The sequence below is a fragment of the Dama dama genome, chromosome 23, assembly GCF_033118175.1.
Source record: "Dama dama isolate Ldn47 chromosome 23, ASM3311817v1, whole genome shotgun sequence".
In the NCBI taxonomy this organism is placed as follows: Eukaryota; Metazoa; Chordata; class Mammalia; order Artiodactyla; family Cervidae; genus Dama; species Dama dama.
Genome location: NC_083703.1, coordinates 14,152,361 through 14,268,747, shown reverse-complemented (window position 1 = coordinate 14,268,747; position 116,387 = coordinate 14,152,361). Strand labels below are relative to the sequence as shown.

Genomic DNA, 116,387 nt, shown 5'->3' with positions numbered 1-116,387 from the left:
TCATAATGGAAAAGAATAGGAAAAAGAACATATATATATGTATAACTGAATCACCTATCTATGCAGCAGAAACTAACACAACATTGTAAATCAACTATATTTCAATAAACTAAACTAAACAACCCAGTCTTTATAGATAGCCTACTCTGTACCTGGCCCTATATACCATAATCATCACAGTGCCTTTGAACGTAACTGACCCTTAAGTATTGACACTGACTTGAACCACTCTTGGAAGGTGATCTGGCCCAAAAGTGACAACTCTTTCCTTTCATACATTGTCCTTTTCAAAATATTTTTGCATCAAGCTATGTAGTTCCCAATAATGGAACATGATGTGCTCAGTCGTGTCCAACTCTTTGTGACACCAAGGACTGTAGCCCAGCAGGCTCCTCCGTCCATGAGCTTTCCCAGGCAGGAATACTGGAGTGGGTTGCCATTTCCTCCTCGAGGGGATTTTTCCTGACTCAGGTATCAAACCCAAGTCTCCTGCATTAGCAGGCAGATTCTTTACCACTGAGCCACATGGGAAACCCCAATGGGACATGACACCAACTTCAAAACCTAGAGTCTATCTCTAACTAGATTAGTGACTGTAGCAGGAGGTTTCCTCTCTCTGTAAATCAGTTTCCTCACCCGTAAAGGGGGGCTATGCCATCCATGTCATAGTGCAGCAGGGGGGAAGAGCAGACCAAGAATGAACGAGATTAGGTGCTGGCACAGAGTGAGTGGCTGGCCTGTGCTTGTGTCACTACTGTTCTAAACAGCAAAAGAAAACCCACCTGGAACGGAAAATGCAATCACAGAGCATGTAACGGAGAGCTGCCTGTATTTTTCTGCCCAGGTTTCCCCTTCGGCCTTAGAAACTGCACGGTGCTATGCTTGCTGGGAAGATGTATCTTCTGGGCGCCGGAAGTGAGAGAGCCACCCCTTCCCTCCGTTGTGCGCAGGCTGGGCTGGGGGAGCTCCCGGCCAAGTGGGCACCTCAACCCGCCCCCCACGGAAAAACACCATCACAGCTTCGCATCCTCCGCTGAGACAATGACTATTCAGACCTTACTGCATGTTTTGCAAACATAAACATAAATATGAGTTCCAAAATTCTGGCCCCTTCCATTGATCAGTTCCTCTTGATGACTGTAATCTGGTATTTGGAACGACCTTAGGACAAGTCAAGCTAAGAGCAGCCTTCTTAGGCTTCTCTTTTTATGCTGATGACCCATCTCCAAATTCCAGGGTCATGAATAAAAACCACCACGTTTGATCTCTCTTGCCATCCAGAAGTGCCAAGTTCCCTACCAGGGCAGGTGTGTATGCAGGTCATGGACCTGGGCTGTTTCCACTAGCCTTGGGCCTGGGTGGCTATCATTGGTGAATGGAAGGTATCCATTGGTACTTAGACAGTCTCGATTTATAGCATGGAAATCGTTGCCACAAATGCTGCAGGAATATTCACTTCCATAGATGTGAGAATCAGTAGGAAATCTAAGAGAAAAAAATTTCAGTACATTTCATAGTGTTTAAATAAAAGAATAGCTCATTTATTGCCCAATGAGAATTCTCAGGAATATCAATACACTTGGGGTTTGTGGCTCTGAGTGTAAGTTTTGGTGGCTTAGATAATGGTGTCGCGATAACTATCACACAATTACAAAATCCAGTTTTAGTTCTATTGTTGTGAAAGAGTACACTTTTAAAAGTCTAAAATCAAAAGGTAACATAACTTACAAACAGCTGTATCTGACCCTTACCTGCTTGTTTGCTAGTTCAGATGGGGTGTGATATGGACCAAGTCTGCTTTCTAAGTATTTGAACTTAGATGCCTTCCTTATCATAGTCAGGTTAAGATATTTTGCCTTAGGTTCTTCAAGGATTATTTTTTTTAGTTTCTCAAGATGCTACTCTATCATTCTGTAACGTCTTTTTTCTTCTCAAAAGATACAACTATCTGAATGCAGAGTTCCAAAGAATAGCAAGGAGAGATAAAAGAGCCTTCCTAAGTGAATAATGCAAAGAAATAGAGGAAAACAATAGAATGGGAAAGCCTAGAGATCTCTTCAAGAAAATTAGAGATACCAAGGGAATATTTTATGCAAAGATTGGGCACAATAAAGGACAGAAATGGTATGGAGCTAACAGAAGCAGAAGATATTAAGAAGTAGCAAGAATACACAGAAGAACTATACAAAAAAGATCTCAATGACCCAGAAAACCACTATGGTGTGAGCACTCACCTAGAGCCAGACATCCTGGAATGTGAAGTCAAGTGGACCTTAGGAAGCATCACTACGAACAAAGCTAGTGGAGGTGATGAAATCCCAGTTGCGATTTTTCAAATCCTAAACGATGATGCTGAGAAAGTGCTGCACTCAATATGCCAGCAAATTTGGAAAACTCAGCAGTGGCCACAGGACTGGCGAAGGTCAGTTTCCATTCCAATCCCAAAGAAAGGCAATGCCAAAGAATGTTCAAACTACCACACAATTGCACTCATCTCACACACTAACAAAATAATGCTCAAAATTCTCCAAGCAAGGCTTCAACAGTATGTGAACTGAGAACTTTCAGATGTTCAACCTGGATTTAGAAAAGGCAGAGAGGAACCAGAGATCAAATTGCCAACGTCTGTTGGATCATAGACAAAGCAAGAGAATTCCAGAAGGACATCTATTGCTTCTTTATTGACTATACTAAAGCCTTTTACTGTGTGGATCACAACAACTGCGAAAAATTCTTAAAGAGATGGGAACACCAGACCTCCTTACCTGCCTCCTGAGAAACCTGTATCCAGGTCAAGAAGCAACAGTTAGAACTGGACTTGGAACAACAGACTGGTTCTAAATTAGTAAGGAGTATGTCAAGGCTGTATATTGTCACCCTGCTTATTTAACTTATATGAAGAATACATCATGCGAAATGCCAGGCTGAATGAAGCACAAGCTGGAATTAAGATTGCTGCAGTCCCTGGGGTTGCAAAGAGTCATACACAACTGAGTGACTGAACAACAACAAGCATAGGTGTGGGTTACTGTAATTAGGCAACAGAACATAAAGAAATTTCAGAAGAAAAATGTCAGAAATTGGATAGAGCTTGCATGAGCCAAAAATACAAAATTAGAGTATGTGATGCTTCATACTTTTAAAAACATTTTTAATTTTATATTGGAGTATAGTTGATTTACAGTGTTGTGTTGTTCAGTTGCTCAGTCATGTCCAACTCTTTGCAGCCCCATGGACTGCAGCACGCCAGGCTTCCCTGTCCTTCACCATCTCCTGGAGTTTGCTCAAACTCATGTCCATTGAGTCAGTAATGCCATCCAACCATCTCATCCTCTGTCGTCCCCTTCTCCTCCTACCTTCAATCTTTCCCAGCATTAAGGTATTTTCCAATGAGCTAGTTCTTCGCATCAGGTGGCCAAAGTATTGGAGCTTCAGCTTCGGCATCAATCCTTCCAATGAATATTCAGAGTTGATTTCCTTTAGGGTGGACTGGTTTGATCTCGCAGGCCAAGGATTTCTCAAGAGTCTTCTCCAACACCACAGTTCAAAAGCATCAGTTCTTCGGTGCTCATACTTCTTTATGGTCCAACTCTCACACAATGACGTTGTGTTAGTTGGAGGTACACGGCAGAATGATTCAGTTATCTGATTCTTTTTCAGATTCTTTTCCCATAAAGTTATTACAGAGTACTGAGTAGAGTTCCCTGTGCTATACAGTAGGAATAAATCAAGAGATCCCAACACCAAAATGCACCTTTAAAACTATGTCTGGGGGACTTCCCTAGTGGATCACTGGTTAAGACTGTGCTTCCAATGCAGGAGGCTCGGGTTCAATCCCTGGTTACTGAACTAAGATCCCACATACTGCACGTGCCACCCCCCACCCCTAAAAATTACTCTTTATTTAAAAAATAAAATCAAATAAAAATAAAACTATGTCTGGAGCACATGGGAAAAAATGAAGAGCACTAGGCCTGCGCCCAGGGAAAGCAGGGTAATGTCAACTAGGAGTTTATTTAGCTTGGCTTTTCCTTAGAATGGGACCAACAACCAGAAGGAGGAGCATAAGCAATGGATTAAGAGGGAAATAAACCCAGTCTGAATGTGCTGGTAATAAGGCTGCACTGCACTAATTCAAATTAACCATGTCTTGGCCCACACTAAGGGCCAAGGGAACCAAAAGAAGTTTCAGAGAAACAGCTTGTAAATGATTCCCATTGGGTTCCCTCAATTTCCAAAAAAGAAGACATTTAGATGCTATACATTATAGGTTTTGGAGCTTGAGGTTTATTTTATTTTTATTTATTTATTTTAATAAAGTTTTTTTCAATGTGGACCATTTTCAATGTTTTTACTGAATTTCTTACAATACTCTTTCTGTCTTATGTTTGGTTTTTTGACTACCACTGGATGGTAGTCAAGATTGTTAGAGATTTGAAAACTGGGTTATATGAGAGCATAATGCTATACATAGTTTAGGAAAAGAGCTGCACAAAAATGAGAAGATGGAATGGGTATGACAACATCCAAGTTTGAAGCCCCCTGGCCAAAGAGGAGGTTCATTATGAGGTTATAGTTCTATGTAGACACCAAAGCAAGAACAAAGGGAAAATTCAGAAGCCAGGCAAAGAATCCATAAGCTGGAAGGAGCCAGGCAGGCAGCCAATCTCTGTGGCAGGAAAATGAACAAGACCAACCCTGCTGGGAGGCTGTGGTGGAGAGAATGGAAAAGTGAGGAAGAGTACATTATTTAGACGTTTATATGACATCTAAATAAATGACATATGTCATTTCCGTCCACAGTTCACTGGCCAGAGGAAGGCACACAGCCAGGCTTCATTTCAGCGGGGCTGGGAGAAAGGCAGTCTTTCTCAAGGCTCAGATGGTAGAGAATCTGCCTGCAATGCAGGAGATCTGGGTTCAGACCCTGGGTTGGGAAGATCCCCTGGAGAAGGGAATGGCTACCCACTCCAGTATTCTTGCCTGGAAAATTCCACGGACAGAGGAGCTTAGTGGGCCCCAGTCCGCGGTCACAGAGGTTTGGGCACCACTGAGTGACTAATACTTTCACTTTCAGTTTCTATGCCAGGAAGTAGGAGGAAGCTGCGTTTTGGTACCAAAAAAACCAGCAGAGGAAAGGTAGAACCGAGACTGGGGGTTCAGCAAGATGAAAAATAGATGCTACCATAAGAATAAGACACAGAATTTGCAGAAATGTGGGGAGGCCCTTGTACCATGCATGGAACCGCACATTCAAACAGCATTTACATCAACAGCAAAGGTGCGCAGCTGACGAGAGATGAGCAGGCATCAGGAATCCGCATTTTCCATCATGCCCCGCAGCTGCCCGTAGGCACCCAGCAGCACTGCCGACTTTGCCAGAAGCCCCTGCATCACATAGTGAAGGAAGGAAATCTCTGAGATCCTATGATAAGCAGGGCGGTCTCTTCTAAAACACGTGGCGGGGGCGCGGTGTTTTCAATACAAAGCTACTGTGCAGAATCAGGAAAGGGGGGCACCAGGCTGGGAGAGTCTGAAAGAATGATTTTAGAGCTGTTACTTACTGGGGGAAAGATTCTGGTTTTATTCAAGGTTTCTGTCTTTACTGTGATTCCTAAGTCTATCCAAAGTGGCTTCTAGATGGTGTGGGTCTGCAAATCCAGGTCAGTAAACCACTGGAAAAGCCTCTGCTGCTCGGAAAGATTGAAGGCAAAAGGAGAAGGGAGCGGCAGAGGATGAGATGGTTAGAGAGCATCACCGACTCAATGGACATGGACTTGAGCAAACTCCAGGGGATAGTGGAGGACAGGGGAGGCTGGAATGCTGCAGTCCATGGGGTCCTAAGGAGTCAGGTGCCTAAGTGACTGAACAAATCACTGGAAATGTTTTTTGTGTAACGCCACTAGATGGCGCAAGGTGCTCACCTATTTTGAGCTGATACACCCATCCTGGTTGGAGAAGACTTTTGAGATTGCCTTGGACTGCAAGGGGAGAAGGCAATGGCAACCCACTCCAGTACTCTTGCCTGGAAAATCCTATGGGTGGAGGAGCCTGGTAGGCTGCAGTCCATGGAGTTGCTAGGAGTCCGACACGACTGAGCGACTTCACTTTCCCTTTTCACTTTCATGCAATGGAGAAGGAAATGGCAACCCACTCCAATGTTCTTGCCTGGAGAATCCCAGGGACGGGGGAGCCTGGTGGGTTGCCGTCTATGGGGTCACATAGAGTTGGACACAACTGAAGTGACTTGGTGGTGGACTGCAAGGAGATCAAACCAGTCAATCCTGAAGGAAATTGATCCTGACTGAATATTCATTGGAAGGACTGATGCTGAAGTTGAAGCTCCAATACATGGACCACCTGATGTGAAGTGCTGACTCATAAGAAAAGACCCTGATGCTGGGAGTTTCAGCTTCAGTATCAGTCCTTCCGATGAATATTCAGGATTGATTTCCTTTAGGATTGACAGGTTGGACCTCCTTGCAGGTCAAGGGACTCTCAAGAGTCTTCTCCAACACCACAGTTCAAAAGCATCAATTCTTCAGCATTCAGCTTTCTTTATAGTCCAACTCTCACATCCATACACGACCACTGGAAAAACCATAGCTTTGACTAGACAGACCTTTGTTGGCAAAGTAATATCTCTGCTTTTTAATATGCTGTCTAGGTTGGCCATAGCTTTACTTCCAAGGAGCAAGTGTCTTTTAATTTCATGGCTGCAGTCACCATCTGCAGTGATTTGGGAGCCTCCCAAAATAAAGTCTCTCACTGTTTCCATTGTTTCCCTATCTATTTGCCATGAAGTGACGGGACTGGATGCCAAGATCTTAGTTTTCTGAATGTTGAGTTTTAAGCCAACTTTTTCACTTTCATCAAGAGGCTCTTTAGTTCTTCACTTTCTGCCATAAGGGTGGTATCATCTGCATATCTGAGGTTATTGATATTTCTCCTGGCAATCTTGATTCCAGCTTGTGCTTCATCCAGCCCGGCATTTCATGTGATATACTCTGCATATAAGTTAAATAAGCAGGGTGACAATATACAACCTTGACATATTCCTTTCCTCATTTGGAATCAGTCTGTTGTTCCATGTCCAGTTCTAAATGTTGCTTCTTGACCTGCATACAGATTTCTCAGGAGGCAGGTAAGGTGTTCTGGTATTCCCATCTCTTTAAGAATTTTTCACAGTTTGTTGTGATCCACACAGTCAAAGGCTTTGGTATAGTCAATAAAGCAGGCATATATGTTTTTCTGGAACTCTCTGCTTTTTTCTATGATCCAACGGATGTTGGCAATTTGATCTCTGGCTCCTCTGCCTTTTCTAAATCCAGCTTGAACATCTGGAAGTTCATGGTTCATGTACTGTTGAAGCCTTGCTTGGAGAATTTTGAGCATTACTTTGCTAGTATGTGAGATGAGTGCAATTGTGTGGTAGTTTGAACATTCTTTGGCATTGGCTGAAACTACAATACTTTGACTGAAACTCCAATAATTTGACCACCTGATGTGAAGAACTGACTCAATGGGAAAGACCCTGATGCTGTGAAAGATTGAAGGCAGGAGGAAAAGGGGACAACAGAAGATGAGATGGTTGGATGGCATCACCAACTCGATGGACATGAATTTGAACAAGCTTCAGGAGTTGGTGAAGGACAGGGAAGCCTGGAGTGCTGCAGTCCACGGGGTCACAAAGAGTTAGAAATGATTGAGCCTGAACTGATGCTGGGGAAGACTGAAGGCAGGAGGAGAAGAGGACAACAGGGGACGAGATGGTTGGATGGCATCACCGACTCAGTGCACACGAGTTTGAGCAGGCTCTGGGAGATGGTGAAGAGTCGTGTGAGATGAGTCAAACACAAAAATGGTCCTTGTGGGTTTCCTTGCTGGCCCAGGGGTAAGGAATCTGCCTGCAATGCAAGAGACACAAGTTCGATCCCTGGGCCAGGAAGATCCCCTGGAGAAGGAAATGGCAACCCTTCCAGTATTCTTGCCTGGGAAATCCCAGGGACAGAAAAGCCTGGTGGGCCCCTGTCCACGAGGTCAAAAAAGAGTCAGACATGACTTAGCGACTAAACAACAACAAAATGGTCCTTGTGCAAAATAGGGGACCGAGAACTTTTAAGTAAAACATTGACCAGGCAGTAGGTAGACAGGAGCTTCTGCTTCATTCTAGAATAATCACAGGAGCTCTACTTTAGTGGCATTGCATAGGCACACACCTAATATCACCAGAGTCAACTATGCAGCGTTCCCTTCAAAAACACTGGCTTCACCAAACATTAAAACTACTGATTTGACATACAACACATAAAACTCATGAATACAGAAGACAGATTCACTTCTAAGTCTTATTCAGAAGCTGCACTTATGGAACGGAAGCAGTGGATAATTTCATACTATAAATAGCCAGTCGAGCAAGCGACATTCACGGAATACCTTCTATATACCAGTATCCTGACTGAGGCGGGGGTGGGGGGAGAACCCTGGGAGGGGGCTGGTTTGGTTTCCCCTCTGCACAGGCTGCTGGCAAGCTTTCCCAGGGCTTCCCAGGTGGCACTAGTGGTAAAGAACTCACCTGCCAAAGCAGGAGACCTAAGAGACTGTGGTTCGGTCCCTGGGTCGGGAAGAGTCAGACTACTGAAGGGACTTGGCGTGCACTCCGCTGGGGTTGCCTCCGGGGGCAGGTGCCTCGGCAGAGGCCTGTCTGTCTGAAGATGCTCAGAGGCTGGCTCAACTACTGGCCTCCTGCCTTGTGGTCCTTCCACTGGGCCCTGTTGAGTGTTTCTGTGCGTGGAAAGCAAGTGACCCCAGGCCAGCCACCTCCAAGGGATGCCCATCTACTCCTGAGAATGCACCTACGTGCACAGACCACATATCGTTGACAGAGGGCTTCAGCCAGCCTCTTGGGGTGGGGAGGTGCCAGAGCCCCCAGCAACCTTCCCCAAAGAGGTCCCTGACCTAAGTCTTTCCAGCATCGGCCCTGGAGGAGGTGATGGGTGAGGGGGCACAGAACTGGGATGGGGACACGTCTCTCTAAGACCCGCCTGGGGGCAGCATACATTTTGCAGCGTGGTACGATGTACCATTTTGTTCTTGATCTTGGGGTGTCTGCAGAAAGAGCCCTTGTAGAAGACACATCTCTTTCCTCTCTCCTTGGAAGTACAAAGCACAGGCTTTGGGTTGTTGCTGCTCACTCAGTTGTGTCTGACTCTTTGTGATCCCACGGACTGGAGCCCGCCAGGTTCCTCTGTCCATGAGATTCTCTGGGCAAGCATGCTGGAGTGGGTTGCCTCCTTCTCCAGGTGATCTTCCTGACCTGGGGATCGAATCTGTGTCTCCTGCATTGGCAGATGGATTCTTTACTGCTGAGCCACCAGGGAAGGTGCCAAGGAAGCATGCTGACAATGTGGTAGGATAAAGAAGAGCCCCAGAGATCTTCAGATCTGAATCCCTAGGACCCGTGAATGTGTAACTTACCTGGCAAAAGGCACTCTACAGATGAGATTAAGTGATCTTGAGATGAAGACATTATCCCAGGTCATCTGGGTGGACCCGAGGTGATCCCTGGGATCCCTGTAAGACAAAGTGGAGAACGATGGGTCAGGGTCAGAGAGGAGGCATGAGGCTGGGAGCAAAGGCTGGAGGGATGTGGGCCCGTGAGTCAAGGCAGCCCCGTGCACCCCTGGAATCTGGAAAAGACAAGGAAACGATTCTCCCCTGCAGCCCCAGGAGAAACATAACCCTGTCCACCCATTTTTAGACTTCAGAATCCCAGAGCTTTACGAGACTGCGTTTGCACCATTAAAGCCACTAAGTTTGTGGTCATCTATCATAGCAGCCACAGGAAACCAGTCCAGATGTTCACGGAGCATCCGTCAGGGATAAACATCATTGATGCATAATACAAATGTGTGCGTTAGACACTCAGTCGTGTCCGACTCTTCGTGACCCCACGGACTCCTCTGCCCATAGGATTCTCAAGGCAAGAATACTGGAGTAGATTGCCATTTCCTTCTCCAGGAATACAAATATGTCATAGCAAATGATACCTCCCTATTGTGATGACAACATTATCTCAACAAGAATCTTGGTACAAGGGGGGATATAATGGTATTCTTATTGAAAAAATGGTAAAATCATGGCAGTATAAAAATAAAAAGGAGACTCCACTCCAAGATCATATTACATAATCGGTGGCATTTTCAATGATGTATTTCATGACTTTAAAAATTTAGAGTGTAGCAAAGACGGCTTCCCTGATGGCTCAGCTGGCTAAGAATCCGTCTGCAATTTGGGAGACTTCAATCCCTGGGTTGGGAAGATCCCCTGGAGAAGGGAACGGCTGCCCACACCAGTATTCTGGCCTGGAGAATTCCATGGACTGTGTAGTCCATGGGGTCGCAAAGAGTCGGACACGACTGACCAGCTTTCACTTGCACTTCAAAGATGGAATAGTCAACAAGAGCACAGAAGCCTAGTGAGGAAATACCAGCTACGGAGCTGTTCTGCGGGTCACATAGTCATGGATTTAGGACTTAGCCCACCATTTCCAACTCTGTCACCTGGCGAAGGACCTCGCCATCCTGAAGTCACCTTTTTATCTGTGTGTTAGAGACTGCCCTGAGGAAGAAAGAAGCCGTGGCGTGTACAACACTCAGCGTGAACTGGCAAGTGGTTGCATTAAGTGAGGCAAGTTGGGGCCGTACCTCTTGTATTCAGTTACAAAGTTATCGTAGCAAGACTCATGAGTCTTAGCATGACACTGGTATTTCATTTATTTTTTTATTTTATTTTATTTTATTTTATTTTATTTTTTTTTTGGTATTTCATTTAAATGATGGTAAAAGCATGACTATATATATATACATATGTATGTATATATATATTTTAAAGATCCTCCACTAGAAAGATAAATAACATAATCAGTGATAGAGCTGAGAAATGACCCCGTATAGTAGGATTTCATTGGCGAATGGTGTTCTCTATTAGATATGACGTCATGCCTCATTGATAGAGTAAGCCAAGAAAGAATGATTTTGTTCATTTTTGATAAGGAAGATCAAAAATAAAGGTGGTGACTATCATAAGAGGGGGGTGTCCCTGGTGGCTCAGAGGTAAAGAATCTGCCTGCAATGCACCAGACCTGTGTTCTTTCCCTTGGTTGGGAAGATCCCCTGGAGAAGGAAATGGGTACCCACCCCAGTATTCTTACTTGGAGAATCCCATGGACAGAGGAGCCTGGCGGGCTACAGTTCATGGGGGTCACAAAAGAGTCGGATACGACTTAGTGTCTAAAGAGCAACAGTGCATGGTTTATCATGAATGGGCAAGAGTGAAGTCCATCCTACACAGGAGGACGGGAACTCAGTATGGCGGTAACCCTGAGATACGGGGGACAGGATTACATATTTGGTTCAGCAAATGCACCCCTGTGAAAGTCATACCTGTAGTGCGTGTTACACAGACAAGAAAATTTCTCCCTCACCAGCCAAGCAGCAAGCCTGTGAGCCTCGGACAAAGAACTCGATGACAGGTCTGTTGTTAAGTCTTGATTTCAGGGAGTGTGATCTATCTCTTGGCATCAACCACAAAACCAACACTGTTTTGCTTGAGTCAAAACCCTTCCAGAGAGACACCTGCAGCTCTCAGGGAAGGTCTCTGGACAGCTCCCAAGCTCTCTCTGAAAAGGATCTGGCAGGTCGTCAGGGAGAAAACGCATGCTGTGGAAGAACTCCAGGCTTTGTGGGCTTCTCGATCCTCCAAGCCTCAAGACAAAGAAAAAGCCAGGCGGGGCACTCACAGTCGGGCACCAGGGCAGGCTGATCCCTCATCTGTGTCGCAGCATCAGCGAAGCCTCTGTGCTGTTGCAAGTCTTCTGTGGTCCCAGGCTAAACCCCAGAAAAGTAGGACACCTCCTGTGGTTCTAGGCGTCCTTCCAAAAGGCAAGTTGTTCAGTCGCTCAGTCGTGTCTGACTCTTTGCGGCCCCAAGGACTGCAGCACGCCAGGCTTCCCTGTCCTTCACCATCTTCCGGAGCTTGCTCAAACTCATGCCCATTTGAGTCGATGATGCCATCCAACCATCTCATCCTCTGTCACCCCCTTCTCTTACTGCCCTCAATCTCCCAGCATCCGGGTCTTTTTCCAAAAGATAAGAATAATTCCTAACTTTTCACTGAGCTTGTTCGATGTTTAGTGAGCACTTCTATAGGAACAGACTATTGCTCAACCAACAAATATTTCTTCAGAACCATTTGCATGGCTTTGATATACTCGTTAATGCAAACACAGGAAAGGAAAGACAGCATCTACAGCTAATGCTGAAGAGTGAGGAGCTGGCTTTGATTTTTTGTGTGAGTGTGTGCATTTCAGAAAATAAGGCAAAACTCATGATCACTGTGCCTCTGGATGACCTCAGGAATAGTAGAAAAATGTATGACTCCCTATAATCCTTAACATTTTCCAAAGGTTAAAAAATTATATAAATGAACTCATTTACAAAACAGAAAAAGATTCACAGATTTTGAAAACAAACCTATGGTTATCAAAAGGGATAAACTAAAAGTTTGGAATTAAGATACCCACGCACTACTACACATCACATAGACAACCAACAGGGACAGGGAATTCTACTCAATACTCTGTAATGACCTATATGGGAAAATAATCTGAAAAAGAATATACGTATAACTGAATCACATAGCAGAAACTAACACAACATTGTCAATCAACTATACGCCAATAAAACAATTTTTTTAAAGAGAACAAAACTCAGAAAGATGAAGGTGAGTAGATGAGATGGAACTCAGCCACTGCTGACCCCAAATCGGAATTTTAGAAGACAGGGCTCTGATAGTTTTCCTTCCCCATCATACATACCTTGAGAGCACTAAGTTAAAAATGAACTGGTCTTACTCTACAGCACAAGGAACTATACTCAATATCCTGTGATAAACCAAAACGGGAAAGAATGTGAAAAAGAATATAACTGACTGACTCACTTTGTTGTATAGTAGAAACTAACACATTGTAAATCAACTAGACTTCAATAAAATGAATTTTTAAAAAGTTTATGTGTTCTTCTCAAATGCATGCATGCATCACAAGAAATGTTTATTGAGCCTAATTTACACTGAGAATTTCCTGGCTGTGTAAACATTTCCATCAGAATCCCAAACATGGTAACCGATCAAGACAGCATCTGGCAACAAGCCACCTCATTTAACTCTAATGGTTTATTAAGAACAACTTACTGGATTTATCACTGGTTGCTCACTTTTACACGGCTGCATTGACATTTCAAGTTCATTTGATTTGCAGTTGTACTTTTTGCTTATATTAGGTTAGATCACTTACATTTATCAAGCAAAAATTACTTTTTAAAGTTTTATTAATGTGAAAGAATTGTTCAAAAAAGCATATTTAACTACTCACTCTATAGTATTAATAACAGCAGTAAGTATGGGTCACTGAAATAGTAGTAATTTTTATACCACCTAGGCATTCGGTACCATGTTTGTGGGGGATGCAGGCAGAATTTTGGAATCAACTGGGCATGTTTTCCTCTCAACGCCTTCCTGAGGCTCTGGTTCACCGCCTCCTCCACCCACCCCATTCTTCCATGTATATATATATATATGGCCCCCTGGGAACATACTCTTTTCACCCTCCCACCCCGAGGACCCAGAGACACCATCAATGATGGGAGTGACAGAAATTTTGAAGAAAAGGACAGTTCTTTTAAAAAGTTAGCTTGATGGGAAAAGTTGGCAGATCTGCACTTGGAGACGACTAGCTCAAGAACATTCTATGGGTAACTCCCCAAACTTGGGCCTTTTCCCAGCATTTTGTGAATTTTCCACGATGTCTAAAGCCTTTTCCACTCTTGCACCCTCTCCTTCTTCTGTCTCCTGAACACCCTGTCTTCTCCATCTGGCTTTCAAATCTGATTCATGCAAAGAATAATTTTTTTCTTCCTCCCCAAAGCCTTCTCTAATTATCCCAGACCACAGTCACAATCTCACCCTCCTCTCCACTTAGCATCTCATCCTTGAGCTCAAACTACACTGTGAATTCCACCCTCATATCTAAATGGTTAAATTCTTCCAGGGTCACGTCTAGAACTCCTGACATATCATGGCACACAGCTAGCACAGGGGTTCATGACACAGATACACATTCTTCCAATCCATCAAACACACTGCACATCGACTCTATTCCAGGCAGACTGGGGATATAAAAATGAGCCTGAGACAATCCTTGCCCATGAGCAAATCAAGTCTATCTAGGGTCTCAAATGTGCAAGCAGAAAATTCAAATAGAATAAGCTGTGCTACACTCCGTGAGTGTTGACATATTTAACAAATCATTAATCAAAAGAAATTGGAAAACTGTATTCTCTGCTTCCCCTCTCACAAATCTCTCTGGGTAAGAGTCACCATCTGTAAACAGGTGAAAATTGGCTTTAACAAACTCTGGGAGATAGGGAAGGACAGACAAGCCTGGTGGGCTGCAGTCCATGGGGTTGCAAAGAATCAGACACGGCTTAGCGACTGAACAGCAACCACATGACTCCCAAGATACCAAGGGCCCTGAGCAATCGTGGAGGCAAAGCCAAAAGGAATCCATTCTCTCCCCCTATCTTTTGATTTAAAAAAAAAAAGGGAACTAAAACAGAGAAACTGTCGTGAGTATGCAAAGCTGTCAAGGGTTCAGGAGAAACACAAGGCCATACAAGCAGATAAAAAGGTGAGACAGAGGAGGTGGGAAAGAGCTGGCCCAGAAGAGAACAATGGCCTTGCAGATGCTCAGAAACAAGCTTGGGTAAGGTGGGCTCTAGTGGGGAGGCGCGGAGGAGGAGCCTGAATATCAGAGCAGCTAAATAGAGGGACCAGAAGGCCACCGAGGGTAAATTCGAGGGAGAAGAAAAGAAATCAACTGCAGAGCCTGCCTTCCGTCTTCAGTCTCTCTGCCCTGGCTACACTAGCCAGGCCCATCCACTGGTGGTCTCACATAGGGGACCAGGGGAAAGCCCCTAAATCCAGTGAGCCTGATTCTAAAATCCTGGAACCCTTGCGCCATCCTTCAGTCACACACGGGAGCCAATTCCAGGCGAGAGCCGGCCCGGGGGCCTCCCTGACCAGCAGATACTTCACTCTTGTACTGAGACCCCCTTGCCGCTGAGCCCTGCACCCAGATCCTGTCTGTGAACACGTGGGTCCCGACTGGAGATCTGTGTCCAACTGGAGAATGGGTCCTGGCAAACCCCTTACATGTCTCATTGGAAACATTGGGACTGGGTTTTAGGTTTTTTCCAGTCTGAGGTTCTTTGAGCTCGATGGTCTCACACAGCAAAACCAGTAACTCCTGGCATCAAAGGACATATGTGAGTATACCTCAGCTCCTTTGAAGGGGGATCATTAATTTATTCATCCTGACTGATAAGGCTAATAAAAATAATCACCTATGCTTACGGAGAGTTTTGGAAACCTCTCACTGGTTTTATTTGTATGACACCTGGCTAGGGTTAAAGACCATCTCCATCTGGTCACACAGACGCTCTGATGTCACTCAGAAGCTTAGGAAGTTGTGTAAATACTGGGAAGTTCATAAACTCTCTCAAGTCTCCTAGCTAGAAAGTGACCAAGTTCAGAATACAGCCCAGCAGTCTTCCTGCCAGCACAGCTAGCTCCACGCCCCACCAGGCCTCTTGTCCCCTAATTCCATTTATCAAATGCTCCTTAAAGGCTAGGCATGCATTGAGCACAATGTTACAATTTGTGGAAGAAAACTTGGGGCCCTCAAGGAAGTTCTGATCCCTTAGGTCAAAGTTGCCACAAAACAAATGTAACAATGAACCAGCGCCACCACCTAGAGTAGATGGAGAGTCCTAGCAGATGGACAGGATGGATCTACTTCACTTTCACTTTTCACTTTCATGCACTGGAGAAGGAAATGGCAACCCACTCCAGTGTTCTTGCCTGGAGAATCCCAGGGATGGCGGAGCCTGGTGGGCTGCCGTCTATGGGGTCACATAGAGTCGGACATGACTGAAGCAATTTAGCAGCAGCAGCAGCAGATGGAGAAGCTGAAGAAGCTGAAGTTGAACGGTTCTATGAAGACCTACAAGACCTTCTAGAACTAACACCCAAAAAAGATGTCCTTTTCATTATAGGGGACTGGAATGCAAAAGTAGAAAGTCAAGAAACACCTGGAGTAACACGCAAATTTGGCCTTGGAGTACAGAATGAAGCAGGGCAAAGGCTAATAGAGTTTTGCCAAGAGAACGCACTGGTCATAGCAAACACCCTCTTCCAGCAACACAAGAGATGACTCTACACATGGACATCACCAGATGGTCAACACCAAAATCAGATTGATTATACTCTTTGTAGCAAAGATGGAGAAGCTCTATACAGTCAGCAAAAACAAGACTGGGAGCTGACTGTGGCTCAGATCATGAACTCCTTATTGCCAAATTCAGACTTAAATTGAAGAAAGTAGGGAAAACCATTAGACCATTCAGGTATGACCTAAATCAAATCCCTTATGAATATACAGTGGAAGTGAGAAATAGATTTAAGGGACTAGACCTGATAGACAGAGTGCCTGATGAACTATGAACGGAGGTTCATGACATTGTACAGGAGACAGGGAGCAAGACCATCCCCATGGAGAAGAAATGCAAAAAAGCAAAATGGTTGTCTGAGGTGGCCTTACAAATAGCTGTGAAAAGAAGAGAAGCAAAAAGCAAAGAAGAAAAGGAAAGATATTCCCATTTGAATGCAGAGTTCCAAAGAATAGCAAGGAGAGATAAGAAAGCCTTCCTCGTATGGCAAAAACCACTACAATATTGTAAAGTAATTAGCCTCCAACTAATAAAAATAAATGAAAAAGAAGAAAAGAAAGAAAGCCTTCCTCAGCGATCAATGCAAAGACACAGAGGAAAACAACAGAATGGGAAAGACTAGAGAGCTCTTCAAGAAAATTAGAGATACCAAGGGAACATTTCATGCAAAGATGGGCTCAATAAAGGACAGAAATGGTATGGACCTAATAGAAGCAGAAGATATTAAGAAGAGGTGGCAAGAATACACAGAAGAACTGTACAAAAAATCTTCATGACCCAGATAATCATGATGGTGTGATCACTCACCTAGAGCCAGACATCCTGGAATGTGAAGTCAAGTGGGCCTTAGAAAGCATCACTACCAACAAAGCTAGTGGAGGTGATGGAATTCCAGTTGAGCTATTTCAAATCCTGAAAGATGATGCTGTGAAAGTGCTGCACTCAATATGCCAGCAAATTTGGAAAACTCAGCAGTGGCCACAGGAAAAGGTCAGTTTTCATTCCAATTCCTAAGAAAGGCAATGCCAAAGAATGTTCAAACTACCACACAATTGCACTCATCTCACATACTAGTAAAGTAATGCTCAAAATTCTCCAAGCCAGGCTTCAGCAATATGTAAACTGTTAAATTCCAAATGTTCAAGCTGGTTTTAGAAAAGGCAGAGGAATCAGAGATCAAATTGCCAACATCCACTGGATCATCGAAAAAGCAAGAGAGTTCCAGAAAAACATCTATTTCTGCTTTATTGACTATGTCAAAGCCCTTGACTGTGTGGATCACAATAAACTGTGTGGATCACAATAAACTGTGAAAAATTCTGAAAGAGATGGGAATACCAGACCACCTGACCTGCCTCCTGAGAAACCTATATGCAGGTCATGAAGCAACAGTTAGAACTGGACATGGAACAACAGACTGGTTCCAAATAGGAAAAGGAGTACGTCAAGGCTGTATATTGTCACCGTGCTTATTTAACTTATATGCAGAGTATGTCATGAGAAATGCTGGGCTGGAGGAAGCATAAGCTGGAATCATGATTGCCGGGAGAAATATCAATAACCTCAGATATGCAGATGACACCACCCTTATGGCAGAAAGTGAAGAGGAACTAAAAAGCCTCTTGATGAAAGTGAAAGAGGAGAGTGAAAAAGTTGGCTTAAAGCTCAACATTTAGAAAATTAATATCCTGGCATCTGGTTCTATCACTTCATGGCAAATAGATGGAGAAACAGTGGAAACAGTGGCTGACTTTATTTGGGGGGGGGGGCTCCAAAATCACTGCAGATGGTAATTGCAGCCATGAAATTAAAAGATGCTTACTCCTTGGAAGGAAAGTTATGACCAACCTAGACAGCATATTAAAAAGCAGAGACATTACTTTGCCAACAAAGGTCTGTCTAGTCAAGGCTATGGTTTTTCCAGTGGTCATGTTTGGATGTGAGAGTTGGACTGTGAAGAAAGCTGAGTGTCGAAAAATTGATGCTTCTGAACTGTGGTGTTGGAGAAGACTCTTGAGAGTCCCTTGGACTGCAAGGAGATCCAACCAGTCCATCCTAAAGGAGATCAATCCGGGGTGTTCATTGGAAGGACTGATGCTGAAGCTGAAACTCCAATACTTTGGCCACCTCATGTGAAGAGTTGACTCATTTGAAAAGACCCTGATGCTGGGAAAGATTGAGGGCAGGAGGAGAAGGGGACGATAGAGGATGAGATAGATGGATGGCATCACCGACTTGATGGACATGAGTTCGAGTTAGTGATGGACCAGGAGGCCTGGAGTGCTGTGATTCATGGGGTTGCAAAGAGTTGGACATGACTGAGTGACTAAACTGAAATGAACTGAGCAGATAGAGAAAATAAAACTCATTTCTCTTGATGACTTGACCTCGCAGAGACCAGTTGGGACACAATGGGACAAACGGCAGATATAAGGTCAAACAACAACAAGAGTTGAGTAGGCGAGGGGAGAAGAGAAAGACCAAGACAAGGTCCCCAGTGTTGTTGGAGGATTGATAGATTGAAATAACCATAGCTGTTATTGTTTACTTTCAAATAACCCAGTTTTGTCCAAATTCAACTTTCCATTTTTAAGCAGGCATTTCCTTTTGGAGGCAAGGAGGTGGCGGGGGCAAAGTTCCAAAAGATTTGGGGCTCTCCTCCTTAGTATCAGTGTATTTTATTCTATTATTTTTCTCCCCCTTAGTTTTAAAATGAGGAGGGGACTGAACACACTTCGCACGCTGCTAAGTTTCTAAGTGTGCCCAGGATGCATGTGTAATTCATGGTTAGGAAAGAACTAAGAATAAAAACTCTCTGACTTACTTCAAAGCTCTCCTTTACCGGTGCTTTTGTTGTGGAAACCTTGTTGGACCAGCTACTGTCACTCCATGGTGGAGGCGTGTTTTCTTAATTAGCCCATGGATAGGCTATTACATGTTTAATTGCTAATGACAATGATTTTCCTTCCATTTATTTCACCAAAACAACACTCCCCCCCAACCCTTAATGTCTTTGTTTAACAATCAACATTTCAACAAGAGAAAACAAAATATTTTAAAAAGAGATATTGCCATAAGCTAACACACCCACTGTTTTCATTCTTCCCTAGTTCTGATGTCTACTCATATGTATTTTTACCTAATTAAACTCATACTTTTGATATGGTTATGTGATCTGATTTTTCCTTTAAATTATGCTGTAAACATTTTTCCTGTTTCCATGCACTTTATGATTGTTATTTAATAGCTGTGTAATATTCTACAGGATGGATGTTCTGTCTTTTGAGTTAACCATTTCCCTGTTTTTGGCCACTAAGATGGATGCCAACTTATTACTCAGTGTATTGATTTAGAAGGAATTTTTACAGAGACATAAAAAATGTCTTAAGGTGAAAAATTCAGGAGATGCATGATGGTAAAAGTTGCATGATAACGTGAACGTACTTAGTACCACCGAACTGTACAGTTAAATAGGGTTAAAATAGTACTTTTTATTTTATGTGATTTTTATCACAACAAAGAGAAGGCAATGGCAACCCACTCCAGTACTCTTGCCTGGAAAATCCCATGGATGGAGGAGTATGGTAGGCTGCAGTCCATGGGGTCTTGAAGAGTCAGACATGGCTGAGTGACTTCACTTTCACTTTTCACTTTCACGCATTGGAGAAGGAAATGGCAACCCACTCCAGTGTTCTTGCCTGGAGAATCCCAGGGATGGCGGAGCCTGGTGGGCTGCCGTCTATGGGGTTGCACAGAGTCGGACATGACTGAAGTGACTTAGCAGCAAGTATCACGACAAAAAAAATTTTTTTAAGTGTCTTTGAGGTGATTGCCTTTTGGAAACAAGCAGCTCCAGATCACTGGGCATCTGCCAGGTACAAAGATGGAGCCCAGACTCCAAAAGGCGGGTGGGTGAATGGTTGGCAGATTATTAATAATTCTTCCTATGACAGGAGAGAAACATGACCAATAGTCTGTAACTATGATAACAGTGATATTCATTTTTATGATTAATAAGCAAAAAAGTCAGAAGTACTATGACGTGGTGACAACTCTAGCTTCCTCCTTTCTGTTCCTCTACTCCAGAGCCATATAAAAGGGGACTGACCACATTGCAGGTACTTTCTGCGTTAGACCACTTAGCATTCCCTCAACCGGGCTTGAAAGCATCAGTGCTGGATGTCAAGGGGAACGCACCATTTTCCCAGAAGAAGGTTTCTTGATGCCTTCAGGTGGCAGGTGCGGGAATGGTGGAGGTGGTGCACACAGCAGGTGGGAGATGCTGTTTATTGGAAGTGGGCGGGCGGTATACATGCGGCGGGGGAGCCGGGTCTGTATAGCAGGTGAAAGGGGCCGAGGGTCAGGTTGGTCCTTACCGTGTCCTCCTGCGACAGGAATGGCGCGAATTCACGAAGGAGCGGGAGAGGGGCTTGCAGGTGGTGGCAGGTGCCCCCAGCGCTGGTTGGAGAAGGCGAGGAGGGGCGGGGCAGGAGCGGGGTTGCTGAAGGTACTGGCGGGAAGGCGACGAGCGATGGGGGGCGAACCGTGCGCTCTGGGCTGGGAGCACCCGGCGTGGATGCAGCGGACCGGGGGCGGGCCTCGCGGGAGTGAGGAGTCTGAGCCTGCGCGGGGTGAGGAGCCGCGGCCGGGCGCGGGACTCAGGGGCCGGAGGGGCGCGGGGGCGGGGCCGAATAGGCGTGGGGGCGAGACAGGAGGGGCTCAGGGGCGGCCGGAGAGTTCAGGGGGCGTGGCGGGACGCGGGGGCGGGGCCGGAGCGCTCAGGGGGCGGGGCGGGGCGGGGCCGGAAGGAGCGGGGGGCGGGACCCGAATGGGCGTGGGGGCGGGGCCTGAGGGCTCAGGGGCGGGGCCTGAGGGCTCAGGGGGCGGGGCGGAGCGCGAGGCGCGGCCGCGCGCGTCTGCACCGTGGAGCGCAGCCGAGTCCCGCGCTGTATCCGCGCATCCCGCAGCGTCCCGGTGCAGCCGCCCGGCCTCACCATGCTCCCGCTGCTCGGGCTCTGCTTTGCGCTGCCGCTCTGCGCCGGGTTGCTGGAAGAGGCGACGAGCTGGGGGGACACATCGGATCAAGTAAGTGGAGTTCTAGGGGGCCCCAGGCGGGCCCCGGGCGCCGGCTGCAGTCTCTTCCCACCGCCGCCTTCGGGCGCGTGGCTGCCGGACAGGCTACTGGACGCGAGGGGACGCGAGGGAGGGTGGGATCACCCCTATGTCCTGGCACAGCGTCCCCCCTTCTCTCCGTCCCCAGCCTTCTGCTTGGGAGCTTCCCCATCTACTGTTCCCTCATGAGAAAGTCTGGCTGACGAAGTTTCTTGCAGAATTGTGTCTGCATTTCAAAGTCCTGCGGAACCAAACCTCTTGGCTTCTGTTACCTGCTCGGGTTTCTCCTGGTTTTGTTCATTTCTGAGCCAGAATCCTAAGTTAACTGCAAGGTTCTTTCAGATGCGTCTGTGGGGTAGAGTGTTGGCAGGTTACTGTTGGTTTCCATTTGTTCCAGAGAGAGAGCACGTCTAGGAAATGTTCTAAACTCGTGGAAGCCTCCGCTTTGCTCACCTGAAAACCGGGAGAACATCATTTTCATCTGTTAATGCTTTAGCAGCTTAAAGGTGGCCAAATGATGGGCGGCGGACGAAGAACCAAAGGGTCTCAGTTCCCCTGGTTAATACTCTGTGTATCTGCCAGGATTTTTTAAATGGTTTAACCTCACAAGTGAATGAAACCTGCAAATATGAACTCTAAATACAATGTCTGATGGATAGGAAGGCTCTTGAAAGAATATAAAACAGGTTCCCACAGTTATCTATGCATAGACCTTATAGGGAGAAAGGGCTCTGTCCTGATTAACGTAGACGGTGCATTTCTGCATCTCCTGGTGCTGTTTGCACACATGTATTTAAATTGTTTAGCTGAAAGCATGCTTTTGCAGGAAGAGAAGAAGAGATAAGCAGGTATACTTTCTGACCCCTTTCCCAGCGCCTTGGTTTGAAGGCAGATCTGGAAAACAGAATCTGCCTAACCATCCCATGGTTACTTTCACGTCAACTCTGCCTTAAGGATGTGCTTATCTACAAAATGGAACGATTCTTCTCTTGTAGGACTGCCATGAGGAATAACCCATAAAAATTCCAGGAGGCTGTGTGGTGGAGGAGGAATGTGCAAGCTTGGCATCCAGAGAGCAAGGCTGGTCTCTGCTTTGCCCTTTATAGCTGTGTGGCCGGATAGTCTCCTCTCTGCCTCTCTGTGCCTTCCTTCCCTGTCCCTTACAGCAGGGCACACGCCTCCTATTGAGCATACTTGTAAGAATCCAGCTGCTAGTTGTTTAAAGGGCCTCGTATACTGTGGTATATGAAATGGTAAATGTTTTGGTTAAGGACGGGGGCTTGATGCCCGCTATTGGGGCTCAATTCCTGACTCAGGCACCTTTCAGCTCTGTGATGCTGAGCACAGTCCTGAGTGCTTGAATCTCCAATTTTGTACAAAGTGGGAAAAAACAGAGTGATGAGGGTTGGATAGGTAATACATCTAAAAGTGCTGGGAATGGTCAGCAGTTGATGTTGGAGCCTGCTCTTAGGCTTGGGCAGCTGAAGTGCTGAGGGAAGGAATTTAGGGTAACGATCCGAAAACTTTTTAGGGGGTGGAGGGAGAAGATGTGGGAAGCACTGAAACAAAGATTCTGTTTATGAGCTAAGAGGAGGGATTAAAGCTCTGACATCTGCAAGTCCAAGTAGGCTTAACACTGAACTTCCCTGCTTATAAGAACTCGGGTTTGGCCCATGTTAGTGATTTTACGCTGTCGTCAGCCCAAGGCACCGTTTATTCTTCTGGAAAATGACTAAATCAGAAAAAAAAAACTCTGAATATAAAGTTTTGTGAAAATTTGTGAGTTTACCTTTTTATCCCCACCCTCTTAAAAAAAAAATTGTGTGTATAAGATGTAGGACTTGAGAGCACAGCCTCCGGAACCAGACTTCTGGGTTTAAATCCTGTCTCTGCACTTACTGGAGAGTTAGTTCACATCTGTGTGCGTGCTAAGTCACTTCAGTCATGTCCAACTCTGCGACCCTATAGACCATAGACCACCAGGCTTCTCAGTCGATGGGATTCTCCAGGTTTGAATAGTGGAGTGAGTTGCCATGCCCTCTGACCCAGGGATCCACCCTGTGTCTCCTGCATTGTCAGGCAGTTTCTTTATCACTAGCGCCACCTGGGAAGCCCTAATTGACATCTACGAGCCTCTATTTACCCATCTTGAGGATGGGGGTGACTAGATTACTTAATTAAAGGATTCTGAAGATTAATTAATATACTTTGAACAGTGCCTGGCAATGCAGTTAATGCTGTGGTCTCAATAATTATGGCCTTCAAAATTATATGTGAACCATTTTTTTTTAAATTTGTTTTATCATATTGTAGTTGAATTACGGTTGTATTAGTTTCTGCGGTATAGCAAAGTGATTCAGTTATATATATGTACCTTCTTTTTTATTATATAATTTGATTTGGGTCACTGTACTGTGACTTATTTTTGTTTTGTTTTACTTTTTTTTTAAATCTTTTGGCCACACCTCGAACCCAGACCCCCTGCATTGGCAACACAGTCTTAACCTCTGGACTGCCAAAGAAGTCCCGTATTCTTCTTCCGTATTCTTTTCCATTATGATTTGTCACAGGATATTGAATATAGTTCCCTGTGCTGTATAGTAAGACCTCATTGTGTATCCATTCTATAGCTAATAGTTGGCATCTGCTAACTCCAAACTCCCAATCCAACCCTCTCCCACCCCCCTCCCCCTTGGCAACCATCAGTCTATTCTCTATGTCCCTGACTCTGTTGGTGTTTCATAACAGGTTCATTTGTCATATTTTAATTCCACATGTGGTATTTGGTGAACAGCTTTCAGAGCTTCCCAAGTGGCTAGATGGTAAAGAATCTGCCTGCTAAAGTAGGAGATGCAGACTTGGGTTCGATCCCTGGAGTAGGAAATAGTAGGAATGGCAACCCACTCCAGTATTCTTGCCTGGAGAATCCAATGGACAGAGGAGCCTGTTGAGCTCCATGGGATCGCAAAGATTCAGACATGACTGAGCAACTGAGCACAATTTTTAGACGTCAGTGAATTTGTGAAATTTAATGTACCCAAATTTGCATGTTAGCTTGCTTTATAATTCCTATTACTTATCTTTGATTGAAAATATTACTAATATATGCTAGATTAAAGACCTTTCTTCCCCCACAGCTCATCTATAAAGAGTATTACCCATAGTGTAATAAACCTACTATCTGCAGTGGTTTTCAAACTTCATCTTGCACAAGGATACTCAGGGGCTCTTTAAGAATTCAGATTCCTGAGCCTTACTCCCTTCAATTTCCATCCGCTAGGTTTGGATGGGACCCCGATGGTCCTGATGCGGGCAATGCATGGACCACATTGAGACTGATACAGCTTTGAAAGCATCTTTCAGGAAATTAATATTAAAAAGCAAGTCTTGGTCTTCCCTGGTGACTCAGTGGTAAAGCACCCACCTGCCAATGCAGGAGATGAGGGTTCCACCCCTGGTCTGGAAAGATCCCACATGCTTTGGGCCACAACTATTGAGTTTGTGCTCTAGAGCCCAAAAGTTACAACTACTGAGCCCATGTGCTGAAACTAGTGAAGCCTGCACTCCCCAGAGCCCATGCTCTACCACAAGAGAAGCCAATACAATGAGAAGCCTGCGTACTGCAACTAGAGTAGCCCCTGCTTGCTGAAACTAGAGAAAAAAGCTTGTGTAGCAATGAAGACTGAGCGCAACCATAAATAAATAATTTTTAAAAATAAAATAAACTGCAATTTTTTTTTAAAGCAAATGTCTTGTATAAAATCAGTCTGCTTTCAAATTGATACGCTTTCTTTAAATAAGGATGGAGCTGCATTCCCATTATTGCAAAAACAGTTTTTAATTTACAGTATAATAGTAGCTATCAAGTATTGAGTGTCACAGAGAGTTTTCTAGGAGCTCCATGTAAAAATTATAAGAAGTGATAAAGTATTTAGTTAACAGCATTCCAAGTGGAATCAGGCTGCCTGGGTTCAAATCTGGATCCCACTGCTTACTGGCTGTGTGTACTTGGGCAAGTAACTTATCATCTCTGGATCTCTTTCATCATCTACAAGATAGCATTGTTAATGGTTGCTACCTCGTAGGCAGGAGTGGATCTAAATTTTTGAGAGGGGAGTCAAGTTTATAAAATTGGCAAAGCCTTGACAAAATTCTGTGCTAAAATGAACAGTTTTTTTTTAATTAACGTATTTATTTTAATTGGAGGCTAATTACTTTACTTTATTGTGGTGGGTTTTTGCCATACACTGACATGAATCAGCCATGGGTGTACATGTGTCCTCCATCCTGAACCCCCTCCCACCTCCCTCCCCATCCCATCCCTCAGGGTCATCCCAGTGCACTGGCTTTGAGTGCCCTTGAACAGTTATTTAGAATGATAAATCACAACAAATGACACATTTTGACAGACTGACAAGCAACATAATTTTAGAATAATTTTTTTTTAATCAGACTTTTTTTTGTGTGTGTGTAATTTAATTTATTTTCGGCTCCTCTGGGTCTTCATTGCTGCTCAGGCTTTTCTCTAGCTTGGTGCGAGGGCTTCTCACTGCGGTGGCTTCTCTTGCTGCAGAGCATGGGCTCCAGAGAGCAGGCTTAGCAGTAGTGGCGAACCGGCGTAGTTGCCCTGTGGCCTGTGGGATTTTCCTGGACCAGGGATCGAACCCGTGTCTCCTGCACTGGCAGGCAGATTCTTTACTACTGAGCCACTAAGGAAGCCCAATATCATCATTGTTAAGGGACTGTGCAAGTTAGGGATCCTGAGGCTTACCTTTCATCAGCTTCTAAGTAATAATCAGTTCAGCTCAGTTCAGCCGCTCAGCCGTGTCCGACTCTGCGACCCCATGAACCGCAGCACGCCAGGCCTCCCTGTCCGTCACCAACTCCCGGAGTTTACCCAAACTCATGTCCATCGAGTCAGTGATGCCATCCAACCATCTCATCCTCTGTCATCCCCTTCTCCTCCTGCCCCCAACCCCTACCAGAATCAGGGTCTTTTCCAATGAGTCAGCTCTTCGCATCAGGTGGCCAAAATATTGGAGTTTCAGCTTCAACATCAGTCCTTCCAATGAACACCCAGGACTGATTTCCTTTAGGATGAACTTCTTGGATCTCCTTGCAGTCCAAGGGACTCTCAAGAGTCTTCTCCAACACCACAGTTCAAAAGCATCAATTCATCTGAGCTCAGCTTTCTTTATAGTCCAACTCTCACATCCATTCATGACTACTGGAAAAACCATGGCCTTGACTAGACGGACCTTTGTTGACAAAACAATGTCTCTGCTTTTTAATATGCTTTCTAGGTTGGTCATAACTTTTCTTCCAAGGAGTAAGCGTCTTTTAATTTCATGGCTGCAATCACCATCTGCAATGATTTTGGAGCCCCCCAAAAATAAAGTCAGCCACTGTCTCCACTGTCTCCCAATCTATTGGCCATGAAGTGATATAACCAAATGCCATGATCTTAATTTTCTAAATGTTGAGCTTTAAGCCAACTTTTTCACTCTCCTCTTTTACTTTCATCAAGAGGCTCTTTAGTTCCTCTTCACTTTCTGCCATAAGGGTGGTGTCATCTGCATATCTGAAGTTATTGATATTTCTCTCAGCAATCTTGATTCCAGCTTGTATATTGCTTCTCGGCCTTTTGGCTAAGATCAAGTGTTGATTCCAGCTTGTGCTTCTTCCAGCCCAGCGTTTCTCATGATGTACTTTGCATATAAGTTAAATAGTCAGGGTGACAATATACAGCCTTGACGTACTCCTTTTCCTATTTGGAACCAGTCTGTTGTTCCATGTCCAGTTCTAACTGTTGCTTCATGACCTGCATACAGATTTCTCAAGAGGCAGGTCAGGTGGTCTGGTACTCCCATCTGTTTCAGAATTTTCCACAGTTTATTGTGATACACAGAGTCAAAGGCTTTGGCATAGTCAATAAAGCGGAAATAGATGTTTTTCTGGAACTCTCTGGTAATAATCAACTATTAAATAAAAAATAATCAACCCACTCTGCTCTTCTGGTTGTTGTGAGGATGAAATGAGTTAATTCAGGCAAAGCACTTACATATAGTAACACTCAGGTCTCATTAGCTATTTTTATTATTTATGAACAGCCTGGTTGAATCCCTACCACTGCAAGGAAAGCCTCAGCAAGCTTCCCCTCCAGGAGAAGAACCTTGCAAATCCCCCCAGGGGGAGTGATGTGCCCAAGGGGATATTTCAGCGCCTGAATTAGAACCCAGGTGCCCTGAATGCCAAGCTGGGCTCTCAGTGCCTCCTCCAAAGACTGCACCACTTTCATATTTACAACTCAATATGGTCTGTTTAAGGACAACTTTAACTTGTATCTCCTGGTACACAGATAGTGTGTGAAGTAGCCTCTGCTGCAGGTACCACATTCATTATGGTAATCAGTTTCTAAGTCCCCGAAGTGAGCATTTCTGCACTTTTAACTTTTATAATCTCCCACTTTGCATTTGGGAAAACACAGAAAATCAAGACATTTTTTTTTAATTCTTTGAAAAATAAAGTCAAGGCAAGATCTTGTGAGCTCCAGAGCTGTCAATCATATCTCCTTTGTGTGCATGGCTGTGAGTGTTTGAGTGGAGTCGTAAGGCTGGATGGGGAAGAAGGATATTGTGGGAGAGATTCCAGAGATTGGCTTACTTCTGAACTAGCTGTGTCTGATTTCTCTGGTGGCGGGGCTGGGGAGAAGATGGGGGAGTCCTAAGAGCTGAGCGATGAGTCCTGTGTGACCTTCTGTTCCTGACACACTCTCCCCCGAAGTCCTGGATGCTCTAATGTAAAGGAGCCCTGCCCACATGCTGTCAGAGGTCCAGCTGGAAGTCCTGCAAGCTTTCTCTTTTTAAGTTTTTATTGACTTTATTACCATATTGCTTCTGTTTTATGTTTTGGTTTTTTGGCAATGAGGCACATGGGGTCTCAGCTCCCCAACCAGGGGTTGAACCCACACCCCCTGCATTGGAAGGCGGGGTCTTAACCCCTGGACCACCAGGGAAGTCCCCTGCAAGCTTTCAATATCTAAGGAACAGAGGGTTGTTTAGCCATAGGATGGAGACCTGAGCTTTTTTTTTTTTCTGGTGGGAGGGTCCCCAACCTCCTCATTATCTTCCCACAAGCTAGGTCCATGTCCCTTGTTTCTCACAGATTGAAAGCAACAGGCTGTCTCACCTAAAGCTGGCTGTTTTGGGTTTTGTTATTATTTTCCCAGCTGCCTGGAAATTGTTTGAAATTTCAGTCCCCCCGCCCCACCGCCACACCCCAATGAAGTTTCTTCTCCCATTGCTGAGGTTATGAGCATCCCACATGGCGCGTGGCTCGTAGCTGAACAACATGCAGCCCCATTTCTCTGAAAGAGAACTTTTGTGCGGGTGATAGAGAATTCCCGGAATGGGGCTGTTGGAAGACTAACTGTCCTCAGCCCAGGTGACAGGCGGCATCTCCTGTGCCGTCCAGCCTGTCGCCCTGGGGTCAGTGTCAGGTCCCGGCCAGGTCTCTGGGGCAGCTGACTCCTGAGTTCCTGGTCTTGGCTTCAGAGTGTCCTCGGGAGGTGCAGGCCAATGGGTAGATAAGTTCCTGGCATAGAGCCCACTAGGCGCTCATGTCTCCGGCCGTTCGAGGGTGTGTGGCTGAGCCTGGCCTCAGTGCAGCCACTCCTGGCTCTGTGATGGAGCCTAGAGTGACGGGGCTGGTGGCAGAGCTCGGGAGGAATGAGGGAACCCCATCCCTTGAACCACGCCTTTCTCTCTCTTGTTCGTGGACCCAGGTCGTGAAAGCACCCATCCCCAAAGGGAATGTGTGTGTTGTGTATATTTCCAATACCCCTCACCCTGGGTGGAAGTAGGTTTCACTCCTCTCCTCCGTTCCCACGCTCTTCCCCATCTGTGGACTTTCTGGAATGCTTTCTCTTCCCTCCTGATCCTGATCCAACCCTGTGATTGATCCTGGGGGGAAAATACCATCTCTTTTATCCAGATGATGAACATTAAGCTGTTTTTCACCTGTAGTTGGACCATCTGATGGTGGGATAGATGGAGATTCCAGTCCCCCAGCTCTGGTGGGCTTATTGCTACATTCCTGGTGCAAAGGCAGTCTTCAGCTACCCATGCACGTTCTGGTAGTGAATGCTGCTTGGTCCATGTGAGTTGAAGAGGCAGATGATGAGCAATTTCTCAGCATGGTTCTCATGTTGAACTTTATTCTCTTTAAATTTGTCCAACCGACATCCTACACACCTACTTCAAGCCATCCCTCCATCGTAAAGCCTTTCGTGGTCACTTGAGAGTGTAATGCTTCCCCTTTTCCCATTTTCTTTGTAACTTATAAAAATTACCTCATCTGGTAAGTTTTACTGAGTGTATTTTCTTTGAAGTTAGGTAGTATGGTCCTTCATGGCAAAGATCGTGGCTGATACTTCTTATTAAATACTGTGGTCTGGACATCTGTTCTGGCACTGGAGAAGTAAGCTCAGCTTGGAAGGAGTAGAGATTCCTATCTGAGCCATCTCCTAAGTCTGTGATTTGGGGCCCATGCTCTGAGGTTACTATTCAGAACACTCCTTGACTTTAAGCTGGATTCGGTTACCTGTCCTTAACCCCCGCTTCCAGGTTCTTATTAGGGAACAGGAAAGCTCTCAAACAATAAAAGGGGTCAGAAATTCCTAATTAGAAACAATGAAGATGACATTAATGTCATTTCCACTTCTAATCCTAGCTGGCACCAGGAATCTCTGTGCACCAGGAAGTTTTGATTCTGGTTTGGTCTGTGTCTAAATGTGGACTCAAGTGTTGCCATGGTGATCCCCTGAGATATCAGATAGCCACCTCAAAAATGAAAAACCAACTTCTCTTGTTCTCCTGAATGCTTGTTTATTTTCTTGGAAAACCTATTCTTCAAAGGAGGAGACTTCAAAGAGAATACTTTAGATCAACCAGAGAACGTAATACCTGAGCAGGGCCAGGCTTCCCTTCTGACCATGGTTAGTTATTTAAGTGGTCCCCAGCGGATTCCACAATTTTAGGAAGGGAGAGGCCTGAGACAGACCTGCAGAACTGGGGGAGACCTTGCCCAAGACACTGATTCTGGTTTCCTTTGGACCATTCAAATCATTCCACCTCATTTTAGAAATAGGAACCAGTAGCCTCCTAGTGACTGGTTCTTATTTGGCATGAGAGCATATGTCAACTGAAATCCTATACTAATTCTTCCTATTCCATGTTCTGTAGGATAGGAGACTCTATGATGGCTTATAATTGTAATTTACAGTAGCACATATCTATTTTCAGAAGGGATCAGAAGAGGATCATGATTAAACCAGATTTTTAGTTTACAGAATGGAAATATCTTTATTGTTTTTTCTATTTGCAAGTGATACAAAACTAAGGTACTACAGAAGAGTTTAAAGAAAAAAAATTCAGACATTCAGAGGTAATTGCCATTAAAATTTTAGGTGTGTTCTGCACATACAGACACATACTTAAAAAATGAGATTGGTAAAGATAGCATTTTGTTATCTGATTTAATCACTCAAAGTATGTCTGACTGTATCAATGAGGACAGGCCAGGCTGAACTGGGGTAAGAACCCCCAAACTGCAATGCTTTAAATGACATTTATTTCTTTCTTAAAAAACTTTTTATTTTGTATTGGAGTATAGCCGATTAACAATGTTGTAATAGTTTCCGGTGGATCGCAAAGGGACTCAGCCATACATACACACATATCCCTTCTCCCCCAAGATCCCCCTCCCACCCAGGCTGCCACATGACATTGAACAGAGTCCCCTGTGCTATACGGCAGGTCCTTGTTGGTTATCCATTTTAAATACAGCAGTGTGTACATGTCCATCCCCAATGCTCAAACCGTCCCTTCTCTCCATCCTTCTCCCCACTACCTGGCAACCATAAATTAGATGAACGTTTGTTTCTTGCTTGTATTACGTCCATCTTGGGGTGTCAGTGGAGCAAGTGTGACCTTGGGCTTGATGGAACAGCAATCTCTCAAATGTTACTACTTACTGTGCAGGGGAGAAAAGGCAGTTCTGGAGAATCTCATACCTTCTATCGAGTCCTTGGTGGAGAAGTGACAGAGGCCACTTACCTTCATAAGTTATTGGCCAGAACCAGTCACGTGGCTCTGTCTTCCCACCAGGGGCCAGGAAATGCAATCTTTCCAGCAGACAGCTAGAGAAATATTTAGTGAACAGCTCAGAAGTCCAGTAAAACTAACATTTGTAGTCAATAACTATAGGTCCATACCATTATTTTTAATAGCTGTATTCTGATTAATCACTATATCATAATATATTTAACCAAACCATTTTTAAAGGATATGTTAGGCTATTTACAAGGATCAACAATTATTTTAAAAGTTGCAAAGAAGTCTTTTCATGCTTTCATTTTTTTTTGTATTGATATTCGCAACCCCCCCCCCCACCCCTAATTGATATTTTCTGAAAGTAGGCTTTCTAAATTAAAAGACATGCATACTGGTGGGAATGTAAAATGTTGCAGCTACTTTGCAAACTGGTGTATCTATTTCTCAAAAGTCAAATTTACCATATGACCCAGTTTTCCACTTATAAAGGAAATAAAAGCACAGAGACATCCATGTGAATATCCATGCAAGTTCCACAGTATAAATAATAGCCAAAAGGTGGAAATAACCTTAGAGTCCGACAACTGGGAAGTGGATAAACACAATGTGATGTATCCACATGATAGACTATTATTCAGACATAAAAAAGAATGAAGTGCTAATAAATCTACAAGATTATGCTAAGTGGAAAGGGCCAGTAAAAAATGGCCACATATTGTACGATTCCATTTATACGAAATGCCCAGGATGAGTAAATCCATAGAGACAAAGTAGATTAACGGGTGCCTAGGGCCAGGGAAAGGCTGGAGTTGGAAGTGACAGGTAAAGCAGGGTTTCTTTGGGGATAAAAGTGTTCTAAATTGATTGTGATGGTTTGCCCAGCCCTGTGAATATATTTTAAAAACTTGAATTGTGCATGTTGAAGGAGCGAATTTTATTGTTTGTAAGTTATACCTTATGAAGCTGTTAAAAAAGTTTTGTGTAAAGTCTAAGCATATTTTCCAAGGTTTTTGTGCACATTAAAAGAACAAATTTTATCATTTGTAAGTTATACCTTACGAAGCTGTTAAAAAAGGTTTGTGTAAAGTCTAAGCATATTTTCCAAGGTTTTGATCAACAATGTCTTACTGCCCTCCAGGAAGGCCTACTTATTACTCACAGCAGTGGAGTCCACACTTCTGTTCTTTAAACAGTGATTTATCTTGAGAAGTGGTTGGCAACCAGCTAGGACTTCTACATGAGTCCAGAGGGGCTGGTTAATTATTACATGATTTTTAAAACTAAGGATGCTATCACCTTCCCGTGCCCCTCCTCTGCCTGTGGGAAAGTATAGCAAATCATCCAGAAGAAACACAGTAAGAAAGTTCAAGGTAAGTTCAGTTTTGCCTCCAGAACTTCCTGGGGTTTTGAGTGGAATGAATGAACCCATCAGAGGCAAACGGACATGTTTATTTATTGTAACAGACACAACTGCAAAGAGTTGATTTTCAAGCCAAAAATAAATGGAAATCGAATACAAATACTCTTTTTTTTTTTTTTTTAAATTTTTTTCTCTTTATGTGGACCATCTTTCAGGCCTTTGCTGAATTTGTTACAGTATCGTCTCTGACTAATGTTTTGCTTTTTTGGCTGCGAGGCATGTGGAACCCAGCTCCCCGACCTGGGAGTGAACCCCAGCTCCCCGCACTGGAAGGTGAAGTCTTGCCCACTGGACTGCCAGGGAAGGCCCTGAATACAGATATTCTAATGAACTCTGTTCTGGTCATTTCATCTGCTCCCCTAACAGATGTAAGAACCCCCAGATGAGGAGGTGGTGTGATATTGTGGGTTAAGCAGCCAGCCAGATCTGAGAAGCATGAATTCTAACCTTGTTCTGGGTGCTTCCTGGTTCAAAGTCAAAACTGCTTTTCAAGTGGTGGATAACTCTTCATGTGCCTTCGTGGGTCTTAACCCTCTTCGTGTAACTAACTCACGTGAGAATGACCTCACAATCATAGTTCATGTCTCTTTTTTCCTTCTAGGTTGGACTCAGGATCCCAAGGCAAGTCAGGCTGTTGCAAAGGCTGGTACGTATATTCACATAAATTCTCTTAAAAGTCTGTACCCCTCACGAGTCTGTGTATTTGGAACCAGGTAACAGCTATGCTCGCAGCTACTTCAAACCTTAAAGTTGCATGTAGAAGAAATTGAATGTGAAACAGCATAGCTTTTAAAAAAATGTTTATTATGATGATATTGTCATGTTCTTTTTTTTTTTTTTTTTTTTGGCTTCACAACATGGGGGATCTTAGTTCTCCGACCAGGGATTGAACTCTCATCCCTTGCATTGGAAGCATGGAATCTTATCCAGTTGACCACCACAAAGTCCTCAGCGTAGCTTTTATAAACCTTTCTTTCATAAACTTTTTCTTTAAGTGGATGTTTTTCTGAAAAGAGAACTGATTATTCCAGTAAAAGGATAAGGATGAAGTGTGAAGTTTTCAAAGACCTTCTTGGAAAAAAACTGACATCTAAGTGAACCTTTCCTTTTTTTAGTAATGTTCTTACACAAGAAATAAAGATGATGTTAGAAAGTAAACAGTGAAAGCAAGCAGTGAATTCCCATTTGTAGATTGAAGCTTCGTGTGATAGAAGTTGGGCCAGGCTCTCGGTGTATGCTGCAGGCTCCCAGATGGAACTTGGGGAAGCATTCAGGATTCTAAGTGTTTATTTGAAATGACCTCAGTCCTTCCTTCCCACGGTGTGTACAGTGATGTATCCAAGTGTGGGGACACGCCTTCAGGCTCTGAGGATACGGAATCCTCTGCACACCCTTGCGGATAAGCCATAAACCCAAGATGTTTACTCCCTGCTCCTGGCTGGTGTCTGAATTCTTGCTGAATTGCTCACGACCAACGTCACAATCATTCCCACCTTTATTTGGACCGGGACTTTGTATTCTCATCATTTTCTGCATGGCTTCCTCCTCCCTGCCCACCTCAATCTTCCCGATCCTGCCTCCCCAGATTTATTACCCTCAGTCTTTTTCTGTTTTGCTGCATGTTCACATAATCATAGACAGACATATGTGTAAGGTATAGTTCGGGCTGAGGCAGAAAAGAAGGAGAGAATACTTCCTCAACGGAAGTAGGTTACCTTTATTCAGGCAAGGAGGGGCAATAGTTGGCCTAACAACCAGGCTGATCCCACGCCCAGAGGGATCAGGGAGGCTCCATATTTATAGGGAGGTTTGTGGAAGCGATAAGGGAAACGTTAATCAGGCGGGATGTTTTGGGTATTCTTTAGTTGACATGGCATTTGTAGTTGGGCAGGGGGCAATAAGTCTTCTGGGCAGGCGTAGGGGGTGGAAGGTTTCTGGACAGGAGGTGATAAATCCCAGATAGATACAACCGGCCTGGAGCATCAGGGCAGGACCTAAAGTTCGGTTTTGTTTTCTCCGAAGTTAGATGATTCAGCAAGGGCCTTTGAGACTGTTGTTTTCTTTTATAGGCCCAAAGACTCCTTCAATATGTGAACATAAATGGGTAAAGAATTGTGAAGAGTCTAGATTTTTACCCTATGTACAAGCCAGGAAGCTTGTCTGTTGCTATTTCATGGATGCTGGCACAAAACAGGAGACTCCTGGGCCAGAGACAATAGATGATTTATGACTCACAGTAAGAGTGGAAGTCAGAGAAGCCCATTGGAGCCTGTCCTCCAGATCAGTTCCCAGGCAGTGATACAGAGAGGGCCAGGCGACACCTACATACCTGGTACTTGGTTGGTTTGACCACGAGAGGGGTACTGAACTCTGAGGGGGTCTCCAACCTCTAGGATCTAATGTCTGATGATCTGACATGGAGCCAATGTAATAATAATAGAAATAAAGTGCACAATAAATATAATGCACTTGAATCATCCTGAAACCATCCCTCAGCCTTCTGATCCATGGAAGAACTGTCTGCATGAAATGGGTTCCTGGTGCCAAAAAGGTTGGAGACTGCTGCAGTATAGCACAGGGAACTCTACTCAATACTCTGCAATGACCTATATGGGAGTAGAATTTAAACAGGAGTGGATATATGTGTGTATAACAGCAAAAACTAGCACATCATTGTAAATCAACCATACTTCAGTTCAGTTCAGTTGCTCAGTCACATCTGACTCTGCAACCCCATGGACTGCAGCACACTAGGCTTCCCTATCCATCACCAACTCCTGGAGTTTGCTCAAACTCATGTCCATTGAGACGGTGATGCCATCCAACCATCTCATCCTCTGTCATCCCCTTCTCCTGCCTTCAATCTTTCCCAGCATCAGGGTCTTTTCCAATGAGTCAGTTCTTCACATCAGGTGGCCAAAGTATTGGAGCTTCAGCATCAGTTCTTCCAATGAATATTCAGGACTGATTTCCTCTAGGATGGACTGGTTGGATCTCCTTGCAGTCCAAGGGACTCTCAAGAGTCTTTTCCAACACCACAGTTCAAAAGCATCAATTCTTCAGTGAAAATTCATAAAAAAGGGAGGAGCCCTTGCTCCCAGCAAGACATAGATGCACATATTCATTCATTCAAGGATTTGTTGAGTCCTCACTGTCTGCCCAGCACTGTTCAAGGCATTGGGAATCCAGCAATGGACAAACAGGCAAGACACTGTCTTTCATACAGCTTGAATTCTAAAGAGGGGCAGAGATAGGCAAAGTCTATAAGTAAATGGTTAAATGTGTTAGGAATGGAGAAGATAAATACCACTGAGAAAAAAAAGAAAAAAAAACAGCAGAGGAAGGTGGGGACCCTTGTATACATTTGCAAATTTAAGATTTTTCATGTATGCTATCAGACAGTGGGACCATGTAAATACAACTGCTGTTCTCTGCATGCTGACCACAGGCCAGGTGTTGTCCTGAGTATCTCTTGTGTTCTAGCTCAGCCAAATAAAGACACATTTTTACAGACAAGAAAACAGTCACTTATGCAAGGTTACACTTTCCATAAGAGGTTGGCTTCTGAGTTTGTGCTTGTCACTGTTACACCCAACTGCCTTCTCACCTGAATGTATTTGTTTCTTATTATTTTCACTCAACAGTGCCTCACCTGGCCTAAATCTGTCCCTTCTAGATGATGAAAAATATACCATGTCGTTGGCACACCATAGTTTATCAAGCAGTCTACTATTGAGCTTTCAGTATGGTTTCAATTTTTTGGCCTCTGTAAATGCTGCTGCAAAAACCTTTTTGCTTTTTCTAGTAAGTGGATGGTTTTAATGCTGTGGCCAAGATTTTCAGTAAGAGGTTTGCTGGATCAAAGTGCACATGCATTTTAAAAAATTTTGATAGATGTAGTCAGACTAGTTTTTGAATACTCCTAGTACTTTCTGTCCTAATTCCATTTCTATCAGCAATGACGAATATGCACATTTCCGCCAGCAACAATAGAATTACTCTCTTTGATTTGTCAGTCTCTAAAATATAAAGTGATATCAGTCCTTCAGTGTGTATTCCCCTGACTTATGAGTTTGGATTTTTCTCCATACAGAGTCGTTCTTCCATGAATTGTTTTTCAGGTCCTGCAGCCATTTTCTATTGCGATTTCTTTTCAAATTTTTCCTGTTGCTTAGTCCCTAAGTCATGTCCAATTCTTTGCAGCTGCATGCACCGTAGCCCACCAGGCTCCTCTGTCCATGGGATTTCCCAGGTAAGAATACTGGAATGGGTTGCCATTTCCTTCTCCAGGGGATCGTCCTGCCCAGGAATAGAACCCACAGCTCCTGCCAATGTAGGCAGATTCTTTATGGCTACCCCACCAGAGAAGCCCTCTTTTGTGATTTTACCTCCTGATTGTTAGTGTGGGCTTCCCAAGTGGCCCATCTGCCAGTGCAGGAGACAAAGAGACATGGGTTTGATCCCGGGTTGGGAAGATTCCCTGGAGGAGGGCATGTCAACCCACTCCAGTATTCTTGCCTGAGAAATCCTGTGGACAGAGGAAGGAGCCTAGCAGGCTACAGTCCATAGAGTCGCAGAGAGTCGGACACGATTGAAACGACTTAGCGTGCACGCCCGCACTTCTCAGTATGTGGGAGATCTCTGTGTGTTTTGGATACTCTGTATTCTGAATTGGAAGAGTTCTTCCCTAAGTCTGTCATTTGTCTATTGGCTTTGTTTATGAAATATTTGTCATTATAAAGGCTTTAAGTTCCTGAGTAATAAATAAGTTTACTTTTCTTATTTTCATTTGTAGTTACAAACATTTTCTTGACCCTTTAACTGTTTCATATAATCACTCAGATTTTTCTTTAGAAATCTAAGAATGTAGAAAGCCTCTCTTTAACAAGTACCATATAAAGTTGTTAATGTCGACTTCATTTACCCATCCAGACAGTACCAGAATGATCTTTCCAGCATGGGTCTGGTGTATCACTCTCTTTTGCAAATGTCTTCAGTGGCTTTGTGGCTTCCCTGGTGGCTCAGTGGTAAAGAAGCCGACTGCCAATGCAGGAGACTTGGGTTTGATCCCCTGGGTCAGGAACATCCCCTGGAAGAGGAAATGGCCACCCACTCCAGTATTCCTGCCTGGAAAATTCCATGGACAGAGGAGCCTGGCAGGCTACAGCCTATGGGGTTGGAAAACAGTTGGACACGACTTAGTGACTAAAATGAAAGCAAAAAATCAGTGACTTTGTGTCACCTGTATGATTAACTCTGAAGACATCTAAGCCCACCCCCCCCACCTCACCCCCACTTCGTGATCTGGCTCCTGCCTGCCTCTGTAGCCTTAGTTTACCCAAAGTTTCCTTGTATTTCATGTTCTAGCTGTGCCACACTAATGTGAACGTTCTCTACTCTGATTAGTGAAGAGGATGTGGTGGCAACAGCTGGGATCTTCCTATCACTTCCAGCTCATGGACCCCTGGGGACATGCCTTTGATTTTACTCTGAATTAATTAGATACCCTTTTAAGAAAGCTCTCTGCTGTCACAGATACTAACAGTGTTTACCTTTTGAAAAGCAGGAGTATCTTTTTGTCAGAGTCTCCTTGGTGTTCAACAACTATTGGCCTGGTTTTCCTAGAATAATTCACTGTCATACTTTAACCTCCCAATGGCAGAGCCACATCTTGGCCTCCCCTTTGTAGCAGAGATTCTAAAATTTGCAGCTAAGGTTTGTTTTGAGCGGATGTGGTGAGACACGCAGACACAGAAATGACCGTCACGAAGGAGGAAGTTTACACTCACAGGTCCCCAGGGACGAGTGGCATGCAGGGCCATGTGGAGAAGCACCAGGTCACTCGGGGCAGCAGGGTCAGAGGGGAGAGCATGGCCTAGAGCCTTTATTGTGGTTTATGCAGGAAGGGATTGATGAGTCAGGTTAGGGGTGCCGAGTAACCTTAGGACTGGATGGTGGTTTATTCACTCAGTTGTGTCCAGCTCTTTGTGACCCCATGGATTGTAGGACTGGGTAGCTGAAATAATTTTGGCAAGCTCTGGGCTCCAGAGTCTGACCATGGGGTGATTTGGGGCAGGGGGAATATTGGCTGGTGTGCAAGGGCTTGGTAAGGTAGGTGACTGGGACGGGGAGATGCTATTACTGATTGGTTGTATCTTGAAGGTGTGCTCGCAGGGCAACTTTTGCTATCTCCAGGAATCAGCTGACCCTGGGAGGGGAGGAGCAACCTCTCCAAGATCAAATCCCCAAATGCCAGAGCATCAAGAATATAGAAAATAATATAACAATGTAAAATTGATGTCCTGTGAATTAAGCACACAATCCCTACCCCTACCTCAGAAGACAAATGGAAAGGACAAAGGACCCACCCCACTCCTACTGCCACCAGCATAACTCAATAACATACTCAGCAGAAACCTACCTCTTCTATTGTATTAAGTTTTTTAAAAATATATTTATTTATTTGGCTGTGTTGGCACCTGAGATCTTTCATTGCAGTACACAGGCTCAGTTGCCCCTTGGCATATGGGGTCTTAGTTCCCCGACCAGGGATTGAACCCACATCCTCTGTGTTGGAAGGTGGATTCTTAACCACTGGACCACCAGGGAAGTCCCTGTCTTATTAATCTTTAAAATTACACTCAGCGTAAAAATAAAATAAAATAAAATAAAATTACACTCAGCTTAAACATTCACTTTTTTTCTTTAGAAGGTAATGTCAATATCGAGCTTCCCTGATGGCTAAGTGGTAAGAATCCGCCTGCAATGCAGGCGATGTGGATTCGATCCCTGGGCCAGCAAGATCCCTTGGAGAAGGAGATGGCAACCCACTCCAGTATTCTTGCCTGGAGAATCCCATGGACCGAGGAGCCCAGTGGCTATAGTCCATGGGGTTGCAAAGAGTCAGACACAGCTTAGTAACTAAACAACAGCAGCAACTATGTCAGTATACACTGCTAATAAAATGTAGTAACAAGCACTTTATAATCTGTAAAAATGACCTATATATTAGTGTTTGTATACTGACTACAATCCCAGTTTTCAGTAATTTAATTTTTCTGTAGTATTTCTAATATTAAAACATTACTATTTTTCTTGATGTAAAAAAAAGGGATTTATAAAAGAAGAAAATACAGTCAGTTCAGCAGTTAGCATGGTACCGGCACTGTTACTTCACTGAGAGCTACTAATGTATGTATCTCTCTCCCTACTCCCAAAACTAGCCATCATGGGTCATCTTTAAAAAAATTTTTTTTTAATTTTTTTGACCACAAAAAAGTGAGTAAGTTGGTTATGTTTTTAAACGACTCACGTGGGCACACAGGATCTTAGTCCCCTGATCAGGGACTGAAACCATACCCCCTGTACTGGAAGCTCAGAGTCTTAACCACCAGACCACCAGGGGAGTTCCTTCATGGTTTATCTTAAGAGATTGTAAGATTTTTTGTTTTTCTGAGCAAAGGTGATAATTGCCTATTGTGTTTCCTCTCTGCTGCTGCTGCTGCTAAATCGCTTCAGTCGTGTCCGACTCTGTGCAACCCCATAGACGGCAGCCCACCAGGCTCCCCCGTCCCTGGGATTCTCCAGGCAAGAACACTGGAGTGGGTTGCCATTTCCTTCTCCAATGCATGAAAGTGAGAAGTGAAAGTGAAGTCGCTCAGTCACGTCCAACTCTTCGCCACCCCATGGACTGCAGCCTACGAGGCTCCTCTGTCCATGGGATTTTCCAGGCAAGAGTACTGGAGTGGGTTACGATTGCCTTCCTCTCTAAACATAATGAAATATCATGCCATAGAATGTGTTACTGCAAATAGGCGATTCAGAACTGATGACTCCCTCTGTCTGCAGAGGGAAATTATTTCCCCAAGGTGGTAAATATAGTCCTCAGGGAGGTCCTCCCTGTCTGGGGGTGTCTGGCCATGTCTGGGGGTCTTCTGCTTCGTGAAATAGCAGCATGAACTTTTTCTTGATAAGAAGAAGCATTAAAAAAAGAAGAAGCATTGAGGTTTATTAATAGTTAAGATCGCTGGACTTGGGGATTCCCTGGTGGCTCAGATGGCAAAGAGTCTGCCTGCAGTGCTAGAGACCCAGATTAGATCCCTGGGCTGGGAAGATCCCCTGGAGAAGGAAATGGTAACCCACTTCAGTACTCCTGCCTGGAGAATTCCATGGACAGAAGAGCCTGGCGGGCTACGGTCCATGGGGTCGAGAAGAGTCGAAAACGGCTGAGCGACTTCAGTTTCCTCTCTGGACTTGGAGCCAGCCAACTGCCAAGCTCCATCAAGTGAGGGGAGCAGATGCGGTGGTTTCTGTGTTTCTCTTCCACCTCTGAGATGGTTTATTCTAGTGGTTGAGGAAGAATTGTTAGCCCAGAATCAAACAGCAGGAGGGTAGTCCTCTGGGAAGCGGCCTGGCTTCTGGCACTGCCGGTGGCAGACTCTCCCGGTCACCTTTCCAGCTGGCATTGTGGGTGACTCGGGATGTCTTCTGTGTGGCTTGATCTTAAACGGCTCACATGAGCCACACGGAAACCTCTGATCCCTGACTAATTAAGACCCTCCCTGCCTCAAAACGCTTTTCCATCTGTTTAGCTTTTGTAGGAAAAAATAATGAAGAAATTATTATGTCACAGGAAGGCTTGGTTTCTGCCCGCATCCCTAAACAAAATACTGAGCCGAATACAAATATGGAAAGCATGTTGGATTTTTAAGCACTGTGCTTTGGCAGAGGTTGAGGCCATCGTTTTATATCCTTTCTTCTACGACACATTTTCATAAACCTCTGCCATTCCAGGTTCTGTGCTTGTCCTTGGTGTGGTTCATCTCCTCACGATTTTATGAACCTGGCCAATATTCTTCACCCCACATGCCCTCCTCTCTAACTAAACTGTTCTATTCCCGTGCCAGGAAGGGGCTCTGGTTTATTCTTGTTTCTATGTCTTTTATGTTTCTAGAATTTCTTTTTGTTCTCTTTCACTCCATACAAATTCTATATCTCTTTAAAAGCTTTTTCTTACTCCTACAGTCTTCACTGTTTTTCTCTTCCTTCTGGACTGTGGAAAGTCTTCTAGCCAATAAATAAATATACATACCTCCTTGTATCTTCCTGTGTTTCTGCCTATTTTTTTGCACTTTCTTCCCACTGCACCTTGAGAGAACGGATTGTATGTTAATATTTCTTCCCAATCCATCCTAGAATGTAGAGTTGAACTTAACTAAATACTACTTATTACCATTTCCTGTTGGGGAGATATATATTTTTCTTTAATTGTTCGAGATTCAGAAAATTCAGTTTTGTAATTGGTTTTGATTTTGACTCCATGCTGAGAGCTGTGCATGGGAGAAAAAAAAAAGCATAAATCACGAGCCCTCTTTTCCACGTGTTTGCAGTCCAAGAGGGGCAGGGAACGAGGGGAGGGAAAGCTTTCGGGGATGGGGACACAGGAGTGCATAATTGGTGTTAATAGATTTTCAGCAGACAGTGCCATCACGGCCAGACAAGGGGTGTTCGTGTCAATAACACAGAGCCTCTTGTGGGAAACCAGTAACAAGGCAGGAGCAGTAACACTAAAATAGTTTCTTGAAACTTTTCTCAGCCTGTCTCTTGGGGCCATGAGCCATGAACCATGCTTTGTCCCATTTTAGTTGTAGTGAAATTCTAACTGATCGTTATCTCATAAATGAGAACAAATCAGCGTGACATCAAAGATAGTCTCAAGGGTACCGAGTGTAGCCGATCTTTCATTATGTCAGAAACAGTACAGGGCAGAGACCCTCTACAAATGAAGCTCGGCTTTGTTCGGAATGCTAGAACTGTCCTCTCCACTTATCAAAGACATAAACTTAACAAGATTTTTTTCTAAGTTAATACTCAACTTTTTTGTAAAGTGATAAATTGATAAGAAAAAAATTGGGGGAAAATGTCAGAAGATGACAGCAGTGCAGAAAGCATTCAGCTCCCTGCTCTGTCTGGAGTATTCATGATTTGATGGGTGATAACTCTGAGGATCACAGGTAACTTTTAAATCAGCATTGTATTTACAATGTTTTGGCAGTTTTGTATTTTACTGGCTGTCTAACAGTGACCGCTGTGAAAGCCTTCACTAGCCAGCTTCTGCAATCCTTTAACAGAAGAGGCAGGATTGGAAGTTAGGGACTCCCGATTCTCAAGCTGGGTTTTGTTTCAAGTATCATTAAGACTTTGACTTTGTTTTTTAGAGCAGTTTCAGGTTTAAACCAAAGTTGAGAGAAAGGTGCAGATTTCCTATATGCTCCTACCCTGACACAGGCTTCACCTCTGCTATTGTCAACATCATTCTCTAGAATGGGACATTTTTAACCAAAGATGAACCGGTATTGGCCCATCATAATCACTCAATGTTTATAGTTTACCTTAGGGTTCACTCTTGGTGGTGTACATTCTATGGGATTGAACAAGTGTTTAATGACATATATCCATCATTACTGGAGCTTTCCAAGTGGCACTAGTGGTAAAGAACCTGCCTGCCAATACAGGAGATGAGGGAGATGTAGGTTCCATCCCTGGGTTGGGAAGATCCCCTGGAGGAGGGCATGGCAACCCACTCCAGTATTCTTGCCTGGAGTATCCCATGGACAGAGGAGCCTGGCGGGCTTTAGTCCATAGGGTCTCAATGAGTTGGACAACGACTGAAACGACTCAGCATGCATCCGTCATTATCATATCAAAGGAGAAGGGGGTGGCAGAGGATGAGATGGTTAGATAGCATCGCTGACTCAATGGACATGAATTTGAGATTCCCTGGTGGCTCAGATGGTAAAGAATCCACCTGCAGTGAAGGAGGCCAGGGTTCGATCCCTGGCTTGGGAAGATTCCCTGGAGAAGGGAGTGGCTCCCCATTCCAATATTCTTGCGTAGAGAGTTCCATGGACAGAGGAGACTGGTGGGCTATAATCCACGGGGTCACAAAGAGCTGTGACACGACTTAGCAACTGAACAACAGCAACACTGGGTATTTTCACTGCCCTAGAAATCCTGGACTTGAGTGTTCACGGACTTCCCCTGCCTGCAATAGTTGTTGTACTTTTGCCCTTTCCAGAACGTTATAGGGTTGGAGTCATACAGTATGTAGCCTTTTCATCTGGACTTCTTTCATTTAGGAATATGCATTTATGGTTCTACCATGTCTTTTTATGGTTTGATAGCTCATTTCTTTTTACTCTGAATTTCTTAGCTCCCACCTGTGTGACTGGGGGCAAGTACCTTATCCTGATCTTACATTGGTTAAGTGACGGGATTGGGCTTGAGTTTCTTTTTCTTCATATTTGTCTTTGCAGCTTACACTATACCGTCTTCATTTCAGGGGTGTTTCTAATATACAGAAGTCTAGTTCCCAAAACAAAACCAGTAAAATGTGTCATGATCAGACAGAGCGTAGAGTTTGGAATAATTAACCCAATGTCTAAATGCAGCTCAAGGGCAACTCCCAATTAAAGCAGGGTTGTAAACTCAAACATCTAAAGAGACGAAGAGGGTGTACAGTTTTTAATGTTGTGTCAAATTCTCTCCAGACACCGTGGTGTCATGCAACAGATTTTGACCTAAAGAGACCAGATGTACATAAAGAATATTTTGTCATCAGTTATTCCTGATTTCAGGAATGATTTCTTAAAATCCAAAGCTTTATTCCTTACTTTTGGCTTTGCTTTAGATTCTTGGATCTCAAAAGAAGACATAATTTTGGTGATTTATTCAAGCCCTCTCAATTTATATTGTTGTTTAGTTGCTAGTTTGTGTCCAACTCTTTGCAACCCCATGGACTGTAGCCCACCAGGCTCCTCCGTCCATGGGATTTCCCAGGCAAGAATACTGGAGTGAGTTGCCATTTCCTTCTGCAGGGGATCTTCCCGACCCAGGGGTCGAACCCGTGTCTCACTCTTGACAGGCAGCTTTTTTACTACGGAGCCACCTGGGAAGCCCTCTCAATTTAGAGATATTATAAAACTATAGCAGAAATATATGAAGTGTCATCTAGCTATATTAATTTTAAAAAGTATTTCTCAAACACCAGAGTCCCTTAGGAGGGCATGTTGAAGCATAGATTGCTGGACTGGCCCCCTGAGATTCTTGCTCTGTGAGTTTGGGGTGGAGTCCGAGAAACGACATTTCTTCTTCTAAAATTTGTTATATTTTAATCAGAGGATCACTGCTTTACAGTGTTAGTTTCTGCTGTACAAGAACGTGAATCAGCTGTAGGTATACATATATCCCCGCCCCTTGAGACTTCCTCCCACGTTCCTGTCCCACCCCTGTCGCCATCACAGAGCACCAAGCTGAGCATCCTGTACTGTCCAGCAGCTTCCCGCTAGCTGTCTGCTTCACGCGTGGTAGTGTATATGTGCATGCTGAGCCGCTTCAGTCCTGTCTGACTCTTTGGGACCCTGTGGACTGTAGCCCACCAGGCTCTTCTGTCCATGGGGATTCTCCAGGCAAGAATACTGGAGTCGACTGCCATTTCCTCCTCCAAGGGATCCTCCCAACCCAGGGATCAAACTTGCTTCTCCTGGGTCTCCTGCATTGGCAGGCGGATTCTTTACAGCTGAGCCTCCAGGGAAGCCGGTACAGTATATAGGTCAATATTAATTTCTCAATTCGTCCCACATTCCTCTCTACCCACTGTGTCCACAAGTCTGCTCTCTGTGTCTGCGTCTCCATTCCTGCCCTGCAGATAGGTTCATCAGTACCCTTTTTATAGATTCCACATATATGTGTTAAAGTTTCTGCATTTTTAACAAAAGTTTCTGGGTGATAGTGTTGTTGCTGATCTGTGGACCACATCTTGAGAACCATTGTTTTGAAATAATTCCTTCTCAGACCAAATGAGAGAACTTCTTTTCTTTTTAGGTGAAAATCTTTCAAATGCAGTTAGATTTTTTTTTTTTTTTTTTTCTACTTAAAGTTCAGCCACCAGATGAATAGTCTCCAAAACTCTGTCTTCAACCCCGCCCCTACTCTGGCCTGGCTCAATGCTTGTGATGAAGACACTTAGCTGAAATTATAGTACAATGAGATAGAAGCATTTACACATATTATGGATGCACAGAGAATAGTGAATAGTTTTAACCAGCTTTTAAATTTGCACTTTCCAGCCACTGCCCTTTATCAGAAGCTTTAGGGATAAATGTACTTAGCATACACTTTCCTTTTTTGGGTTTCTAATTCCCCAAATGCTTTCATGAGCTCAGTATTGATTCTCATTGTATAATAGTGGGATTGTCATCTGAATGGAAAAACCCCACAGTATAGTTTCTCTAAGTGGATACTGAAATTAATTTGGAAGTATGAGAATGTCTTTAGGCATGCTCTGATCTTGTGATCAATTCAGTGATCCTAGAAATGTGATCCAAAAATCTATAAAAGTGTTATGTGCTTCACATACTTATAAAATTCCAATAATTTATTAAATTCTTTAAGCAAAATTAACTCTGTTAAATTGGAAAACTTGCATGTGTCTTTTTTTTTTTTTGGTTTTTAAAAAAAATTTTTTTTGGAAGTATAGTTGATTTACAATGTTGTGTTAGTTATAGGTGTAGAGCAAAGTGATTCAGTTATATACATGCATATGTCCATTCTTTCTCAGATTCTTTTCCCATATAGATTATCACAGAGTACTGAGTAGAGTTCCCTGTAGTCTTCAGTAGGTCCTTGTTGATTATCTGTTTTATACATGTGTGTGTGTGCTGAGTCTCTCAGTTGTGTCCGACTCTTTGTGACCCTGTGGGCTGTAGCCCTCTAGGCTCCTCTGTCCATGGGACAGAGGCAAAAATACTGGAGTGGGTTGCATGCCCTTCTCCAAGAGAATCTTCCCGACCCCAGGATTGAACCCAGATCTCCTGCATTGGCAGGCAGGTTCTTTACCACTAGTGCCACATGGGAATCCCTATTTTATACATAGTAGTGTGTGTATGTTGGGTTTCCCCAGTGGCTCAGCTGGTAAAGAATCTGCCTGCAATGTGGGAGACCTGGATTCGATCCCTGGGTTGGGAAGGTCCCCCTGGAGAAGGGGAAGGCTACCCACTTCAGTATTCTGGCCTGAAGAATTCTATGGACTGAATAGAATAGTTCATGGGTTCTCAAAGAGTCGGACACAACTGAGCGACTTTCATTTTCATGTGTATGTTAATCCCAGTCTCTAATTGATCCGTCCCTACTGGGTTCATTTCTTTATTTTATTTTATTTATTTTTTTTTAATTTTTTTAATTTTTATTATTATTATTATTTTTTTCCAGTGGGTTTTGTCATACATTGATATGAATCAGCCATGGATTTACATGTATTCCCAATCCTGATCCCCCCTCCCACCTCCCTCTCCACCCGATTCCTCTGGGTCTTCCCAGTGCACCAGGCCGGAGCACTTGTCTCATGCATCCCACCTGGGCTGGTGATCTGTTTCACCATAGATAGTATACATGCTGTTCTTTTGAAATATCCCACCCTCACATTCTCCCACAAAGTTCAAAAGTCTGTTCTGTATTTTTGTGTCTCTTTTTCTGTTTTGCATATAGGGTTATCGTTATCACCTTTCTAAATTCCATATATATGTGTTAGTATGCTGTAATGTTCTTTATCTTTCTGGCTTACTTCACTCTGTATAATGGGCTCCAGCTTCATCCATCTCATTAGGACTGGTTCAAATGAATTCTTTTTAATGGCTGAGTAATATTCCATGGTGTATATGTACCACAGCTTCCTTATCCATTCATCTGCTGATGGGCATCTAGGTTGCTTCCATGTCCTGGCTTGGGTTCATTTCTTAAAGCTGGGCTAAGCAGTTTGTTTCTCTGTCATGCACTTTTTGTTCAGCTGTGGTTTGCTTACAAGTGAAGGGGAAAATCACAGAAACTCAGGACAAGACAAAGAAAGAAGAAAACAATCACAAGTTCAAGGACTCCCAAATTGAAGATGATTTTCTCTTGCAGAAAAAAAATACCATACCTACCCCCAAATAGTTGAATCACGCTTTTGTTGGCTATGTGTGTGGGCTATGTGTGTGCTTTTGAAAAATTGAAGTATAGTTGATTGTACAGTGTTGTGATAGTTTCAAGTGCACAGCATACTGTGTCTTTTGATTCCAACAGAAAACCAAACCCCTGATGACGGAGTTCTCGGTGAAGTCTACCATCATCTCCCGTTATGCCTTCACCACAGTTGCCTGTAGGATGCTCAACAGAGGGTCTGAGGACCAGGAAGTCACATTTCAGATGCAGATCCCAGCTGCAGCTTTCATCACTAACTTCACTGTGTAGGTGAACTCTGGAATGAAGATTTCTCTGTAAAATGGTCAGGGGGAGCCTGAGATGCCGGGACCACAGCCTTTGACCCTGAGAATATATAAATTCTCAACCCAAAGGACTGTCCATGGGAAAGAAAGTTGATTCCCTCCCCTCTGCCTTCTTCCTTCCATCCCCATTTCCCCCTTCCTCCTTTTTATTATCTCTTCTTTCATCCCATTCCTCTCTTCTTTCCTCCTCCCCTTCATTTCCTCTTTCTTTCCCTCCAACAAATGGCTACCCACCCCAGGCCAGGCATACTTCAAGGTGATTGGTCCACTTCTTTGAAAAAGATGGGTGTTGCTCTGCTCTAGAAATTCCTCTGGGGAGAAACAAATAAGCACACAGATGAATAATAAGATTGCCTTCAGACGGTAGTGAGTGCTATAGAGATGACAAGTAGGATTGAGGGGGCTCTTTTAGGTGGGGGAGTTGGGGAGGTGGCTCAGAGGAGTCAGTGTTGAAGCTGACATCTGAAGGACCAGCCAGCATGATAACCTTTGATAACTAGATACCGTATATTTCTTCTTTTCACCTGAACTAAAAGGTAAAGAGACGCAAAATAGGTATGTGGGTTTAATTTTAGGTCTGGGCAGGATTCAAGCTGGTGCATCTTCTTGGAAGTTTGTTTGAGCAGGTCTCCTGTGTTCCTCCTGGAGAATCAGAGACACCATTGGTTGGCTCTTAACATGTGGACCTGTTGAAATTTGCCCTAGAACGAAATGAGTGATGCAAGGGTAGTGCCCTAGTCTGGAATGCATTCTCAGTGCATATCCAAGAGGCAAACAAAAATATTTTCTAGGGTTGTCATGGTTATGAGGTCCATGCTTGACTTTGTCTTGGCAAGCTGGCAGTAGAGCTGTCTCTCTTTTTTTCTTTTCAATTAAACATTTTATTTTGTATTGTGGTATAGCCGATTAACAATGTTGTGTGAACAGTGAAGGGACTCAGCTGCCCATATACATGTACCCATTCTCCCCCAAACTCCCCTCCCATCCAGGCTGCCACGAAACATTGAGCAGAGTCCCCTGTGCTATACACTAGGTCCTTGTTGGTTATCCATTTCAAATGCAGCAGCGTGTACATGTCCCCTCCAAACTCCTGAATTATTCCTCCTCCCATCCCTCCCCCCGACAGCTGTCTCTTGTGTTTCAGGCTTCTTGGAGACAAGGTGTATCAGGGAGAAATTACAGAGAAAGAAAAGAGAAGTGGTGATAAGGTAAAAGAGAAGAGGAATAAAACCGTAGAAGATAATGGGTAAGTACCATTGAATTCAGGAATTAGACGTCCACTACGGCCAAGTGTCAAGTTTTCTACCTCTTTGACTTGCCATCTTGTTTTCACCCTTTGTTTCAAGGATTTATCTTTTTATTTTTACCATATTAATAATATATAATATAATTGGTTAACAATATAGTAGCTAAGGGTTTATGATTGAAAACCCACTCACCCCCATTCCCCAGTTCTCACTTCCTAGAAAGATCCACTTCTGATATTTCTGTAGTTTTATGGTAGTTACCTCCCTTAACAATATTATGATTGTTCTTGTTCAGTCACTTGTCATGTTCAACTCCTTGCGACTCCGTGAACTTAAGCACACCAGGCTTCCCTGTCCTTCACTATCTCCCAGAGTTTTCTCAGATTCATGTTCATTGAGTCAGTGGTGCCGTTCAACTGTCTCATCCTCTGTGTCCCCTTCTCCTCCTGCCCTCAATCTTTGCCAGCTTCAGGGTCTTTTCCAGTGAGTCAGCTCTTCTCATCAGGTGGCCACAGTATTGGAGCTTTATCTTCAGCATCAGTCTTTCCAATGAATATTTCCTTTAATATTGTCTGTTTTGATCTCCCTGCTCTCTGAGGGACTCTCAAGAGTCTTCCCCAGCACCGCAATTTGAAAGCATCAATTCTTCGGCACTCAGCCTTCTTTATGGTCCAACTCTCGCATCTGTACATGACTACTGGAAAAACCATAGCTTTGATAATAGTCTTGCTTTTAAAAAAATTTCTTGATAAAAATCAGATGTTGATTGATTGTTGATTCTCTGCTGTGAAGAAAGAGGATTCAGCAGATTTATAATATTCCCACTTTCTCTCTGTATTCCAAATTTTTGTATTATTTCTTTTTCTTCTTCAATATAAACAGTTATACCATCCTAGATGAGCCCTGTTGTCTTCAATGGTAGTATTCTCGCTCCTGCATGTCACCTGACCTTTTCTTTTCCTACTTAATCATTTACTTTTGCATTGTCAGAATCATCAACATTTAAATTCTGATCTGTCATGGTATTTGAACTGTTTGTCTATGAACTGAATCCAAACATTGAAGACCAATAAGTCAATTCACTTTTAATGACTGTAAATAACATTAACTGCAGAGCCACCTAGTATACTGAGATTTGTTTCCTTCTCTGCTAGCCCAGTTGAAAAAAGTATCTGTTCCTTTTGAAGAAAAATGATCACAGGATCTAGAGAAAATGGTGTGGGCTTTATGAGGATTATTATTACTTTTTTTTTACACTTCACAAATTGTTCAGAATCATGCCACAGTTCTGTTTAGTTGGATCACAGCATGTATCTGCTTTCCTTTTTAAAAAAAATGTTACTTTATTCATTAATTTATCTTGGCCACGCCTCATATGGTATGTGGGATCTCAGTTCCCGGACCAGGGATCACACCGGCACCCCTGCGTTGGCAGTGCGGGGTGTTAACCACAACCACGGGGGGTCCCTGTGTGTTTTTCCTTGAGGTCACCTGTATCAGTCCTCTTCCTCTCTGCCCCCGCGGGTCTGCATCAGGGAGAAGGAAGTAGAAGGGTTCCGTGGTCTTTGAACTCTCTGCTCTTCAGGATTCCTTGAACCCGTATAACCTGCTTCTCCTCCCAAAGCTAAATTCTAGTTTTTCTTTTCTGATGTCGACTGAAAAAGTTATGCGCAACCTTAAAGTTGAGGATTATGTTTTCTTGGAGGCATTTTTGAGGACCTTAGCCCTGGAGACCGTCTCTCAGGTGGCTCTGAGGCACTGTTCCAGAGAGGTTAGGGAGGACTGGGACATGGAGGAGGTTCTACTGAAAAAATAAATGTAGTTGAGCATCAGAACATGACCGCTAGTCAGAAAAAAATCCAGACGTCTCTGGTGAATGGTGTTAGTGCTTTTCCGTGTATGGGAAGGTGCGAGAGTCTGGGCTCATTGAAACAAGTCCTTAGATGTCCACCTTAACTATCTCGGGTCAGTCTCCTGTTTTTCTGCATCCTCAATCCCCTCAGGGTGCATCATGGGGACGGCTGCAGTGGCTGGTGGCTTATTCTTGGTGCAGTATTCTTGGTGGGGAATGCTGAGGGTTCTCACTGAGAGCGCTTGGCTGGGACCGTCTTGGACTTGAGGGCGCCTGGCTTTCTCTGACCCCCCCGCTGCCTTTTCTCTTCCTTCCAGGGAGAAGGGGACGGAGACATTCAGAGCTTCTGTGGTGCTTCCCAGCAAGGACAAGGCCGCCTTCCTCCTGAGTTACGAGGAGCTCCTGCAGAGACGGCTGGGGAAGTACGAGCACGTGGTCAGCGTGCGACCCCAGCAGCTGGTGGGGCGGCTGACGGTGGAGGTGACCGTGATGGAGAGGCCAGGCATCGCGGAGCTGGAGGTGCTGGGGCTGCAGAACAGCCGGCAGAGGGGCAGCGGCCGAGGGCCAGGTGAGAGGTGCTGGTGGGCGCGCTCAGGTGTCCCAGCGGTAAAGCAGATGGCATCCCTGCCGTCTAGACCCAGGGTGAAGCGGGGATCCGAAGGACAGCAGCCGAGCAAAGACAGTGCCCTGTGCATTTTTTTTTTTAATTTATTTATTTGGCTGCATCGGGTCTTGATTATAGTTCAGGGGATCTTTTGCGGTGGCACACAAAAGTTGTCCCGAGGCATGTGGGATCTTGGTTCCCTGACCAGGGATCAAACCTGTGTCCACTGCATTGCAAGGCAGATACTTTACCATTGGATCACCAGGAAAGTCCCAATAATGCCCTTTTTTAAGCCATGCTCTTTCGGGAGATTTTACAATGTTCTAATCATTTCTCACTGTTCTGTCACTTCTGGGAATCTGCCCTTGGTGAGACATCTAAAATCTTGGGATGGTTATATATACGAATGTGTTTGATGATGTTTGTAGTAGCAAAAGCATTCCTTCATCCTAAATATTCAAGCTCATGGATGTGATTAGTAAATTGGGATTGTAAAAACAATTTGTCATGTGATAGGAAAAAAGAGACACACTTGTACGTACACTTTAATGTTAAATATGGTAACTGTGAAGCTGACCAATGACTAGGAAGTCATGTAAAGTAATCATTTATGGGTGAGGGATGATGGGGTCATTGTCTAATACTGTTTTTTATTTTCCCTTATTTTTTCATACTCTGTTTTCAAAACATTTAACATTAACAGAAACATCTAAATAATGTGCTATATTCTTTCTAAAATTAGTGAAAAATATGAACTGGAAATTTGATTTAGACACAGACATTTGTGTTCATCAGCAGGATCACTTAATTTGAGTTTCTCTCAGATTTTAATTTTTTTAAAGTTAACTAATTAATTTTGGACTGTGATAGGTCTTCATTGCTTCGTGTGGGCTTTATCTAGTTGTGGTGCGTGGGTTTCTCTTGTAGATGGTAAACTCTAGGGCGAGTGGACTTTAGTAGTTGCTCCTTGAGGGTTGCTCCTTGAGAAGTTGCCCCAGGGCGTGTGGCATCTTCATTCCAGGTCCAGGCATTGAAACCATGTCCTTTGGGTTGGCAGGTGGGTTCTTAACCACTGGATCACCAAGGAAGTCCCCTCATATTCTAATTTTTTAAGTAGCACTCTTTGTTGAGATGATCATGAAAAATTCAACCTAATTGAATTGCTATATTAATGTCAACTAATAGTTAATGTTTAATATTCACTTGCATTCGGCCTTATCCTAAATATATCTGTAAGATCTAATGTCAAGTTGGATAACAAGACAGATGTGCCCCCAAAATTGCACCAGGGTTAAAATGACAAGACTTTGGGTACCTGTGATGCTGAGGTAAAGGATTCAGGGAAAGGCTGAAGGATAAGAGATCGCAGAAAATACAGAACCCGAATTCAACCCCTGTGACTGCAAGGAGGGTGCAGAGTTGCCCAAGAAGCCTTCTTGTATGAGAATATTTCGGGATGAGGTTGCAAGGAGAGGCGAGAAATGACTTGACACAAGGAATAAGAGAATGTCATTATCTTACTTGAGGAGAAAATAGTGAAGACCTGGAGCTGTTAGAGTGAAGAGGAAACGGTGCAGAAGCTACTAGCTGTGTCCCCAGCACGCAGTTCAGTGAACAACTCTGGATGAGAGAGAGAGTTTGCTCTCAAAGACTGGAGCGTGGATGCAGGTCTTTGTTAAAAGTTAACTCCAAACAATGAGTTTGCAGTCTGTCCAGATCTCATCAAAAAGTTAAAGATATTGTCAAGAGACCTGACGTTCAGAAACGATGTGAGATAGAAGACATCATTCTTAGATCATTGAGGTCACTGTGGGTAGGGTTAATGGATTTGTGATCAGTTAAGAGTTAATATCCTTGAGAAAAATGACCTGGGCCCTATGAGGCTCAGCTTACACATCTGTAAATAGGGATTATAACTGCCTCTCAGGGTCATTGAGAACCTTTCATGCCGAGTAAAATCTTAATCATTGTCATTATGACAATTACCTTCTATTTAGTTTTTCCTCTGTAAATCTCATCTCTCCTATTAGATCATAAATTATTTTTTTTTCATAAATGATTTTGAAACAGGACTTTGTCAGATTAACCTTTGTCGCCTTGCAATAGTTTAAAAAAAAATTATCATTTATTTATTTAGCTTCATCCAGTCTTAGTTGTGGCACGTGGGATCTCAGTTCCCTGACCAGGCATGGACCCGAGGCCCCCTGTGTTGGGAGCATGGAGTCTTAGCCACTGGACCGCCAGCAAAGTCCCCCCCTATGGTATTAAACACGATGCCTTTTAAAGAGTAGATAGCTGATTAGGTGTCTGCAAAGTAGAGAAGAAAAGGGAAAAAAGAAACGAAAAAAATACACACCTAAACTAATAACAAAGACTGTTTTAAAATTTCATTTTTTCCTAATCGTAATTTATCAGGAAATTATCCCACATGGGAAGGATGGTTATCCCGCTGCAGAAATGAAGTGCCTGTGTGTCCTGCTGGGTTCAGAACCACCATGACTCTTCCAAGATGTGTCTGCGTGGTGGTGTGTGGGCCATCTTGTAAGGGGTGGGTCTGAATCCTGATGGTTGTTTGTAAAGTTGCTCATTGCTTATCAGCAGGGTCTGTGGGAATCTCCAAGGAATGTTTCCAGACCATTGATCTCCTGGGAATTTGTTTATTTTTAAGAAAATTGTTTTCCTGGCTCTTTGCACCAGAGCAGATATCTGGCCTTACAGAGTGAGAGATCTCACGGGCCGTTCCCGGGCCAGGTGCAGTGGACTGGGGCCCTTTTTGCTCCTCAGTCTGGTCCAGAGCTCAGCTGCTTCTGTTCCTGCAAAACAGCCGCTGCAGGAAGGAGCCAGAGGCACAGGATGCTGTGATTGTGCCTGGATGTTGTTGCGTGTGTTCCGAAAGCCCTCGGGTAGAGATGCAGCTAGAATAGAACTGAGACCAGGACGTGGGCTGCGAGCGTGTGAATGTGGACTGGAGCCAGCGCGGGCCTCTGAGGTCAGACTTCTGAATGTTCTCTGAGCGAATCTCTATCCGCTGGACCCGCTGATATTGTTAGGGAAGCAGTTCTAGATAAGAATGACGCGTGCTAGCTACTAGACTCAGCCTCTACACACCAGACTTCTAGGACAGCCCTCCCTGAGAGCTTTTGTAAAATACTTAGGGTGTGAGTTCAGATTCCATGTCTCCCCCAGGTACATAAAAAGAAGAGAAAGCCTAACAGCCGTGGAACCTACTTCTGCCTCAGTTTCCTTGTCTCGTGTGTTGGGCCCATGGCTATTGAACCATAAACGAATGAACTTTGTCTCAGTGTGAAAGCCAATGCTGTGAGAAGTAATTTGCAAGTCAAAGCTTTCTACTTTCTGGATTATTAAAACAGTTAACTTGTGTGTGTGGTTCAAACTCTAACAGGTTACTAATTGGTGTTCAGTGCAAGACCACACTCCCTTCTCTCTTCTGTCACCCTGCTTCCTTCTCCTTCAGTAACTTGATGATTTGGGGGCTCGATGGAACAAGAGTATTTGAAATTAATTCTTTTCTGGAACATGCCTGGATGTCTGACGATCTTCTTAAGTTATAACCTGGATAGCTATTCCATCTATATGATTGGTTTAAAGCTGGTTACCTCACTTTCTAGGTTAAAATCTCAAACTTCTTGTGGTCCTATGGCACCTGAGTTACTGCCCTTTCCATGATTCAAAAAAAAAAGCAGATCAAACCAAAAAACTGGTTGGGGCCATAAAATTTCCTTTTATGATCAGATCCCTGATGGCTCAGAGTAAAATAAAATGAGATAAACATTATTAGAAATAAGGTACCTTGCCTTTTTCATCTCCTTTAGCTTTATATCAGTGATGCTCAAACCTGGCTATACCCTAGAGTCACCTGGAGAGGTTAAAAAAAAAAATAACATGACTGAGTCCTCACTCAAACACTTGAATTGGAATTTACCCAGGTTGAGGCCTCGGTAACTGTATTTTGAGGTGTGATATTTGAGTCTTCTCTACCAGAAACTGAAAATTTTATGAGTGCTTTTTATTTATTTATTTGTAATGCTAAAGAATAATGCTCAAAAATTTTCCTACCACTAAACAGATATGGCTCTGTGACTTGCATAGTTTATCCTTTATATTCTTTGCTTATTTCTTTTTAAAATTGTTCTTTATTTATTTACTTTTGGCTTTGCTAGATCTTCATTGCTGTGCCTGGCTTTTTCTAGTTGTGGTGGATGGGGGCTACTCCCAAGTGGTGGTGTACAGGTTTCTCATTGCTGTGGCTTCTCTTGTGGAGCATGGGCTTTAGGCATGCGGTCTTCAGTAGCTGCGGCTCACCAGCTTATTTGTTCTGGGGTCTGTGGGATCTTCCCAAACCAGGGACTGAACCCTTGTTCCCTGCATTGGCAGGCAAATTCTTAACCACTGGACCACCAGGGAAGTCCCATTCTTAGCTTTTTTAAAAAACAGTTTTATTGAGGCTGAGTTTGCATAGCATAAAATTTACTTATTTTAAGTCTTCTAACTCCATGATTTTTGTACACTTGCAAAGTTGCGCAACCATCAGCCCAATCCAAGTTTAGAACATTCCTATCACCCTGAAAAGATGTTTGTGCCTCTTTGCAGTCACTCCCTGTTCCAACCTCAGCCCCAGGCAACCACTAATCCACTTTCTGTCTCTATTTTCAGACAGCTGCATTTTTCAAAGCACCCCAGGAGGTTTTGACAGTTGGTAAATGTTAGGAGCCTTGCTTTGGACCTCCCAGCAGTGTGCATGGACATGAAGTCTATTAGGACCCTGACCTATAGCAGTAGCTTTTTTTTAGATGAATTACTTTTACTCATTTATTTTTAACCATTTTAAAAAGTTGAAGTGTAGTTAATTTATAGCGTTGTGTCACTTTCAGGTGTACAACAAAGTGACTCAGTTATTCGTACGTATGCATCTATTTTTTCATATCCTTCTCCCTTACATGCTGTGCTGTGCTTAGTCATGTCTGACTCTTTGCGGCCCCATGGACTTTATTTTATTTATTTTTTTTTTTAATTATTTTTATTTTTTTTTAAAATTATTTTTATTTTTTTTTTCCCAGTGGGTTTTGTCATACATTGACATGAATCAGCCATGGAGTTACATGTATTCCCAATCCCGATCCCCCCTCCCACCTCCCTCTCCACCCGATTCCTCTGGGTCTTCCCAGTGCACCAGGCCGGAGCACTTGTCTCGTGCATCCCACCTGGGCTGGTGATCTGTTTCACCATAGATAGCATACATGCTGTTCTTTTGAAATATCCCACCCTCACATTCTCCCACAAAGTTCAAAAGTCTGTTCTGTATTTCTGTGTCTCTTTTTCTGTTCTGCATATAGGGTTATCGTTATCACCTTTCTAAATTCCATATACATGTGTCAGTATGCTGTAATGTTCTTTATCTTTCTGGCTTACTTCACTCTGTATAATGGGCTCCAGCTTCATCAATCTCATTAGGACTGGTTCAAATGAATTCTTTTTAATGGCTGAGTAATATTCCATGGTGTATATGTACCACAGCTTCCTTATCCATTCATCTGCTGATGGGCATCTAGGTTGCTTCCATGTCCTAGCTATTATAAACAGTACTGCGATGAACATTGGGGTGCACGTGTCTCTTTCAGATCTGGTTTCCTCAGTGTGTATGCCCAGAAGTGGGATTGCTGGGTCATATGGACTTTAGCTAGCCAGGCTCCTCTGTCCATTGAATTCTCCAGGAAATAATAGGGGAGAGGGTTGCCATTCCCTTCTCCAGGATATCTTCCTGGCCCAGGGATCAAACTAGGATCTCCTGTGTTGCTGGTAGATTTTTTAATGTCTGAGCCACCTGGGAAGCCCATATATAGTAGTATATGTTAATCCCAAACTCCTAATTTATTTCTTCCCCTACCCCACCTTTCCCCTTTGGTAACCCTAAATTTGTTTTCCATGTCTGTGGGTGTATTTCTGGCTTGTATGTAAGTTCACTTGTATCTTTTTTGGAAAAAAAAAATTATGTTTTAGGGTTTTAGAACTCATACCCGTGCCCCCCCCCCCCCATCCCCCACCAAATGCTCTGAAAGCGATGTGTACTCTGTATCCTTCACCTGCCCAGGAACTCCGCCTACAGCTTGCTTTTTAATTGTATCACTCCTAGGTCAGCTTCCCATAAAATAATCCTAAGAACCAAGAAAGCTTCATTAGAAAGAAGAGAACCACTCAAAATACAGTTTCTTTACCTTTGATGTTGGAAGATGAGATTGTTGACTCTGCCGGGGTCTTTGAAGATAAATTAATGACCAGTCTTGAGTCCTGCAGGCTCAAGTCACCTTTGACTGCAGGCTAGACTTGTGTGTGTCAACAGTGGCTTGTGTATCTGTAGACACCAGTGAGGAGCTGTTTGAATCTGTTTAAAAAATCGTACTTTTCTTTTCCTGTGCTTGGCCTGTTAACCTTCTGACCCTGCCGTTTGCTGTGATGGCCCTCAGGATTGTCATGGAGGCAACTAGCATGGTGCCTGCCATAGAGTGGGTGCTCAGTAAGGATTTGTTAAAAGAATTTAGGAATAAATAACTGTCAGCAATGAAGATGCCATTGGGTTTCAACACCTTCCTGGTTTGTTGTTGTTTGGTTGCTAAGTTGTGTCCGACTCTTTGCGACCCCATAGACTGCTGCATGCCAGGCTTCTCTGTCCTTCACTACCTCTTGGAGTTTGCTCAAACTCATGTTCCTTGAGTCAGTGATGCCATCCAACCACCTCATCCTCTGTCGCCCCCTTCCTGGTTGTTTAAGTTGGTTAAGTTCTCCAGATCTTGGGTATGGCTCGTATTCTGTTGTGAAGGAGGAATTCAGAGGCAGAGTTTGGTTCCAGAAGACTCGTTACAAGAATATAGATCCCTCCCTTTTCCAGAATTGTCAGATAAAAGAGAGGATGCTGGGTTGAAATTTGAAACTCCAGGTAAACAATGTGTCCCATACAGTATCTGAGACATGCTTATCCTAAAAAGTCACTGGTGGTATATATGAAATTCAGATGTGATGGGGCATCCTTTTTCTTTGCTAACTCTGGCCACCCTGCACTATTAAAGGCCGCATTGTGACTAACAGTTCACCCCCAGGTCCAGTTCCCCGCTGCCGTATGTCCCCCCCTGCCGTATGTCCCCCCCGGGATCCAGTCTCCAGGCTGCAGCTGGAAGGGTATGGCCCCGCTTGGCCTCTGTACCTTTGCCAGGAAGCAATCTGGCTGTTATGTGAGGGTTTCCAGCATTGTTCGGTGCAGAAATCACTGACGTATGAATCATTTGGCTCCACGGTCGGGTCTGTTTTGTTTTGTTTTTAATGCTGATAGGAGGACCCATGATATCTCTTCTATTTGGTCATCGGCTGTAGCTGGGTGGGGGTCAGCTGGTAGCAGGATGGCTCAGAGACACCCGGGAGGGTGACCTTCTCTCTTTCACTTAATACTGGTGAGCATCCTCCTCTTCTTCAGGACACCTCACTCTGCTTCTTCCTTTTTCCTGCTGTGTTAGCTGGCTATACAAGGTGGGACGTTGTCCAGGCAAATGACACTGTCTGCCACAGGTGTGACTGAAACCAGAGGTGGAAGCATGTGCCATGTTTCAACTAGAGCACCCGCTACACCCACCAAAACACTTTCAAGATGATCCTCTTGAAGGGACCCTCCGTCCACCGGCCCGAGTATGTGCCGATGTGTTGAGCCGTGTCCATGTGAATCGTTCCAAAAGCTCACAGCGAGTCCTCACCACGTTCCTCCCCGTGCAACAGATGTCCACCGCCATTGTCACTGCCCTTGAAGAACTTAGAGTGGGCAGTTTTTAAAAATTTAACAAAAGTGTTTTTCTTTAATTGACACGTATTTGATTTGCAATGCTGTGTTAGTTTCAGGTGTACAACAAAGTGATGCAGTTTACATATACACATATCTGTTCTTTTTCAGGGACTTCAGTGGCTTAGTGGTAAAGAATCCACCTGTAATTCAGGGACCATAGGAGATATGGGTTTGATCCCCGAGTCTCAAAGACCCCCTGGAGGAGGACACGGCAACCCACTCCAGTATTCTTGCCAGGGACAGAGAAGCCTGGTGGGCTATGGTCCATTGGGTCACAAAGAGTCGGACATAACTGAAGTGACTTAGCACGCACGCATATTCTTTTCCAGATTCTTTTCCCATATAGTTTATTTCAGAATATTAAGTAGAGATTCTTTTTGATTATTTATTTTATATATATTGTTGCTATTTAGTCATTAAGTCGCGTCCAACTCTTTTGCAACCCTGTGGACTGTAACCTGCCAGGCTCTTCTGTCTGTGGGATTTCCCAGACAAGAATATTGGAGTGGGTTTCTGTTTCCTCCTCCGGGGGAGCTTCCTGAACCAGGGGTCAAACTCACATCTCCTGCATTGCGGGCAAATTCTTTACTGTTGAGCCGTGGGAGACACCCCATTTTATAGTATATATGTTAATCTCAAACGCCTGATTTATCCCTCTCCCCTTCCCCCTCCGGTAACCGTAAGTTTGTTTTCTATGTCTGATTTGATATTTGTATATGATGCAAAATGATGGTTGCGGTAAACCTAGGCGACATCCCTCACCATACACAGTTACAGAATTTTTGTGTGTGTGTGAGCTGAGAACTTTTAAGATCAGCTCCCTTAGTGACTCCTAAATATGCACGACTGTATTATTAACCATAGTCACCATGCCGTAATTACATCCCCATCACTTTTTCCGTTAACACTCTGCCGATTGGCCTGAATTTGCCTTTTTCTCGACGATAGGAGGGTAGTTGCCCAATTATTCATTCCCTCTGTTGAAGAACTCTCCCCAGTGCAGCCCAGGTGAGCAGGTGACATAAACAAACATAGGCAGCTTAACCTCTTTTCCAAGGGGAAATGAGGAGACAGTGTTTGGAAATGCTTTTGTAAAATCACCAGGTGTTGGCTGCTTTTCCCTGACAGTGGGCAAACCCAAGGCCCACAGGAAACAGAGGCCAGGAAATCCCCCACCAGTTGAGTGAAAGGGGCGTAGCGTGCAGCTGATGACCTTGACTGTGGTTCTTTGCTCTTAAATTTTTTCGCCTTTAGACACTGTACGTAGCAACTGGCTTTCCTTCCCCCAGGTGATGGTCTAGGAGGGGAGTGTTTGTCTGTAAATAACATCCTGTTCTCGTCACCCTTTATGCAAAATAAACAACGTCTTATCATTACAAGATAGACTCGATGGGGGAAAATAGGAATTTTTAAATTATTTGTTTGTTTATGTGGCTGGGCTAGGTCTTAGTTGTGGCACATGGAATCTTTAGCTGCCGCTCTCAGACTCTTAGCTGTGGCATGTGGGATCCAGTTCCGCGACCAGGACTCGAACCCCAGGCCCCATGCACTGGGAGTCTTTGTCACTGGACCGCCAAGAATGGGAATACGTCATAGCACTTGTATGTGTGGTTCTTTAACCTTAAGGGGGCTCCTTGAAAAATCTGGTGAAAGCTATAGACGTCTCTCCAGAGAAAAGTATACATTTACAGTTTCATGCCAAATTCTGTATATAATTTCAGGGAACTCTTGAGAAGCCACTACCTCCACAACCTTTATAAAGGTTGTTCCCTGTATGTGAAGCGAAAGTGAAAGCCTCTCAGTCATGTCTGTGTCGTGGAATTCTCCAGGCCAGAATACTGGAGTGGGCGGCCTTTCCCTTCTCCAGGGGATCTTTCCAACCCAGGGATCGAACCCAGGTCTCCCACATTGCAGGCAGATTCTTTACCAGCTGAGCCGCAAGGGAAGCCCAAGAGTACTGGAGTGGGTAGCCTGTCCCTTCTCCAGGGGATCTTCCCGAGCCAGGAATTGAACCCTGGGCTTTGCAAGCGGATTTTTTTACCAACTGAGCCAGACATTGTTGAATTCCCTGTTATGAATGTTCTTCATGATGTGCCTTTTTTTCCTCCAAATAATGAATATTTATCTTTACTAAGTTTTCAGTGGTATACAGAAACCTGCTATCGAAAAATGTAAACTATATGTTACCAAAATGTCTTCTTTTTTTCATGAGTTCCCTTTCATCCTAGACAGAATAACAAGGTGCTTCTTGAGGGAAAGAGGTTGGGGGCTAGTATGTATTGAGCATTTATTGTATGTCCGGTGGGGCTTCCTTGGTGGCTCAGACAGTGAAGAATTCACCTGCAGTGCAGGAGTCATGGGTTTGATCTGTGGGTCGGGAAGACCCCCTGGAGAAGGGAATGGCAACCCACTCCAGTATTCTTGCCTGGGAAACCCCATGGACAGAGGAGCCCAGCAGGCTACAGTCCAGGGGGTCGCAAAGAGTCTGATACGACTTAGCAACAGCACCATCCTTAGTTCCTTTTTAGATGTGATGTCATTTAATTCTGACCATGATTCTATGATGTGGATTTAAAAGACATGGAACTGAGAAGCTCAGAGATGTTAAGTCAGTTGTTTGAGTCTATCAAACTCTGGAGCCCACTTCCCTTGATATTGTATGGGTTCTGAAATAATACATTTTCCAGTTAAAAGATATGGGACTTCAGACAGGAAGAAGGCCTCATGGGGATGCTGATGACCTGAGAAGCAGGGAAGAGTGGGTGGAGACAGCCCAGTCGGTGCCTCTTCAGGGGTTGCCCTAGAGACAGTCCTGTGCCCGTGAAGGTCATCTTGCAGGAGACCACTCTTGCTTGGGTGAAAACAAGGAGATGGCATGAGAAGACACAGCTTCCTCCAGCTCCAAGCAATCACGAAGTTCACTGCTAGCCCTGACCAAGTGGGTGTGAAGAAGGGCAAGCCAGGATATGGGGGTTCTCATTAGAAAAGTAGGTCAGATTCTCCTTCTCTTGGTCTGCTCCCAACCTGTTCTGTTGCACTCTTCATTATGTTTAGGACACATCCCATGATTGCTGAGGGCCCTGCTAATAAATTAGCTCATTGTGCTTCCGATTTTGTGGCAGGCAGCATGACCCTTGTTCACATGCAAGAAAAGCTAAATAGTACTATTCTGCTTTTCGATCTTGGTCAGCCATTAGGGGCAGCCTCATTGATTTTTTTCTTTCTCTAATAAAAAGAGGATTTTATGTTCTAGAGATTCTTCTCTGGAATTTTTCCCAGTGGGCCTTTATATATTTTTTTGATAGGTAGTGGAAAATTCTTTGGGTCACATCGACTGTCTGATACTTTGTGGGTGGAGGTCAACCTCAGGAACTGGGCTTCTTGGTGAATAACCCTGTTGGGAATCAACCCACTCTTTGGGTACATAAAAGAAGCCCATTTAGAGGAATCTCATGAATTTTCATCACGCACTAGCAAACATCAGAGGTCAGTAGGAAACTAAAATAATAATACACTATCCTTTCTCATGGCTTATATCAAAGAGGCTAGTCAAATGAATTATGAAGAGAGAAATTATACTTTTTAATCCCTGGTGCTTTCATTCAACTATGAATGGTATTAATTCAGGGTAACTGTAAAGACCATTTCAACAAGAAAGACTTGAAACACAAAATGGTAGGTACGACCTTACAATGTTGTTGCTCAGTCACTAAGTCGTGTCCGACTCTTTGTGACCCTATGGACTGCGCATGTGAGGCTTCCCTGTCCTTCACTGTCTCCTGGAGCTTGCTCAAACTCATGTGCATTGAGTCAGTGATGCCATCTAACCATCTCATCCTCTATCGCCCCCTTCTTCTGCCTCCAGTGTTTCCCAGCATCATTCTAATGAGTTGGCTCTTTGCATCAGGTGGCCAAAGGATTGGAGTTTTAGCTTCAGCTTCAGTTCTTCCAGTGAATATTCAGAGTTGATTTCCTTTACTATTGACTGGTTTGTTCCCCTTGACAGTGTAAGAGTAAAATCTCATTTGTGTCAACTTTGAAGGTTGGAGAGAATCTAGGGCCGCCCACTCACATACATCAAAGGCACACCACTATTGTCTGTGCGGGAACCAGAATCACCTGGGAAGCCTTGTGAAAATACGGATTCCTGGTTCCATCTGCAGGGTTCTGACTCCAGGTTTCTGGGAGGAGCCCAAGAACTTGTGTTTCTAGCAAGTTCCCAGGTGATGGCTGCTGGTTCAAAACCACACAGTAGAGCTGGTCTGTATCCCCTGGCAGAAGATGAACTCATCTAGGGTTTGCCGGAGCACTGCTAGCGAGACAACTTGTGAAACTGCCTCGGCCAACAGGACATCTTTCTTAGAGCTGAGGGATGCGGAGGGCTTCCCTGCTGGCTCAGTTGGTAAAGAATCTGCGTGCCAAGCAGCACACTGCCTGCAGTTCAGACTGCCCAGGGTTAAAATCCCTGGGTCAGAGAAGGAAATGGCAACTCACTCCAGTATTCTTGCCTGGAAAATTCCATGGAATGAAGAGCCTGGCGGCTACAGTCCATGGGGTCGCAAAGTCGGACACGATTGAGCAGCACATACATAGGGATAACTGCACAAGAAAATGTTTCCCTGACCTCTGTGCCTGGTCCTCGTTCTGCCAGCTACTATGCTGTGTAATACCACCAGGATTACCCTGTATATATAAGTGCCCACACAAAAAGATTTACCCCAAGACAGAGGTCCACTCGACAAACAATACTATGTTCCATCCTGGGAGTTACTCATTCAATCTCTTGTGCTGTGCAACTTTCAACAAGTTTAAATTTTTTTACAAAATTGGGGTATGCATAGAATAAAGTATATAAACCTTATGTGCGTAGCTTAAGGAAGTTTTACATATATATACACCCAGCAGTTACCTTCAAGTCAAGATGTAGAGTATTTTAAGCACCCAAATGTCCCCTTATCCTCTTTCCCAGTCTGTGTTTACCCTCCCCAAAGGAACCAGAATGCTCTTTTCTTTCTTTTTTTTTTTTCCTCCAACAGATTTATTTCTTTAAAGGAATGGACTTTGAAAAGAAAAAACATGGGGCAGAGAGATGTGGAATAGAAAATAAATACAAATGTAAGCTGTTTTGCCCCTTGCTTTATAATCACAGCAAACTAGCACAGAGAATGCCCTGTACGAAACACAATAAAGGTTCAAAGGTGGAGGGGTTCCCTTAGGCAAGGCGGAAGACTTCAGTCTCTGGTATTTGGAATTTAGGCTGCAGTCCTGGTTTTTGGATGGGTCACTGGGTGTATGGCATGGTCCATGCTTTTAACCAGATTTGAACAGGAGAACGGCCAGTTGGCCCGGGTAGAAGTGGATGAAGTGTTTGGTATCATATGTCACATCACTACTGAAATTCCTCCCCCCATGCAGCGCCAGGTGGGGCTGTCCTTCTTGATATGGGCCACAGTGCCCTTCTCTATATTATACTTCTCCAGTGCCTGAGGAGCAAACTCCACCGAGTCCTGTTGCATCTCCTCCAACATATCAGCATTCTCGATCACAGCCTTTGGGTCACACGTGGTCACCAAGAAGCAGGGGCTGGCTGACTGTGACGGTCTCCTGTGGGAGGGATTGGCGAGGTTCACACCCGAGGAGAGAGGCCCCAGTATGCTCTTTCGATCGGCGTGAGTTTTGCCTGCTCCTGAGCTTCGTGTAAATGGAAATAGTGAATACTTTCTTCTGTATCTTATGTTTTCCTTCAAGATGACTCTGACTCAACCCTGTTGCCAGAAGCAGTTGTTCTTTCCTCTTCCTTGCATAGAGTATCCCAACTTTGACACGATGTATTGTCTTATGTCTAATTCACCAGCCCTTCTGTTATGTACCTGTTTCTGGTTGATGATGATACAGCAAGCATGACTGCTCCCCATTAATCAGAATGGTGCTAACTGCATCACATCACAACCATGTCAAGAGTGTGTTTGGTAGACCGCTAATCCATTTTACAGATGAGATAACCAGGGCTCAGTAACCTGCCCAAAATCTCATGGATAACAGGTGGACCCAGGATCAAGTGCAGGTCCTTGGGTCTCAGTTGTCATCTCGAGTTCTTAGCTAGGGTATTTTCTTACCTCTCACTCGTGGTGCTTCACCAGTAATCATCAGTGAGAGACGACTCCAGAGAACACAGGCTGGCACTCTTCACGGTCCCCTGGAGATTTTCCCAGCACCTTTTTCCCGTTAGCAGGTCTGTTGAAAATATTCTCTCACGTACAACTGACTTTCTGCAAGAACAGACTTCCCTGTTTGCTACCTCTCTGGTCAGTCCTGAAATTCCTGCCCTTGGTAAGTATAAATAATAGAAGAATCAGTTCTGCCTTGTGGTTCCTGTTAAGGTTACACCTAAATGGTGTCTTAAAATTGTCTCTGTTGGTGAAGGAAATGTTTAAACTTCCTTTGAGTTTTTATTCTTGTTTAAACTTCCTTTGAGTTCTTATTCTTAGACACAAATTACCATGGGCAAATGATGCCTCGTTTCCTTTTTTGTTTTGCTAATTAAGGATGGAAAATTGCTGGTTAGCTTACTCCATGGTATCAACTTGAATAGATTTAAAAAGAGAATCGGATGCTTTGCGGCAATTTCAAGCCAGCCTTTGATTCAGTATCTGGGTTAAAAGTCTCCACATACTGATGTTTAGGAATTCCTCATTTACCTATTCTTCATAATGCATACAAATCTCAAAAAGCTAGTTGCTCAACATATAGACACAGTATTGATTGGATTTACAAAGGTGGATAGTCTGTGAAATAGTTCTCCGTAGTGTGTCTTACTGAAGGAAATGAAAGCTAGGAGTAAAACGAGATTGTTCTTTGCTTAATGTATCATCTCACTCATTTTTCTTAAATCACAGAAAAAAATCATTTATCTCTTCCTCTTTCTGGAATTTTAATTTACATCCTAAGTTTCGTGCTGGGGAAGGCTTTGGGAAATGTTTTTCTAATGAGTCATAAACCTTCTGGACAAGTAGCACGTTATGAGAACCAAATGATTGATGGTGAAGCACTCCTTATGGAAGAATTGCGTGTGGGAGGAACGAGAGAATCAGAAACCGCCCTTTTGCAACTCTGATTAACAGTGAACAAACATCATCAGTGATTGATAAATCTGTTAAGGGAAAGACTGATGAGGAATTTCATCATGGGTGATCAGAACCGTCCAGCACTCTTCTACTGAAACTAAAAGCAGACAACTAGATATTGTGTACTTCCTGGTGTGGTAGAGAAGTAAGGACTCAGCATCACCAGGAAGTGTTCTTGTCCACAGCATTGAACCGGAATCTAACCAGCCTCTAGCTCTACCCACCGAACACAAGGAGATGCAGGGGACTGAGCTGTGAGCCTCAAGCTTGCCTGAGCATTAGACTCACAGGGGGAATTGAAAAGACCCGACACCCGACTGTGTCCCAGAACAGTTAAATGAGCTCTTGGCCTGAGCATTGGTATGTTTTCTGCTCCCTGTGATGCTACGTTCAAGCCAGAGTCGGGGACCAGGAGAGCAGGGGACCAAAAGACAGGACAGAAAAACCATCATGACATACAGAATGTGAGAAACTCCATAGAAGAGAAGACCGGTGTTTCACAACATGTATATGTAGCATTAGTAAAAGGGTAGACAGAGGGGACATTTGTGGGTTAAAAGAGATTTCAGAAATGTCAGTCAAATGTGATGTGGGGACTTTGTTATGATCCTGAGTCAAGCAAAGCTACCATTCTAGGACATTTTCCAGAGAATCAAGAAACTTTAAATGCAAGCTGAGTATTTGATGATATTAAAGCACAAAGCATTAATTTTGTTACTTTTGATACCAGTTTTGTGGTTATGCTGAAAAAGGTTCTTGTAGAGATACATAAAGTATTTGGGGCTTCCCAGATGTCCCTCGTGGTAAAGAACCCATCTGCCAATGCAGGAGACTTAAGAGATGTGGGTTCAATCCCTGGGTCAGGAAAATCCCCTGGAGGAGGAAATGGCAACCCGCTCCAGTATTCTTCCCATGGACAGAGGAGCCTGGTGGGCTACAGTCCATTGGGTCACAAAGAGTCAGACATGGCTGAAGTATTTATGCAGTTCACAAATGCCCTCATGCACAAAGAAGCATTTATGTTGAAATATGATGCCTCAGAGTTGTTTTAAAATTCTAGCAAAAAAATGGTGAAAGGGAGATTTCTCTGGTAGTCCACTGACTTAAGACTCTGTGTTGCCAATACAGGGGGCACAGGTTCGATCCCTGGTCAGGGAACTAAGATCCCACATGACATATGGCACATCCAAAGAATTAAAAACAAATGGTGAGAGAATCCATAAAAACAGATAAAATAAGACTGGTAAAATATTGATAAAATTGTTGGGTCAGATGATGGTTCCATGAGAGTTCACTTTACTATCTTCTCTCCTTTTGTGTGTTTTTAAAATTCTTGTAAGAAAGGATTTAGAAGAAGACATAGAGATGAAATGCAAGCTAATATATCTCATGCATTGAGATATGTTACCAGTACAAACTTTTGGGAATTCATCTGCAATGCAAACTTGAAATAAAATAAAGGCTAACTTTCCGTCTCCATGCAAAATAGATCTGGTTTCTTTTCAGAAAAAGTTATTCAGTTATTCATTATGTTTCTATCTTGCCTACAGATGATTCTGGGCCACCTCCTTCTACTGTTATCAACCAAAATGAAACTTTTGCCAAAGTTGTTTTTAAGCCTACTGTGGTCCAGCAAGCCAAGATTGCCCAGAATGGCATTTTGGGAGATTTCATCATTAGATATGATGTCAATAGGGAACAGAGCATTGGGGACATCCAGGTAATGGGTTTGTTCTGCTGTTTCTCATTAGCTTGATTGATACTTTTAGTTAGACCCAGAATGAGGGATTTCAGTACTCACCTGAGAGAGAGAACTACTGATTCTTAGGAAATCTGTTTTAATGCCAAATGTGTCTCCGAGTGATGTCCCCTTGCTGGAGGCTGGGGTTATCTATTTCCTGCTTCAGTAATCTAGAGGCCAATGAAACCTATAACGTAATTTCCCCTGAGGTGCTTTAGATCAAGTGAGAACTTAGTTCATCTTTAATTTAGAGAAACTGGCCCATGACTCAATTTCCTATAGGTCATATTTCTCCAGAAACAGGGCAGGATTATCAAAATGTGTTAATGTGCATCCAGCATGTAGGCAATCTTTATGTCTTAACATGAAAGATGCTTAGGAGAAAAACAGATGATGCAGGAAGCAGGATTCTCAAGTGACAAGGGTCAGGAAGAGATGAATGATTTAAATTGAGTTAGTTTAATTAATATATTTTTAAGGAATGATTTTATCCTTATCCAAATTCAATTAGCAGTTAGTTGGAGGAATCAGGACCATGGATGCTTTTGCTCTGGATGTGGCATCTGGCCCTAGACTCTATTTCATGCTGTCTTTGACTTTTAGACATTCCATAGAATCTCCATCTTGGTTTGTTTTGCTACCTAATCTGAGCACTATCAGTTTTACCTTCTCTTCCCTCCACCAGGTTCTAGACGGCTATTTTGTGCACTATTTTGCCCCCAAAGACCTTCCGCCTTTACCCAAGAATGTGGTGTTCGTGCTTGACAGCAGTGCCTCCATGGTGGGAACCAAACTCCGCCAGGTGAGTCCGCGCTAGTTTTTCCTCTTCCACGTTTGTCCAGGACAGTGATGTTCTCAGTGAATAGGATTCAACTGATGCAAAATGTCTGCTTCACCATTCATCTGTTCCTGCCTGTGGGGAGCATTCCTGAACAGATTTAGTGAAGCGCTGACATGAACTGTCATTTCAGCATGGGGGTTTTAGGAGAGCAGAGGGCTGCAGAAACACCTTGAAATAGAGGGAACTGGGGGATAATGTGAGTGAGGTGAGAATACAGTGAGGAGGCCACTGAATAGCACCATTGTGGGTGGAATAATTCTGTTCAGTGATGGTGTCCCTTGGCCTATGGTTAGAACCAAAGACCTGTATCTCAATAATTCAGGGCTTCCTGGTAGCTTAGCTGGTAAAGAATCCTCCTGCAACGCAGGAGACCCTGGTTCGATTCCTGGGTCAGGAAGATCCCTTGGAGAGGGGATAGGCTACCCACTGCAGTATTCTTGGGCTTTCCTGGTAGCTCAGACAGTAAAAGAATCCACCTGCAATGTGGAAGACCTGGGTTCAACCCCTGGGTTGGGAAGATCCCCTGGAGGAGGGCATGACAACCCACTCCAGTGTTCTTACTTGGAGAATCCCCATGGACAGAGGAGCCTGGCGGGCTACAGTTCATGGGGTCACAAAGAGTTGGACGTAACTGAGTGACTAAGTACAGCATAGCACAATTCACTATTCATACTCTCACAATACTTAGGAAGAATCTTGGCATTCTAGGAATGGGGGACATTAAGGGGACATGTAATCTATGCTGAAAAATTAAATTATCACCCAAATGTAACCATTTACATTTTTTTTCACAAACCACAGGAAAAGGATATTCCTTGTCTTACTCTGGTATCGGAAATGTCATAAATTTGCATTTATATTTCCAACTTACAGAGTGGAAAACAGAAAGAACTGCAGGTTGCCATACCAACAAGTATCTCAACAGTCAACAAAAAATTAGCCCCCTTAGATTTTCTTTCTTAATTCATTATCCGTTTTTATCAATTAACAATAAATATGTGGTCTAATGAGTAAAATAGCATCTCATTCCTCCTGCAGACCCTCTGTCCCCCCCCTGTTTTCCCCTTTAAGTGCCACTCCACATAGAATTGAACTTGATCTTAGCTCATAAACCATTGCAAATATTGTCTCTCAGTTATCACTTTGTAGTTACTTTGGCCATATGTAAATATTTCATTTACATATTTTTTAACATGTCACATATGTATATATATGTACTTCGTTTCAATGTGCTGCAGGGTTGTTCAGATCTTAGTTCTCCAGCCGCAGACTGAACCTGGGCCCAGAAATTGGAAGCCCAGAGTCTTAACCACTGGACCACCAGGGAATTCCCAGTATAACATACTGATCTTTTTTCCATGATGTCTGATTTTTCCCTACCCCAAAATAGTGAAAACTACATTCCAAAATCTGATGCAAGGATTAGCTTTAGCCCTTTTTTTTTTTTTTGAGGATAGATAAGTATAATTTCTAACTGGTATTAGTGGAGGATACCCAGTAAGCCAGATGCTCGTGGTTCTTCAGCATTGCATTCTTGCAGTCAGCCTGCCGACTCCTCCATCTCCTATGTTTTTTTGCCTGTGCTGGGTCTTCGTTGCTACACTCAGGTTTTCTCTAGTTGCGGTGATGGAAGCTGTTCTTTGTTGTGGTGTGTGGGCTTCTCGTTGCAGCGGCTTCTCTTGTTGCAGAGCACAGGCTCAGCGGTTGCGGCCCGTGGGCTTCGTTGCTCCACAGCATGTGCTGTCTTCCCGGAGCAGGGACCAAAGCTGTGTCCCCTGCACTGGCAGGCAGATGCTTCACTGAACCACCAGGGAAGTCCCTAGAGCATCTTCAGTATGCTGAGGCATTTCACTAAGGGTATTACATGGATTGTTGAATTAAGGGATATTTAATCTTTATAATGGTTTGGTTGTCATCCCCATTTTACTGATGGAGAGACTGGGGCTTTGCAGGGGCAGATAACACAGCTAGTACATGGCAAGGCCAGGCTTTTAAGCCAGATCTGACCCTGAAGACCATGAATCAAAAACCAAGATATTGTGGGTTCTCAGGGCGAGTAACACAGTGATGAGGCAGCATCCTCGTGTGCAGTGATAGGCGTGCAAGTGCCTACAAGGTCAATGCCTTGACGTTTCAAGACTCCATGGCAAAGGCTGCATCTCAGAAGGAGGCATTTCCTTGCCAAGAGCAGTGTAAGGATAGATATCACCCTGATGGTTATCCTCTCCTCTCCCTTCGTTCTTGGATTTGTTGTTGTTTAGTCACTAAGTTGTGTCTGACTCTTTGCAACCTCATGGACTGTAGCCTACCAGGCTCCTCTGTCCATGGCATTTTCCAGGCAAGGGCACTGGAGAGGGGTTTCATTCCTGGATAGGAAACTCCATTCCTTGCGAGGCAGTGAGCATCTGGCACGTACTCTTGCTGGCTTTTAAACCACAGCATGGCCTCTTTCCAAGGAGAACCACCCTAGATCAGCCAAACACATGTCAGAAGCCTCCAGGAAATTTCTAAAGCCTGTGGCTACCTTAAGTGGTTTTGAAAACCATTGAGTCTTTGAGCAGCTCTCAGCTTCTCTAAGGCCATAGCCCTGAGTGAGCAGCTTAGCTGGCTCTCAGTGGAGTCTGTACAAAGTATCATGTTTCCTGGTGAAGAGGAAAATTTTCCCCAAGCAAAGGGCTTTGGTGATGTGTCTATGGGCTTGGCAACACCAGATGTTTGGAATGGGTCCTTTGAATGCTGTGAAGACCATGAAGCATCTTTCTTGCATTCTTATCCCAGAGGTTCTTGGCTCCCTTCATCTTTGATGGGCCCAAGATGTTTCATTGTAGTTATCACAATCTCAGGCACATAGTTGCTACTGAGTAAGTTCTTGAACAACTGATCTTAAGGAATTGTAAGGATCATTTGAGCTGAAAATGTGTTCTTTTTGTTTTTTTTCAATTTTTTAAAAAATTTATTTGGGTGCATCAGGCCTTAGTTGTGATACAGGGGCTTAGTTGCCCCATGGCATGTGGGATCTTAGTTCCCTGAGCAGGGATTGAACCAGCGTCCCCTGCATTGGGAGGCAGATTCTTTACCACTGGACTATCTGGGAAGTCCCCTGAAAATGTGTTCTTACTCAAGGGTCTGTCAGTAACCAGGAGCAACCAAAGCTGTGTGCATTTGGCATCTACCGGTTCTGCCCTGGTCCTGGTAGGAATGTGAGCCCGGAAGCCAGGACTTCACCAGCCTGGGGGCAGATTCAGCATACGCTGCAGCTGTCGATGCTGGGCTCCGCTCCGGGTTCTCTCCACGTGCTCTTCTGCTGAGTCAGGCAGGGTTTCTGCCTCCCAGCTTAAGTTTGTAAAACTTAGTGAGACAGGGGATCCGAAGAGAAACAAAAAAATCGGTGAGCAGGATAAATCGTTTTTTATTCTTTCTAGTTGCCTGCTAAAGACATTGACACAAGCAAACATACGTGTCCTTGGGAGTGTGAAGGCTTGTTGTTCAGTCTGTGAGTCACGTCTGACTCTATGTGACTCTATGGACTGCAGCATGCTAGCCTTCCCTGTCCATCACTAACTCCGGGAGCTTGCTCAGACTCATGTCCATTGACTCGGTGATGCCATCCAATCATCTCATCCTCTGTTGTCCCCTTCTCCTCCCCCCTTCAATCTTTCCTGGCATCCGGGTCTTTTCCAGTGAGTCAGTTCTTCATATCAGGTGGCCAAAGTATTGAAACTTCAGCTTCAGCATCAGTCCTTCCAATGAATATCCAGGACTGATTTCCTTTAGGATTGACTGGTTTGATCTCCTTGCAGTCCAAGGGTCTCAAGAGTCTTTTCTAACACTACAATTTGAAAGCATCAATCGTTTGGCACTCAGCCTTCTTTATGGTCCACCTCTCACATCCATACATGACTACTGGAAAACCATAGCTTTGACTAGATGGACCTTTGTCAGCAAAGTAATGTCTCTGCTTTTTAATATGCTGTCCAGGTTTGTCATAGGTTTTCTTCCAAGGAGCAAGTGTCTTTTAATTTCACATCTCCAGTCACCACCAACCCAAGAAAATAAAATCTGTCACTCCCCATCTATTTGCCATGAAGTGATGGAACTGGATGCCATGACCTTAGTTTTTTGAATGTTGAGTTTTAAGACAACTTTTTCATTCTCCTCTTTCACCTTCATCAAGAGGCACTTTATTTCCTCTTTGTTTTCTGCCATTAGGGGGGTGTCATCTGCATATCTGCGGTTATAGAAATTTCTCCCAGCTAATAGATGTCTATTAAATATAGTTTCCATCGACAGGGTCTATACATTCTTCTCTTTCTTTCCCCTAATCTATATAATTTCCCCAATGGCTCAACAGGTAAAGAATCCATCTGCTATACAGGAGACACAAGAGATGCAGGTTCAATCACTGGATTGGGAAGATCCCCTGGGGTAGGAAATGACAACCCATTCCAGTATTCTTGCCTGAGAAATCCCATGGACAGAGGAGCCTGGTGGGCTACAGTCCACAGGGTCGCGATGAGTTGGATATGACTGAGCGTTTGGGATCACTTTTGCCCTCACATTTGCCATTGACTGAGGGACCCACCTTGGTGACCAAGCAGTGGCTAATATATCAGTTACCAGATGTCTTTCATGATGCAACTTTCTGTGGACCTGTTCGTGGGTTTGTTCCCATAATCGGTGCCGTTCTATGCCAATCCTCAACTCCAGTGTGGCTTTGGCAGCTTGTCTTGCTTTTGCTGCTTAATTTAGTCAACAGTTTTAGAGGGTGAAGAACAAGCACAAGGTTTCTTTTTTTATTGAAGCCTAGTTGATTTACAGTGTTGTGCCAATCTCTGCTCTGCAGCAAAGCAACTCAGTTATACACATGTAGACATTTCTTATATTGTTTTCCATCATGGTTTATCACAGGATATTGACTATAGTTCCCTGTGGTATGCAGTAGGGCCTTGTTGTTTATCCATTCTCAATGTAATAGTTTGCATCTACCAACCCCAAACTCCCAGTACAAGCATAGTGTTTCTTTTTTTTCCCTTCCATTTATTTTTATTAGTTGGAGGCTAATTACTTTACAATATTGTAGTGGTTTTTGTCATACATTGACATGAATCAGCCATGGATTTACATGTATTCCCCATCCCGATACCCACTCCCACCTCCCTCTCTACCCGATCCCTCTGGGTCTTCCCAGTACACCAGGCCCGAGCACTTGTCTCATGCATCCAACCTGAGCTGGTGATCTCTTTCACCCTAGATAATATACATGTTTCGATGCTGTTCTCTCGAAACATCCTACCCTTGTCTTTTCCCACAGAGTCCAAAAGTCTATTCTGTACATCCGTGTCTCTTTTTCTGTTTTGCATATGGGATTATCGTTACCATCTTTCTAAATTCCATATATATGTTTTAGTATACTGTATTGGTCTTTATCTTTCTGGCTTACTTTATAGTGTTTCTTATCTGTAATTCTCAAACTAAAATGAGGGCAAATGTGAGCTAGTGGATTGGAGAACCAGCATCTGAATTTCATTCACGCTTCCTTCATGGGATGACTTCATCCTCCAAAACCTCACTTTCTTCTTTGCTGTACAAAATTGGGCTTCCAAGTGCTATTTGAACATTTTATGTGTAACCTTTACAGGCAAGTAGTCCATGAGCTCCATGAATTTGGGAACCATCTTGGTTTTGATCATTAAAGTACACATTCTCAGCTCCTAGCACTGTACTTGGTAGTGATTTTTGCCAAAAAACCCACCAGCCCATAATTTATGAAATGTAACTTTTTAAAGGCACGGTAGCTCTAGCCCCTGAGTGACCAGCACATACCCAGCACTCTAAGGGTTTTGCATACATCTGTTCATTTCAGCTCCCAGGCAGCGGAATAGTCATGGTTATCCCTGCTTCATAGATGAGATGGTGAGGGGCAGGAAGGTGGTAATAGTGCACTGAAATACATCAAGTTTCAAGTAGAAGAGTTTGGAGTCGAGCCCAGTCCACCCCACTCTGAGGCTCTTCAGCAAACATTCTTCACTGCATCACCAGATATAATCTCAGACCAGCTCTCACGCTTTCAAGCTTTACTTATTTTCTTCCTTTCTTCTTTTTATAAATTATAGTTCATTTGCAATGTTGTGTTAGTTTCAGATGTACAGCAAAGTAATCCAATTAGACACACACACCCACACATACACTGGAGAAGGGAATGGCAACCCACTCCAGTATTCTTGCCTGGAGAATCCCATGGACAGAGGAGCCTGGTAGAGTCCCCATGGACAGAGGAGCCTGGTGAACTACAACCTATGGGGTTGCAAAGAGTTGGACACGACTGAGCTACTGAGCACACACACACATATACATATATATATTTATTTTTCCTCAGATTCTTCTGCCTTTAAGGTTTTCACAAAATATTGAGTATAGTTCCTTGTCCTTATTGTTTATTTTATTTATAGTACCTGTTCCTTTTCTTGATTGATTTGGCTGTGCTGAATCTTAGTTGCGGCACATGGGATCTTTAGTTGCAGCATGTGAACTCTTAGTTGCGGCCTGTGGGGTCTAGTTCCCTGGCCAGGGATCAAACCTGGGCCCCCTGCATTGGGAGCACAGAGATGTAGCCACTGGACCACCAGGGAAGTCCCTATAGTACCTGTTCTTATGCCAAGTGAAGAGATCTCTTGAATGCTGCCCATCACTGGTGACATGGTTGGAAGAGAGAACTCCCTGCACAAATATAGGCGGGGCTGCAGAAAAGGAGGGAGGCAAGTACATGTGCCAAAGGAGATCTCGTCTAAGAAACTTGTAGAGTCTCAGGAGCAGGCACTGTGTGGCTGTCTTGCGAATGAAAAATAGACGATATAAGGTTTGGATCCTCCTGCCTCTGAAAGCAGAGCTTCAGTTCATAGCACATTGTCCAGCTTCCCTCTTTCAAGTTTTCCAGGACAGGGGTCAGCAAACATTTTCTTAAAAATGACAGGCCAGTGAATTTGTTAAGCTCTGCAGCTTGGAAGGTCTCTGTTGTGATGACTCAACCCTGCTATTGTAGCACAAAGGCGGCTGCTGCAACGTGCAAAGACATGGGTGTGTCCTGTTCCCATAAGACAACACTTATTAAAAACAGGGAGCAGCCTGGATTTGGCCCCCAGGCCATGGCTGGTGGATTCCTGGCCTATAGTGACAGCTAATTGGTGCTGGCTAGAAATACTGTTTCAGTTGATAAATACTATTTATTCTCATCCCCTGAGCTGCCCTTGTCCAAACAGTACCTCTAGCAGGCGTGTGTCTTAGAAATAAATTGCAAAACAGAAGTCTGGGCCTTGGGGCCATGGACAGAAGGCAGCAGGGGAATCTGGTGTCTTTTGGCTCAAACTCAGAAAAATGAGAAAATAAACGATGGACAAAGGGCAAAAGATTTTTACCCTGGGCCACTCATGAAAACTTGGAGTTTTTGTTTCAAAAAAAATTTTTGCTCTTCAACAAAATCATAAAGAAAATTTTAAATAAATTGGAGGTACCCATTTTTAAAAAGGGCTTCCCTGGTAGCTGGTAAAGAATCCACCTGCAATGTAGGAGACCCTGGTTCGATTCCTGGGTCAGGAAGATCCCCTGGAAAAGGGATAGGCTACCCACTCCAGTATTCTTGGGCTTCCCTTGTGGCTCAGCTGGTAAAGAATCCACCTGCAATGTGGGAGACCTGGGTTCAATCCCTGTTTTGGGAAGATCCCCTGGAGAAGGGAACAGCTATCCACTCCAGTATTCTGGCTTGGAGAATCCCCACGGATAGAGGAGCCTGGCGGGTTACAGTCCATGGGTCACAAAAAGTTGGACACAACTGAGCAACTAAGCACATTTTTTAAAAAAATGTTGCAACAGTGAAGATTGAGCCAAATGAGGTCATGTTTAAAAACTTTTGAGGGGGATATTCCTGGTGGCTCAGTGGTAAAGAATCTGCCTGCCAATGCAGGGGACACAGGTTCGATTCCTGGTCTGGGAGGAACCCACATGCTATGGAGCAAACTAAGGCTGTGAGCCACAGCTATTGAGCCAAACTCTAGAGCCTGTGCTCCGCAACAAGGGACACCACAGCAGTGAGGAGTGCACCTCAACGAGAGAGTAGCCCCCTCTGGCTGCAACTAGAGAAAGCCCACGCACGGCAGCGAAGGCCCAGTGCAGCTAAAAATAAAAAGAAGCTTTGAGGATCTCTAAATGAAGGTACTGTGTGGTTATCGTGGGAAGGAAAAATGAACAATACAGAGCTCTGAGTTCTCTTGCAGTATCTGTTCAGAGTGCAGGCCTGGCGGACGGCATCTGGAAGCATGGTCATCCCATAACCAAGAGCCTTATTTGCCCTTCCTGGTGTCCTGACCTTGCCCTTCAGTTTCTCCAGTGGGCATTGCCATCAGCCAACTTTCTCTGTAAAGGGCTAGAAGCTTATGGTACAAGTCAGAATGAGATGACCTCTGTCGGTCAAAGAGGACTGAATGAGGTGAGAAATGTGGAAGCGGCTATCAGAGTGCCTGTGTGTGTTGTTCTTGTCGGATTGCATCTGCTTGGTGGCTGCTGGAAGCTGCAAAGGGGGTGCGGTTCCTAAGAGCGGCCCGGGCCTGACGTCACAGCCACCTCGCTCTCTTGCTTCGGACCCCACGCTCCCCCAGGCTGGCATCTCGGCTTTGACTCCAGACTTCAGTTCTTCAAAATTGAACGTCACGTTGATTATGTACTGTGGGAGAGGTACAAGACGTGGGGGATACAAAGATAAACAAGACAGACCTTTTTTCCCAAGAGGTCCAGAGAAAAGGAAAAAGTCACGGAGAAAACTGTATGCAAGGTGCTCCCTGTGATAGAAGTGAATGTAGGATCCAGTCACAGGGTAACGGGGGTGCTGATCAGATTTTTCAGGGTGCAGCAGGGGCAACCAGGGCTTCCTAGGGGAGGGGAGAGTTGAGTGAGTCTTTCAGAAATTAATTCAGTGGATGGGGCAAGAAGGGAGACCGAGAACATTCTTGTTTTGGCCACCCCTCAGCATGTGGGATCTTAGTTCCCTGACCAGGAAGCGAACCTGTGTCTCCTGCAGTGAAAGCAGGAGAATATATTTATAATATTTTTATAATAAGCAGGTTAGAGGTGGACCCTTAACCTCCGGACTGCTAAGGAAGCCCCTCTAACTATTTTCTTGTATGTGTGATCCTCCCATGCTGAAGTGCTGCATGTGCTTCTTCCTTGACTGTTCCACTGTTTCACTCTGACTGTGGCTCTTTCACAGCCTCCCCACATCTTTCTGTCATCTTTATGTTCATCAAGGCACATCCCTGGGGGTTTGCAATGAGTGGCCTAGGTGGACCTCTGCCAGGGACATAGGAGTCACGAGAACTCACATGTAAGGGAAAGTTGAATGGGGTAAGGGGCAGTCAGAGAGTCAGACACCCCGAAACGGGCAGGGCTCCAGAATCCAGACATGCAGTTAGGCAATGTAGATTTCAGACCCTGGACAGGCGCTGGGGACCAGAACTCAATCCTGTCAGTCAGTAGCATGTGAGCACGCGGGTGAAGCACGCTAACTGCGAGGATCTGTAGACTTAGGGGACCTTGTCTTGATCAGTGTCCTCTTGCCTACTTACTGTTGGAGCTGGAAGCCATACCTGGGGATGACTACCTGTAGCCTGTGACCACCTGGATAGAGGTAGTGAGACTAAGTTCTTTCTCAGAAAAAGAGATTTGGGATCAGCCTTGTGAGCAGATCCTGATAACTACAAACCTTCCATGTGAAGAAAAGTGAAAAATATCATCTCTTCCGAGTCTTGAGTTATTTCTACATCAAGCAAGAGAAATAGATGTCCTTAATACATGATAAAGAATCAAAGAAATATTATTGGCAAAGAACTTTTTACAAACATGTGCCATGACATTATTAGGTAAATACTTGGTACGTTTGTCAGAGCCAAGTCAAAACATTCGGTGATAGATTGTAACAATAACCAGAGCCTTCATATGAGAGAGTTGGCTTCTCAAGTTAGAATAACATTAATCCAAACACAAAGACTAATAAAATATAGTTATGTTTATATTGCAAAAGATGCTCTAATGTCTAAATATATTCAGACTTTTTTTATTTAGCCAGAATTTAGTTAGAAATTACTCTCTTTTGGAACCAGTCCTAAAGTAATATGGGCATTTTTGTGTGTGTGCCACTGAAATCAACAGTATTTTATTTATTTATTTATTTTGGACTCTCCATGCAGCATGTGGGATCCTAGTTCCCCAACCAGGGATAGAACCTGAGTCTCTGGCAGTGGAAGTACAGAGTCTTAACCACTGGACTGCCAGGGAAGTCCCAATACTAGCATCTAGATCTGAATTTGTACTTGAACAGTGCTTTTCCTTTGCTATGAAGAAGCACCCATTTAATAATATTTTTGCACAGATTGGATAATCAGAACTAGAGTTATAATCTAGCATAGTACTGCATTGCAGGAGCATTTGAAATCAGAATTCAAACAATAAATAAAATTATAATAGCTTATAATAATGTATTTTAAAATACAGGAGCCCTATGATTTTGTTTAATTTCAAAAATAATGCTCTTCATGATAGTGTGAACAGTGTAGAGACCTACGAAATACTATTACTTTCCATTTCCTTCTAGGTAAAATTGCAAGTTAATGGTTAGTATTTACTAAACTGTTTTAGGGCTTACCAGGTGGCACTAGTGGTAAAGAACCCTCCTGCAAATGCAGAACATGTAAGAGACACAGGTTTGATCCCTGGGTCAGGAATATCCCCCGGAGAAGGGCATGGCAACCCACTCCAGTATTCTTGCCTGAAGAATCCCGTGGACAGAAGAGCCTGGCGGGTTACAGTCCATGGGATTGCAAAGTTGGACACGACTGAAGCAAGTTAGCACACACACATGCACAGTTCAGTTCAGTCACTCAGTCATGTCCGACTCTTTGTAACCCCGTGGACTGCAACATGCCAGCTTCCCTGCCCATCACCAACTCCCGGAGCTTGCTCAGACTCAAGTACATTGAGTCGGTGGACATCCAACCATCCAACCATCTCATCCTCCCATCCCCTTCTCCTCCCGCCTTCAATCTTTCCCAGCATCAGGGTTTTTTCTAAGGAGTCAGTTCTTTGCATCAGGTGGCCAAAGTATTGGAGTTTCAGCTTCAGCATCAGTCCTTCCAATGAACATTCAGGACTGATCTCCTTTAGGATGGACTGGTTGGATCTCCTTGCAGTCCAGGGGACTCTCCAGAGTCTTCTCCAACACCACAGTTCAAAAGCTTCAATTCTTGGGCGCTCAGCTTTCTTTATAGTCCAACTCTCACATCCATACATGACTACTGGAAAAACCATCACTTTGACTAGAGGGACCTTTGTTGGCAAAGTAATGTCTCTGCTTTTTAATATGCTGTCTAGGTTGGTCATAACTTTTCTTCCAAGGAGCAAGTGTCTTTTAATTTCATGGCTGCAGTCACCATCTGCAGTGATTTGGGAGCCCCCCAAACAAAGTTTGTCACTGTTTTCACTGTTTCCCCATCTATTTGCCATGAAATGATGGGACCGGATTCCATGATCTTAGTTTTTTGAATGTTGAGTTTTAAGTCAGCTTTTTCACTCTCCTCTTTCACTTTCATCAAGAGGCTCTTTAGTTCTTTGCTTTCTGCCATAAGGGTACACACAAACTGTTTTAAAATATTGGAAGACCTGATGACTTCTAGCCCCAATTTTCCAATGATGTAAAGAAAGCTTCTGAATTTCTGCTCTTTCTCTAAAAAAAAAAAAAAACACTTTGGCCAGTAGAAAAATAGCTTTTGTTTCTTTCAACCAGTTCCTTGTATTGGACATAGACAACTTTTAATGTTTTATGTTTCTTGTATTACAGTTTTCATTTTTTATTTTTAAATGTGTTTCATTTTAGGAGTCATTTATGACACAGGCGTCAGTAGGCACCAGGCTTTGGGTAATCAATGTTTTCCTTTATGAGTCTGCATAACCTCTTGAACTGTGCTTACACTGTCATCAGTAGGGTGATATTTTTTAATGTTTGAGGTTCTTCTCTGAAACCAATCTGTTGCTAGATTTTTCTGGAAAGCAGAACAATGATATAGACATGAATACATTATGAAGAAATGGTCTTTCTCACTCAATTTATTTATTGCCTTGCTGGTAAAGATGGGATTTTTAAAAAATTACTTGGTGGGTCAGTCTGGATATGATTTCAAAAAACTTCAAACCATTGAAAGGCCTGTAGCATGTCCCAATATGGTTGTGCTGCCTTTTATGGAATCCATGTTTGTGACCTTGAAATGCCATGGTCTTGGAATACTCCCACTGAAGCATCATCGGTTCCCAGGGCCCCGCAGCAACTGGCTCAGCACGGCTGCTCTGGTTTTAAACGTGAAGGTGACTGCAGGGTGACGTGAGTGGATGTCTGTGGAAGGTGCAGAGAGAGGCCGAGATGCTGGACATCTCCATCCTTCTCAGTGCCGGCTCAGACGGATAGTTTGAGGTTGCAAGGAGGGCCGGACGTTGCAAACGTTGATGGGATCACAGACTCTGTTTTTGTCTGTCCTTCCAGTAGCGGGACTCCATCTCCAGGCCTGGGAGTGGAGCGCTCCCCCTGCTGGCCACAAGGGGGACTGCACCGCATGGGGGGGACAGTCACACACCTCCTTCCGGTTCCACCCGGGCCGCGTGTCCCCGCCCGCCTGCGAAGGGAGAAGGCCCACTTGTGTCCAGTTGCCCATGGGTGTGTTCCACTTCCGGGTATGACCTCTCAGAAACTTAGGGCGTTCTAGGGTACTTGTCTGTTGAGCACAATTCTCTGTCGTGGCTCGAGCCGGGTTTGTAGAAGTTCTTAGCTTTCTTTTGTTTTTGAGAACTCAGGGCGGATTTTCTCTTGGGTTCATCCAGAAGGAATGTGTGGAAACGGAAAATGTCCGCTTCTCAGCAAACATTTTAGAATGGGGCGAGAGAGAGGACTGCTTCCGAGTGCAGCAGGGCCGTTCTGCTGAAAGCTGGGCTTGTCTAGTGTCTCAGACCCCTGATCTTGGACTTCCTCTATGATGCCATGGGCTCGTAACCACCCAGGGGCTGGGGCACAAAAACCTTTTGTGTCAGACTTGGTTTTTGGTGCGGGTGGTTCGGCGGGGACACAGAAAGGTTTGAAGAGAGTCAGCGGGTACCCCGATGGAGTGGGCGGGCAGCTGGGTTTGCCATGGGCTCCCCTGACGGGTCCCCCTAAGGGTCTTCTCTCCTTGGGGAACGTCTCAGAGTGAGTGGTTCAAAACGTGTGTAGTTGAAACACTCACCCCCTCGAGGGCTGAGTCAAGAGCCTGGCGCTGCTCGGGCTCAGTTTTGTAGGGAAGGGAAAGGGAGGTCCATCTTGTCTCTAGGCTGGCTTAACACAGGGGCTCTGAACGCCCCAGATAGAGCTGTTCCCAGAAACTCCCTGCCCTGGGAGCAGCCCTAACAAGGAGACAGTAAGTGTGTAAAAGGGGCTGCATCTCCCGGGGCCGAGCCCTGCCCCTTCTCTGACAGACACCGCCAGGGAAGGTTGCACAGTTCCTTTTCCTGAAGACCCACTAGACCAAGAGGGACCATCACCAGCCACGTTGGACGAACAGAGAGTCTGAAGCCGAGAGCTCCTCTTTATTTATTTACATTCTCCTTGCTCCTGAAGGAGCTTAAGTGGACAGAGATGAAAAGGCTTACTTAATAATAAACCAGAGGCAGAGCTGGAATTAACTTCTAAGACATTGTTTTCAGAGGAAATACTTTCCCCTGCTCCTTTCAACCCAAGGGAAGTATCTACAAGCAGAAGGATTCCTCTCTACAGAACTGTTTCAAGGAGCCAGTCATCCCTATTCTCTCTGTTTCTACAAGGCTCAGATTAAAGGGATTCTTGTCTGCATGCTTCCTGCAGGCCAGGGTGCTTCTTAACTATCTGAATAATGAGAAGTATTTCCTTTTCCCCTCTCCATTGTATTTGTGTACCTTTCATATCTTCCTTCAGTCCAGACGCAACTTGGAACATCATAAGGAGCCCTTCTGGTGATGTGTAGGGACTGGTGTTTACTGATTGCCCTTTGGGATCACCAAGGAGTGGATATGACCAGTCAGTGCCTCCAGGGTAGCTCAGGCCTTTGAACCAGCTTGCACCATCCGTTCTCTGTCTTTCTGGGCTTCCTCTGATCTTTCTAGAATGTGCTTACCTTGGTCTCTAGGGTGTACTCTTGGGAAAAGCCTGCCCAGGTTTCTGTCTGTCTTCAGCATATAAACGCAGGGTGCAGAAACACCAGCTGAAGCCACCTCACATTCCCTCTTCTATCTGGGCATTCACCTTCCTCCTGCCTGTTCAGCCTTCTGCAGAATGCGGAGCTCCCCAGACCACGCGCTGGTCAGAGCTCGGGAAGAGTTAATGGGTGGTGGTGGCTCCAGGCAGTATCCACCCCTGCCCCTTGGAATAAGGACCTGGAGATCAGCGCAAAGGTCCCGAGGCAATTGGAAGTGGAGCTCCCGGGAGCCCGAGGTCTGCCTGCCCCAGGGCTCCCGAGGACAAGTCAGAGCTGTGGCCTTACAAGGTCATCAGAAGCCCTTCATTGCTGAGCTCAGGGGAGGAGGGTGCAGAGACTTGAAGGACTGCTCCCAAAGCAGAGAATCCTTTATGACGGGGAAAGGCATCAGCCAAGAAGCCAGGCCAGCTCCTCTCGAGGGCCTGATCTCGCTATTTAAGGATCCCTAGGGATGCCAGCCGCTAAACAAACAGCAGCCTTCTGAGGAGATTCCCCAGGCCCCAGCCCGCACCAAAGGGGCCCTGCCAGCTCTGAGCCCCAGCAGCGGGAGCGTGTCCAAGTGGCTGCCTTAGCAGCGGGCCCCCGACTCTACTGTCCCAGGGACTGCCTCCGCTTGCCGGTCCTGTCTGTCACTGCCCAGCTGTGGACCTTCAGGCTTCCCAGAGGTCCAGCCTCTTGGATGGAGAGCGATGCTCAGCCTGTCTTTGCTCACGCTGGGGTCGTGTTGGCTCTGAGCAGGAGGAAGGGTGAGGGGTCAAGGTGGGGCCAGCTTCCTGGAATTCCGTCAGCAGCGTGCTCAGGGCCCTCCACCCACATCTGTTTATTGTCGCGATCTGATCTATTCATTCTTGCTTTAATGCTATCCGTCCTTCAGCTGTGTTTCCAGCACATCACCCTTCTCCATGTTCTGTGTCTTAGCTTCTCAAGGATGGGGGCTGTATCTCCCTCCCTTCCTTTGTAGTCACTCAGTAGAATTCGCCCTCTCTCTCTCTTTCCCCCTTTTCCTCTCAATTACTCATTCAGCAGCTATTTACTGACAGCCCACAGTGTGCCAACCGTTGTGTTGGGAGGGCAGGGAGGAAACAAGGGGACAGCTGTTTTGAGGAGTCTGGTGTCACAGATGGACAGTTTTCCCAGCACTCACTTTTTTCTGCAAGCCTGTATCAAGAATCTGCCATGCGGGCAGGCTCCGCCGGGTATGACCCAAGAGTGATGGAACAGAAAAAGCTGCTGCACTCGGAGATGTGGGGCTGAGTTGGACCGTCCAGTAAATGCACAAATATGTCATCACATTCCTTCTATCGACGCTGGGAAGGCAGGGGTCAGGGTGCCGGCTTGAAAGGACAGAGGAGCGAGTGAACCCAGAACCGAAGGACAAGGAGGGGGCAGTGGGCACGCCGACTGTGGGACAGAGCGTCCATCACAGGGAACGGTGGTGCAGAAGTCCTGAAGTGGGGAGGGGCTGGGAGAAATAACGACACTGCCGTGTCACGAGTGCCAGAAAAGATGTGTGTGTCAGGTGAAAAAAGGATCTCAGAAAAGGGGGCTGGTTTTTTTTTTTTATCACTTGATTTCCCCTGAGTTGTATTGAGGTACGGTTGCTATAAGTGTATATAAGTGTATAAGTGTAAGTTTAAGGTGTGCAGTGTAATGTTTTTAAATATTTATTTAAATTTTATTTTGTTTTTAATCGGAGGGTGATTGCAACATTGTGATGGTTTCTGCCTTACATCCACATGGATCAGCCGGAGGCATGTCGCCTCCCTCTTGAGCCCACCTCCCACCCCATCCCACCCCTCTAGATTGTCCCAGGGGACCGGCTTTGGGTTCCCTGTGTTGGATACAGCAAATCCCCACTGTGTGTTACATGTGGTAACGTATATGTTTCAGTGCTGTTCTCTCAACTCATCCCACCTTTTTGGCTGTGCCGGGTCTGAGTTGTGGTCCATGGGACCTTTGATCTTCGTTTCAGCACATGAGATCTTCAGTTGCAACATGTGGGATCTAATTCCCTGACCGGGAGTTGAACCCCGGGCCCCTTCATGGGGAGCTCAGTGTCTTAGTTGCTGGACCACCAGGGAAGTCCCCATAATGGTTTAACTTACCATTATGATGGGTCATCACATTGTGAAATTATTACCACAATAAGCTTAGTGAACATTCGTCATCTTGAGTAAGCTGAAAGGAAAAAATTTTTCCCTTGTGATGAGAACTGTTAGGATTTATATTCTCTTGACAACTTTCATGTATAACGTACCACAGTGTTTACTATAGTCATCACGTTGTACATTACCTCCCCAGGACTTCTTTCTCTCACAGCTGGAACTTTGTACCTTTTGACCACCTTCATTCAGTTCCCTGAGCCCCACCTGGTGCCTTTGTAGTCGCAAGTCTGATCTCTTTTTCTGTGAGTTTGATTTTGTTCTGTTTTTAGACTTCACCCATAAGTGATATCATACAGTATTCCTTTGTCTGTCGGAACCACACATGTAGTGAGTGACAGTGACAAATCCAGGGTGAACCCCAGCTCTTCTGCTCTTCCAGTGAATGCTCTTCACCCCCGTCAAAGCTGGCAGAGGTCGTTGCTATGGCTATGATGTAATTGACCATCCGCTGCCTCATACCTCGTGTCCAACAGCAATGCTGTTTAGAGAAGGCAGTGCCTGCTCACAATATCAGGTCTGTTGTTTTAGAGACTCCCAGAGCTTTTCTGTTTTCAATTTCATGTGGTTTCTTTCCTCTTTCCACACGTCCCATCTGACTTACCACACACCTCTCACCCACTCAGCATCTCTGGAACTCACTGTGGTTCCCCTTCGCTCCCCCAACCATCTCTCTGACCTCCTTGGCTTCTTTCCAGGATGTCCTCCCTCGTATTTCAAGGTACCCAGGTCCTTCAGGCCTCATCCTCGGATCCCCTCTGTTCTCTGTAACACCTCACATCACTCCAGCCTACAGTGCTTCACTCTCTCTTAAAACCCAGTGGTGGTTTTGATTTGCACCCTTCCTCTGTAATTCACGAATCGTCCTTGTGTTCGTTCATCCTCTGAACTTCTCTCTAGTGTGTGTCAGGAGTTCTCCTCCGCTCTGGGTGATAAGAAAATAGATGGAGGGACGTCCTGGGTGGTCCAGTGGATAAGAATCCGCCTGCCAATGCAGGGGGCGCATGTTCAATCCCTCTTCAGGGAACTAGGATCCCACGTGCTTCAGGGAAACCAGGTCCTTGCTCCTCAACTAGAGAAAGCCCAAAGCCCAAGTGCCACAATGAAGACCCAACACAGCCAAAAAAAAAAAAAAAAAAAAAAAAATAGATGGAACCCGCCTTCCCTGGAGGAAGGGAGAGAGACATAGAGCAGACTGTAGTCATGACGGGTGCTGCACGTTACTCTGTAAGTACATTGAGGACAGTGCTAGCCTAGAGGAGAGAAGGTCCGCTGTCTTTAGAGGAGCTAGAAATGTTTCAAATACAGAATATAGCACATTAGCTGGGTTTTGAAGAATGACTAAGGACTTTCCAGATGAAACAGGGGCATAAGGCAGTGGGGAAGAACACTCCAGGTGTCAGGAACAGCAGTTGTGAAGTTCCAGAGACTTGAGGCTTGATGTATGTGGATCAGAGCAGACAGGACATTTCATATATGAAAAACATTCTTGTCTTATATAGAGTTGTAACATGTTGTTGTTTAGTTGCTCAGTCTTGTCCTACTCATTTGTGACCCCACGAATCACAGCCCGCCAGGCGCCTCTGTCCATGGCATTCTGCAGGCAAGAATACTGGAGTGGGTTGCCATGTACTCCTCCAGGGGATCTTCCTGACCCAGGGATCAAACTCGAGTCCCCTGCATTGCAGGCAGATTCTTTCCCACTGAGCCATTTTTTTTTTTTTTTTTAGCTAGGTGATAAAGTTCCTTGACATTTATCCAAGTCGCTTTACAGAGCAGGTACTTCATTATAACCCTGGGATTGTCCCCCACATGCAGTTTCCAAGCCAGGGGATGTGTAGACTCATGCAATGGGACATGACTGGCCTTGCTTTTGTGTTTGCCTAGACCAAGGATGCCCTTTTCACAATTTTACATGACCTGCGACCCCAGGACCATTTCAATATTGTTGGGTTTTCCAACCGGATCAAAGTGTGGAAGGACCATTTGGTGTCAGTTACTCCCAACAGCATCAGAGATGGCAAAGTCTACATCCACCACATGTCGCCAAGCGGAGGTAAGTATGTCCCGCTTTGCCTGTTTGCTGAGATGTGATACAGGGGTTTGAAAGTTGACGCTGATCACCGGAAAGGAGATAACAGGTGAGCACTTTCCCCAGGAGCTTGTGTCTCCTTTTCTGGGCACCAAACTAAGATGGTCAAATAAGTTACGGGGAAATAACTGATAAGTTTTGGAGCCTTTCCTGGTTTATCACACGGATCCCAAACAATGCAGCTCTTTTTGTAAATCGATTTTCGGGGCCAGGAGTGAAAGCCAAGTGGATGATTCAGTGTTCTGTGTGTTTGAATGTGAGAACCTTAAGGCAGCAGATGGAGCCGCCCCCCTGAGCTGTTAGTCCTCCTGGACCACAGGGGGCCTGGGAGATGCTCTAGGTGGAGAGGTGATGGAGCCTTTGCACCCTCGCCTGGGGGGTGGTACCTAGGTAAGGACACAGGTGAGGAGGAAGGCCAGAAAGAGCTCTGAGATGATCTGAGACTCAGGACAGTGTGTTACCAACTGTGCTGGCTGTCAGTGCCCTCAACCCTGGACCCAGATCTTATTCCCACTGTCAACTCGTCCTGAGGACGGTGGGCGCCTGGCGGAAGCTCAGTATTGGCATGTTGACTGGACCTTCACCATCCTTCCTAAAGGCCCCGTAGAGACACTGTCTCCTGGGGGATTCAGGTCATTCTGCTTTGGAGATCTGGAGACAGAAAACACCCAGATCTGTCCATCCTCTTCCGTCTGAGTTTCTCATCACTCATATGTTGGTTATTTTCCATCCAAGGCAAAGCTCTGTTCCCAAATGAACTTTGTTTGGAACTTGATCTTGTGTGAATGGAATTTTGATTTATGGATACAATGGGATTTCCTACCAGTTTCCACAACAGTGTGATCTAGGAATTGTTTTACTGGTTGAAGCGAGAAATGAAAGTTTAGAGTTAATATTTTAGTGATGATTCTTGGAAGGAAATTGGGAAGTCTCTGAGGAAAGAGACTTTCCTTTATCTTTGTTTAGCCCGTAGTTCCTGGAGCCGACTCATTGGAAAAGACCCTGATGCTGGGAAGGATTGAAGGTGGAAGGAGAAGGGGATGACAGGATCATATGGTGGATGGTATCACCGACTCAAAGGACATGAGTTTGAGCAAACTCCAGGAGATGGTGAAGGACAGGGGAGCCTGGCGTGCTGCAGTCCATGGGGTTGCAGAGCTGGACATGACTTAGTGACTGAGCAACAACCTGGCCTAGCTCCTGACATACAGTCTCTACTTAAAGAATATGCACTAAAATGAGTTTATTTTAAAGATGCTGCTTACTATTAGAATGCTATTCATGTGTGGTGGGGGATAAAGCTTTAGAAAACAGTTAATGGATGTTATGTTCTTTTGGAATCTAAACCTTAGAAATCGTACTGGTTCCCTTTGTGTTTTGTCTCAGCACTTCATTGACCCAACCTCTGTAGATGAACAGAAAATTAATCTCCTCTCCTCATCAGGAGATGAGCATAGATTCTGAAGCCAGATTGTCTGGATTTGAATTCAGCTCCACCAGCTGAGGCATTTAACCTCTCTCTACCTCCTTTTCTTCGTTTATAAAATGAGGATATAATGGACTTGTTTTTAGGACGAGTTAAGATATTTAAAGTACTTAGAACTGTGGCCACACACAGGAAGTCTTCTCTAGCTGTCAGATATGGTCATTTTGGGGCTTCCCTGGTAGCTCAGCTGGTAGAGGATCCGCCTACAATGTGGGAGACCTGGGTTCAGTCCCTGGGTTGGGAAGATCCCCCAGAGGAGGGTATGGCAACCCACTCCAGTATTCTTGCCTGGAGAATCCCCATGGACAGTCTGGCAGGTTTTGCCAAGAGTCAGACACGACTGAGCGACTCAGCGCACACACATGGCCATTTTTACCCAAACAGTCCCTCTTGCTGGTGCACTGTGGACCTTTAATATCCCTGGGGGTGCTCTCGGTGTAATGGTTGGGGCGGCCCCATGGGAACTCTCCCGTTGTTTTTTCATTTTTTGTTTTTATTTGGCTGCACCGGGACTTACTTGCATCACGAGGCATCGTTTAGTTGTGCTATGCCAACTCTTAGTGTTGGCATGTGGGATCGAGTTCCCTGACCAGAGATTAAAGCGGGCCTCCTGCCTTTGGAGCCTGGAGTCTTAGCCCCTGGACCACCAGGGAAGTCCCAGCCCCCGCTCCCCACCCCCCTTGTTAAGTGTGCAGGAGATGCATAAACGTAACAGAGGTTCGATGCCAAGCCCTGCTGTGCCTGGCGTGAGAAAAGCTAAGCACATCCTTTGCCTGGGGCTGTCCTTGGCTTTAAAGTGCAGTGAGAGATTCGGCATCATCGCTTAAGTTCTAGATCAAAGAGGAAATAAACACCTGCCTTCTGGTCCATGTCCACACCTTCAGAGGCAACATGAAAGTAGGTGAGGGAGGCACTCAGAGAGGCAAGCGGGGAACCCGGAGTGCTGCTTACTGTCTCAGCTGTAAGTTTTCCTTACGTGTGGACCACGTGTGCATTTTAGAATGAATTAGCTATGTGTTTGCACAGTCACAGACATCTATATTTTCAGCCAGAAATTCTGGAGGATGTGAAGCAATGGGGGAAATTTTCTGGCTCAATCAAATATGGTTGATTTTGCAGGGAGATTAAAAAGCATGCCAGTCAGGTGGCAGGGTGGTGGTGATGGGTACACATCTTTATACATTTACTAAAAATCATTAACTGTGTACTTAAAATGAGTGAAATATTTGGTCTGTCAATAAGGCCACTTAAAAAAATAACCACTGGGGTCAGAAAAAGGAAATAAGTGTTCATGTCTGCTGTCAGAACTCTTGGCTTTTCTTGGCAATGGTAGAGCAGCTGCAGCAGGGTTGAACGAAACTCTTAGAATCTAGAAGCCTCATGTCGGCTGGTGGATTTACCTTCCACCCGCCATCCATCTTTCCTTACCCCAAGCACCCGCGGCACTGTCCCCTGGCTTTAATCAGAGCTGCTAGTGACAAGCATGTCTGAATTAGAAATGGCAGGGGCGGCGGGAGGTGTAAACTGGACAGCCTTCGGTTGGTGGGGTCCTTATGAGCAGGGGAGACCCTGAAGGGGCAGGAAGCCAGAAAGGCGATGCCAGCAAAAATTGAAAAAATGAGTGAGTTCTCTAATCCTCGTCCTCCAGCCCCAGGCCACACGTGACATCCCCGCGAAGGTCTCCACATTCCCACCTCCACACCCGGTGCCCCCTGCTTCCCTCTGGGGTGCGTTCTTTCTGCAAGTCCCTGCACCCAACACCCTCCTGCCCTTTCCAAGGCAATTCTCTGAAGGAGGTGCAGATTGGTGATGCTAAGGGAATGGAGACACCTAGGCTGAGGCACCATCAGAGACCCTCATGTGCGCTCAGTCACTCAGCTTTTGTCCTACTCTTTGTGATCCCGTGGCCTGTAGTCCACTAGGCTCCTCTGTCCATGGGATTCTCCAGTCAAGAATACTGGAGTGGGTTGCCATTTCCTCCTTTAGGGGATCTTCCTGACCCAGGGATCAAACCCATGTCTCCTGCATTGCAGGTAGATTCTTTTTTTTTTTTTTTAATTGGAGGAAGCACAAGCTGGAATCAAGATTGCTGGGAGAAATATCAATAACCTCAGATATGCAGATGACACCACCCTTATGGCAGAAAGTGAAGAGGAACTAAAAAGCCTCTTGATGAAAGTGAAAGAGGAGAGTGAAAAAGTTGGCTGAAAGCTTAGCATTCAGAAAACTAAGATCATGGCATCTGGTCCCATCACTTCATGGCAAATAGATGGGGAGACAGTGGAAACAGTGTCAGACTTTTATTTTTTGGGGCTCCAAAATCACTGCAGATGGTGATTGCAGCCATGAAATTAAAAGATGCTTACTCCTTGGAAGGAAAGTTATGACCAACCTAGACAGCATATTAAAAAGCAGAGACATTACTTTGTCAATAAAGGTCCGTCTAGTCAAGGCTATGTTTTTTCCAGTGGTCATGTATGGCTGTGAAAGTTGGACTATAAAGAAAGCTAAGTGCCGAAGAATTGATGCTTTTGAACTGTGGTGTTGGGGAAGACTCTTGAGAGTCCCTTGGACTGCAAAGAGATCCAACCAGTCCATCCTAAAGGAGATCAGTCCTGAGTGTTCATTGGAAGGACTGATGCTGAGGCTGAAACTCCAGTACTTTGGGCACCTGATGTGAAGAGCTGACTCATTGGAAAAGACCCTGATGCTGGGAGGGATTGGGGGCAGGAGGAGAAGGGGACGACAGAGGATGAGATGGCAGGATGGCATCACCGACTCGATGGACATGAGTTTGAGTAAACTCCGGGAGTTGGTGATGGACAGGGAGGCCTGGCGTGCTGCGATTCATGGAGTCGCAGAGTCGGACACGACTGAGCGACTGAACTGAACTGAACTGAATTACTCTACAATATTGTAGTGGTTTTTGCCATACACTGACATGAATCAGCCATAGGTGCACATGTGTCCCCATCCTGAACCCCCCTCTCCCCTCCCTCCCCATCCCATCCCTCAGAGTCATCCCAGTACACCAGCCCTGAGCACCCTGTCTCATGCATCAAACCTGGACTGGCGATCTGTTTCACATATGGTAACATACATGCTTCAGTGCCACTCTCTCAAATCATCCCACCCTCGTCTTCTCCCACAGAGTCCAAAAGTCTGATTTTTACATCTGTGTCTCTTGCTGTTTCACATATAGGGTCATCATTACCATCTTTCTAAATTCCATATATATGCATTAATATACTATATTGGTGTTTTCCTTTCTGACTTACTTCACTTTATATAAAAGGCTCCAGTTTCATCCACCTCATTAGAACTGATTCAAATGCGTTCTGTTTAATGGCTGAGTAACATTCCATTGTGCATATGTACCACAACTTTCTTATCCATTTGTCTGCCGATGGACATCTAGGTTGCTCCCATGTCCCAGCTGTTGTAAACAGTGTGCAGGCAGATTCTTTACCCACTGAGTGACCTGGGACGCCCATCAGACACCTTCAGGATGAGGTTATATAACTCTGCATCTGCGGAGTTTCCAGGCTGCCTGTGTGACCTGGAGTGAGTGCAGGGGGCTGCTCTCCCCACCTGTCACTCCTGCAGGTGCCTGGGAGGGGTGTGAAGATGTGTCCAGGTGAGGGAGGCAGCGAGCCTCCAGCATCATTTTCTGTGTCCCGCAGGCACGGACATCAATGGGGCCCTCCAGAGGGGCATCCAGCTGCTCAACGACTATGTGGCCCACAACGACATTGAGGACCGCAGTGTGTCCCTCGTGGTCTTCCTGACGGACGGGAAGCCCACCGTCGGGGAGACCCACACCCTCAAGATCCTCAACAACACCCGGGAGGCCGCCCGGGGCCGGGTCTGCATCTTCACTGTGGGCATCGGGGCCGACGTGGACTTCAAGTTGCTGGAGAAGCTGTCCCTGGAGAACTGCGGACTCACGCGGCGAGTCCATGAAGACCACGACGCCCGCGCCCAGCTCATCGGGTTCGTGGTCTGCCTGTGTCCTTAGGGCGAGGGCGGGCAGGGGTGGGCTCAGCCGGAGGCCTGGACGTGAGACTGGACCCTGAGTCTGCCTATGCCCTTGGGGTGGGGAGGGCAGGCTCAGTGGGAGGCCTGGACATGAGACTGGACCCCAAATCTGATCGTCAATCTGTTGACAGGCAATGTTTCTATGCATCTTAAAATCAGGCTGATCTGGGTTCACATTCTGGCCCTGCCTTATGACTTCAGGCCTTACGACCCTCTGTGCCTCAGCCTTCTCACCTGTGAAATGAGGATTCTGGCCAGATGATAGAATTTAATGAGAAAAACCACGTGAAGTATTGGCAGTACTGTTAAGGATTCTTGAAATTATATTCTGTGAGGATTTGCTAAGATGGATTAGGCTAGGTAAGAAGGAGTATGCATATTCATGGAATATGCAGCAGTGCCTATACCCATCTGAAGGTCAGTGTCTTGCAGAATCTAAATACTGAAGGTGGATTACCCTCATCCACACTGTGTTACTCGAGAAGCAAAACTGAGACCAGTGGGTGGAACTTGCAGGAAGGAAAATCGCGATTTACTGCCAGGAGCTCCCTGATCCTTCTCAGATCAGTGGACAAGAGACGGGGGGAGCTTGTGGGGTAGTGAGTTCCCCATCACCAGTGGTATTCAAGCCTCTGCTGCACGGCCTCCTGTCTGAGATGTTCTGGGTGGAATGTTGGACTTGGCTGCCTTTAAGACCAGCACTGCCTCCCCAACAGCCCATGGTTTCCTCTAAGCCCTGTCCTGCTTGCCACCCAGGCAGGCCCTGATTCACCCTCTCCATTCCTCCTCTCCAGGTTCTATGATGAGATCAGGACCCCGCTCCTCTCCGACATCCGCGTGGATTATCCTCGAGGCTTGGTGGAGCGTGCCACCAGGACCCTGTTCCCCAACTACTTCAACGGCTCGGAGATCGTCATCGCGGGGAAGCTGGTGGACAGGACAATGGACCGGCTGCACGTGGAGGTCACGGCCAGCAACAGTAAGAAGTTTGTGGTGCTCAAGAAGGACGTGCCCGTGGAGCCCCGGAAGGTGGGGATCGACGTCCCGCAGAGCCCCAGGCCCAGGGGGCGAGGCCAGGAGGAGCCCAACCACCTGGAGCGCCTCTGGAGCTACCTGACCCTGAAGGAGCTGCTGAGTGGCTGGCTGCAGAGCATCGAGGAGCCGGAGAAGGAGCGGCTGAGGCAGGAGGCCCAGGCTCTGGCCGTGAACCACCACTTCCTCGCCCCTTTCACATCCATGACGCTGAAGTCAGCACCGCGGACAGAGACCCCAGAGGCCGCCTATGGCATGTCCAGCACGCCCACAGCCACTGGACCCGAAACGATGATGCAGAGCCTGCGGGGCACACACCTGCAGCCAGGTGAGCGCATACGGGGTCCAGGGTGGGCACCCACATGGCCCTTTCTGGCTGCTTTTGCAGGCCGAGGTCATCTCTTTTATTTTCTTGCATCGTAATTTTTATAAGCAATGTTCTATTCCTGCAGCTCCTAGCCAACAGTGGGTTAGCTTGTGTTTGTATTGTTATTATAAACCGTGGATTGCTATAGAGAAGTTCAAGAAGGTAAAGTCGGTCTATCGATAAATCATCGATATTGAGTGCCTATCACGAGCCACAGACAAGTAAACAAATATTCATTTTTCAGTGCCTTTCTATATGTTTTTAAAGATTTACTCATTTTATTTTGGGGGCTGTGGTGGGTCTTCGTTGCTGCACGTGGGTCTTCTCTAGTTGGGGAGAGTGGGGGCTACTCTCTAGTCGCGGTGTGCAGGCCTGTTTGCGGTAGTTTCCCTTGTTGTGGAGCACAGGCTATGGAGCACACAGGTGTCAGTACTTGCAGCTCGTGGCCTCAGGAGTTGCGGCTCCTGGGCTGTGGGGCACGGGCTCAGTAGTTGTGGCACACGAGCCTAGCTGCTCCGCGGCCTGTGGGATCCTTCCCGACCAGGACTCAAACCAGCTTCCCCTGCATTTCAAGTCTAATTTTTATCCACCCTACCACCAGGGAAGCCCACCTTTCTATATTTTTAAATACTTTCAGTTATGTCATGTGATGGGTATGCTTGATTTTACATCGATAAAAATAAAATTTATATGATAAAATAGGTAAAACGAAATTTTACTATATATTGTATTTTGTTGTTCAGTCACTCAGTTGTGCTCAGCTCTTTGTGAGCCCATGGACTGCAGCAGGCCGGCTTCCCTGTCCTTCACTATCTCCCCAAGCTTGCCCAAATTCCTATCCATTGAGCTGATGATGCCATCCAACCATCTCATCCTCTGCCACCCCCTTCTCCTCCTACCTTCAGTCTTTCCCAGCATCAGGGTCTTTTCCAATGAGTCAGCTCTTCTTATCAGGTGGCCAAAGTATTGGAGCTTCAGCATCAGTCCTTCCAATGAATGTTCAGGGTTGATTTCCCTTAGGATGGACTGGTTTGATCTCTTTGCTATCCAGGGGACTCCCAAGAGTCTTCTCCAACACCACAGTTTGAAAGCATCAATTCTTTGGCACTCAGTCTTCTGTATTGTCTAACTCTCACATGCATACATGACTACTGGAAGAACCATAACTGTGACTATACAGACCTTTTTCAACAGAGTGATATCTGCTTTTTAATACACTGTCTAGGTTTGTCACAGCCCATGTCTTGTATATTTTATGAATTTTTACTTTTTATTATTTTTTATTATTTAATTTTTAATGATTTTGTTTACAATGAAATAAAATTTGTGAAATTTTATTATAGATATTATTTAAATTATATAGGAGAAACTAAGTTCTTCTATATAACAGAATCCAGAGTTGAAGCAGAAATTTTTTATTATTTGTCCCAGTGCTATTTTTCAGGGGAAATTAATAGAAACAAGAATAAGAGGGACTTCCCTGGTTCTCCAGTGATTAAGAATCAGCTTTTCAATGCAAAGGGCACAGATTCAATCCCTGGTCAGGAAACTAAGATCCCACATGTCTCAAGGTGCAGCCAAAAAAAAAAAAAAAAAAAATGGGAAAAGGGTAGGAAAAGTAATTCAACCAAAGCAAAGGGTTATATTCTCACTACTATCTGCTTGTGGAAAACAGTACTTTTTTCAGATGTGACGTTTTTATTAACTTCCTGCTGGGTTCACATGTCCTAAGGTGAGGGAATTGACATGAACCCTGGGCTTCACGTGATCCTCATATTCTAAACTCTGAGAATCACCTGGAGAGAACCATGGTGGAGAGAGCACAACCTTAGAATCCAGAGGGTTTCAGCTCGTGGCTCTTCCTAGCCAGCTGTGGCCTGGGGCAGGTTTCTGAACCTCTCTGAGCTCCTGTTCTCTCACCTGTAAAATGTAGATAGTGATGTCTTTCCTGAAGGGCTGTTGCAAGGATTAATGGGCAGCATAAGTACATAATGAGTGTTCTACATATGTTAGATACTCTCTCCCATGAGGAGTGCAGAACTAGAAATTTATCGAAAAGTGCAGACCCTGATGGAGAGGTGAAAAATGCTACATCACATTTTTAGAAAGAGTGGAGCTTGTCTTGGCAAAACTAGGACAATATTCATTCTGGTGAAAAGGATGAAGAATAAGTAAGTTGCATGGTGCTGTGAGTTCACGCTCCAAGATCTGTGCCACATCCAGGGAAAATGGCTTTTTTTGAGTAACATCTTGATTTGATGTTAGTAACTCAAATTTCTACAGCTTCAGGAGATGGCAAACTCATAAATGACACAGGACTCAGAGGGCCAAGAACACAGATGAGGGAATAGCCAACTGATTGAGCAAAAGACTCATTAGACATAAAATTTTCCTGAAGCATCAGTTAGTATTCAGGACAGTTTCCTCCTTTTGTTTAAAGCTCTGATGATTTTTTAATTTTAAGATTTTCTGAGTGTCTGTGACAAACTTAAGGCTCCCAAAGCAGGCATCCAGACTGAGAAGTCACTTCTCCCGTGTGTTTGATCTGATTCTGTCCACATCCTGCTGATGAGGGCTCAGTTAGAGAAGGGGGCACTTAAAACATTCAGGTACTGTGATTTTCATTTTCTGGGTGCAAAAATCAGTGAAGCAGAAACATCAGAGGAGCATAATCCTGTTAATACAGACAGCCCGAAACAAGGTATTAACTTTATTTTATTGACAGAAAGTAATTTACTTTTGGGTTATTCTTTAATACTTATTTTTGCTGCTGCTTTGTGAACTGTGTTTACACTCACAGCTCTGGACCTGGAGTGTCATGATTATCTTTTTCTTTTACATTTTTGTATCTTTTTGGTTGTTGTAAAGTGCTATTTTACAAAAAAAAACATGTTAAGAAACATTTACCATCATAACTGTTTTTCCATTCTTTTTTTTTAAATTGACATGTAGTTGATTTGCAAAGCAGTGTTGATTTCTGCCAAACAGCAAAGTGATTCAGTTATGCTTATGTACATTCTTTATTTTTAGTCTTTTCCGTTATGGCTTATCATAGGATATTGAATATGGTTCTCCGTGCTATGCAGTAGGGCCTTGCTGTTTATCCATTTTACATGTAAAAGCTTACGTCTGCTGACCCCAACCTCCCACCCCGACCCCTCCCTCTTGGCCAGGCCAGTCTGTCCCCTACATTGTAACCATCTTTAAGTCTACAGCTCAGGAGTGTCAAGTATAGTCACATCCTTGTGAAACAGATCTCCAGAAGCTTTTCATCTTGCAAATCTAAAACTCTGTCCCCATTAAACCATTCTGCTTTCCCCCTCCCCCATAATTATAGACTATTTTCTGCATTTTCCCCTATCATATACATAGAAATCACAGGCACGTAGAATATTATTTAATTTATAAAGGAATAAAATAGTTACCTCTCCTTATGTTACACCTTCACTTTGTGTTGGGAGGCCAAGCTCCTCCTGTCAAAGAAATATTTTTAAATGGTCACAAATGTATTGAAAGCTGTATTTGACTCATCTCAACTCTCTATATTTCTCACTTCCTTCTCTTTAATAAATAACAATGGTGGGTCTCTTCTTTCTCCTCTCTAGGACCTGCTGTCAAGAAACCATACAACCCAAGGATTAAAATCTCCAAAACATCAGGTAAAGGAAAGGATATGCTTGTGTGTGACTGAGAGTTGAGATATTTAGGACTAAGATGACCAGGAATTCCCTGAAGCCAGTTAGATCAGCTCACAGAACAAGATGTGAGGACCTATATTTATCTAGCTCAAGTGTGCAGCATGGGGGCAGTTCTCAAAACTCCGACTGTCATTACACCGTCACATAGGTCCTGAGGACCCTATCAGGAGCCCTGGTAGACGGATGGGTTGGACGGAGACACACGTGCATCGTGATTGAGTTGAAAAGACGTTTGTTTTTAAAGATCTGAAGTATGCTCACTTCCAGCTTCTGGTGTTACAGTTATCTGCCACAGTGCACACTTTTTAAACATTATTATTTTATTATTTTCATAATCCTTGGCTTTGGAAGGGAAGCACAGATAACAATACAATAAAATTTCCCTTGGCCAGCTTCCTGGGATTATAATAAAAATCTGGATGGAATAATGACCCACGCGCTGGGCTTTATTCTTCAAATGTACACATCTGCCTTTGTAAGCCCTCCTTATTGCCTTGCCGCTGATGTACCGGGCATGCAGGTTGGCATGGCCAGGGACAGTCTGGAGATTAGCTCTGGATAGAAGAAACACACTGTCCCCGTGGGTAGGGTGTCATTCCTTTGAGCACACACGCGTTATGGAATGCAAGAAAACTTTCCTCTTGGATACTGAGCAGAGTAATGACTTCCAGACCTCTCCTCTGTTTTTTTGGAGCAAGCAACATCTTCCCTTGTAAAGGAATTTGGAAGATTTGAGTACAAATGATGTGGTGTGAGCACAAGACGCTCTCAGAGAACTGCCACATAGTTATATGCATACCCACAGAGTGCCAAAAATATGCGCTTTTATCTTCAGTGGTTGTCATTTTTTCATCTACAAAAGACCAGTACCTTGTATGTCTTTATTACATTGTCCTTCACTGGATGCTTGAGGCACTTTACAGTGAGATCAACCAGATTCTTCCAGAGGCCCCTCTGAGTCAGGCTGGGGGCAGAACAGGTTTCTCAGCAGTTCCCCCAAGACCCTTAATTGGCTCATAGCTTGCAAACACCGAACTCCTGGCCCACCACCCCTCACCATGTACAAATGGTGGAATATATACATATACAGGAAAATCAGTCCTGTACATGCATATGCATGTACACATGAAGTAGAGGGGAATTCAGGAACATGTTGTGTTTGGTATAGAGAGAGAAACGAACTCTCCAATCTTGTGGGAAAAGTGAACGGATGTAGACTCTTGGGAAATATTTTGTCTGTACAGTGAGAGGCAAGATCATCCATCTTTAGCAGAGGTGAAAACGAGGGGAACAGGCGAGGCGCAGGGCCAGCCAAGCGTTGTGGTCTCATCTGCGGACAGAATTTTGAGAGCGGTAAAGTCAGTGGGACCCAGAGGAGGAGTTGCCATGGTCATTGCTGACTGACGTCCTTCACTTGTCACCAGCTCTAAATTGGGCTCAGTCATTGCCACTCACGCAAGGGCTGTGTCCAACTGGCTCTGGGAATGTCTCTAGGGCCGTGGCTCTCCAGTCACAGGACAGGAAGTTTTCATCCACATCTCCACTAGGCTGGTCCAAGCCAACAGAAGGGGTTAGGAGCAGCCACACAGGGAACTGAAGAACGTGGGTTCAGTATTCATGGGGGTATAGAGTGAGAGGCCCCGCTTACTGCAGTTGACTGCAGTCAGTTGACTGCAGTGTCATGACAGGAGCATTGGATTTGAATTTAGGGGACCTGCATTCAAATATTTAGTTTCCACAAGCTACCTGTGCAACCACTGCATCTCTTCATCTCCCAGTCGTCTTCCTCGTGTTGACTCAGAGGACCTGCCATTGACAGGGTTAAGTCAACAACACAAGAGACATAGGAAAAGAGTGCTTACACAGGGAAGGTGCCCAATCAATGTCTCTTCTTTCTTTTTCTCTCCCGTTCTTGCCCTGGCCTGGCAGCGGATGGAGACCCCCACTTTGTTGTGGATTTCCCCTTGAGCAACCTCACTGTCTGTTTCAACATCGATGGAGAACCCGGGCACATCCTGAGGCTGGTCTCCGATCACGCGGACTCTGGTGAGTTCTGCCGGGAAAGTAGAAGATCCTGCATTTATGGACTAGAAATAAATAAATCCTAATCTTTGCATTTTACCCCACTCCTCATGGTGTCATGGCATCTGGTCCCATCACTTCATAGCAAATAGATGGGGAAACAGTGGAAACAGGGACAAACTTTATTTTGGGGGGCTCCAAAATGACTGCAGATGATGACTGCAGCCATGAAATTAAAAGACGCTTGCTCTTTGGAAGAAAAACTATGACCAACCTAGACAGCATCTTAAAAAGCAGAGACATTACTTTGCCAACAAAGGTCCCTCTAGTCAAAGCGATGGTTTTTCCAGTAGTCATGTATGGATGTGAGAGTTGGACTATAAAGAAAGCTGAGCACTAAAGAATTGATGCTTTTGAACTGTGGTGTTGGAGAAGACTCTTGAGAGTCCCTTGGACTGCTAAAGATCCAACCAGTCCATCCTAAAGGAAATCAGTCCTGAATATTCATTGGAAGGACTGATGCTGAAGCTGAAACTCCAATACTTTGGCCACCTGATTCGAAGAACTGACTCATTTGAGAAGACCCTGATGCTGGGAAAGATTGAGGGCAGACGGAGAAGGGAATGACAGAGGATGAGATGGTTGGATGGCATCACCGACTCAATGCATATGAGTTGAGTAAACTCCTGGAGTTGGTGATGGACAGGGAGGCCTGGTGTGCTGTAGTCCATGGGGTCGCAAAGAGTCGGACACGACTGAGTGACTGAACTGAACGGGATCTTTGCATTTTACCCAACTGCTCATGGTGTCCCAGAGTCTTCAAATCAGGAGTAGTGGAAACTAGTGGATCAGAAATACTGTGTCAGGGCCACACGAGAGTTTTTGGAACAAAAGTAGACAAACATGTCAACCCCCTTTTATTTTCTATTTTTTAACTTTTTTTTTCACTTTTAAATTTTTGTTAGAGTATAGTTGATTTACAATGCTGTTTTAGTTTCAAGTGTGCAGCAAAGTGAATCAGTTCTACACATACATATATCCACTCTTCTTTTTTTTTAGATGCTTTTCCCATATGTTGTTCAGTTGCTAAGTTGTGTCTGACTCCTTGCAATCCCATGGCCTGCAGCACGCCAGGCTTCCCTGTCCTTCATTATCTCCTGGAGCTTGCTCAAACTCATGTTCATTGAGTGAGTGATGCCATCCAATCATCTCATGCTCTGTCATCCCCTTCTCCTCCTGCCCTCAATCTTTCCCAGCAGCAGGGCATTTTCCAGTGAGTCAGCTTTTCCCATCAGGTGGCCAAAGTATCGGAGCTCCAGCTTTAGCATCAGTCCTTCCAATGACTATTCAGGATTGATTTGCTTTCGGATTGACTGGTTTGATCTCCTTGCTGTCCAAAGGACTCTCAAGAGTCTTCTCCAACACCACAGTTCAAAAGCATCAATGCTTCGGTGTCCAGCCTACTTTGGGCTTCTTTTTCCCATACAGGCCATTACAGATTATTGAGCAGAGGTCTCTGTGCTCTATAATAGGTCCTTGTTGTTTTATCTGTTTTATATATAGGAGTGTGTATATTTTCATGGAAACCTGCATCAGCTTCTTCCACCTAGGGCATTGGCCAAAAATCACTTATACGTTCCTGCATTCATTCATTCATTCACTAGGCACTCAGTGGTCCCTACGTGAGAGCTGAAGTTCTTGGCTCTAGAAACACAGGAGAAGAAGGAAATTCTAATGAGATGTCTTCATGTGAAATTGGGGTCACTTTGTCTAACCACTGCTCTCTCCCCCTCCGCCTTTGAGGTGTGACGGTGAACGGAGAGTTGATTGGGGCCCCTGCTCCTCCAAACGGCCACAAGAAGCAGCGCACCTACTTCCGAACCATCACCATCCTCGTCAACAAGCCGGAGAGATCTTACCTGGAGATCACGCCCAGCAGAGTCATCGTGGATGGTGGGGACAGGCTGGTCCTCCCCTGCAACCAGAGCACGATCGTGGGGCGCCGGGGGCTGGAGGTGTCCGTGTCCGCCAATGCCAACGTCACCGTCAGCATCCAGGGCACCGTGGCCTTTGTCATCCTCCTCCACCTCTACAAAAAGCCAGCCCCTTACCAGCGCAACCACCTGGGCTTCTACATCGCCAACAGCCAAGGCCTCTCCGGCAACTGCCATGGCCTGTTAGGTAGGTGGCTGCTGCTCCCCATGATGGTCACAGCACAGAGTTCAATTTCCCAAGGTGAGCCTGACGCTGCCCATGCCTTGACTTGGCTGAGAAATTCCAGAGAATTGTGGTCTCTTTTTTAAATTTATATTTTGGCTGTGCTGGGTGTTTGTTGCTGGGCGTGAGCTTTTCTCTAGTTGTGGCAAGCGGAGGCTGTTCTCCAGTTGTGGCGTTGCTCAGGTTTCTCATTGTGGTGACTTCTCTTGTTGCAGAGCATGGGCCCTAGGCACATGGGCTTCAGTAGTTGTGGTGCATGGACTTGGTTGCACCAAGGCATGTGGGATCTTCCCAGACCAGGGATCAAACCCGTGTCGCCTCCGTTGGTAGGAGGATTTTTAACCACTGGACCACTAGGGAAATCCAGGAATGTGGTCTTTATGTAGCTTATGAAAAGTCTATTTCTTCCTCTATCTCTTTTTTTTTCTAACAATTTTTTTGTGGCTTGCCTGGTGGCTCAGACAGTAAAGAACCTGCCTGCAATGCAGGTGACCCGGGTTCAGTCCCTGGATCGGGAAGATCCCCTGGAGAAGGCAATGGCTACCCACTCCAGTAGTCTTCCCTGGAGAATTCCATGGACAGAGTTGCTGCAAATGGCAAAATTTCATGCTTTTTTCATGGCTGAGTAGTATTGCATTGTATATACACCACATCTTTATCCATTCATCAGGTGATGGACACTCAGGTTTCGTCTCTATCTTGGCAGTTGTAAATAGTACTGCTGTGAACTTTGGGGTGCACATATCTTTTCACATTAGTGTGAAAAGTGTATTTCTTGCTTCATCACTACCTTCTAGAGTAGGTATGAACTTTACTAATTTTCAGTCACCTTCGGGGAAAGGGAGCAAAGAAGTGGGGCATCCTTCTCTCCAGGTCTGGTTCTTTACTCTCAGGGAGAACGTGCAAACCCAGGGCTGCCCACGGCCCAGCATCTGGTGGGCCCGCTCTGCCTGGCTTCCCTCCACGTGCCATTTCATGTGGGCCCTTTGCCCGCAAGTAAGGAGGGAGCCGCTGCCAGGGCCGGGTTTAGAACGCAGGATTTCCTGGCACTCTGGATATCTCAGTGCAGCCTGCCTGCCAAGCGCGAGCTCCTCTCATGGACACAGAGCTTGGTTTCCTCGGTCTCTGTGATGTCCTGGCTTGACCTTGAGAATTCCGACACTGCTTCCCACACCCAGTTAGTGTATACACGTACGAGGTCCCCGGGGCAGGGGGAGCGGGGCGGGAAAGACTGGACCCTCCTTCTCTATTTATTCACCCCCATCTCATCCTCCTACCTCAGTGGGAGACTGGGTATCTGTGTTTTTATTTTATAATTTTTAAATGTTTATTTTTGGCTGCGCTGGGTCTTGGTTGCTGCATGGGCTTTTCTCTGGTTGCAGCGCTCAGGCTTCTGGTTGCAATGGTTTCCCTTGTGGCCAAGCACAGGCTGTAGCGCGAGTGGGCTGCGGGAGTTGTGGCTGCCGGGCTCTAGAGCACATGCCCAATAGTTGTGGAGCACGGGCTTACTTGGTCCAAGGTATGTGGGATCTTCCTGGACCCGGGATTAAACCAATGTCCCCTGCATCGGCAGGCGGATTCTTTACCACTGAGCCACCAGCCACCCTGGTTTTGTTTGTTTATTTAAATATTTATTTAACTGCGCCAGGTCTTAATTGCAGCATTCGGGATCTAGTTCCCTGATCAGGGATCGAACCCAGGCTCCCTGCATTGGGAGCGCGGAGTCTTAGCTGCTGGACCACCAGGGATGCCCCCCGGGGCATCTCTGTTTGCAGGTGGGGCATCTTTCCTGTGTTGGCTTCCAGAAGTGGAGGCTGCGACGAACATAGCCTCAGATCTCTCCTCCCTACACCCCCTCCAGACACTGGTGCAGGTGCCTCTGGGGGGTCCAGCCCAGGATCGCAGTCACCACCTTGATAATGATGTCATACATCCCCGTCCTCTGAGTCACAGCTGGGCATATGTCGGTCACCAGCGCCCGAATCGAAGTCAGGTGTTGTTCAACTGCATTGCTCGCACTTGACCTAGACCTGATGTCTTTTGTGCCCTCTCAGGTCAATTCCTGAAGCAGGAGGCCAGACTCACAGGGCTCAGCAAGAGCCCTGCCCATCCTCCGGTTCCCGAGGCAGGGGAGAGGTCGGAGGCCGTCCTTGAGGTTAAAGGTCACCAGGTCCCGGTGGTCTGGAAGCAGAGGAGGATCTACAACGGGGAGGAGCAGGTGGACTGCTGGTTTGCCCGGAACAACGCTGCCAGCCTGATCGACGGGGAGTACAAGGACTACCTGGCAGCCCATCCTTTCGACTCCGAGACCACCTTTGGCCCCGGCCCCTCCCGGGGGCTCTGATGGCACAGCCGGAACGCAGGAGTGCACGGCAGGGGACCCCGTGGTCTGATTCTTGGCTGGTAGCCACCACCCTGACCTCAGCCCTAGTGGTGGGGAGGTCTGCTGTCTGCTTGAAAAGAGAGTCGGATCAGGACCCTGAAGGGAGGGTGGGATTTTCCCCTTTCCCCACCTCCCTCATCTCCAGTAGAGAAAGATGGTGGCACCAAGGGACCAGTCACAGCTAAAAGCAAGTCTCTATCTTGTCCCATCTGGCTTGTCCATCTCACCGCCGACCCCAAGGTGACTGATGAAGGAAGGTCTGGTCTCTGTTCTCTGTGGAAATGGCCAAGTTCGGTCACTCTGCTCTGCGCCTCATACTAATGCTTAGGGATCTCTCCTCCTAGTCTGGCTGCGTCCTCCAGACATGCGGCCAACCTCTGCCTCAGGGGAGCCTTTCCCTGGGCTCAGCGCCCCCAGTATTGCAAACAGCACACAGACTGGATCATTGTAAACCCCTCGGCCTGGCTTTAGCAGAGGATTTTCTTCTGCTGTGATGTCTTACCCTTGAAAATTTGTTTTCATTTAAAAAAAAAAAAAGTCAATTCAAAATAGAAACACTGCATTCCAGATAGCAACATTCTTCTAACAGGCTCTGTAAACCCCTTGTCTTTTGCTGGTGAAATTCTCCTATTTATTCCGGAAATCTGATAATAAAAAGGGCGGCCCACGTGGGAGTATTTCACTGGCCCGTCTCGGAGCTGGAGTGCCGGCCAGCTGCACGATGAATCTTCTACTTGGCTCTTCCAGCCTGGTCCTGCTTCCAGCCTGGTTCGATCGAGGTCCCCAGGAGGCGATGAGTTAGGCTCTTGCAGAACGGGGAGGAGGAGGGATTGGATCAGCCCAGAGCCAACCTACAGGGATCAAACTCTCAGCAGGAAGCATGGACAATGGGCTTACAGATCTAAGGGGCCCACATCCCAGACCCTCGAGGCCAGAAGTCAGTGTGAGCGAGGGGCTGGGGACACATGTGATTATGTCAGGACAGGTTACAGTCAGGGGTCGGGGGTGATCTCAGAAGTCAGTGACGTCACCCTTCTTGCGGGAGCTGTGAAGCCTGCTATGTCATCAGGGGGACGGGAGGCTGGTAGTGGCCTCGGGACATCTTTTCTTGCCCCCAGCTTGTGCTCCGCTTGGTCTTCTCTGGACCACAGAGGTCGTCCTGTAAGTCTGGCCCTAACAGCTGTCAGGGCGCACATGGACATGGAGAGCCCGGCAGCCAGCAGCGTGGGCGGAAAGATTTGGGTCAGAGAAATGGAATATTTTAATGGCAGACTGAATAGAATAAAGGCTTTTGTGCTGGTTTCATGGCGGTCCTGTCCAGGAGGGAGTGACTCTAGAACTTCCATGCCATATGGAAGCCGGCAGCGCTTGGAGAGAAATCAGAGTTAAGAAAATTGTTTATCATCTTGGCCTTCCCGTGGGAAACATGTGAGCAGCAACACGAGCTGCCCGTGTTTCTGCGGACCAGGCGCCTGCAGGAGGTGAGGTGGTGCCGGGGCTGAGCCGGGGGCTGCGGGCTGGGGGGGTGGTCGGTTCTGTCTCGGGGTCTCCGAGCCTCTCCACTCCGGGAGCCCACCAGACCAGAGCCGGCAGCTGTCTTATTTTGGACTCAACTCGGCTGCCTCCTTCCATGCCCACGGTGTGAACGCACCAGTCCAGGCCGCCAACAGCTGATTCCATATTTCAGAGGGAGAGGAAGAGCGGGAGGCGGGCTGGCAGGGGCCTGGGCAGGCTCTGCAGGGTCCTTCCTGTTCCGTAGACCTCGGCCCCAGCTGGGCAGATGACCCTGTGGCCACTGGGCCAGGAGCCAGGCTCTGTGTTCCAGGCGTGGCCTCAGCTGCAGACAAGACAAGAAGCTATTCCTACAGGACTAGATACTACAGTGAGGCGCCCCTCCCTTACTCACCTATTCAGGGGGAAAAAAAATCCATTTTGTAAAAGTATTAGGTTGAAATTTCATGTTAACGTTTTTACTTTAGACACATCCCACTTTTCTTTCTTCTCCTCTTCCATTGTATATCTTCTCTTTTTTCTTTTTTTGCAAAAAGTATGTACCAGGATGTTTTCTGTTTCAGCCAGAGACTGTGAGATTTGTGGGCCCCAGACTCCACACCAAAGTTAGCCTTCAGGTTTTTTTTTTTTCTTTAAACTTGATAGAAAAAAATGTCATATTTTCTGTTGGTCACGTGTGTCGTGAAGCACAAGATCTTTTCAAATAAACTTAAGTCCCCTACATACAAACGAGTTCCGTTCTGAGAGCGCGTTTGTAAGTCCAGTTTGTTCATCAGTCCAGGTGGGTCCAGGTACCCAACTAACACAATCGGCTATATAGGACTGTACTGTAATAGATTTATAACGCTTTTCACTCAAATACTACATAAAAAACAAACACAAAAAAGAAAGCAACTATGCTCCAATAAAATTAATTTTAAAAAATAATTGTTAAGAAATGAGACCTTTTTAATCTTAGAGTACCTTGAAAAGTGCAGCAGTACAGCTGGTATACAGAAGCACGTGTGAATCTTTGAAAGCTCGTAAGCACACAACTTGAAGGTCTGTATGTAGAGGGCTTACTGTAAATGCAGTGGCAAGGAAGGATTCTGTTCTGCAGGGCGGGCCATGAGGCAGGGGGCGGGTGGGTGATTTCCCCCACATCATACAAGACCTAGAGCAGGACCAGGCTGAGTCTCCAGAATGCATTCATTAGCTTTGATGCAATGTCGTCGTCTGGACAATCATTCATTTCCCTTGAGCATTTAAAAATAATGTGGGGTCAAGGTAACTCAATGAGCAGTTCAACGAGCTAGAGAAGTCTGTTGCAATAATGAGGGTTTAAACCTCAAGTTAGTTCATCACTAATGTCAATGAGTCCTAACTATTGCTAGGCTGGGCTCTCTAGCAAGCCTCCAACCCTGGGTTCCTAATCCTCTCCCTCACCTAAAAAAGAGAGGCATCTCCATGTGTTGTCTTTAAGGGTCTCCAGATGTAGTTTCACATTCCCTGAATAAAACGGACTGAAGTTCTCTACTCATTAGATGCTTTATCTTCCATTTGCCTTTTCGCTGGTTTGCTAGTTTAGTATGCAGGGCGTATGCGTTGGCAGGACAACCCTTCCTGAACCTCCATCACTCTGGGCCGCGTGGTGCTGGTCTCTGGGAGAGATCACCTCTGTTTCTATCAGATGAAACATTAGATCTTTAGTTGAATCATGTGTCCCCGCAGGTGGACTACAGACAGGTTTCATTTTCTTTATGTTTATATCTTGTCTGTCCTGAATGCTATGGGCAGAAAGTTTGTGTCCCTCCGAATTCATATGCTGAAGCCTAAATCAAACCCCCAAGGTGATGGCACTAGGAGGTGCGATGCTGGCGAAGGGATGAGGGCGTGAGGATGGGGCCCTTGTGATGGGATTGGTGGTTGGTGATTTAGTCGCTTAGTCATGCCCGACTCTTGTGATCCCGTGGACTGTAGCCCACTGGGCTCCTCTGTCCATGGGATTCTCCAGGCAAGGATACTGGAGTGGGTTGCCATTTCCTTCTCCAGGGGATCTTCCCGACCCAAGGATCGAACCTGAGTCTCTTGCATTGCAGACAGATTTTTTACCACTGAGCCGCCAGGGAAGCCCTTTGTGACGGGATTAGTGCCCTTCTAAGAAGAGACATGAGAGAGATGATTTTTCTATTCTCCACCCTTTGAGCACTAGAAGGAACACCTTCTAAAATCAAGAACTGGGCTCTCATCAGACACCAAGTCAGCTGGCACCTTGATCTTGGATTTCCCAGCCTCCAAAATTGGGAGAAATAAATATCAGTTGTATAAGCCACATTCTCTATGGCATTCTTTTTTTTTTTTTTAAGATTTGTTTATTTCTGGCTATGCGTGTTCTTCATTGCTGCGAGCAGGCTTTCTCTAGTTGTGGCAAGTGGGGCCTCCCTTCACTGTGGTGTGCAGGCTTCTCACCGTGGTGCTTTCTCTTTTTGCGGAGCACAGGGCATATGTGGGCTTCAGTGGTTGCAGCTTGAGAGCTCTGGAGCACAGGCTCAATAGCTGTGGTGCATGGGCTTAGTTGCTCCAAGGCATGTGGATCTTCCCGGATCAGGGATCGGACCCATGCCACCTGCATTGGCCGGTGGATCTTCAACCACTAAGGAAGCCCCTGTGGTATTCTGGATAGAGCAACCTGAGCTGACCTAGACGCTGACTCATTTAAGATGTGAATTCCTTTTCTTTTCTTCAAGCTACCCCGAATGTATACAAACAATGTTACTACTAAATCCACAGGACTCTTGGAACCATTCATGCATGATCCAACTAAAGTCAACAGCAAATAAAATAACACAGCTAAGCAAACACTTAGAATTGTGACTTTAAATATTTATTCTCTTCAGTTTAAAATAATAAGTAAGGCACGAGCTAGTTCACCTTCAAGAAGCATTTTCCTTCCACAAAAAAATTTGTAAAAGAATAACATCTAAAAACAAACAACACCCTGGTGTATTTGTTTTGAGGGGAAATGACTAGTTAGAATTGTGACTTTAAATATTTATTCTCTTCAGTTTAAAATAATAAGTAAGGCACGAGCTAGTTCACCTTCAAGAAGCATTTTCCTTCCACAAAAAAATTTGTAAAAGAATAACATCTAAAAACAAACAACACCCTGGTGTATTTGTTTTGAGGGGAAATGACTAGAGAGAATAAAACTTGTTGATTCCAACTACACCGTTTGTAGGAATTTCTGAATTCCATAGAAATATATGTAAATAGAGCAAGCGAATTGACCCTGGAAGAATCATGTGGAAACAGGGCAAATTGCTGTATGGAACAGCCAATGTACATCAGCCATCTCTGACCTTTTATAAAACTGTGAAATTCATAGAGAAGTGCCTTAAGCTTCAGTCCCTTACCTTCCAGGGGTGTGGGCATCCCAAGGCTTTTATCGCCTTCTTCTTGGGTCACTCGCCTGCCCATCACCTTGCTTAGTACTTCTGCCACTGGCTCAGGGCATTTCTCAATTGTGGTTTTGGCATTTCTACCTCCAGTTCCTGAGGTCCTGCCGGATCTTGCTTAGATGTTAGATTCTGAATCAGAACCGGAGCAGACCTACAGAAGGAGTGAGACATCACTGGGAGGCTGTGTTAAATAGAAAACCAGCCAACTCTTTATCTCGAGGGCATGAAATCAACCTCTCCCGGTTTTGGCTTCGGCTTCGTCTCTAATGAAGGGACTGAACAAGGTAACATGCTCAGATCCCATGATCTTTATCTTCTGACAGCATGGAAATCCTGCCAGAGAACTCTGCAAAGGCCCAGCTGTGAAGGGAGGAAGGAGGTGGGGAAAATGTTCCAAAGATGGAGTGTATTCAGCTGCAAGGAAGAAGCACATATTCAGAGGCTCCCACAGGAAATGTCTTTCTGCAATGTTAAGCAGCTGGGGACAGCTTATGGATCGAAGTCATCTTCATACTCCGTTCAGTTTTTGACTGGTGCCCTATAGATTTGGGGGCTACTGAGACCCCACAGTGGATGATGCTGGGTGGACCTGCAGATTCCTCTCTCCCTGCACCCTGGCTGGGTCTGTCTCCAGCCCCGCATCCTTCACTTGTTCTCCCAGGTATGGATGCCCTGGGAAATCACAGAGCTCTGCCGTAGGTCTCTTCAACCAGCCGGGCTCCTGCTGGCCTTTAGCAAAACTTAATGTTTTTCTTGAAGCGCATCGGCCTCCATGGCACCTGTGTTCTGCTTCAGCTTTCTAGACTACCTCACTCCACAGCTCTCCACAGAAATTCACCTCCTTCTATGCCGAGGAAACTGTAGAGGGACCGCCCTCCATTATTACTGTGTCTCATAGCATCTCCATCTCCTGCCTCCCAGTGTAACGGTCCACCTTCTTCCGGGCTTCATTCTTCTCGCTCCCTCCGTGCACTTGTCTCAGTGATTTCTTGTCTTTCTAGAATCTCTAGACTCTTACTCCCCAGAGGTTCTTCCCTCTTGGATTCAGATACCCTTCCAGAAGTCTCCTCCAGTGCATGTTGCTGGCCAGGCTCCATGGGGCTTCCCCTGTGGTCTTTTATTTCACTATCAAGCTTGTGCTAGTGGTCGGTGTTTGAACCCTCTTTTATTAAGATTTTTTTTTAAACGGGGATCATTTTTAAAGTCTTTATTTAATTTGTTACAATATTACTTCTGTTTTGTGTTTCGGTTTTTTGGCCACGAGGCGTGTGGGATCTTAGCTCTCCGACCAGGGATCCAACCTGTGTTGGAAGACGAGGTCTTAACCACTGGACCACCAGGAAGTCCTGAACCATCACTTTTGCACCTCCTAGTCTGTTGCTTAAGTCATCAAATTTAGCTTCTGTCTTCACCACATTCATTACACTTTGTCTTAGATGTCACGTTACCATTTCTGATGTCCGGTTCCTGTGATGGGTATCTCCAGACTCTTCCACGCGACCATGTCGACCTCTTTCTCTTTTTTGAAATGTTAGATCCCATTGCTTCTCTTAGCTGATTAGAATTTCATCCTAGTTTCCTTTGCTACATATTGTTCCTCCTACCAACCTGTGGATGTCCCCCAAGGTCATACTGGTCCTTTTTAATTTTTTTTCTTTTTCTTTTTGGCCAAGCCATGTGGCTTTCCCTGACCCGTGGCCCTGCAGTGGACGTGTGGAGTCCTAACCCCAGGACCACCAAGCAGGTCCCCATACTGGTCCTTTATAGTCTCCACTTCCCGCTTCACAGTCTCACTTCTGGTCTCAGCATCTGACTTGACGTGGACTTGAGAGTGCTTCCCTTCTGTTATTCTGGCATCAGCTCAAATTCAGGAGTAAAAACAAACTTTCCATGTTCGAAGTGGTTGGTGGTTTAGTCACTAAGTCATATCTGACTATTTTCAACCTGATGGACTGTAGCCCACCAGGCTCCTCTGTCCATGGGATTTCCCAGGCAAGAATACTGGAGTCAGCTGCCATTTCCTTCTCCAGGAGAGCTTCCCAACCCAGGGATCGAACCCACATCTCCTGCATTGCAGGCGGATTCTTTACTGACTGGGCCATCAGGGAAGCCATCTTCAAAGTGTCTGTATATAGATTAGAGAGATTTGAGATCTGGGAGGAAAGGAAGCAGTTCTGGCACAATCTTTTAAAATTTTGATTGTTGCAAATAAAGGTGGAAATGTCTATGTGTGTGTGTGCGTGTGTGTATGTGTGTGTCTTTGGTACGTTTCCTAGACCAATTCAACGTTTATTTTTATTGACACAGAGTTCTTCCTGAAAGCTCTCTGTTAATCATATTATTTTCTCAAAACAACAGCTGTGTTTGTGTAAGTGAAGACTCCATGTCCTGACTGCTCACTGGGAATTTCTGCTTATAAAAAGATGAAAATCAATGTGCCAATTAAGTCACTTCATTGTAGTACAAGTACAAAATGCATCCTAAATGTGTGTGATTTTTGAAAGGAATACACTTTATTTGAAATGTATGGGGTGATGTAGAAAATACAGCACTGCAGATAACTTGAGTGTGAATAAATGTCTGTATGGTAGACACACACTGCTCCAACTGGGACATTTCCTGCCCAAAGTCTTCTCGGGGGCTAGGATCCTTCCTCCTAAAGATAACATAACCTGTCTACGTGTTATACAATGTTATGAAAGAAACAAAGCTTTACAGAGGAAAGCAGAAACAGTATGTCTGTAGGCTCAGCTCCAACCTGAAGTGTATTTGCTTTTGAAAAAGGCTGGATTCTAAGGATATTCTAGAAACTAAACATTCTTCTAAGTTGGAAGTAACTATTTATCCTTTCGATCTCTTCATTGGCCTGGCCTGGGAAACTTAATAAGACTTTAAGACCTTGTGATGAAAATATAGGATAAAATTGTGTATATTATTGAAAGACAATAATACTTGAAATTGTTCCTGCAAATTTCGCAGAAGAGAAATTTGAGCGGAAGAGAAAATGCTTCAAAGCAAGTACATTCATTTATTCATTCACTGGACTCATGGAAATGGGTGCTAACCATATGGAGGGGACAGAGGGCCCTCCCTAGCCTGCCCTAGAGATAACTTTGTATGTAATTAGTTACAAACACAGGCAATAGTCTGCCCTTAAAAGACTCAGGAAAAAAATGTGGGTGGGAAGGGGTTTTAAAAAGAAGAGACTGTTTTCAGCCTGGGTAGAAGAGGCGCTGGCATTGGATCCGGGTTATACAGAACAGGTGAGGAAAGAAGGGGGAAATGTCTAGGAACATTGTATATAATAACATTTATTCATAACAAAAACATTATAAAGGCAAGGGAATAAATTGTGTAAAGGAACTAAAATTTCAGGGAGATGGCCTGACCAGCCCTCACAGAGCTAATATCTGGGCTTAGCCTGGATGCAGGAACTCTGCTCTTCTCATGACCCTGAGATGCTCTGGACCAATTAGGAGCAGCTTCCACAGTGACGGCCATGACGCTGGACCACGGGGGCAGGATCCCATCAGTGTGTATTGGCTGAGCATCACAGGGCAAAAAGTAAGGCTGGGGAAGGGGGGCTCTTTTACATGTCTCTGAATGCACTGGTTTCAAGACTGCTTTTTCTCTCTAAAAGCCGGTGTCCCTTCCATGGAATGTTGGACTGCTTTTTGCCACTGGTCTGGGCTTGAAGTGGGCCGGGAATTCTATGGGCTGGAGATATAGGATTGCTCCAAGTTCGTCTTTCTCTCTCTTCTTTAGAAACAACATCATAGAAAATATCTCACAGTCAAGTAGCTCCCTGAAACAAATTGTCCTCCGTGTGACGGACATAGACACGCATCTGGGGAGTTGGGGCAAGGAGAGCCCTCTGAAAAAGGGGGTCCCACCCTACCCTCCAGCCACTTAAATTCACAGAAATGGAGACAAGACTCATGTGTACATCCGGTGGCTGCTAAATGTCACTCATCTTCCTTGGGAGAGGCGCAGACAATGCAGCCCTTGACGTGATTAATGAGCCTCTGGCCGCACCTGGCAGAGAGAGACTCAGGCTGAGGCGGTGGAAGCACCAGGAACCTCCCTTTTATCTGTCAGACACTCAACGGCATGCCCACGGAGGCGATAAGCGAGGCTGACGGCCAGAGAGGAAGAAACCAGAGCCTACACCGACTCCGATCAGGGTCTGTGGGCTGGAGAAGCAGACTGTGGGAGGTGCTCTACTGGGAGGACTCCCCTGGCCCAGAGGTCAGATACCTGGGGAGGGAGTCTCCTGGGTCCCTGCCCAACCTCACGTGCGCATCCTTCATCGTGGGATCACGTGGGCCATGCACAATTGAATGAGGCTCTCCGCAGGTCCTGCCGGCAAGCGCTGGCTTCTCTTTCTACCCCGACCCCCTCTTGCTTCCCTGCCCTTTGCCTGGGGTACTCCCGCCCCCCACCCCCCCACCCCATGGCCTGAGACCCATGAGGGCATTTAGGTCCTATCACCACAGCCTGATCCGCTTGCCCGTGTCCATCGTCACCCACAGCCATTTCTGTTCCAGGCACCTCCGTCCGAGAGTCGGGAGGAAGAGTGAGTGGGGAAGGCTGGAGAAGTATGGCTGCAACTTGCCACTCATTAGGGAACCAAAAGCGTCTCGACAGGTCACAACAGCTGGATTTTTCTTTCATTTTACTTTTATGAATTTATTTCATGTATTCACAGAAATTTAAAGTTGCATGTACAGGATGTTACCGCTTTCTAATAACAATAAACACATAGATACTAAGAAATGGCCATCTTTTCTTTAGATACTACTAAACGACCATCAGAAGACTTCCAGTGGCTTGAGACTTCGCTTTTCAGTGCAGGGGGTATGGGTTCAATCCCTGGTCAGGAAGCTAAGATCCCACATGCCTCGAGGCCAAAAAACCAAAACATAAAACAAGCAATATTGTACAAAATTCAATAAAGACTTTTAAAATGGTCCACATCGGGGGAAAAAAAAAAGACCTAAAAAAAGAAAACAGCCACCAAGGGCATATTAATTAATACCTCAGTTTACAGCTGTTATTAATAAAATGAGCAATGTATTATCGCATGTATATTCACATAGAAAGCTGTCTAACGTACATGCAATTAAAAACTAAGTAGATCAACAGCCTGTACAGAATAAGCCTACAGATCACAACACCTTCATGTTTAACATCTTTGGAGTCAAGGGCACTTCTGAGCACATGATCAAATAGGAAAGCTAAAATATGAAATGTTTCCCTCCCCCTCTCCAAAAAAAAAAAAAAAAAGCTCACTTCTAGATTAACGTCTTACTAAAGCTCTTCAAAGCAGAAGACCGCTTGCAGTCCTGTTCAAGTGTCAAACTCCAGTCAAGCCTGAGGGCCTGGGGCTTTTATTTCACCCTGATTCATCCAGGACGGGTCCTTAAATGACCCTCCCTACCCCGGTCTGCTCCCAACTGCCGGTCCCTTTGAGGGAGCGGTGCCTAATTCTAGAGGGGAAAAAAAAGTATCAAATATAACTACTGATGCTCAAAGGAAACGATGTAAGTTTTGAATCACAAAATCCAATTTTTATATTATGAGAAGTCTTTCATTGTTCTGGTTAACAGCAGTTACTGTTTATTAGTCGGAGTTAATACTGAGCCAAGATGCGCCACTATGACAAACCCCTACTACTGGGGGACACTGAATAGAGACTGGTAAGTAATGGATATTAAGGATTTTGAATGTCAAATTGTACTCACAGACCCTGTTGTTGTATTCTTTCATCTACAATGTTAAGTTGTTGTTCAGTCGCTGAGTCATCTCCGACTCTTTGCCAATACATGAACTGCAGCATGCCAAGCGTCCCTGTCCTTCACTATCTCCCAGAGTTTGCTCAAACTCATGTCCATCGAGTCACTGATGCCATCCAACCATCCTGTCCTCTGTTGCCCGCTTCTCCTTCTGCCTTCAATCTTTCCCAGAATCAGGGCCTTTTCCAATGAGTCATATCTGAATCTCATGGCCCAACTATTAGAGCTTCAGCTTCAGCATCAGTCCTTCCAGTGAATATTCAGGGCTGATTTCCTTTAGGACGGACTGGTTT

At 45.1% G+C, this 116,387-nt stretch overlaps 1 protein-coding gene and 1 pseudogene across 4 annotated transcripts; one reads left to right on the top strand and one right to left on the bottom strand.

Moving 5' to 3' along the window:
• The first annotated feature begins 20,432 nt into the window (after window positions 1–20,432).
• On the top strand, window positions 20,433–107,789 carry ITIH5 (inter-alpha-trypsin inhibitor heavy chain 5). Of its 4 annotated transcripts, none has more exons than XM_061126040.1 (14): window positions 20,433–20,464; window positions 33,592–33,636; window positions 48,108–48,271; window positions 49,455–49,556; window positions 51,727–51,977; window positions 68,531–68,700; window positions 69,407–69,523; window positions 87,903–88,071; window positions 93,277–93,586; window positions 94,426–94,991; window positions 98,636–98,689; window positions 100,658–100,774; window positions 102,554–102,931; window positions 105,022–107,789. In XM_061126040.1, exons 3-14 carry the CDS (start codon window positions 48,123–48,125, stop codon window positions 105,309–105,311), a joined length of 2,673 nt encoding a protein of 890 aa, XP_060982023.1. In that variant the 5' UTR covers window positions 20,433–20,464; window positions 33,592–33,636; window positions 48,108–48,122; the 3' UTR covers window positions 105,312–107,789. The 4 variants fall into 4 exon arrangements, with proteins under 4 accessions (XP_060982023.1, XP_060982022.1, XP_060982019.1 ...); XM_061126039.1 differs by lacking the exon at window positions 20,433–20,464 and adding an exon at window positions 20,482–20,585; XM_061126036.1 differs by lacking the exon at window positions 20,433–20,464 and adding an exon at window positions 20,490–20,618.
• On the bottom strand, window positions 65,167–66,431 carry LOC133045238 (dynein light chain 1, cytoplasmic-like; annotated as a pseudogene).
• Window positions 107,790–116,387: the final 8,598 nt, after the last annotated feature.

Coding starts and splice junctions, on each gene's coding strand:
- ITIH5 (XM_061126036.1), top strand. CDS start 20,526: ATGTCAAGGGGAACGCACCATTTTCCCAGAAGAAGGTTTCTTGATGCC. Junction 33,637..48,107: donor TCAGGCTGTTGCAAAGGCTG/GTACGTATATTC, acceptor TGATTCCAACAG/AAAACCAAACCCCTGATGAC. Junction 88,072..93,276: donor CCACATGTCGCCAAGCGGAG/GTAAGTATGTCC, acceptor TGTGTCCCGCAG/GCACGGACATCAATGGGGCC.